The 144,179-nt window shown below is 44.4% G+C and overlaps 1 protein-coding gene across 1 annotated transcript; it reads left to right on the forward strand.

Moving 5' to 3' along the window:
• The first annotated feature begins 13,243 nt into the window (after positions 1–13,243).
• On the forward strand, positions 13,244–72,961 carry LOC138292337 (retinol dehydrogenase 7-like). Its single transcript, XM_069230888.1, has 5 exons — positions 13,244–13,565; positions 39,371–39,706; positions 43,863–44,121; positions 47,130–47,293; positions 69,596–72,961. Exons 2-5 carry the CDS (start codon positions 39,391–39,393, stop codon positions 69,808–69,810), a joined length of 954 nt encoding a protein of 317 aa, XP_069086989.1. The 5' UTR covers positions 13,244–13,565; positions 39,371–39,390; the 3' UTR covers positions 69,811–72,961.
• The last annotated feature ends 71,218 nt before the right edge of the window (positions 72,962–144,179 follow it).

Consider the following 144,179-nt stretch of genomic DNA (forward strand, 5'->3'; position numbering starts at 1 on the left):
AGGAACACCACCATGACGTAACCCCAGGAATGGTATTGACTGACTTTCTAGTCTCTGATGTCTTGATTGTGTTGGTAGGGTTTGTTTGACTATATGCAATGGATGTTGTGATGACACAACCACAGGCACAGTTATTAGACAAGCCTTCCATCCTATGTGTTGCATATGTACATGTTAGTATGTAGCCCTGGTGATTAACATATGTCCATGTTGTGGTGCATAGCACAACCAAGACGTGTGTACATGTGTTGCTTACGTTTGAATGGTACAACTCGATTCATGTGCAATGTGTCCCTCTGGGCTCCTTTCACATGCGTTGAGTGTGCCTTGTGTGCCTCCCCTTTCTTGCATCTGCCAATTGTGCATTAAGTTCCACCATGCAACTTACTCACTTGGTACAACTTAATATTTGTGGTGGTTCCTGGTAGTCTGCGCTGTCCAGTCCTGCGATTCCAGTGACCAGTTCCTCCGGGGTGACCGTTGCACCATCTTCTCCATCTGGTCCAGGTCCTCTTGTGGTGCTGGACTTCACCTCCAGTTTGCAGTGCTGCCTTCCTGCTCCTTGCCATTTTCTCCTTTGTCCTTCGCTTACAATCATGCCATTGTTTCTTGCTCTCGGTTACGGTTCTCCTCACCTCTGCCACACTGTTAATCTTGTCAACTATCTGCTGCCATATTGCCTCTCTCCTGCCAATTGGCAATTTAGAGGTGACAAATAGTTTTTGTTGGTGCTCCGTCACCTCTCTCACAAGGATTTTATGCTCCTCCACACTGAAACAACACTTGCACTTTTTCTTCTCCCTCCCCTTGGACTTGTGTGTGTCCTCCTGGTGGTTCCTGGTTGTATGGGGTCACCCTGAGGTCTCACCTGGCCTGCTGGTTCCATTTTGCCTCTCCTTTGCTAAATTTCCTGAAGTAGCGTCTAAAGTTGCTGCTAATGTGGGGTTAAAATGGTGCATATCCTTTTGCGACATATTTACGTGCCATAAAACAGGTTAGAGTCAGTTTTGCAGCATTAAAGTCAGTTTGCCTTACGACAGGGCGCAAGGGTTAACGTCAAACTTTTTGGCTCTAACCTGTTTTTAGCGCCATCCTGTGTTATAGTATAAATATGACACCCAGGTGGCGATAAAAAATGGCACTAGCCAGCGCTAAACTTTTTGACACAAAAGTGCGTTTGCACAATTTTGCATAAAAAAGTTTAAATATGGGCCTTTATTTCTGATAAAGGTTTCATGTATTCACGGAAACTCAGCTCATAATGCTTTGCAGGCACTCATTTTACAACACATTTGTGCCCACAACTCAGCCTGTTTTGGTCCTACGGCAATGGGACCACCACCTGTACATTCAAAAGGATGTGCTCTTTCGGTTCAGGTCATCTTGTGGGTCACACTAAGGGGCATATTTATACTCCGTTTGCGCCGGAATTGCGTCGTTTTTTTTTACGCAATTCCGACGCAAAACTAACTCCATATTTATACTTTGGCGTTAGACGCGTCTAGCGCCAAAGTCCATGGAGTTTGCGTCATTTTTTAGCGTGGACACCTACTTTGCGTTAATGATATGCAAGGTAGGCGTTCACGTCTAAAAAATTGACTCCGAGGCATGTGCGCCGTATTTACACTCCCAGGCAAAATTCACGCCCGGGAGTGGGTGGGTCAAAAAAAATGACGTACGGCCGCTTTTGCGCCGTTTTTTTGCGCCTGCAAAAGGCAGGCGTTAAGGGACCTGTGGGCTCTGAAGGAGCCCAGAGGTGCCCTCCCATGCCCCCAGGGACACCCCCTGTCACCCTTGCCCACCCCAGGAGGACACCCAAGGCTGGAGGGACCCATCCCAGGGACATTAAGGTAAGTTCAGGTAAGTCATTTTTTTTTTTTTTTTTTGTGGCATAGGGGGGCCTGATTTGTGCCCCCCTACATGCCACTATGCCCAATGACCATGCCCAGGGGACAGAAGTCCCCTGGGCATGGCCATTGGGCAAGGGGGCATGACTCCTGTCTTTGCTAAGACAGGAGTCATTTCTATGGGGGTTGGGAGTCGAAAAAAATGGCGCAAATCGGGTTCAGGCGAAAAATTTGCCTCAACCTGACTTGCCCCATTTTTTGACGCCCAAGCCCCATATCCCCCTACGCCGGCGCTGCCTGGTGTACGTCGTTTTTTTCCACGCATACCAGGCAGCGCCGCCGGCTAACGCCGGCTAACGTCATTGATTAAATACGGCGCCCGCATGGCGCTTCAGAATGGCGTTAGCCGGCGCTAATTTTTTTGACGCAAAACTGCATTACCGCAGTTTTGCGTCAAAAAGTATAAATATGCCCCTAAGTGAGTTGGGGCCCAAAAACATAGCTGAAACCTTTGTTTCTACAGCTGAGAGGGAGTATTGTAAGAGGCCTCATTTGTAAGAGTGTTCCGATAGCCCTGTTTGTTCTGAAAATGTGTAATGTGCTACACTCTGCTACTCTCCATCTTGGAATGAAAAGGCACTACTAACTTACTTGGCTTGACAGGGACATCTAGCCACCACCAGTGGTACTGCACCTTCTGCTAATGAATGAACTTGCTTCTGATAAAGGTTTAATGTATTCACAGAAACTCAGCCCATAATGCTTTGTAGGCATTCGTTTTCCAAAACATTTTTGTCCATAACTCCACCTGTGGTAGTTGTAGGGCAATGAGACCACCCCCAAAACATGTAGAAGGATGTGCTCTTTCTGTTTAGGCTATCTTGTGGGTCACTCAAGGTGAGAGAGGGTCCTAATATCATAACCTCTTCCACCATGCAGTACCCATTTAAGTTTTCTCATAGTTAAAATGTTTGCTTTTACAGTTGAGAATAGTTTGTGTTATAATAGTCCTGTTTGTAATAGCATATTGATAGTCTTGCTTGTTCTGAGCTTTGCTTTGTCTGGGCTGACGATGTGCGGCACTCCACCCTTGTGTCACTGACTCCACAGTTAAATGATATTTAAAAGGCCTGCTATCCCTGCAAATGTATAATACACTATGCTCTCAAGGGGCTGATTATATGATTACACTGCAATATGCTTGATTACTCTTTTTTATGTTATTATGCCCTCTAGGGGCTGAATATATGTTTATATGGCCATATTTCCTCCAAATTCTATTTTTACTGTGGCGCTCTGTAGGGGCTGTTCAGACCATTACAGTCTAATGACAATTGTATGAAGGAATGCACAAATACAGTTTATTTCTGATAAAGGTTTAATGTGCTGCATGGCAAAATATTTATAAGGTCCCAAATTCGAGGTTGTCATTATCATTTACAACGCCAACAGCTCTAACTCTCGCTAATGTGAGACCTATTGCATTGCAAATGCTTGTTTATTTTAGGCACCAGGAGATTACATGATTTGCAAGAATCTCAGGATGTTGAGCCAATGTCTAAACTTTAACCTAGTTCCCTGTTCCAAAGTCGGCAGCTCGGGTGGTGAAGCCATATCATCTCCCACACCAAGGTTAACTGATGCAAATAGAAAAAAACAAAAAATTAACCTTTCCAGCACTTCTGCACACAGCAAGGTACAGAGCAGACAGTCCAATGTGGGCCTGACAGCAGATTCACTGTACAGTGGGAATTGCACTACTGGCCTCTGTGGCATTCCTAAATTGCCTCATGGTGGGAATCTGGAGCAATCATACTGTCAATAAAACACAATGGGAAATATTTAAGAGCCCCCAGCGGCACCTTAGTGCTGCCATAGCATCCTTTTTTTTATGCTAAGGCGGTGCTAAAATGCCTTTTACCCTGCGCCATATTTACAAAGTGGCGCTGTACATGTATTGTGCCACATTATGCCTGCGCCAGGTATAATGTATGCAAGGGGGCGTTCCGGCGCTAGGAGAACCACAAAAATGGCACAGTGTAATTTTAAAAGATTTCATTGCTCCATTTTTGGAGTCATTTTTAACCCCTGCTCAGAGCATGCGTTAAAATGACGGTCCCGTAGAAACTTATGGGCCTCCTTGCACTTTGCTACACTAGCCTAAAAATTTTTGATGCTAGTGTAGCAAAGCGCCACAATGGAGCCAAAAATGTTGGTTCTATTGAGCTAACGACCGCCATGGACTGTTAGGTGCCGGCAGAGGGGCGCAGAAGAAGTGGCGCATCAGCTCTGATGCACCAGTTTTTCTTAGATATTGGCAAATGTGCACAGGCATTTATGTCACTGACATGGCTGTGGTTAAAGGAAACAGACATTGCAAGCACTGTAAAGGCAAACGTAAACAGGAACATTTAAGGGCATATTTATAGGCCCCTACCGCCACCTTGCGCCACATTAACGTCATTTGTTCTGACGATAATGTGTCCGGAGGCCAAAATCCCCGCGCCGTATTTACAGGGTGGCACAATGAATGCATTGCACCACCCTGTAACCCTTTGCGGTACATTATGCCTGCGCCAGGCATAATGTATGCAAAGGGGGCGTTCCCCCGGTAGGGGAGCTGGAAAAATTGCAGATGGAAATCTATGAGATTTCCTTACGCCATTTTTTATGGCACTTTTACTGCTTGCTCAAGAGAAGATGTTAAAAGGGGCCTTCCATTCTTTAGAATGGGGCCCTATGTATTCTGCAGGAATGGCGCCAATATTTTGGCGCCACTCCTACATCAATAGCGTCATTTAAGATGACGATATTGCCCCATACTCTGCACCATGGTGTGCCATATTTTAAATACGGCACACACATGGTGGCGGTAGGGGGGTGGTAAGGGGCGCATGGAAAGTGGCGCTGCACTCAGTGCAACGCTACTTTCCTTAAATCTGTCCTTACTTTTGTAGCATTCCTTTCTTGAAGGTGTGATATTATCACTACAATGTTTCCCCTCTGCACTGCTGCCACTGTCTATAACAGAGGGCAGGCCCCATCCACAGGAACTCTGTGTCCCCTGCCAAATCAGCTACATATTCTAAAATTAAAAATGAGAATTTTGAATCTCTGAAAAAAGAAGCCTGCAGAGACGATGGGCTAAGGCACTGGGGGGCATATTTCAGAGCCTCTAGCACAACGGTACTCAAAGTACGGCCCGCGGGCCGCCAGCGGCCCCACGGACCTAACATGGCGGCCCGCGAGACGCACACCAAACGCAATAAACAATGGCCGCCGTATGTAAACATAGAGGAGGGCCGCGGGAGCATGCTCCCGCGGCCCTCCTCTATGTTTACATACGGCGGCCATTGTTTATTGCATTGCCCTGACGATCGTGGAAGCCAAAGCCCCATAAAAGTCAGCGCTTGCAGCTAACTTTTACGGGGCTTTGGTCGTCTGCTTGCTGTCACCGGCTCCACGTCTGCTGCCCGCCTGCCTGCCTGCTGTTCCAGATTTGTGGCATCTTTACAGTGCTTTGAGTCAGGTAAGGCTCTTTGGTTATTTATTTATTTGTTTTTAATGTAGTGTGTGTTACTGGGGTAGGCGTGTGAGCAGATTGCGCTGTGTGTGTGCGCTGTGTGTGTGTTACTGGGGTGGGGTGAGAGCAGATGGCGCTGTATGTGTGCGCGCTGTGTGTGTTACTGGGGTAGGGGTGAGAGCAGATGGCGCTGTGTGTGTGCGCGCTGTGTGTGTTACTGGGGTAGGCGTGAGAGCAGATGGCGCTGTGTGTGTGCGCGCGCTGTGTGTGTTACTGGGGTAGGGGTGAGAGCAGATGGCGCTGTATGTGTGCGCGCTGTGTGTGTTACTGGGGTAGGGGTGAGAGCAGATGGCGCTGTGTGTGTGCGCGCTGTGTGTGTTACTGGGTAGGCGTGAGAGCAGATGGCGCTGTGTGTGTGCGCTGTGTGTGTGTTACTGGGGTAGGGGTGAGAGCAGATGGCGCTGTGTGCAGATGGCGCTGTGTGTGTTACTGGGGTAGGGGTGAGAGCAGATGGCGCTGTATGTGTGCGCGCTGTGTGTGTTACTGGGGTAGGGGTGAGAGCAGATGGCGCTTTGTGCAGATGGCGCTGTGTGTGTTACTGGGGTAGGCGTGAGAGCATATGGCGCTGTGTGTGTGCGCTGTGTTACTGGGGTAGGGGTGAGAGCAGATGGCGCTGTGTGCAGATGGCTCTGTGTGTGTTACTGGGGTAGGGGTGAGAGCAGATGGCGCTGTATGTGTGCGCGCTATGTGTGTTACTGGGGTAGGGGTGAGAGCAGATGGCGCTGTGTGCAGATGGCGCTGTGTGTGTTACTGGGGTAGGGGTGAGAGCAGATGGCGCTGTATGTGTGCGCGCTGTGTGTGTTACTGGGGTAGGGGTGAGAGCAGATGGCGCTGTGTGTGTGCGCGCTGTGTGTGTTACTGGGGTAGGCGTGAGAGCAGATGGCGCTGTGTGTGTGCGCTGTGTGTGTGTGTTACTGGGGTAGGGGTGATAATAAAAATGTTTTTCAAAATGTCCCCTTTGTAGGTTTGTAGTTATACCTGGATTCAAAATACAGCATTGTTTAGCATTGTTTTGAAAAAGGGGGTGGGGTGGTTGTTCCCCCTCTAAGCCCCGCCCCCTCTAAGCCCCGCCCCCGCTGTCACTTCAGTGCGGCCCTTGGCCGCAAACCATACTGCAATTTTGGCCCCCGAGAAAAAGTTTGTGAGTACCCATGCTCTAGCACCTCCTTGCGCCACATTAGCATAGTTTGTTCTTACACTAATGTGGCCCAATAAGGCCAAAATACCTATGCTATATTTACAAGGTGGTGCAATGCATGCATTGCACCACTTTAACCCTTTTGCGCTACATTATGCCTGCGCCAGGCATTTTCTCTGCTTCCCACCTGCTGCTTCTACCCCACCCTTTCTCAGCTCTTCACAGGGTGGGGTCAGTGATGCACACTGACCCCGCCCTATAACGAGCTGAGAAAGGATGGGATGGCTTGTTCTCTACTCCCTGATTGATGTGAAGCCCCAGTGCTACAGGGCTTTATCCTGAAGTGCCCGGGGCTAACTTTACCATCACGTCTGCAACGGGTGGAGATCAATCCTTGAGGCTATCTTTTGCAGAGCTGATGACCTCACAAGCCTAAGGACTGTGAGACCATCAGTCCGGCAAATAGCATAGGCACTCATTATGAAATTGGTGGTAAAACCCAATTACTACTACGCTGACTGCCGCCAACATACCGCCGCCGCCGCGGATATTCGTTCACCATCTTATGACATACACACACCAATCCGTCACTATTCAGCCACAGACACAATTCAGCCGCACTACAGGTCAGTGATAAACTGGCGGTATCCAAACCCACACTGTTACACCAAGAGAACTACGCCCACCACATTATGACCCACAAATCACCACAGTGGACATTCAACAGCGGTAAACCATTGGCGGTACATACCGCTGCACTCAAAATACACACACAGATACAAAACAACATTACATTGGTCAATTTGAATAACACACACCTGACACCCATACACACACCACCCCACAATAAAACACACTCCCACATTACCCACAACCCTTTACCATTACAAACCATTGGCATGAGACAGACACCACGACTACACAAAAAACCAGAGCCGCACACCACCTACACCTATACACCACCCACGCACCCCACATCACACACCCCAACACATCACCCTACACACCCTCACCTACACACCTCACACAACAACCATGGCACCACAAAGACACCCGCAATTCTCAGAGGAGGAGGTAAGGGTCATGGTGGAGGAAATCATCAGGGTAGAGCCACAGCTATTTGGAGCACAGGTGCAGCAGATATCCATTGCTAGGAAGATGGAGCTATGGCGGAGAATCATGGACAGGGTCAACGCCGTGGGACAGCATCCAAGAACAAGGGACGACATCAGAAAGAGGTGGCACGAGCTACGGGGAAGGTGCATTCTATTGCAGCAAGACACCAACTCGCTGTTCAGAGGACTGGCGGTGGACCCCCACCTCCTCCCCCATAGCTAACAACATGGGAGGAGCAAGTCTTGGCAACCATGCATCCTCAGGGCCTGGCCGGAGTAGCAGGAATACTGGATTTTGGTAAGTCACTCAATACTACTACTACCCCCCTACCTGCATGCCAAAACATACCCTCACCCTCACTCCCATCACTCCACCACCTCCCATACACCCCACCATCACATCCCACCCATCACAATGGCAAGCCCTGCGTGCACTACCAATGCATGGACATCACTCACAGCCCTGCATGGACACCTAACACCAAAGCATGCACACTAGAGAGAATCAGCTAGCCCACCATATGCCAACTCACACAGGTTAACGCTGCCAGGGCAAATACAACCAAATAGCAATAACAAAGCATTTACATCCCCACAGCTACCCCAGCCAATGTCACCGGAGAAGAGGTGTCAGCACTATCCAGTCCCCCAGCTGAAGAGGCCCATAGTGATGACAGCAACTCTGGTCGCCTGGATCTGGATGACCAACCTGGCCCATCAGGGAAACACCACCACAGCACCCACACAGCATACCCATACCTCTGTCCCCAGGACACGTCAATCAGTAGTGTGTCCACCACTACAGGGACCCCAGGGCACACCTCATATCCAAGACAATCAGGGACCTGGGGTCAGTGGCAGTGGGCACACCGTTCAGGGGACAGAGGCACATGCCAACAGGTACACTGGGTTGACTGCTCTCTCTCTCTCTCTCTCTATATATATATATATATATATATATATATATATATACATATATGTATATATAAATATATATGTATCTTCAGGATTTTGGTTGCTTGAGTTGTTACTGGACTCTGACCCCTGTCAATCTGTCAATGCCACCCAAAAACTTAATGAGTAAGACAGGACAGAAAATGGATTATTCAGAAAAATAGGTGATTGGAAATTATAAAAACAGCTAGGTGTTTGCCATCAGCTCAGGTGTGCGCAATACAATGATATACTGCCAAGCTAGGCACTACGTTTTGGATCCCCATAAGACTGTATGGAACCAATGCATTTGATATACAAATGGATATAAACACGTCTTCCCTGCCCTAACTTTCTGGTGATACATCTTGAAGCTATGTAGATGTGCAGTTAACAATAGTAAATTTGTACTCACCTACGTTAACTTCCTGATATTTTTCTAGTCAATATTCTGGTACAATATTTTTGTATTTCGATATTCTTGTACTCCATGTTCTCGGATACAACAAGATCATACCCATTTCTCGCTGGGAAGCTGTCTTAAACCAATAAGTTCAAAATAATTCTATTTACATTTGCATCGATGACTCTGAAAGGCAAATGCATATTTAAATGATGCCCCTAAATAAAAAAATTGTGAAGTCTTAGAATCTCCGCAACTCTTTCTTCTTTGTCATCTCACTTCATCTGTCCATTGGTGCACAGGGTACATAGACAAGGCGACAACCAGGATAGAATCTGTTTTTTTTTTCCCTTGGGCGCCGAATGCGAAATTCCTTCAGGTAGCTCCCATCATTCTCTTCTCTTGGTGTACCTACAGCTTTTAGTCATTCATAGTGTATAGCAGACAGGAGGAGCTGTAAAACTCACCACTCAAAAAACCATGCTCATTTTTGAGTTGAAGAAATCCATTGGTTCTATTGGTTCCATGAATAGAATGAGCACCTCTTCCTAGACATTTAGCAGTGTTTAATTTGGGTGGGCGATTGCAGGTGGTGGAGACTGGTGCTCAGTAATGGGGACTAGGACATATTTTTCATCATACCAATTCAAAACAGAGCAAGAGAGAAAAATGTAGAAAAGAGAAAAAGGAGGAGAAATTCTGCTAAAACTAACTAAGGGAGAAAGCACAAATAAAAACCAACTTCCATGAATAAGACAAAGGGCCTGATTTAGAATCTGGCGGACAGGTTACTATGTCACAACGGTGACGGATATCCTCTCTGCTGAAATCTGAATACAGTTGAACATAAAGGGATTTCCATTTTGGCGGAAAGGATATCCGTCACTGTTGATGGGATTTAGATTTCAGCGGATGGGATATCCATCACAATTGTAAAGGAGTAACCCATCCACCGAATTCTTAATCAGGCCCATAAAGTCAGGATGTTTAGGGTGGTGGAAGAAAGAGGAATGAAGTGGAGTCAAGAATAAGGAGGATTGGTATTTGTCGATCCTGGCATTCTGCAGTGCTGGTGGTGGGTTCCTACTGAAAACTATGGTTGCCTCCCCTTACATTATTATTATTATTATTATCATTATTATTATTATGATTAGTAGTAGTAGTAGCATTAGTAGTAGTAGTATTAACAACAACAATTGAAGCACTATCCTCAGGAACAATGTGATATGAACAGTATGGGGATACTGTGTGAAAACACATAATCCTGCGTGTAAACCCACTTAGACCTCCCCCATCAAAAAGAAATGCTACAACAGGAGTTAAAATAGTAGATCAAGTGGTTCTAAAAAACAGTTCCAAAATCTTTGGGAGGTGAGTTTGGTTGGATTTTTTAATTAAATACAGATCAGATTTTTTGCAGTGAGAAATCTACGCATGGTTGAGGTTTTGAGCATCTGTAATTTGGAGGTGTATATTTTTCTATGGAACCTAGGATGGTAGGATTCAAGAAGAGACAGAGACAGGTATAATTAAGACTGCCAGACATATGTCAGACAGATAGAACTGGTGCAGAGTCAGTCTGGTCAGGCAAGCCCGACTTGAGACTGAATATGTCTTTCCTGTAAGCTTGCTCTGGTTTTATAATAGGTCAGTAAGGGGGTGATTCTGAGACTGGCGGGCGGCGGAGGCCGTCCGCCAGTCTTCCCCCGACAAAATACCGCTCCGCGGTCGCAAGACCGCTGAGGGTATTTTGAGATTTGCCCTGGGCTGTCAGGCGGCCGCCAAAAGGCCGCTCGCCAGCCCAGGGCAAATCTACCTTCCCACGAGGACGCCGGCTCCGAATGGAGCCGGCGTAGTGGGAAGGTGCGACGGGTGCTGTTGCACCCGTCGCGTATTTCAGTGTCTGCTTTGCAGACACTGAAATACTTGGTGGGGCCCTCTTACGGGGGCCCCGCGGCACCCCCTACCGCCATCCTGTTCCTGGCGGGAGACCCGCCAGGAACAGGATGGCGGTAGGGGGTGTCAGAATCCCCATGGCGGCGGAGCGTGCTCCGCCGCCATGGAGGATTCTCCCGAGCAGCGGAAAGTCGGCGGGAGACCGCCGACTTTCCGTTTCTGACCGCGGCTGAACCGCCGCGGTCAGAATGCTCGACGGAGCACCGCCAGCCTGTTGGCGGTGCTCCCGTGGTCGGTGACCCTGGCGGTCACCGACCGCCAAGGTCAGAATGACCCCCTAAGTCATTGTACTAAAGCAGAGGCCATATGGACAAAGCCATGTTGCAATCGCACAGCCAGCGATTCACAAAATCACAGGGCTGGAAAGGCAAAATGGCTTTTGACATGTAATAAACGTATTTTGTCAGTCGGAAAAGCCTTTCTGGCTCACAAAATGGGTTAGGTCACCAATACCAAATCACAGATGGAAAGAGGCATAAAAGGGTCACCCACTCCTAATTGTGATTCACTATGGTATGTATAATTGGTTTGTGACCACAATTGTTGTAAACCGTTTATCGGTTGCAATATCTCATAGGAGATGTAACGGGTTTACAGTGGGGAAGATCTCCCTCTGGAAGCATCTTACCCTTTTTGAATGGTGTCATTTGACCTCAAAGAAAGTAGGTAGTGGACCAGAGGTTGACTATCTGCCCCACACCCCACAGTGTTTTCCCAAACAGAAAACTTTTTTTTTTTAATGATTCCTTTAAAAGACCTGGGCCTTATTACGACCTTGACTCAAGGCTTTCCTCCATCACAAATGTGATGGCTATCCTGTTCGCTGTACTATAATTCAATTATATTCAATGGGGATCGTAATACCGCAGACGGGATATCATTCACATTTGTGATGAAGGAAACCCCTCCGTCAAGGTCGTAATAAGGCCCATGGTCTACTTCTTTTTTTTTAAAGTGTCCCGTTTGAGCATGTAAAAAATGAAAGACTGGTCGCAACAAAAAAAAAACTGTGTGCAATTTGCGATCACTTTTTTTGACCAGCCTTTTAGTACAGCTGTCCCTAAATCTCTGAATATGCCTCATCAAAGGTAAAATAATAGCTCTCCCAGGAAATAGAAGACTGTATCTAGTCCCTTAGTCAATATTTGATTAGCCAGCTTCCTTTTGCATCTGTCTCGGAGCAGAGCATCAGAACACTAGTTAAACAAATATACTTACATTTTTCGAATTCCACCTATCTCACACATTTGAAGTGTAACGATTGTTCTGTGAAAGCAACCATGTCTTAAAACTTTAACTCAGACTCCAATTTTGTATAACAACAAGTAAACAATTAAAAGTTATATATATTTTTGCTGACCCACTCTTATGGAAAAGGGCGCTATGGGTTTCTTGTAAGACAGTGTACAGTCCTTAACATAGACTGGGATGTTGTCTAAAATCCTGGAGGGAGCACGATGATGGTGATATTTAAGATCCTTTAGGGTGGACTTGGTTCAGACAGGATGGTCCCCATTGGAGTGGTCGCCATGCTACAGAACTTGCCAGAAAAGAAAGACACCGAGGGATGTTGAGTCTGCTCCTTTCCTACATAGCCTCAATATTTAGCACAGATGTTTGCGACCCAGTGCTCAGAAAATGTCAATTCTTTGATTTATCACCTGCTATCCCCTGCATCATATTTCCATGACGGTTGATCCACGCACTGATCACACTATCAGAGAACAGTTTTTTTTTCTTTTCTGCATTTGGTGTATGTATTTATTTACAGATGCTTATATCCCTCCGTGAGCTTGTTCCTATTCCGCCTGGTAAGAAGTGAAAGTACAAATAAGTAAGTGTACGTGGATACAGGCTAGTAAGTTGGTAGTGGAAATAACAGAGGGAGGGTTCTTTGGCACGCCCAGATCGGCTGCTGTGGTGAGGTTCTTTGGCCGTGGGGAGGATATTATACGAGATTTAGGGCGGGGGAGGAAAACGTTCTTGTACATTGTCAGTGCTCCGAGTCTGGCGAAGTCAGGGTTTGTCAGTCACATCATCAGTCAACCAAAGTGAATGCAAGTGAACTGGTGTTACCTATTTATATTTATTAAAGTGGAAGGTATTGGTTAGTTGCAACAAGTGTATTCATCCCAGTGAATCTCGCGACGATTTTATTGTGTTTTACGGGGTTTTGATCTATAACTATACTAGGCGATTGAGAAAGTTAGAAAACGGCAGAGTTTAGAGGGCATTGGCCAGAAGACCAAGAGATGTGACCGAGAAGAAAGGTCAATGCACCTTTCAAGGGGAGTCATCTGTTGACGTCAGCTTGTCTTTTTCCGGCGACCAGAAGGAATGACCCAATGTTCCTGCCCTGGATGACACTGGACACCACATTCCAGACACTCGACTCACATCCTGCGGAAAGTGGGTTTCGTCTGCTCCTGTTTGTCTGTCCTTGGATGTTATAAGGAAGTCTGAAGTCCAAGTTTGCCTTCAGCACCTGGGCTTTTATGAAAGGGATCGCTCCCAGTCGCATCCATTCATCCTTTCCAGACTGCTGCAGACGATCGATCCTCGGCTTCAGGGAGATAAAGATCTAAAGCAGGCAAGTACATTTTCCTACATTGCTCTCCCACCACGACCACCACCACCACCGACCAAACTGCATTCGCGTCCTGCTGAACGGGTCTCCACCTTGATTTTCCTCCGCAAAAATACTTTCCAACTTGTCTTTTCAAATTGCAAGCTTTCCTTTCAGAGCATGCTTTCCCCGAGATTTTCTGCCTCTGCATTTCCCTCCATTCCTAAGACAGGAGACGCTTTAAAGTGGTGTCAGAACAAGGAAGTTACAGACTCTTACCTATGCAGGCGGGTTGGTAAGAAAGAGTGGCTTTGTTCACTTCAGGCAGCCTTTTTTGTACCTGCTGGCAGTCTTTTTTCCTTAAGGACAATATTATTATTATTATTATTATTATTATTATGCAGTTTACTTATGCGTTTAAAACTAGTGTACATGATCATGAAGCATTTCATACAGAAAACTCAATAGTGCCAAGTCGGGTTTGAATAATAGTAGTACCAGTAGTATTTTCTCTGTGTATCCTGGTACTTGTAGATTTGTTTTCTCTCTCTCTTTAAAATAAAAAAACGAGAACCGCCAACAGCATGGGAGCCAGAACTGGAGGGACAGCTCATGCCTGGTATAAAGGGCCCGAGATGTTGCTTGACATGCAGACAGAGCAGGACCTTCTGTGATGCCAGTGCATTGACTGTAAATAGTGCTTTCAGTGTTGGAAATACCTCTTTATTTTTGTATTTGAAACAGTGAGGGTTTTAGGTCCTTGATATGACGGATACCTTCACCTTCCTAAACGGAATAAACAGAATGCAAGGGCTACCATTTTTACTTTGAAAACCAGAGATCAAAGAATGACTCTGGAGGTGGTAGGCTCAGGAGTCCAGACTAAAATTAGAATATAATTTTGAAAGGCCCGTTTGGCTGTGACATTATCAGTCTGTCAGTCCCTGATTCTTACCTGTCATTATTAAGCTGCCCCTTCCTGAATCCACTTTGTTTATGAATCGATTCAGTAGCCCTCAAATGTCCCCATGTTAACAGAGTGACTTCTGTCAGACTGACTTTTTGTCCTGCGGCACTAAGTATGCTGGGATTAATAGACAAATATTTTATTGCGAGTCCCAACATATTTGATGCGACAGGTAAAAAGTCGCCCTTGTGCCATAGGGCAAGTGGACAAATCAGTTGATATTTCTGTGCAGCATCCTCTGGTGTGGTCAAAGTAACGGCGCACACTTAAATTAACATAGTTGTCAGTTTGCTTTGTGTCATAAGGGTAACGTCCAGCCACCCATGATTTTTCAGTCACAGGCACTTTTTCCCAGTCCCACTTTCACCATATATTTTGTTTTTTTATGATAAATGCACCAGGTTTTAGTACAGATTATTGTTCCTTTTGTCCCTTCTAAATAAATGTCAGCCATATATACTTGGAGGGAATCCAGATGTTGGGATCATCACATTACCCTTCAGCCACAGGCTGGTCTGTTGGGAAACTGGAAGATTCTCTGAGACAGTGTAGTTCAGGGAACCTGCTGAGCCAGCCTATAGTATGCAGTGCTGGGTTTTAAGTATAATTGGTCATGTAGAGTAGTGAGTTGGCATGTGCTTCCTTGTAGCAGATGCAACACATTGTGTAGATGACATTGAAGGCTTGATGGTGAAACTATTTCAGTTCTGCCAGTTTGAGGTGATGTGGTTGTACATTAAGACTTTGCTGATCTACACAACAGCCCATAGGATGATCTTCACTACATCAAGAAGGTGACAAGCAAGTCAGCAAGCTGACTCTCACAGTGGCTTGGAAGTATGCTTTGTCAGGCTACATTTTTCTCTAGTGACAGTGGGATACCAGTACCAAGTTGTCGGGTTTTTTGGCACTGTGCCTACTAAGCAGTGTTTGTAGTCTATGAGGAGCCCATGTGAGTTTGTGTTTGCTTGGAGCTATGGTGTGACTCCTTCCGGGCTCTTGACATAGAAGCATTATTGGATCTGAGCTTGATTGAGGCTATTGGAGATGAACATGGCCTCTGCCATAGTGGGCACATTATCACATAGCCATCCAACATAGAGCTCGGATCAGATCAAAGAAGTCTGAGTTGGTTGAATCCATTATCTGTAGATATTTTCATGTTGCATTTACTATTGTTGACGTACTGGTAAGTTATGTAATTGTGGTTGGCTAGGAATACGCAAAACAGCCCCATGTAAATACTGAGGACCAGTGGCCCCTTAAGATACTTCACAGTTGACCTTGTTGTCGGATTTCCAAGGAACTTGAGCCAGTGACCACATAAGAGAATGTTTATCAGTCGTACATAGTTTCTTGAACTGCCTGCATTCCTTGTCCCCCGTAATTGCTGGTTGAGGGAAATAGATTGATGAATCATTAATTTCCTTAAGGGCAGCGTAGAAATCCCAGTTTGATTCAGTTAAAGATTTCCCCTGGTTTAGCGTTTGCTGCTGTGAACTGTGTGAAATTTGCAAATAACAGCTTCTGAAGCCACCAGAACACACTCAGCTTTTGTTCCACCTGAGGTTCAGGGAAAAGGTACAATTGAGTTGTGTGATAACGACACCTGATATTTAAACTGCCATGAGAAAATTACTTGCATGTGCTATAAAAAATGATCAATTGGAACGTCTAGTTTACAATTATGCCACAGTACTGTAGATGTCTCGGCGTGTAATTGCATCTTTCCAAAAGCAAATCTTTATGGCGGACAGTAAAGATGAACAGATAGAATGGCTGAGATCAGAAATAATGATAATATGAGGTGGAGACAGTTAGGTTCCCTGCAATGCCACAGGATATGGGCTGAAAACGGGGAGGATGATTAGGATTTTATGCAGAATGAGCACATTACTATTTCTCTTTTACAAAGATAGTAGTAATGCCTCTGCACCTTAGACCACCCTACGATCAGGCATGTTTTGGCACAAGAATGAAACCTTCTTGCTCACCAGCGGCACAAAAAGCATAAGGGTTCGCTCCATAGATCTCCTTGACATTCCTCTTCCAAGTCCCAAGGACTTTGAGTTGAAGGAGAATAAGGAACTCAAACAATTGTAGCTCGCATGCAGTGCTGCACAGGCCTGTAGTTCGGTGTACAGGCTGGTGGGTGCCTCAGAATGGGCAGCAAGCTTGGTGAAGAGTCAGTCAGACCTTCTCTGTCATGTACAGAGTATGCCCTTGTCCAATCGCATTTTTTGAGGAAGTGGCCTGGCAGAAGAACGGATTTTCCAAATTTTCCAAGAGAATACAAATCACCGCAGTTCTTTCTTTGCATGTCCCAACCCAAGAAGATAAAAAAAAATCTCAAAGGGCCAAATGAGAAAACCTGTGATACCAGCTTTTACTGGATTTAATAGGATGAACAGGAGAGGAGCACCTCCCTCATGCAGCCGAAACCAGGTAGCACTCATGTTGTCCTCCTCACAGGTGCAAGGTGTGATCCTCTTCTTGTTGTAGAGTGGTGACATACGGGTTTTCCTTTGTCTCCCCAGAGTGAAGGAGTTTAAGGTCAATGTATGAGTACTTTCTTTTCTTGGAAGCCATGGCATTCCTCTCCAATTTCGTTGCCTGAAATCTTTCATTCGGACAGTGCCTTAGACCCCTCCAGGTGTCAACTCTTTCCAAACACCATCTCCCTCTGGTTCAGTGACCACTCCCCTCCCTGCATCAGTAAAGCTGAGGTCGTGTGTGCACTGCAGTGTTCAAGGGCAGGTTAATCGGCAGAAAAAAGTGACTGTTTAAATTTGTCTGGTACAATAAACCATTAAAAGGCTCATAAAGGATGGATCATTGCGGGCATCTTGGAAGCACAAACAATTTTACAGTTGTACAGATACTAAAATGGGTTCTCGTGCTTCGAGCTATAAAGAAATGTGAATCTGCTCACTCCTGTGATTACCCATTTACAAAAGAGGCCATGAGGATGTGTGGATCGTGTGTCACAAACTGGATGCGAATACTACTGTTAACAGAAAGACGGCGGAGAAAAGACTTTAGAGCCGACAAGATTGTATTTTTTCCGACTGCGAACAGAAAGGGGTGTCCTTGTTTCGTAGTGAAAATTACAGGATTACTCGAAACGAACTAGTGGGTTTTCGACGGAGACCGTTCTATTGTGCCCTCAACAAAACAAAATGAAACACAATTCAGGGACTACACATCCCCTCGTTTGCTTCACCTACATCTGTTATGTGACTCTCTTTATGAGAGATCAAACGTTTGACAGCAGAAATCAATCTGCATTCACCCCTCAGCCCATATTTTCTTTGAACAAGCGTGTCTCTTTTTTCTGGGCGTCTGCCTACCAAGACGTTTTACCTCACATCAGATTAACCAGAAGTCTTAAACCAGCAGCATTCAGGGGTAGCAAGATGTTTGAAGCTTTGTAACCACTGCTCAAAATCATGTTCTTCCGAAAAAGTGAAAAAGAGAGTTGGACTTGTCTTGATGAAATATGTTTCTTTCTCGCAAAACATTACAGTTAAAGGTTTTGTTGAAAAATATGTTTGTTCTCGAGAGTTATAAAAAGTACCCGTTGCTATAAAACAGAAATTCTGGTACAGCCCACCTAAAAGCCGGCATATTTATGGGTTTTTTATGAGGATTCCGGTTGTGCCCCCTTAAAAGGAAAATAGTGGCCATTCTATTTTGAACGTCTGAATGTAGCAGGAGAACATTCTAAAAGATTTGTCTGGTGCAAAATCCAGTGCAGGTAGTCACTGACAGCTGGTCAGTTACAGGTAGTTCCTTTAGGCGCCCTTGCACCTCAAGTTTAAGCCTCTCTCTGCTTTGTGTGAGTCAGAGTCATGGACCATCAAAAAACAGAAATCCGGGAAGCTCGAATTCTCCTGGGTACCTTGGATAGATAGCATACAGAGAGACTATACAGTGAGTGGGCGAAGAAGATCTGTCACGTGTGAGGAGGCCTGGCTTTGCAGCAAGGACGTGCCGGCCCGACAGTGGTGTGCTGAAGCTCCAATGACATGTAGGCCAAATATAATGCAAATTATTCGAAAAAAAATAAAAGTAGGTTACCAAATTCATTGAATAAAATCGAAGTTTTAATGAGGTTCAACCAACTGGTGAGGTTTTCCACAGAAAACTGGTGAGAGTTTTTTCTGTCAATTTCAAGCAAATAAACGGGCATAGAGATGACATATGAGGTCAAGTTGTCAAGGAATTAGTGGGCACTGCTCATTTGTTAAAAAAGGAGGGTTGACCCTCACCTTTCCCGTATTATTTGAGGTGGTAATTAATCGTTTGTACCTTCCTTCTTTGGATCAGAAATGTTTATTTTAGATCTTCCTTGATGCCGTAATCACCGAGTGAGAAGAAAGCTGAAATCGACGAAACCTAGGTTTTCTTCCAAAAAAGTGATGTAGAGAGCAGTGATACAGGGTTCCTTGCCAACATTATTTTTGTTAGCCCTTTTTGGCATCTAGTGTCACAGGTATTCTTTATATATTTTGTATACTTGTAAAGTGAGTGATTGATTAACAAAAAGGCACCCTGGCATCCTGTAATCAACACTATATGAGCCCAACAAACAAAGGCAGTCCAGAAATCCATATTTATGGTAGTTTTATGAAAGATAACTAGGTGGATAAACACCACAAGGTGAGAGTCCGTGAAGTCCGTGCCGTGGCTACCAGAAAATAGAAAGCTTTGCCACGTTATTGAAACTTCATTACTTTTGGTATCTTTAAGAGCGAGACTGATGAAGGCCAATAAAAGTAGATTAGTTTACAAATTAGCTGAAGTCCTTTGCCATATATGTCTTTAAACCAATTGTAGACAGATATAAAAAATACGTTCATGGACATCAATCCTCCAAAATGCTAGGGGTAGCAAAAGTGGTATCACATGCCCTTTGACCGAAGACGACATCCCAGGAAATGACATTATCAGGTTTTTAAAAAATCATTTTTTTTTTGTCACAAAACATTGCGCACAAAACAGCACATGAGGATACATTCATCCCACATTGAGATTCTCCACCCAGCACCCTAGCAGTCCCTCCTGGTTCCCTCTTAAACCTAATCCTTCTCTCAATTCCTCTCGGCCGAGTTCAGCATCAGGTGGGAGAAGTCATACCTGGTGAATTGCAGGCCTCCTCGGTCAATCCGTGGTACGTTCTCTTCTTTCCTCAAAGATTATCACATTTTTTGGGACATCCCCAACCTTCATACACCACTCTCTTTGCTTCCATGCACCTGGCCATTCCCTCCTGCCACATAGCCTTGGTCGGTGTTTGCATCTGCCTCCACATTTTAATCACATCTCTCCTCCCTGTGTGTGTGTATATACATATATATATATATATATATATATATATATATATATATATACACACACATTTTGGAGATAGGCCGACATTTCAGCCACTGTTATGCTGGTTGGTTTTGTGGGGCATAGCCACATTATTTAATGACCTGGAGCTGTGTGGCTCTATAATTTGCCGTCGTGTCTGGGAGCGCAAGGCCCCCATTGTAGATTGAACAGTACAGGGTTCATAGAGCTATTCTCCGGTGCTGCTGTCTCAAAGCTGTGTCCGCACTGCTTTATCCAGTCTGTCAAAATAGTGTCTGGCACAATGAAGGGGGTGTTTTTTAACATGTAAAGTGGCTTAGGTAAATTGACCATTTTAATAATAGGAGCCCTGCTCATGAGGGACAGTTCTTTCTGTGTCTTCACGGAATTCCCCCAGTACCCTGCCCAGGTTCAGTTCCAGGAACCCGCTTCTCTCCATTGTTATCTCAATTCCTAAGTATTTAAAACCTAATTGTGATACAATTGTCAAACCACCTAGGCCCTCCCAGTATCCCATCTGATTAACAAAAGATTTTTCCCACTTAATACAGCTTCTGGAATAAGAGTCATAGCTATGAAAAACCGACAGGACTCCTGGGATTGGCATATGTGGATTTGTGGGGTATGTTAGTACGTCATCAGCGTTAAGTGATATTTTTTCTGGGGCATTTGTCACTTCCAGGAAACCCACTATATCGGCCTGGTGCCGCACCCAGCATGCCACAGGCTCCAAGCACTATGCAAATAACAGGGGTGACAAAGGGCACCTCTGTTTCGCGCCTCTCCCCAGTGCAAATGTTTCAGAAATCATTCCATTGACCTTTACTGCTGGTGTGGGCACCTTGTACAAAAGGTCCACCCACGCACAAAACTTGGGCCCAAAGCCAAACCACTTCAGGGCCATGTAAAGGTGTCTCCAGTCAATGGAGTAGAAAGCTATTTCTGTGTCTAGTGACAACAACCCGCCGTATTTTTCTAATTTTTCTAAATATAATTGGGATTCATTCTATGGGCAATGAGCAATAGCCTTAGCTTTGAGGGCCTAGGCATGCGGTCACCATGTTGGCATCTTATCGTATCCGCGGGTCCCCACCGTGAACAGCAGGGATAATGGTCCAATATGCCTCGTTCTAGGTACTTCACGTCCCCCAGCCACGTGACATCACCCGCAGGGACAAACACATAGTACAGGCGTGAGAGGGATCCATGGACTCCAGAAAGAAATTAACACTGTCTATCCAATAGGTGAAGTAGCCTCCGGATGTCTGTGAGACCCAACGCATTTCAGAAACGCACCAGACCCGAGGGGGGTCCTGCCTGCAATGTTTGGGGTGAACATCTATTGAGTTCCTAACTTATAATGTTGTTAAAATCTCCACCCACGATGTGGAGGTCCATGTCTATGTCTATCAATACGCAGCCCTGTCTAGGAGCCCTGCCTGCAGACTTGGTGGTACATAGACATTGATAATGAGGATATCTCTCCTACTCCACCTCCCTTGTACTGCCACAGAGAGACCCTCCAGATCGACCTACTGGTGCTCTAGCTTGAAAGGGGGATTTTGTTTTGGCCCTTTGTAAATCCCATGTGGGCCAGTACAGTGTAGCGACCACTCTGGAGACATTCACAGTTATTGCCAAACAGGTGAGTTTCCCGCAGCAACCCCAGGTCGGGAGATGGTCTGTGAATATATTGCGTTAGCACTCTTTTTTTTTATCTTGCATCCTAGCCTGTTGACATTCCAGGAAAGAATCATCATTGGTTTAGTCATCTGATTTGTCCTAATTGGTGTAATTTGCATTGTGGTTGTCAACTCATCCCCTTTGTCGGTCCAATCCAAACCCTCTGTAATGTGTGCCATACCAAACCTGAACTACCCCAACTATGCCCCCTTACCTCACTTTCCCACACATGGGTTCTGAGCAACCCATTTCCCCAACATAGAAAAGGTCCACTCCGTCCCTCCCTCATTGTATCAACAGTTCAAACTACGAGCCTGCACCAGTGTCTTGGATGTTGCCGTCCAATTATATGTGTTCAAGGCAAACCCAGGAGTTTCAACTTCACCCAGGGGGCTCTTGCCAATGTCTGTAGCAGGCGACTTTGACTCCAATGTAGTTTTCTGGGACACGTGATCCCTCATCCGGCCTCCTGGTCTTGAGATCCTCTAGCAGCCCCTCAGGATTTGCCATATTGCTGCCCCCTGCCCGAGACCTCCCCTCGATCTCCAGCGAGAAAATCTTCCCATTGGGTGGGCTTCACCCCCATGTCTTTGCAGGGGGCCTTTCCTCCACCCATTTCCACACCTAATCGAAAATAGTGTCTTTCTGTGGAAGATCACTCCTAGCCTGGCCAAGTAAAAAAGCATGCACTGTATGCTGATGGAATGGAGTTTCTTCTTTACCACTAGGAGGAAGGTGCACAGTCAGGCCTCCAGAAACTGTTCCGGGTCAGAACCCTCAACACCATCCACAAATTGCAGGACCTAAAGGTTATTGCACCTAGATCGGTCCTTCGCATCTTCCACGCAGGCCACAAGATTCTCCGAAGAGGTATCTCATCTTCTGGGCCATTTGACTCAGTTCTTTAATGGTTCCTTCAAGAACCATGATTTGGTTTTCCACGTCCTCTCCCGGGTCTCTGGTTTTGCATAAGTCGTCCTTAAGCAGTGCCACATCCACACCCACCATCCTGGTCTTGTTCTCCAGGGCTTGGTAGGAGGAGTCTATCACCTGAAGAATAACGTCCGTGTTTGGGTGGGATATGCCGTTGGCCTCTCCACTCATGGGCCTGTCCCTGCAAATGGTGCGCCACCAGCTTAGCAAATTTATTCAGTTTCCCCTGTTCATGGGTGGGACTGTCTTTGGCCATCCTGGTGAGATTAGACAGGACACAACTCTGGGTCCAGTGGTTATGAGTGGCCTGCCGGACCCCTTTCCTCAGTCTCTGGGGTGGGTGGCACTGGCAACCAGAATATTGCCTTCACTCTGACTCACACAAGTATGTGGGCCAGTCTACCAGGGCAATCCTAGCCCCACGACTCTCCAGTCAGGGCCACTTCAGCCTCTGACATCGACCTGTGACAGCCCCAGTCCTCACAGCTCACTCCAGCTGGGACCATTGCAGCAGTTTCTCTTCCGTCATCCCGTGAGTGTCTTAAGAATTGGTCCACCATTTGTTGTTTCTTCCTTCTGTACTTTGTTCTCGGAGTGTAGAAGAAGGGAGGAGGGTGTCGAGGGGCCTCTTCTCTGTCTACATATGCACCTCTATTGACCAGAGGCCACGGGTCATCTCAGTGCCCAGTCTTATTTTATTTCTCCCCTGCAAGGGATCGCTAGAGTTGTCTGCCACAGAGGACCTTCCTGCTGGCTGCTCCTTCACTCCTGGGCCTGTGCCTCCTCTCCATGGTGCCAGGGGCCAAGAGGCTTCGCTCCTCTCAGTGTTTGGTAGTGTTTGGCTCCACTCACTGAAGTGGCCAGTGTTCTGCCTGTCATCTCCTGGCCTACAGAGGCTGGCCCACTCAGTCTCTGGTCAAGGGCCATCTTCCCTAGGCCATGGACCCCACACCACTGTGGAAAGAGTGGAGATGCACTCTCTAAGTGTTTCGACCTAACTGTTTGACCCCTGTCAGACAAATGCAGGTCGCGAGAGGCTTACCAACGCGCCTTTCATGGTGCCATTGCTTCTCCCTTGCTCCCCAGCTAGCCTCTGGTCTGCTGTCCCAGCTTCAACACCATCTTGGCCTTCTAGAACGCTCCCTTTTTAACCACCACAGCCACTTTAGCAGCCCTCTCTCATCACCACTGGTTGTTAACCTGGGGCCCTGGACTGTAGGCAAAGACTATGCCCTACAAGAAATCAGATAGCACCAGGATTGTGCAGGATTGTTGATGCTGTCGTGGGAGCACTAGGGGGGCTGACCACCATCTTGTATGTCCTGATCACGCCCCTCGACATCATATGACTTTTGACCGTGTCAACATCACATAAGCTGATATCCTGTGAATTTGGATTACAGTAAGTTACAGCACTGAAGGTAAAATCCTACAAAGCTCCTAATGTAGAAACAATTGCCCTTTAATTATGAACCATATGTTGACTAGCCTGTTGTAATGGATTGCCAGGGGCACAACCATCAAAAGCCAAGAGCACAGACATCATATTGCAAGGGAAAGGCCAGCCACTTTCATTCTACTCCTAAATATTGCTTCATATGCTCAGTCAGACCCTCATATGTCAAGGCACTGCCATCATTTGTTAAAAACAAAGATCATTGCCTAGGCAGAATCATAAATTGCCTAGACATATCCTCAAATACCTATTGTATACAGCAGCTAAGCCCAGACAACATCTCCTAATGCCATGGCAAAATCAATACAAGCCCAGGAGTAAACCCATATGGCAAAGACTGTGTCACAAGACCATATTCATTAAACTGAGGCAAACCATGAGTGCTATTCATGTGCCGGCTCTGCCTTGTCGGAGGCAAAATGCACACACTCCAAGGCCCAGGCTCAAATATTCCTACAAAAGTATGCAGACACCCATTTACACATAATTGCTAATCCTTTGTACATCATCCATCACAACTGCCTTTGTGCAATGGAAACCTAGGTGTCTATTCTAGGAAGATTATGTTTAGTGAATTAACTGATTTGTATGGCTTATACCAAATCTATGAATGCTATTTGTTATAGCTGTTTTATTTTCTGTCTATCCAACTTATCCAATTGAATAGGGGGTTCGTCTATGCCAGATTTTCAGGATAACCTGTGACTCTACGAATAAATTGTATGTAGAATAATAGCATGCACCTTTAATTCGGTGGATATCATAAAAGCCTTCTAAGGATCCACCCTGCCTAGACATATGTTGGACTGCCTCTTCTCTACTAATTATGTTAGCATTAGCCATATATATAATCCACACCAAATATTGAATTGCCTGTTGGAATTTTATCAATAGCAGTTTCCCGACAGAACACGTTTTTCAGACTTGTGTCACATAGCCACACCTCACTGGTAGAGACCATGTGCACACATAGCCAATGAGATAGGTGCATCTAGAGACCTCTTGTCTGTGCGCTCTTAGCTCTCTGGAACCTTCATTCATTAAGCTGTGCCTCATGATTGCATGCACTGCACCATGTCGTGTGTTTGCCCCCTCATACTCTTTCATGTGTGCTCCCTCTCGCTTGTGTGCACCTTACCCTTTAATTGTTTGCAAATGCTTATGTCATGTTTGTCCACATAGCACCTCTCACCTGTGTGCACCTGTACTTTCCTCACCATAAGCGCCTAGCCCTCACCTGTGTGCCGTGCTCACTCTCACCTGAGTGGATCTAATCCCAGTGAGCTGCCTACCCCGAGAAATCCTCAGCTACTTAGACTTAGAACAGTCAAGGTCGGATTAATCTGGGGCATGGAGCCCATCTCAAATAAACCCACCATTATGTGTGCACCCAACCCCACTCACACCTGGGTGTAGGATACTCTAATGCATCTCTATACACCTAACCTCCTGTGTGGAAGTTTAGCTCTTCTGACCTGTGTGCATATACTGCCTTCGAACCTAAAAGCACCGACCCCTCTGCTGCGGCTGGTTCCACTCAGCTGTGTGCACCTAGTGCCCCTTCATCTGTGGGCACAAGCCTCCTCTAACTTGTTTGCAGCAATCCTTCTCCCACGTGTGGGCACTGACTGCCCTCACACTTACATTGTTTTACCATCCACAAAGTCAGGCTGTCTGTCCTTCACTTCCTTTCTTTTTCATTATTAGTTCCTTTTCTTTATTTTCCTACTCCATTTATTTATTCTCGTTCCTTCCTACAGCTTGCATTTTCGTTTTCCGCTTGTTTGTCTTTCACACTCATTGTTACTTTTTCATTCTATCTCCTGCTTTTTCTTCTTTGAGCTCTTCCCATCCCTCTCATTTTCTGAGTGCTATTTTCCTTTCCTTCCATCTTTCATTTCTCGATGTTTGATCATTTTCTCTGCCATTTACCCTTTCGCTTCATTCTATTTTTAATCTGAATCTCAGTTCTTTTGCTTCACTCTACCTTATTATCTTTTTACCTATCTTTTGCGTTCACTAGGAATGTTTAGGTCCCTTCAGCCCTTAGTTTCTCTGCATTGTGAGGACAGTCTCTACAACATCCTATTCATGACAGTGACACGACTCACTTCAAAACTTGCAGCTCAGTGCAAAGGTAAATGTAGCATCACAGCAGGAACGGGTATAATACAGGCATCAATACTGCAGCCACACCTCCGCACAATAGTACTGTGTACATACCAGTATTGAAAGCATCCCACTCACTCAAACAATCTACACTATGGAGGGCTAGATTCCCTTACACACAGAATAGGTACAGACCTGACGGCATCAGGGGAACCTTCTGGCATACAGAAGAGGTTTTAGATGTGCACCTGCAGTGCACTTTTCCTTTGCACTGAATAAGTGTAGTGCTTCTGTTCTTATCTCGTTTTCAGCACTTACATAACATATCAAGAATGCACTTCTGAGTTCAAAGAAGACTTTTATTGTTGTTAATTCTTCCCCAACGCAAGATCGTAAGAGACGAATTATTAGATTTCAAGCACACGTTTAATGAAAACACAGTTGCAATGTACACAGCAGGTTATATTTATAAGATATTGAATGCAAAGCAAAACAAATACTTCACCGTGTGAGAAACTATTTACAGCTTCAACTTTCTAGGGTCTGCAAGTTGATGACTCCTGGTCAACTGCGAGAAAGAGATTTATCTACCCACACGGGAGACTGGCAACTGGCGCCAAGTTCCAGTCCGAAGTCAGGCAGATTCGAATCTAATTCTCTGAAGCCCGTGAGCCACCCTTAGAACAGCATTCCCCCTCCTCTCAGACCCGGGAAAACTACGCAAGCCTTTGGAGACTGGCCAGATCTCCTAGACTGCTCCTCTTCCCAAGCTCGAGCAGAGAGAAAAACACTCAATGTACCCTCTCTTATCAGGTCTAGTCTACTGTGAGAAGAAAACAGCTTGGTTCATCTTGTGCAAAAACACAGCTTGGAAAAAATACAGCTTGGATCCTCAACTGTAATGTCTAACTCCACGTTAAAGGTGATAGGCAGCTAACCTAAATATCAAATGCAATGTCTAATATCATGTCAAAGCCAATAGGCAGCTGAGCTGAATACAAAATGCAATGTCTAATATCATGTCAAAGCCAATAGGCAGCTGAGCTGAATACAAAATGTAATATATAATATCATGTCAAAGCCAATAGGCAGCTAAGCTGGATACAGCATGTCAAAGCCAATAGGAATGTAATGGCTAATGCAATGTCAAAGCCAGTAGGCGGCTAAACTAGATACACAAGGTAATGGCTAATGCAATGTCAAAGCCAATAGGCGGCTAAATTGAATACAGAAAGTAATGGCTAATGCCATGTCAAAGCCAATAGGCGGCTCAACTGAACAAAACATACAATGTGCTACTGGTGAGCATTGAGCAACTAATATGCGCAGTGGTGAAACACAAAGTCATTGGTCAAACTCCATTAATGGCATGACATTCCGCCCTTTGACCAATGAATTTTTGTTTCACATATCTCTTGTTTCAAACAAAAAACAAAAAAACAAAAAACATTAGCACAAAAAAACATTATCAGCAAGTCAGATTTGAATGATCAAAGCAATCCCTGTAAAGCAATGGAAGTGGATTAACATACAGATCTCATAACCTTTCACCTCAGATACATCTACACAGAAAAGACTAAAACATTTGTACTCTGAATGAGATTATAGTGTCTCTAATTCAACAGTGTTAGCAATTTGATGTGGCATGAGTTCTACTCATGTAAAGGTGCACGGTCCATCTGAAAGGTTTGCTGGAAGATAAGTGAAAGTCAGAGTTCCATACGAAAAAACACAGTTTAGTTCCAGTGGAAGAATGCAATCAAACAAGTTGAACTTGAACTGAAGGCACAGTTTGCGCAAAATGGATCCATGGTGCTGGCACTTTACTCAGCCAGGTTCAGGTTGGGGGTTCGGTCCCTTCCCCGACCCCACACGCACACACCGAAGGGGGACCACACAGCACACTCAGGGACAGTGGCGAAACGTGGTAGGATCTGCAAAAGAAACAAGTATGACTTTTCTTGCAAATAAAATTTTTCATTTGAAATGCACCCTTCCTCTTTCTTTCCCTGTTTTATAATCAGCAGAACGTTTTTGGGGCCCTTTATTATAATTTCTGCAGGTTCTGGAGGGTCATCTGGGGCTTTAACCCACACATCAGCACTGAGGTTTTTATCTGCTGCACCACAGCTTCCCTTTTCTTGCACTGCCAGAAGGGCTGGGGCAGACTCATTCTTTACCAAACCTCCATTCACTGCACTTTTGACAAGTTGGGCCATTCTGTCTCCAATTTGCATGAATGAATCAGATTATTTTCTAGTTATCAGCATAATTTTGATTTCTCCTTGGTAATCAGCAGCAATCACTTGCCCTAAAACCTGATCAATTTGCCATTTCTGTCCTGGTAACTTTCCTCTCCCCAACTGCTCTGTGACTGCTTGCATGACAGATTGCTTTTGTGCGTGCTGCACAGTTTTTTATCAAATCTAGGGGAATGTGCATCTCTCTCATCTCTGCCCACCTGTAAGTGGCTTTTTCTCCCAGCTGTTCACATTTCTGGTGTACCCACTTAGCCATCCCCACTAAGGCAGAATTCTGGGTGTACACTTCTCTCTCTGAATTTTTCTCTTTAACATCTGAAAGGGAATTGAACCAGTTATTTGCAAGCCATGTGGAAAACCAAACGGCTAAACCATTGGCAATGAACCAAGAATCAGTGTAAAAATGACACATCTCACGTAGCTCTTGCTTTAAAATCTGACACACATTGTACAACGCTGTTCCTTCCCCTGTGCCATAAAATAAAATTTCAGTCAATAAATCATTAGTAAAACAAACATGCTTTTCATCTTCAGTGGACACAAATTCAAATGGTGCACACAATTTCACTAGTGACTCTTTTACCTGTGGTACTCTAGCCCTGTCTTGCAAGTACCAGATCCAGTGTATGATCCTAGCTAGGGGCACTCTTTTCTTCCCTTGTTCTTGAGTTACATGTACATCAGTTTTTACCTCTTGCACTACGCAGAAACCTAAAGTCTGCATTATTTCATTTGCCAAATCACAAGCGCGCAGCTGCATATTATTTTTCCCAGTGACCATATACCAAAGTGTTAGGATTTCACTCAGATGAGGGCTATTCTGTTTCTAAAAATCAAACAAGCTAATGAAACTCGGTGTCTCTTGCTTAATGCAAACAGTAAGAAGCTTTAAAATCTTTCTTTTTACTTCATTTTGCAAGGGTAACTCGTGAATCACATTCTGAGCTCTCTCGTTCTCGTCCGTGTTATCAGTTAAGGAATGCACTTTGACTGCCAAAAGACCTGGCTCACACAGAGGCTCAGAGCAGCCCGAAGCTGTCTTAACCCCCTCATTACTGGAATGGGAAAAGAAAGATTCTTCTAAAACCGCATTTTTATAACTTTCAGCATCATCTTGAATTAATGTATTCTGGCTAATTTGCTCACGTAAATTCTCATTTTCATGTTCCAACTGCCTACATTTCTCCTGCATTTCTCTGTAAGCAGATAAAGGTATCCAAACCTTTCTGTCATCATTGCTTCCAAAAGGCACATTTTCTAAATATGCTTCATCACAACAAAAACTATTTCTCAAAGCACTATCAGGCAGTTTAGCTACACATGCATTTTCAAACATGGTCTGCCGTGCTTCTATAATTCTCCAAACAACAGAAATCAATTCACAGTTTTTCATAGCACCATCGGGCAGTTTAACAACACATGCATTTTTAAACATGGTCTGCCGTGCTTCTGTGATTCTCCAAACAACAAAAACAATTACACTTTTAAAGTGTGCACGTAGAAATCTACAAATTCGTCAACACCCCACTTCTGGTACCAAATGTAGTGCTTCTGTTCTTATCTCGCTTTCAGCACTTACATAACATATCAAGAATGCACTTCTGAGTTCATAGAAGACTTTTATTGTTGTTAATTCTTCCCCAACCGCAAGATCGTAAGAGACGAATTATTAGATTTCAAGCACACGTTCAATGAAAACACAGTTGCAATGTACACAGCAGGTTATATTTATAAGATATTGAATGCAAAGCAAAACAAATACTTCACCATGTGAGAAACTATTTACAGCTTCATTTTCCTAGGGTCTGCAAGTTGATGACTCCTGGTCAACTGCGAGAAAGAGATTTATCTACCCACACGGGAGACTGGCAACTGGCGCCAAGTTCCAGTCCGAAGTCAGGCAGATTCGAATCTAATTCTCTGAAGCCCGTGAGCCACCCTTAGAACAGCGTTCCCCCTCCTCTCAGACCCGGGAAAACTACGCAAGCCTTTGGAGACTGGCCAGATCTCCTAGACTGCTCCTCTTCCCAAGCTCGAACAGAGAGAAAAACACTCAATGTACCCTCTCTTATCAGGTCTAGTCTACTGTGAGAAGAAAACAGCTTGGTTCATCTTGTGCAAAAACACAGCTTGGAAAAATACAGCTTGGATCCTCAACTGTAATGTCTAACTCCACGTTAAAGGCGATAGGCAGCTAACCTAAATATCAAATGCAATGTCTAATGTCATGTCAAAGCCAATAGGCAGCTAAACTGAATACAAAATGCAATGTCTAATATCATGTCAAAGCCAATAGGCAGCTGAGCTGAATACAAAATGCAATGTCTAATATCATGTCAAAGCCAATAGGCAGCTGAGCTGAATACAAAATGTAATATATAATATCATGTCAAAGCCAATAGGCAGCTAAGCTGGATACAGCATGTCAAAGCCAATAGGAATGTAATGGCTAATGCAATGTCAAAGCCAGTAGGCGGCTAAACTAGATACACAAGGTAATGGCTAATGCAATGTTAAAGCCAATAGGCGGCTAAATTGAATACAGAAAGTAATGGCTAATGCCATGTCAAAGCCAATAGGCGGCTCAACTGAACAAAACATACAATGTGCTACTGGTGAACATTGAGCAACTAATATGCGCAGTGGTGAAACACAAAGTCATTGGTCAAACTCCATTAATGGCATGACAATAAGAAATGTCAAGCTTCGCTGACCCTAAAAACTTACAACAGGAGCAGCAGTGCTGACTTTCCGAACACAGAAAAGACACATCATTAAAACCACTCTGTCTTAAAAAAGTACTGCATGGTAAGGAGCAAAGCAAGTCTCCACAACAAAATGAGTATAACATCAATAAGAGATGTGCAAGCTCGGGCCACACAAAAATGAACATTTAGGGCAGCACAGTAGAAGGCATTCTCATAAAACAGGTAAAACACAGGGAGCAGGGGGCAGAGTAATCCTCCAGCACTAAACAGATATAGCATCAAAACCAGGGATTACAGCAGCCACAAAGTATTTCTATAAGAAATAAAATAAATAGAACATTGCCAGCAGGGAAGGAATAGGTGCTGCACAGTTTACAGGTTGCACGATGCCATGTGTAATACCTTCAGACAGTTGTTTATTGTTTTTAGACAAAGGCACTTTGTAGAATGGGATGTTTAACTGCGTTCTAGTTTAGAAAGGTAACAACAAAAATTAACCCAGTGCTAGTTTAGGATGAGAAAATCAAATCTACTGAGTCCCAAAAAGCACTGTTAGCCTGAAGATAGCTCTCTCTCTCTCTCTCTCTCTCTCTCTATATATATATATATATATATATATATATATATATATATATATATATATATATATATATATATATGTATGTATAAATTACTTTTACTTCGTGGCAGTTGCCATTAGGTAGTTATAGTTAGGAACTAGTTTCTATAAAAAATGTGTGTTTTGTTTTGCGAATAACTTTGGCGCAGTTTGATGAATCTTCACAAAATGTTCCAAAAAAATATGACGCTCACTTTAGCTGCTGTCTGGAAAGTTTCAGGATGATCCCTCAAGCAGGGGCTGAGAAACAAAAGGGGGAGGGGGTCTCAAAACACTTTTTTCCCCATGCATGTTTTTTTAATAGGGATTTTGAACAGGAATAGCGCCCGAACCAATGGACAAAATTGCACCAAATTTGGCAGAAACGTAGCTCTTGGTACAGAAAGCTCCCTTTTTGTTATTTGGTCTAAATCCATTCAGTAGTTTTTGAGAAATTAAAGAAAAACTAATTTGTATAAATAGGGATGTAAAAGCTCGGTGAACCCTCCCAATCTTGTGCTGAGATATGATTGGATGCCGACACTTCAACAAGGCAGCCATCTTGAGACTCGGCTACAGCTGAGTCCCGGGGAAAAAAGACCCCGGGGTCCACCACTTCCCCGGGGCCAAATATATTGTGAATGTGGGGGGCCTCGTGGCCCCTCGAGCCCGGAAACCACCAGCTCCCTGGGGCCAAACATAGAATGAAATGTGGTGGGCTTGCCGGCCCCCCGCAGTCCCTGGGCCCACTACCTCCTGGGGCTGAATTTAATGAAGATAAGGAGTCCGTGGCGGCCCCCTGACCCAGGGACCACCACCTCCCTGGGGAAAATTCTAATGTTGGAGAGAGCCCACACGGCTCTCTTTGCGGATCCAATAATGGCCCTGGGGACTGCCACCCCCTACCGAGGGCTGGCTCCTGCTATGTCCTGGGGAGCCCACCCCCCCGACACAGCTGTTAGTTCTGACGTGTCAGGAGCTTTGGCAGCTCCCACCACATCAGAGCAAACATTCCACTTGCAGCAAGTGAGAGCTGTCAAACAACTTTAACTTGCTGGAAGCAAAGGTTTCCTCTGTTTCCCTGCCTGCAGACATGGAACTATAACTTGTGCCCTAAGGTAACTATAACTCCCACCCTTGCCATGCACTGCTAATTACCCCACAAATTACTGCACTCCTGACATCGTTGATAACAATATTGATAATATCAATGTAATATTTGCAGTAAACTTTTTGACCAAAAAACTCTGCATGGCGGGAGCGCGAGTTGTAGTTACCTTAGGGCATGAGTTATAGTTACTTCAGATAACTCTAATTGTAACAGGTGAATTTCTAATACATATTCACTGAAAAAAAAGAAAATCAAAGATAAGTATAACCAGTGCTTAATTTTTAAATAAAAAGGTGCCGGTGCCAAAAGACCTCCCCTTAAACACGCGGCAGCTACGTTTAAATGTGCGAGCACGGAATACTGACACAGCGTAATCTTGAAGCCATCTCAGGCCTCTTCAATCCATTTAGGGCCACTTCCCACCCCTTCAGCTCACTCTTGCAGCTTTCTGCTTTCAACCTTTGTGACGCTTTTTCGTTTTTCTATTCCTCTGTCTTTCCCATATGTGTCTTTTGCTCACATCAATTGCTTGAGGTAGAAGAATAAGCCCCGGCCCTCAAAAATAAGTGCCGGTGCTCAGCTCCGGAAACAATAAGCACAAATTAAGCACTGCGTATAACTTTTCGTACAGCTATAACTGCTGAACTCCTATGGTTTTGTATGGATAAAACATCAAACTAACTTTAAAGAATGCCCAGTCCCATGAGCTGTGGCTCGGATGCCGCCACACTTATTCCCCACACATTTTCACCACACGTATTGGCAAAGGACGAGCTGCTCCTGACCAGCGATATTAAGCTGCTTAATTTACTTCAGAGAACAAAACAAATGGATGACAAGTTTTGACTAATGCAGGTCTTGATCACATGACCTATGGTCCAACTAATTACTTTTTACTGGCGTTTTCACTTCCAAAGAACAATGAAAAACAAAAACTACATCGGGTGTCGTACCCAGTAAATAAAATAGAATATTCAATTTTGAGAACATTAAATCAACATAAATGTACAATTCATTCATATCATGAACATTATGCAGATTTATCCTATCTATAGATTTTGTCAATGCTTCATTTTCTTTGCCTGTTCAGTAACAAAATTATATGTAATTCATGCTAAGTCTCTTTTATCAGCTCCAAGTAGCCTAGATTACCCCACGGATAGTTGTTGCTTACTGATTAACAACTATGTAACATTGGCTGTGATTGTATTTTCCACCATGTTTCAATAGTACTATGTGCCACAAAGGGAAAAGGGGTTTAAGCTCAAGTAGCCAACTTCCCAAAGTGTAATCCCCTCTGGGCCTAACTAAGCGATAAATTAACACAACAAAATGCAAATAACATATAAGACAGAAAGACAATTTGGCTATAGTAGCCTAAGTTTACCAGGGCCCCTGTGTTTTAAGTATAGAAGCTGAATTCCAACAACTATCTTCAGCTGCCCTTCAATCGTTGCTAGTCATATCTTTGTTCCTTGTCTGCATTTCTTTCCTATTGAGAAGGATTTAAATATAAAATATAATCTCTTAAGTAACTCACATTCCTATGACACAGAAAAACATCAATCAATACTCCACTCGATAGCCCAGTGGATTAAAACATAATACCAATTGACAGACACATTGATACAAAGATATTACAAAAAGATATGATACAATCGTCTAATCATGCGGAAAGTCTCATTCTTCTATAATTTACCAATGTGCAAATAACTCAGGTATCCTATTAGGCAAAAATGTTCTTTTTGGCTGATCCGTAAATCCACCTCGGTTCTCTGAGGGGCCTCTGTGCAAACTTGTGAAGGATCCGCAGATTCAAAAAGACAATAAAAAAAACACCCAGTCACACACCAAAACCTGCTGCGCTGCCCGAAGGCCATGCATAGCAGTGGTTGTATTAACATGCAGTAATTATATATTAGTTTAAGATAAAAAACATACAGGTTTATTCTGTAGTTTTGTATGGGTAAAAAGTCAACCTAATTATAATGTCTCTGTAACCTTTGGTTTTTTCAGTGACTCTACATATTATATATTACTTTAAGTTAAAAAATATTCAAGTGTATTCTGGAGTGCGTACATCAATGATTTGGTGGGTGCGTCAGTCTGTGTGTGGGTCTGTGAGTGGCTGCATGAGGGTGTCAGTGGTTCTGTGAGTGGGTGCGTGAGTGAATGGGTCTTTGAGTGGGTGCGTAAGTGTCTGAGTGGGTGTGTGAGTGGGGGAAATTGATTGAAAGACAGACAGACAGAAAGAGATAATTTCTTAGGCTTTAATATCTCATATAATTAGAATGAGATATTTTTGTTGGCTTTAACAAAAAGTATAGTTAAAAAAAAAAATAAAAAAAGGAAATGAGTCCAGCTGGACTCAAAACCCTATAGCTCAGTTTGAAGGTCTACAACTTTCACACTGAGCTATGGGGAATTTCTTTTTTTCTGCCCTTTGTGGGCTATGTGGGACCAGAAGGGAGCCCTCAAGGGCTCCCCTGCGGTCCCTACTTCATTTATTTTTAATTTTTATTTTTATTAGAAAGCCATTTATAGGCTATGTGGGACCGCGAGGGACCCCTCAAGGGCTCCCTCCGTGGTCCCTAATTTATTTGTACTTTTATTTTTGAATACAAAGCCTTACGGGCTACCTGCCACTGCGGGGGAAGCCTTCAGGCATATCTAACGTTGTGTTTTAAGTGTACTATTGGACTAACCTCTGAGCTTCATGCTATTCTGACACAATAATGGGGTCCAAACCAGTCTGTGGAAAGAAGGCAGCAATGTACGTTGTACCTCTCTGGTGTGTTTAAGTAATCACGTAACAGCAGTGTAAGATTGACAGTGTGTGAAAAATAATAAATCTGTTACTGCTACCCCATGCTAAGCGTGTTACCCAAGCTTGCAAACCCCTTTTCAGGATACAAAATCCAAAATGATTGATATTGCAAAAGCATGTTTGTGTAAAGTCAGAAAGCTTCATTTAGGGCTTATGTATTGTATTATATTGTATTGTAATAGTATTTATATAGCGCTTACTACCCCTGACGAGGCTTCAAAGCGCTTTTCGGTGAGTAGCACTCTACTCTGGAACCCAACAAGAATTAGTGATGGATTAGTATCGGGAAATAATGAGTACAGTTTTAGTATTATTATGAGTTCATTTCAGCCGCGGATATGAGAGTTTGTTAGTTAGATTGACTGGAGTAATGGAGGGGTGGAGGAGGAAAGAAATCCAGAAGTGTTAATTGGGAGTATATCCTTCATTTACTCAACCCAAAGGCTTGGGATGAGTAAAGGGGGATGGAGGAGGGAAGAGTATGTGGAAGGGTTAGGGAGAGCATAGTAGCAGGGTGAGATGAATGAGGGAGAATTTAGTAGGGTTGTGTGGGAGGTCACAGTAGTAGAGTGAGGTTTGGTGAGTTAGATGTGGAAGTGCTAAGGCAGAGTTATTTAGGAGATTAAAGTAGTAGAAAGGATTTGGGATGAGTCAGAGTTGGAATGGAGGATAATTTGATAGAGACATGGCATATGATGATGGTTAGATAAGTGTGATAAGATGAGAGCAGGGATTCATAGATATCTAGTACAACAACCCACCCAGGAGCCATGCAATGACCCATGAACATGCCAAGCACAGAAACAACATATACACATACATACATACATATAAATATATATATATATATACATACACACATACACACACACATACAAACACACATGAATACACACACATATGCACATACAATACATAATTAGAACCATGGGTAAATATACTTAGTCAAACTGGTTTAAAGAGTGTGTGTGTATTTTATTGTTATGACATAGTAGCGATATATATTTTCTAAAGAACTATACATAACTAGAAATATACACATAGAAAAAAATATTTATCAACATAGGCAAATGCAGTCCATAGTTGTTTGAATATGGTGGTTATGAAGGAAAGAGCCAACTCTTGAGTAGTTTTCTGAAGACAAGAAAGTTATCTGTGGCTCTTATAGTTGGGGGTAATGAATTCCATAGTTTGGCTGCTTGAACGGGGAAGGATGTACCACCTATAGTCTTTTTCTTGTATGCTGGTGTTCTAAGGCGGGGTGCCAATCTTGAGCAGAGGTTTCTTTGTTGGATGTATTTGGTTATTTTGTTTCTGATAAAAAGCGGTCCTGTTCCATGTATAGCTTTGTGGGTGATACAAAGCAGCTTGAAAGTGCATCTTCTGGCAACAGGTAACCAGTGTAGTGCTCTCAAGGCAGGGGAGATGTGGGCTTGCGGCTTTACATGTAATAGTAGCCTGGCTGTGGAATTCTGGATACGTTGTAGTTTTTTCATAATAGATAGAGATGATCCATGGGCGAGGCCATTGGCATAATCCAGTTTGGATAGTGCAAGCGAGATAGTAGCTTGCACCTTGTGTGGAAATCCGAGGTGGGGGAAGATGCGTCGTAAAGTCTTCAAGGTGATGAAGCTTGTTTGTGCTAATTTGTCCACTTGGGCATTCATAGTTAACTTGGAATCCATGGTGATTCCTAGGTTTTTAACTTCCTTGGATAATTGAGGAGGTGGGCCGAGATCGTCAGGCCAGACGCACAGAGGGTCATAATTATTCCAGTCACCACATATCAGTATTTCTGTTTTGGAGGTATTTAGTTTGAGATGGCTCCAGGTCATCCACTGATCAATGGCTCTGAGGCAACTGAAGATTTGTGAGTTTTCAATGTTTTTGGGGCATTCTAATTTAAGTAGTATTTTTGTGTCATCTGCATAGTTGTAGCATGTGAGATGGAAATCATTGATCAGTTCTGGTAAAGATATCATGTAGATGTTGAAAAGCAAAGGTGAGATGATTGACCCTTGGGGAACACCTGCTTTTGTGAGGTAAGGTTCGGACGAGAAGGGGGGCGAGTGGATGATATTAGATCTTTTTTAAAAATAGGAAGTAATCCAGTCGAGAGCAATCCCTTGTATGCCGGCTTCGAGGAGTCTTTGAATTAGGGTGTCATGGTCAACCATATTAAAGGCAGCTGAGAGGTCCAAGAGAAGTAGTGCAGCAACTCCATTGCGGTCGACCGTGTTTTTAAGATCATCCCAGATTGCTATGAGTGCCGATTCAGTGCTTCTTCCTTGGTGGAATCCAGTTTGGAAGTCTGAAAGTATAGAATTGTCTTCAAAGAATTGTGAAATCTGGACAAATGCTGCTCTTTCTATCAATTTGCCCAGGAAAGGTCCATTTGTGATTGGTCTGTAGTTGTCGGGGTCTTGCAGGTCTAGGTTTGTTTTCTTTAATAACGGTCGTATGTATGCCTTTTTCAGGTCTACAGGAAAAGTTCCTGAAGTTAAGGAGTTGTTGATGATTCTTCTTACAGATGTGGCAGCAGAAGTAGATAGAAGAATGTTCTTGAAGATTTGTGGTGGGCAAGGGTCAGAAGGGCAACCGGAAGGTCTGCTTGCTTTGACCAAATCCATAAATTCACCTTGGGATATTTGTTTGAAGGACTGTAGAGGTTGGGTTGGTTTATTCTTAGAAAGTATTTTAGGAAAGGGGTTGGTGCTGATGTTTTTCTTCTGTTTTAAATAGGAGTCCAATGTGTCTGCCTTGGTTGTGTAGTGAATTGCCAATTTGTTTGTGAAATCTTGAGTAGTGGGATGACTTCCTTCCATACATGTAGGTTTTCAAAATTCATTGAGAATTTTATAAAATTCCTTGGTTGTAGATTGAGTATTTTGAATTCTGTCTGAGTAGTACCTTTTTTTAGCTTTTTTGATTGATGATTTGTATATTCTGTTAAGTTTGTGTAGCTGCAGTTTGTCTTTGCTGTTGTTTGTTTTGAGCCAGGTCCGCTGCAACTTTCTGATTTGTTGCTTTGTCTTTTTAAGTTCTGTGTTTCTCCAAGTTGTTGGTTTTCTTTTGTCGTGTTTAGTTTTTCTGAGTGGTATTAGGATATCAAAAGCTTCCTGTAGCCACTCATAAAGTTTTGGCAAATAATTAATTGTATCTAGAACTGTGTTGGCTGTTAGTTGTGTTTCTAAGTCATCCTAATTGAGTTTGCTCCATGGTCGATAGGTGTATGTATATAAGTAGTTGTGGGGTGTGTTGATTTGTGGAGTTGTATGTCGGAAAGTTATCAAATGGTGGTCTGACCAAGTGATTGGCGTGATGCTATGAATAGTAACTAGTTCAGGCATAGCAAGAATTACATCTAGGATGTGTCCAGCGATGTGTGTGGGATTGTGTACAATCTGATGTAGGTTCAATGCGACTAGGCCAGTGGTGATAGCTTTTGGATGGGGCATATTGGGTTTGTCATACCAAGAATATATAGGTTGGAGTACAGTGTAATAAGGTTTGAGACTGTGTCTAGAAAAGCATCTGGGAATGTGGAGTTGTTAGGTGGAGGTCTGTAAAGGAGGAGAAAGTTACAGGAGAAAGTTGGAGTAGGGTGGCATCTGGTAAGGAGGGCTTCACATATTTGCCTTAATAAGTATTTTCAATAAATGTTTACCCTGTATGTCAGGCAAAGTTCTGATGTCAGCACCTTTCCGTTTTATAGACAACGTGTCCTAGTTAACTATATTCACAGGGAGTATGAGCAGGATTGCGCATAACTTTCATACCTCCCCCCCCCCCCAGCTGACTCTTCTCTTCTCATTCTACAGAGACTGGTGACTGAATCTCGATGATGTGGCTGTATGTGGCAGCACTACTGGGCCTTTACTTTCTTTTCCGCTGGTACCAGGATAGGCAGTTGGTACCGAGCCTCTCCGATAAGTATGTCCTCATCACCGGGTGTGACTCCGGGTTTGGTAACCTGTTGGCACGGCAGCTGGACATGCGTGGCATGCGCGTTCTGGCGGCATGCCTGACACAGACTGGCTCACAGGAGCTGAAAGACGCCACCAGCCAGCGACTGAGGACGGTCATCATGGATGTCGCCAACAGCGAGAGTGTGGACGCAGCGGCCCAGTGGGTGAAGCAGCAAGTGGGCGAAAAGGGTACTAGTACAAATGACGCGAGTTCCTGTTTGTTTTCACCACATTTTTAACTTCTATTTAATATTGAAGGTTCATAATGCATTCTCTTCACCATCATTTTAAGTCGAGCTCCTAGTCAACTAAACCTACTGGGAAATAGAAAATATTTTAGGAACGTTTTGGCAATTAACCTTTGGATTTTACTGTTCAAGACCAATTGTTGGAGACGCCTCCTCTTTATTTAGAATCTACACGTAACACGAAGTTTTTTTTAAAAAGTATATAGTCGAGCAGCATTACTCCCTCGGGTGGGGCTAAGGGGAGTTTCCCACAAGCCACCCCAAGTTTGACATGTCCTTTAGGATCCATTGCTTAAGAAAAGACTGTTTAATTTCCAACAGTATTATCAGGCACCCCGAAGGTTTCACTGGGCACAGAGGTCTGCTGATTCTTTTACTATTGTAATGGTGAAAGTAATGTCAATATTTTCGTGCAGAAAATGATTTTTGCTTATCTTGCTGCAAATCATGCTTGTGCTTATTAGTGCAAATTATTGCAGTGAGTACTGCGGTCTTATGCAGTGAGTACTGCGGTCTATTGCAGTAAAGGAGCAGAAATGTATGGAGGAAGAACCTTATTTAGCTCTGGCTCGTAAAAGGTCATGGCTAGTGTTCAATATCTGTGAGTAAAATTCATCCAGGGTGCAAGTTGACCGTTGTAGAGAAGTAAGGCTTATTAATCGTAGTGTGTTGTAGCATTTTATGAGACACAAAGAAGCATGAAGTTGGACAAATAAAAATCGACTTCATATATCGTAGGTGGCTAAAAGATTGTGTTTTTTTTTACAGTGCCTATGTCAGAGGTATTTGGTGTCATGCTTGAGAAATGCAGAAGAGTAGGTCTAAGAGAGATGTTGCTCCATTTCCACATAATCCCCATCTTTGAGTATGCAGTTTTGCTATTAGTTACGAGTTGTTGGTGGCAAGTGGGTTTACTGGGCGGACTGAATTTTGGCTTAGTATTTGTTATGAGTTTGAAATAGCACGGTAATGTTTGTGTGAGTAAATGAAGGAACAAGCGAGCGAATAGATCAATTTATGATTTACAAATTAAGGGCAAGGTGTTCATGGGCCAGTTAAACAGTAACAGAATGTATTTTAGGTTGAATTGAGTTTGTTAAACTGACTACCATAAAGCAGAGGACTGAGATCAGAGTGCAGTTCCTGGGTGTGGTTGAGAAAGGATGTTGAAATATTGAAGAGCTATGGTAGTGAAAGAGGTGGGAGGTAAGGTAACGCTGTTCGGTTGCTAGCCAGTGTAATCTCAGCTATGTAGCAAGAGTGTGAACACACACAGACAGGGCATTGGCGAACGAGGTTGTCAGTTTCTGACTCTGAATTAATCTGAGGAGGAAAGGCTGCTGAAGAGGTGCTGACATTGTCTTCTTAGAAGGATCGCAGAAGTACTCAGTCATCACAACTTGGAACAACTTCATACATTTTGAGCTTTTGGCAATTTGATAAATGTTTGGTATTTTAAATGTAACTTTTTCAGGCAATAGGTTTTGTGTTTAGAGGATGGGCCTGGACGTAATTACCAGGCAAATTCAAAGCGGGCAAAGTTTGCCTGTTCATCACCTGTGGAGCAGAATCCTTGTTCTGCACATTGAGGAGAACACCTAACGAAACATCTTGGAGCCCTTCAGCTATATCAAAGGCCAGAAAATGTAACTTTCAAAAGAGAAAATGTATTTAATTGATTAAACTGCCCAGCCACTGAGAGTGCACAGAAGTTCCCTGGCTTCGGAGCCTATGTGTGGTGGCCACCCGCTAGAGTGACACGAGGTCCCTACAGGGAAGTGCTTACCTGTTGGTGAGCTGCTTTCAACAGCTCTGTCACGGATCCTGGCAATGATCTTCATTGTAATTAGATTGCCTGGCCCCTCACAGTCCTCCTAAAGACAACTGGGTTCGACTTTGGGCTTTTTTTCACCTGCGGAGTAACGCTAATTCTGCTCCACACTTGAAAAACAGGCAAATATCGCCCGTTTTGAATTTGCCTGGTACTTATGTCCAGATTCTCTTTGCACTAAGTTTGGAGAATATCTATTGCATCACAAGACCGGAGGCTACCATTATGCATGTTGGTAACTCTCCAAAACCACATTAGACATGCTCAATAGGCCTCCAATAATGGTTAGGAAAAGTGATTTGACCAATCAGCGGCTTTCATGATGACTTCCAATCTTCCTCCTTTCCAAAAGGCTTGACTAGCCATGTCACCTTTTATTGAACGAGCACAAAAATTTAACAGATAGATTCCAGCCTCCTGTATAGTCCATTTCACCCACCTCGCGACGGTAGCAGAAGTAACCCCTTTAAAGGGTTTGACAGACGAAATCAGCAATTGGTTAACACCATGTGGACGAAATGTACTCAAATGGGAATCATGGGCCAGATGTACGAAAGTTGGGAATTGCGACTTGCAATTTGCGAGTCGGAGCGACTCGCAAATTGCAAGTCGCAATTCCCAATGCAGTACGGTGTCTCAGACACCGACTGCAACTCGCTATGGGGTCGCAATGACCCACCTCATGAATATTAATGAGGTGGGTCGCAAATTGCGGCCCCATAGCGAGTATGGGCACTCGCTAACATGGAGGCCTGCTGACGTCAGCAGACCTCCATGTTCGCGACCTGCTTTTAAATAAAGGAGTTTTTTTTTTTTTGAAGTGTAGCCCGTTTTCCTGACAGGAAAACGAGCTGCACTGCAAAAAAACCAAAACCTTTTGTTTCGGTATTTTTTCAGGGCAGGGAGTGGTCCCTTGGACCACTCCCTGCCCTGAAAAAATATTTTGGGGTCCAGTCACAAACTGGAAGAGGTCCAATGGGGACCCCTTCCAATTTGCGAGTGGGTTACCATCCACTTGAAGTGGATGGTAACTGCGATGCCATTTGCGACCGCGTACGCGGTCGCAAATGGTATTGCATCCCACAGCGACTCGCAAATAGGAAGGGAACACCCCTTCCTATTTGCGAGTCGGAAATGCATATTGCGAGTCGGTAACGACTCGCAATATGCATTTCTGCATGCCAAACCCACGTTTGCGACTCGCAAACGGCGATTTTCGCCGTTTGCGACTCGCAAACGGGTTGCTACATCTGGCCCCATATTCCTTCATGCAATCCACTCCACTCAATTTCTTATACTAATCATACCTTGGTGAAAAGATTGTTTCCAAGATAGTCTTAATTTTTTAGTAATTTAAAAAATAAAATAGTAAATGTATTAAATTAACTAAACTGCCCAGCCACTGACAGTGCACTAAGGCACGTTCCCCAGCTGGAGAGCCTATATGTGGTGGCCGCCTGCTGGAGCGACACAAGATCCCTACCGGGAAGTACTGTTCACATAGTCACCTGTGTGCTGAGCTGCTTTCAACAGCACTGTCACCGATCCTAGCAATTATCATTATTATTGTAAATAGATTGCTTGGCCTATCATAGTGCTCCTAAAAACAACAGTTTGACTTTGGGCTTTTTTTCACCTTGAGCAACGCTAATTCCTTGCGTCATTGGGCATTTCCTCATGCAATCGCTTTGCTTTTTAATCCAGGACATGCAGGTGTGAAACGCGTGGAATTTCCCTAAGTTTTGTATGCACTTTCTGCGTATTCAAATAAATAAAGTTCAGAAAATTGAACTAAATGGAAGGGAGTCGAGCGGTATGGTTAATTTTGGGTCCAGTTCCTCTCCTAATCAATTATTCACCACTGCATTTTCTCCTGGAGCCAAATTTCTTGCTTGGCTACCATCGTGATAAATGAACTAACGTAATAATACTAAATGCATGAATGACACATTTATTAATTCTCGTACTTGCCTTGCAAAAATTGTCACTTTAAATTAAATGATTTAATTATAGTTTAGATCCAAAGTTTTTATGAATTGCGAAATCATACTTTGATTTGAGATTTCCTGACAGGTTGGTGTTCCACAAAGGCCAGGCAGACTACTGTAGAGTAAGACCTGTAATTGGCATGAACCATGTTGACTTGCTGAGATGCAATCTTGTTGGGAAATATCTATTGACCTTTAAGAGACACCTTAGGAAAACATCAGGTCACCTGTAGGCCTGCATATTCTTGATAGTAAGAGCTTGTGTTTTTTCTTTGCAGGTCTCTGGGGCTTAGTAAATAATGCCGGCATTGCCTGGCCTTCTGCACCTCATGGGTGGCTGAAGAAGGAGGACTATGTACAGATTCTGAACGTCAACCTGCTGGGGACCATCGACGTGACTCTGAAGCTGCTGCCTCTGCTGAGGAAGGCCCGGGGCCGCATTGTCAATGTTGCTAGCATTATGGGGCGAATCTCCTGCACTGGCGGAGGTTACAGCATTTCCAAGTTTGGAGTGGAGGCTTTCTCCGACAGCCTTAGGTGAAGGGTGGTTCCGACTTACTCCATCAACCAAATACTTGTGACTGTGGCTCTCCCTTTTTCTTTTGAGATGGCCTAGTCTGATGCAGTAAGCACCTGAGCCTGGAAAGTTTTGTAGTGTTGACAATTTTCGATACCCGTTGTGTGAAAGTGTGGTCTAGTGACTAGGTTGTTTATTGTGGAACTAAGACAGCTTTAATTTCACCTGTTTCACTTGCCTAAATTGTGTGATCATTCTTAAGTCACTCTCCCCCTGTTACCAAAACAGACCGATCCAAGTATTATTTACTGTGTATCCTGACTAGACAATTACAAACTGGAGAAAAGATCTGAGCAATCATTTGGGCAAAAGCTGTGAATTCCTCGCGGGGAAAACAAAACTATTAACCAGTAGTTGCCCAAGTATAGCCGATGTTTTGGGTGCCTTAGCCAATTAGGTATAATTGAATACAATACATTTATAATGATGTTGAGAGGCCGAGGAGTTATTTGACTGACCCCAGTTCAGACTGACCAAGTTCAGCGTATAGTAGCTCTGGCAAGAGCTTCAGAAAGGGAGGAAATGAGAGTGGAAGCAATAGTGTGAAACTCAGATATTCTAGCTTTAGTACAAAGGTAAGCGAAAGCATCAATTATGTCTCGGGGGGTAAAAGGTCCCCTCCCCAGCACACATAGTTTAGCTGGCCTGTAATGAAGTCTTTAGAATACCCAGTAGTCTGGCACGATGGACATCCTATGTGAGCAGCAAATCTGGGACCATCCACTGACAGGGTACCTCTCTCAGGTCCAACAAAGTAGAGCTAATATGGGTTTCCAGTGATTCAGCTCGCAAACACACCACAGACAACACAGAGGCTTTTTAATCATCCTTGCAATGTAGTGCAATAAAACTGGGCCTGAAAGTATTAGAAAAACCCATAAGGCTGATGCGAGTAATTTTGTGAGCAGGGTGGGGAAGAGAGATTGTTTTTTTTTTTTTAAGGGTGGTGTAGAGCTGATCAGGTTGATATTCAAGCATTTCTGGAAAGGTTCGTCGTGTGAGTCATTAAACTTGTCGACAGTCTTATCTAACTCGGGTAAAAAGACAGGCATCATCAGTGGTCATTCTCGTTAGGTTTCCCCGCATCCCTCTGCCTTTGTCTGCTGCATAGACTGGAACTCTTACAAATCCGGTTGGCTGAAAGGGATTCAGTTTTGCACTTAGGAGTGAAAAAAGTCAAAAGGAAGCCACCCTGTGTATCACTTATCTATATATGTATTTTTTGGTCATAGAAGTAATATACTTCCAAACTATGAAAGTAAGCTGACGTGAAATTGTTTTCTACCTGGTTAGGATGGAATTTTACAATTTCCTCACCAACAATATTATCTAAAAATCAGGGGGGGGGGATGGGTCAGTAGGAGTCTCTTAACCAAAATGGTTGTGAGACTGAAAGACAACAGGAGGAAGTAGTGACAATTCTATGGAAAATCACAATTAGAAATGCAATGCTGAATGAGCTGGCTGCCTGCCAGAACTGGTCTGATATGTAATCAGGAGAGATTACGTTCCTCACTCAATGAGCTCTACTTCAAACAGGATGCTAAACTTTGATTATTGATATTAGCAAAGTAAAAAGATAAGATTCTGCACACTCTCTTAATAGCAATCTACTGAAATACAGTAGTAGCTGATCTGTGCTACAGTCGCGTCGCCTCTGTTTTTTAGAGTAATTGAAGATCAATTTATCAGGTGTAAGTCTTCAACATTGTCACGCATGGAGACGGGATATGTTTTGTTTCTGATTACACACCAGTCTTGTCTAGATGGATTCTATTTTGCAGTAAACAGGAATATGTCACAGGCCTCTTAGCAGTATAGGCATGGTCTCGGAGGCAGAAATCAATGGATAAGAAGGTTGACTAACCATAAGCCCTGGCAGCAATCGAGCTCATCACTGCATACATTTCTTTATATGGATGAGGTTGCATATCAGCGAAGAGCGCTATGCGTGGGTTCGGTAGAGCCCGTGTGCCACATATAGAAATTGTATGTGAAGGGCACACAATCAAATACTGAGGCGTCCGACAACCAGGTAGTGAAGCAATCCAATCTGGCATAGAAGGAGCAGCACCCAAGTCTATGGCTAACAACTGTGGTTTAGAATATGGAGATTCTTTGTTGAAGCTACATAAAAAACAAACGGGGCGCATTAAAAACATAGTATAATTAGGAAAGCAAATTTAGAAACCTATGACTCAGATAGGTCCTTTGAGGGTTTGATGTTCTAATTGTGTAATGATTTCCTTCTCTTGTGGAATGAGTGGTAGGTCTTCAGCATCAGCAGTGTCTGGGGTAGGTTGTGGTTGTATGGTTTGAATCTTTCCTTTGCTTGCCCTCACGTAGTCTATTGGGCAGAACATAGAAAGCTTCATTAATGTTATAATGAGCTTCACAATCTCATGTAGATTGTCTATATTTGTTTGGAACTATGAACAGTGGTCACCCAGTATAGACATAGTATTCGTTTAGTGATTGAGAGATTTTCTTATGTTTTGTAACAATATATTATGAACTGTACTCATTGTAAATATATTAGGAATCAGATGAGGTTCAAGCAGACATTTGAATTAAGAACATAGTTCTTCTGCCAGTGGTGGGCATGACAATAGGCAAGACATTAGGAGAAAATGATCCATTGAATGAACAGTCGGTGCTCTTCCACAATACAAATAAGGCAGTTCTGTAGTACCAAAAGAAAACTTTATGAAAACTTGCTAAAACTCTAGAGTACCTGCTGGAATCTGGGAAGAAGGACTGCAAACCTTTGTCTCATGTATACTCCATCACACTATGGACGCAGGCGTCAAATAGCAAATGTAGACGAGTTCTGATACCAGTATTCTTTGGGCTGTTGCTTGCACATATGACCATTACACATTGAAATTCATAATTACATACTATTACTCACAAGATCACTGATGCTGAGTGTAAGAGTTAATCACTGAACTCTTGTTCTGTTTTGCAGGAGGGAACTTAGTACATTTGGTGTCAAAGTCTCCATCATCGAGCCTGGTCGTTTCAGAACCAAAATCATGAACACAGAGTCTGTCATTGAGAACCTCCAGCGGGTCTGGAGCCGTGTGCCTGAGGAGACTAAGCAGGCTTATGGAGAGCACTCCCTCAAAGCCTGTAAGTGTCCAGTGGGCTTATTTCTGAAGTGTGATTTCTTGGGCTGCATGTGAAAATGAATGGGACTTCTTTGGATGCACTATGTGTTTTTTATGAGCTCAGCAGTTGCACATGATGGTGAAGTTCAACTCAGAGGATGCATGAGGGGGAGGCTATAAGCTCTCTGAGTTTATGAGAAGGTGGCTATGTACAAGGTGTACCCATGGTGCATGGGATTGTGAGCAGTCTTGGTGCATTAGAAGGTGATTTAAGCCTTTTTGCGTGCATCATAATATGAATGTAAGTTCCCAGGGTGCACCAGATGGCAAATTACAGTTCCTTAGGTGCATAAAAATGTGGCATGAACGTCTCTTCAGGTGCAGAGCCAGGTGGTGAAATCTTGCAATGCATAAAAGGGTAAATGTAGGAATTACTGGTGCCTAAGAATGTGAGCCCAAAGTAGCAAAATAAATTGTGAATTTCACTTGCATGACAGCAAATTGTGGGCTTAAGGTTCAGGACACAGCAACGTTGTCATCTTGGTGTGCACAAATGAGTGAATTGTAAGACATTTAGGCCCGTATTTATACTCCGTTTGCGCCGAATTTGCGTCGTTTTTTTCGACGCAAATTCGGCGCAAAACGAACGCCATATTTATACTTTGGCGTTAGACGCATCTAGCGCCAAAGTATGGGCAAATAGCGTCATTTTTTTGCATGAACGCCTTCCTTGCGTTAATGAGATGCAAGGAAGGCGTTCCCGTCTAAAAAAATGACGGCGACGCAAATGCGTCGTATTTATACTCCCGGGCAAAAATCACGCCCGGGAGGTGGCGGGTCAAAAAACCCCGCATTTGCGCCACTATTTAACGCCTGGGTCAGGGTAGGCGTTAAGGGGCCTGTGGGCTCAAAATGAGCCCACAGGTGCCCTCCCCTGCCCCCAGGGACCCCCCCTGCCACCCCTGCCCACCCCAGGAGGACACCCAAGGATGGAGGGACCCACCCCAGGGACATTCAGGTAAGTTCAGGTAAGTATAATTTTTTATATTTTTTAATTTTCTTTGGGTGGCATAGGGGGGCCTTATTTGTGCCCCCCTACATGCCACTATGCCCAATGACCATGCCCAGGGGACACAAGTCCCCTGGGCATGGCCATTGGGCAAGGGGGCATGACTCCTGTCTTTACTAAGACAGGAGTCATGAAATGGCGTCTGGGCGTCGTAAAAAAATGGCGCAAATCGGGTTGAGGCGATTCTTTTGCCTCAACCTGACTTGCCCCATTTTAAGACGCCCTAACGTCATTTTTTCCCAACGCCGGCGCTGCCTGGTCTACGTGTTTTTTTTCCACGCACACCAGGCAGCGCCGGTCTGCTTGCGCCGGCTAACGCCATTCCATAAATACGGCGCCCGCATGGCGCTTCATAATGGCGTTAGACGGCGCTAAATTTTTTGACGCTAAACTGCGTTAGCGCAGTTTAGCGTCAAAAAGTATAAATATGGGCCTTAGGCCCGTATTTATACTCCGTTTGCGCTGAATTTGCGTCGTTTTTTTTTACGCAAATTCGGCGCAAAACGAACGCCACATTTATACTTTGGCGTTAGACGCGTCTAGCGCCAAAGTATGGGCAAATAGCGTCATTTTTTTGCATGAACGCCTTCCTTGCGTTAATGAGATGCAAGGAAGGCGTTCCCGTCTAAAAAAATGACGGCGACGCAAATGCGTCGTATTTATACTCCCGGGCAAAAATCACGCCCGGGAGGTGGCGGGTCAAAAAACCCCGCATTTGCACCACTATTTAACGCCTGGGTCAGGGTAGGCGTTAAGGGGCCTGTGGGCTCAAAATGAGCCCCCAGGTGCCCTCCCCTGCCCCCAGGGACCCCCCTGCCACCCCTGCCCACACCAGGAGGACACCCAAGGGTGGAGGGACCCACCCCAGGGACATTCAGGTAAGTTCAGGTAAGTATAATTTTTTATATTTTTTAATTTTCTTTGGGTGGCATAGGGGGGCCTTATTTGTGCCCCCCTACATGCCACTATGCCCAATGACCATGCCCAGGGGACACAAGTCCCCTGGGCATGGCCATTGGGCAAGGGGGCATGACTCCTGTCTTTACTAAGACAGGAGTCATGAAATGGCGTCGTAAAAAAATGGCGCAAATCGGGTTGAGGCGATTCTTTTGCCTCAACCTGACTTGCCCCATTTTAAGACGCCCTAACGTCATTTTTTCCCAACGCCGGCGCTGCCTGGTCTACGTGGTTTTTTTCCACGCACACCAGGCAGCGCCGGTCTGCTTGCGCCGGCTAACGCCATTCCATAAATACGGCGCCCGCATGGCGCTTCAGAATGGCGTTAGACGGCGCTAAATTTTTTTACGCTAAACTGCGTTAGCGCAGTTTAGCGTCAAAAAGTATAAATATGGGCCTTAGGTCCTTAATAAGTTGACTGTGATTTTTCTGGGCTCATGTGATTGTGGTTGGTAATACCATAGATGCAGTAATTGGTGAATATGAGCTCTTTGGTACAATGGTATGGTTACCACCATCAAGCAAGCTTTATTCAGTTAATAACCATAAAAGCATAAGTACATAAAACATTTCCATACAATGTATCTCATTTAAAGTCAGCATGCAATATCCAATGTTAAGATTTGAGAAATAACAATAAAATGAAACATTTTAAGTACATTTGCAAATTTCAATCATGATTTCAGTCATCCAACACCCCTCAGAAATCAAAAGCATGGATAGTTTGTACAGGTATGGGCAGTGTAATAAACAATTAACAGACTTAAAATACCACAATTAAAAAACTATCAATAAAGTTACTTCCCCATCAATTTCCTCAATCTAACAGCACCAGAAATAAAGTTGTAGGCCATCATGCAAATGTACTCTGATTCCAAACACTGAAGATAGAACAAGGCAGGTCTACATCTTCTCATATTCAAAGACCTCACAATGGAAGTAAGAATTTTAGATTGGGTGTAACATATACTTTACAAAAGAAGAAAAAGTGAAGTGTGAACTGAGCAGAACGCAAATCACAAAAGATAGGGTGTAAGTTCAGTTTCGTGATATGCTTTGCTGAGATGGGAAACGCGGAAATGGACTATATTAAATCTAAAATTTACCAAATAGAATCTCTGGCGATGTCAGAGAGGAAAGTTTAAGTAAATGAGGTCACAAATGGAACTTAGGCAGGCATTCTTTTCTTCCCCACCTCTCTTCTTTCTCTTCGCTGCCTGCAAGCAGAAAATAAATCTGTCTTTAGTTGAATTTTGGAAATGGAAGTCCAACTTTGTGGGCTATAAAATAAATCAGGTCTCCCTAGCAATGCAATTATTTTCTTTGGCATATCTTAGCCAAAAAGTACTGTGAGCATTGTCTAATTGTAAACAATCATTAATGATTTCCTGATTTAAAACACTAATGTCTGGCCCAGACTGAATGTCACAGCTATAGAGGATCTACCTTAATACGATCTTCCAAATTCAATAAGCCTAGTTTTGTGTGGCAGATAAATATAGCTAGATAATTAGGAACAGACAGGAGCCTTCTTACAAACATATTTTCATTTGCCTGTAAGAGCGCAGTATCACAGTATCCCCGTGCCCCAGCAACATATATTATAGAAGAGCAGCAACAAGCAATGTACATCTTAATCATGACATCCAGTGGCTTGCAATCTAACTTAAATGAGATCAAGCACCTTTATGAGCAAAATGAATGCCCAAATAGGTGAAAGTTGAAACATGTACAAGTTTTTCCTTAATAATAAAATGTGATCTTACATTGATATGGGTAGGCCCTAAGGCCTTAGTATGTGACTTAGTGGTATTTGCCAGTAAACCCAATTCATTCCGAAAAGAAACAAATCTATTTAAAAAGATCTGAAGGCCCACCCCAGTTCTTGACATCAGGACACAGTCATCTGCATATAACAGAGCAGGGCGTTTTCTTGCTCCCGGCCTAAGGTTATCTGCCTCCCCAGTAGTCAGAGAGTGTGCAAATCATTGATATATAGGCAAAAGGGAAACTGGGCCAGCACACACCCCTCTCTTACACCAAGATTCATATTGATGGGATCTGTGCATTCCCAATTAATTCCATACTTTATGCAACCTGTCACTGCCTCATGCATTTGGGTCAGGAAATGAACCAGAGCTGCCTTCACACCCATGTCTAGCATTTCATGTTAGAGTTTACCTCTGTCCACCCAGTCCAAGGCTCGGGTGAGATCCATAAAGGCTAAGTACAAACAGACTTTCTTTGCCTGTGAGTATTTACATATAATTAGTTGTAGATTTAGACATTGTTCAGTGGTACCAATGCCCTGCCTGAACTAATGCTGAACTAGGGAAAATCTGCATTTGTCAGCTACCCAAGCCTACAGGTGATCCAGCAGAATCCTTCCTAAAACTTTACTTGTTGAATCGAGTAGAGACATTGAGAGCTAGCAACAGTGGCCTGCTCTGTCATCTTTTTTTAAAATAGGAACAATAATGGAGTTTTACCATTATTTGGATACACCAGCAGTGACTGCGCTCAGTAGAACATTTGTGATAAGTAAAGCCATAGATCGATATTATTATTAAAAAAAAGGTCCATTGGCACCTCATCAGGGTTGGAGGCCTTATTTATCACACTCCCCTTCATAGCTTGTCTGACCTCTTCTATGATGAAGTACCCCAACAGGCACTTAGAAGATTAGTGAATCAGAGTCCACGCGAAGTCACAAAGGAGGGTCCCACGATGCCGGAGGCCAACTCAGAGGGTTGTGCACTGCAGGACCGAGTGCTGGGGACCCAGGCTAAGCTGTGAATGAAGGAAATCCTGGAAGAGTGCACAGAAGCCGGGGCTGCTGCAAATCACGCAGTACACAGCTTTGCAGTCTAGCATGGGGAGGCAAGGACTTACCTCCAACAAACTTGTACTGAAGAGTCACTGGACTGTGGGAGTCACTTGGACAGAGTTGCTGTGTTCCAGGGACCACGCTCATCAGGATGAGAGAGGACCCAGAGGACCAGTGATGCAGTCTTTTGGTGCCTGCATTAGCAGGGGGAAGATTCCGTCGACCCACGGGAGATTTAGTCGGAGCTTCTGGTGCAGGGTGAAGGCAGGCTACCCCCATAGCATGCACCACCTGGAAACAGTCGAGAAAGCCTGCAGGATTAGGCGCTACAATGTTGCTGGTAGTCGTCTTGCTACGTTGTTGCGGTTTTGCAGGTGCCTGGAGCAGTCAGCGTTCGATCCTTGGTAGAAGTCGAAGAGGGAGATGCAGAGGAACTCTGGTGAGCTCTTGCATTCGTTATCTTAAGAATTTCCCAAAGCAGAGACCCTAAATAGCCAGAAAAGGAGGTTTGGCTACCAAGATAGGAGGATTGGCTACCAAGAGAGGTAAGAGCCTATCAGAAGGAGCCTCTGACCTCACCTGCTGGCACTGGCCACTCAGAGCAGTCAAGTGTGCCCCCAACACCTCTGTTTCCAAGATGGCAGGGGTCTGGGACACACTGGAGGAGCTCTGGGCACCTCCCCTGGGAGGTACTGGTCAGGCGAGTGGTCACTCCCCTTTCCTTTGTCCAGTTTCGCGCCAGAGCAGGGCTGGGGGATCCCTGAACCAGTGTAGACTGGCTTATGCAGAGATGGGCACCGTCTGTGCCCATCAAAGCATTTGCAGAGGCTGGGGGAGGCTACTCCTCCCCAGCCCTTCACACCTATTTCCAAAGGGAGAGGGTGTAACAACCTCTCTCAGAGGAAATCCTTTGTTCTGCCTTCCTGGGCCAGGGCTGCCTGGACCCCAGGAGGGCACAAACCTGTCTGAGGGGTTGGCAGCAGCTGCAGTGGAAACCCCGGAAAGGCAGTTTGACAGTACCCGGGTTCTGTGCTATAGACCTGGGGGATCATGGAATTGTCCCCCAGTACCAGAATGGTATTGGGGTGACAATTCCATGATCTTAGACATCTTACATGGCCATATTCGTAGTTACCATTGTGACGCTAGACATAGGTAGTGACCTACATATAGTGCACGCATGTAATGGTGTCCCCACACTCACAGAGTCCGGGGAATTTGCCCTGAACGATGTGGGGGCACCTTGGCACTAAGTAACTTTGCACCCAACCTTCAATAGGTGAAGGTTAGACGTATAGGTGACTTTTAAGTTACTTATGTGCAGTGGTAATTGGCTGGGAAATAACGTGGATGGTATTTCACGCAGGCTGCAGTGGCAGGCCTGTGTAAGAATTGTCAGAGCTCCCTATGGGTGGCAAAAGAAATGCTGCAGCCCATAGGGATCTCCTGGAACCCCAATACCCTGGGTACCTCAGTACCATATACAAGGGAATTATATGGGTGTACCGGTATACCAATGTTAATTGGTAAATTTAGTCACTAGCCTGTAGTGACAAATTTGGAAAGCAGAGAGAGCATAAACACTGATGTTCTGGTTAGCAGAGCCTCAGTGATACAGTTAGGCACCGCACAGGGAACACATACAGGGCACATACTATGAGCACTGGGGCCCTGCCTGGCAGGGTTCCAGTGACACAAGGACTAAAACAACATACATACAGTGAAATATGGGGGTAACATGCCAGGCAAGATGGTTCTTTCCTACTCAACCCCCCCCAAATTGAAGGACAATAAGACTAGCCATGACCTGATGAGTCTTCATTGTCTAAGTGGAAATATCTGGAGAGTCCATCTGCATTGGAGTGCGTACTCCCAGGTCTATGTTCCACTGTATAGTCCATTTCCTGTAGAGATATGGACCACCTCAACAATTTAGGGTTTTCACCTTTCATTTGTTTTTGCCAAAGTAGAGGCTTGTGGTCTGTCTGAACAATAAAGTGAGTGCCAAACAGGTATGGCCTCAACTTTTTCAGTGCCCAGACCACAGCAAAGGCCTCCCTCTCTATGGCAGACCAACGCTTTTCTCTAGTGTTCAACTTTCTGCTGATAAAAGCAACTAGTTGATCCTGGCCCTTAGAATTCAGTTGTGATAAGACTGCCCCTACCCTAATTCAGATGCATCAGTTTGAACAATGAATTTCTAGGAGTAACATGGGCTTTTTAGGACAGGTGCAGAGCACATGGCCTGTTTGAGCTCCTCAAAAGCTTTCTGACAGCTAGCTGTCCATAATACCTTTTTAGGCATTTTCTTACTTGTGAGATCATTAAAAGGGGCTGCTATGGAGCCATAATTTTTAGTGAATCTCCTATAATACCCTGTGAGGCCTAAAAAGGCTCTCACCTGGGTCTGAGTTGTAGGGGGAATCCAATCCATGATTGTCTGGATTTCCCCCTGTACAGTAGTGGTGCAATCTGTTCTCCACCTACCAGGTGGCCCAAATAAACCACTTTCCCCTGCCCTATCTGACACTTTGAGGCCTTCATAGTGAGGCCTGCCTTTTGCAGGGCCTCCAAAACTTTCCAAAGGTGGACCAGGTGCTCATCCCAGGTTGAGCTAAAGACAGCAATATCATCAAGATATGCTGCAGTGAAAGCCTCCAACCCTTGCAGGACTGTGTTCACCAACCTCTGAAAAGTGGCAGGTGCATTTTTCAAACCAAAGGGCATAAATTGGTAGTGCCTTCCTATAGTTGAAAATACAGTCTTTGGTTTAGCATATTCTGCCAATTTGATCTGCCAATCCCCTGCAGTCAAATCAAAAGTGCTAAGATACTTGGCAGATGCCAGTGTATCAATGAGCTCATCTGCCCTGGGTATAGGGTGAGCATCAGTTTTTGTCACCTGATTGAGACCTCTGTAGTCTACACAAAACCTCATCTCCCTGTTTCCATCTTTGGTGTGAGGCTTTGGTACAAGCACCACTGGGCTAGCCCATGGGCTTTCAGAAGGCTCAATCACTCCCAGATCCAACATTTTCTGCACCTCTTGTTTAATGCAGTCTCTGACATGGTCAGGCTGCCTATAAATCTTACTTTTGACAGGCAGGCTGTCTCCAGTATCAATTGTGTGTTCACACCAGGATGTTGTACCTGGCACAATTGAAAAGAGGTCAGAATATTGTCCTAGGAGATTGATGCAGTTGTCTTTCTGTTCTGCAGTCAGACAATCTGCTAGAATTACTCCCTCCACTAAGGCATCTGCTTCAGTGGTGGAAAAGAGATCAGGGAGAGGGTCACTCTCTTCTTCCTGTCCCTCATCTATTGCCATGAGCAGGGTGAGATCAGCCCTGTCATAGTAGGGTTTTAGGCGGTTGACATGAATCACCCTAAGGGGACTCCTGGCAGTGCCCAGGTCTACCAAATAGGTAACCTCACCCTTTTTCTCAACAATTAGATGGGGTCCACTCCATTTGTCCTGGAGTGCTCTTGGGGTCACAGGCTCCAATACCCACATCTTCTGTCCTGGTTGGTACTGGGTCAGAATAGCCTTCTGGTCATGCCATTGGTTTTGCAGCTCCTGGCTGGCCTGAAGGTTTTTACTGGCCTTTTTCATGTACTCAGCCATTCTGGATCTTGGGCCAATTACATAATCCACTATGTCCTGTTTAGGAGCTTTTAAAGGTTGTTCCCAACCCTCCTTCACAAGAGTGAGTGAACCTTTTACAGGGTGTCCAAAGAGGAGTTCAAAGGGGCTAAAGCCCACTCCTTTCTGGGCTACCTCCCTGTAAGCAAAAAGGAGGCAAGTTAACAGGACATCCCATCTCCTCCTGAGTTTTTCAGGGAGTCCCATTATCATACCTTTGAGAGTTGTATTAAACCTCTCTACCAGTCCATTAGTCTGTGGATGGTAAGGAGTGGTGAACTTGTAGGTAACACCACCTTCTTCCACATTGCTTTCAAGTATGCAGAAATGAAGTTGCTACCCCTGTCTGATACTACCTCTTTAGGAAAACCCACCCTGGAAAAGATTCCCAGGAGGGCCTTTGCCACTGCAGGAGCTGTAGTGGTCCTTAGAGGAATTGCTTCAGGATATCTTGTGGCATGGTCCACAACCACCAAGATAAACCTATTGCCTGAAGCAGTAGGAGGGTCAAGGAGGCCAACTATGTCAACCCCTACCCTTTCAAAGGGCACCCCAACCACTGGAAGTGGAATTAGAGGGGCCTTTGGAGTGCCACCAGTCTTGCCACTGGCTTGGGAGGTCACACAAGACTTGCAAAAATCTTTGGTGTCCTCTGACATCATAGGCCAGTGAAACAAGGGGACAAGTCTTTCCCAAGTTTTGATCTGGCCCAAATGCCCAGCCAAAGGAATGTCATGTGCAAGAGTTAGGAGGAATTCTCTGTACTGCAGGGGAATGACCAATCTCCTGGCTGCTCCAGGTTTTGGGTCCCTTGCCTCTGTGTACAAGAGGTTATCCTCCCAGTAAACTCTATGGCTGTCACTGACAGCCCCATTTTGCTGCTTGACAGCTTGCTGTCTGAAACCCTTTAATGTGGGACAGGTTTGCTGTGCCACACTCAGCTCTTCCCTGGCAGGCCCCCCTCAACCGAAAAGCTCAGCAGTGTCTGCTGCCAGCTCATCTGGTGAAGGTTCTGCACAGGGAGGAAATTCCTCTTCCTCAGAAGGGGAATCATCTGTAGAGGGAGGGGTAGGGATTTACCCTTGTTACCCCTAGCTTTAGGGAGCGCTTGTCCCATTCTTCCAGGATCCAAGTTACCCTGTCCTTTTTGCTTTTTGGCCTGAGCCCTGGTTAAAGCACAAATATGCCCATGAATGCCCAGCATTGCTGCATGAGCCTCCAACTCCACTTCCGCCAAGCTGATGTCTCTAAATCATTCCCTAGTAGACAGTCTACAGGTAAATCTGAGGCAACCACAACTTTCTTTGGACCAGTAAGCCCGCGCCCAGTTGAGATTCACAACAGCCATAGGGTGGCTAAGAGTGTTGTTATGAGCGTCTGTCACCTGGTACTGCTGACCAAGTAGGTGTTGTTCAGGGTGGACCAGTTTCTCTATCACCATAGTTACACTGGCTCATGTGTTTCTGTAGGCCTGGGCCTCAACACCATTTATTAGGGGAAGTTGCTTGTACTTATCCATATTAAGGGGACAAGCAACCAAGGTGGCTAAATCAATGGCATCTTCAGAGACTAAAACAGTCTCTGTGGTCTCCCTAACAAGACCAACCTCAACTACATTGCCAATAGTGAGCCCAGCTACACCCTTGGATTGGCTATTAGTAGGCTTCCCACCACCACTGCTATTACTAGAGGCACTAGAATTTGCAGCAGGGGTTGTGGTGGTGGGAGGTTTGGTGTTTTTCTTTGGAAAACTGGAATCAGTTGCCCAATGGCCTTTGACTTTACACAAATAACACCAAGGCTTTTTAGGTTGATTATTGAAAGAGGATTTGGACCCACCACCCCCAGAGGATTTTTGTGGGCCTGATGAAGACTCAGTATGTTTACCTTTGTCCCCACCCTTGTCAGAAAACTTACCATCCTTCTTCTTGCCATCCTTGTCACCCCCTGTGTGAACGTTTCTGTTCACCCTTGTTGTGACCCACTTGTCTGCCTTCTTTCCCAATTCTTGGGGAGAGGTCAGGTCCGAGTCCAATAGGTATTGGTGCAACAAGTCAGACACACAGTTGTTCAGAATATGCTCTCTCAGAATAAGATTATACAGGCTTTCATAGTCAGATACCTTACTGCCATGTATCCACCCTTCACTGAACAGTCCACAAAATCTGTCCAGTCTTTTCTGGTGTCTCTGAACTTAATCCTGTATTGTTCAGTGGTTAAGCCAAACCCATCCAAGAGTGCATCCTTCAATACTGTGCAGTTGTTAGCTTCACTTTCTCTAACAGTAAGGAGCCTATCCCTACCCTTTCCAGTGAAAGATAGCCACAAAATAGCAGTCCACTGCCTTTGAGGGACCAACTGTACCATAGAGGCCCTCTCAAGTGCAGCAAACCACTTGTTGATGTCATCCCCCTCCTTGTAAGGGGGGACTATCTTGTGCAGATTCCTGGAATCATGCTCTCTAACAGGATTACTATCAGGAATACTGCTGCTGCCACCATGGGGTCCTAACCCCATCCTCTGTCTTTCCCATCAATGTCTAGGGATTCCCTATCTAAGGCCAGCTGTTGCTGTTTAAGCTTTAGTCTGGTCTCTTGGAGTAGAATTAAGATCAATGGTGAAGACTAGAAAATACTTTACAGAGTGGAATGAAACACATCCCCACATTGATTATGCTCAAAATGTGAATATTCATCAGTATAATGACTTGATACCCCAAAAACAAGGTTAATAGGATTTGTACACAACCTACAATTAACCTCCCATCTCCTCAAGTCACAATATAATCCTTATCTAACTCATTCAAGACTTTTCTAAGGGATTGGTCATGGCAGAGTGCTATCTCTGTGTTGCTTATGGCAAAAGTATTATGATAAGAGTGAATTAAAATAAGCACTTACTTGGTCCTGTACCAAAAGTTGATAATTTGAAGGTGTGGGGAGTCAAGAAGCGTGTGAATCGTCCAGCCTAGAGTGGTGGAATTTAATGGCAGCAGACCTCCTCTATGATGACCCCACCAAAATAGAGAGCTGATGTATGTATAGACATAAAACCATTTATGTAAACCGCATCACAAGTCCAAGTCTCCTGTAAACAAATTATAATTAACTAGTTTACTAAATCAGTCTATTCAGCAATATCCAGTTTGGACTGCAGGCCAGCCACATTCCAAAATGGACATTTCAGATTAATAATAATAATAATAATAATAATAATAATAATAATAATAATAACTTTATTCAATCTTTGAGGCCATCAAGGCATAAAATCATAAATAGCTAAATGTAAAAAAACATACAATCAAAAGATGCAAACGAGCTTGGTGACTTGATATATATATATACATAGATTAAAACATAGCTAAAAATATACATCCCTTTCCTTCAAACCTTCTAACTTCTACAGTCTAAAATAGATAATAAGATAAAATAAAGGATTTATTTCAGTGAGCGATGTCGTATACGCCAAGCTGTCGTAAGGAACTTGCAAACGGAATGGATAACATTTTTAGAAGTATCACTCTTTAAAATCCTAATAGCTATAAAACACTGCCTCAAGCCCAGATCTCGGCAGGTTGCACAGATCCATTTTGACCTAGGGGAAATGTAAGCAGGACAAAAGAACATACATTTTCAATGGTTTCAGTGCAACCAAGGCAAGCCGGGCAAAGATCAGTAGATAAGGGCGCGCCCCAATTTCTAGTTAAGGATAACAGCGGGAGGCTTCCAAAGCGGAAGCTTGCATAGAGACCCTTCCCCAGTAGGTCAGGGATCAAATCAAGATAATGTTCAAATTGGGGATACCACTTAAGGTCAGTAAATTGATTTGTCAATCTGCCATAAGATGTACAACAAACCAAATTACTTGTTATGTGGGACCAGTATACTGTCTTCAAGAGGGTCTTGTCAGATGTCTTCAAGTTGTGTGGCTCTTCCCAAAACCTTCGTAGACCCAGAGTACGGAACCAGTTGGATGCATGCATAACCCAGGGTATGGAGGCCACTCCCGGCCTCCTTAGAATGTCAAGTACTGAATCTCTGTATACAATAAGTTCCGGAGCAGTCCAGATCCTTACCCAGTATAACAGGGGTCTTAAGGCTACCAAGTCAGCTATGCGGTTAAAGCCTAGGTCCAGAAACATGGGGATCAAAGGAGTACTCTGGGGGCACGCAAGTAGGGCCCTGGCAAAATTGTTTTCTCCCACTGCTAGTCTTTTATTCTCGGAGAAACCCCATAATTCAGCACCATAGGCGTCTGCACCCTGCGCCTTTACCAAATAGATTTTGATAGCTGGGGATACAGCTTTAGAAAAATAATTCTTATAAATGCGCAAGATAGCAGCCGCTCTGTGCTAAAGGAGCCCCACACTTTTGCCAATTTGTTCCTCCCAGTGCAAGTTATTTGAAAGCCTCACGCCCAAGTAGTCTATGGTCTTGACTCTACTTAATAGGCCCCCATCCAAATTGATGGTGCATCTTCGACTGGAGCCGGAGGTAAGCACCATCAATTTTGTTTTGTTAACATTCAGTTCCAAACCATGACCATCGCAAAAGGACTTGAATCTATCCACAAGGATTTGGAGGCCCATAGGGGTCTTGGAGATAAGAAAAGAATCATCAGCAAAGAGCAGTGTTGGGATCTTCTGCTCATTTAAAGTAGGAGCATCATTGGAGCATAAGGACAGCATTTGTACCACTCTATTGATAAATAGCGTAAATAGAGTAGGAGCCAAAACACAGCCCTGGCGTACTCCCCTCCGTATAGGGATCTTATCAGCCAATTCTCCTTGGTCGCCCCACCTCACTTGTGCATATGTATTATCATGTAACCGTTGTATTAAAAAAAATAGATTGGTGGGGACGCCCATCTGGATAGTGCTTCCCAAAGCTTTTCTCTGGAAACCAAATCAAAGGCAGATCTGAGGTCCACGAAGACAACATAAAGGGGTTGTTTAGCGAGGACCACATACTTCCAATACAGGAGAGTCAATCTAAAAACCTGGTCTATCATGCTGGTTTTAGAACGAAAACCCGCTTGCAACGTAGAAAGGGCCTGATGTTCTTTGACCCAACTAGTTAACCTCTCTAGCAGTTGTTTAGCAAAAAATATCTGCATATTATCAATCAGACTAATGAGTCTATAACTGGCAGGGGCGTTTGCATTACCCTTTTTAAAAATGGGGATTATCTTAGCACCCTTCCAGGTGCATGGGATTGCACCACCAGCAGCGATTCTGTGTGAAATCAGATTGATATACCAGGATCAGATAGTTATTTGTGATTTATATAGGTCACCTGGTATCTTATCAGGCCCAGGCGCTTTTCCTGGTTTTAGGGAACTAATTGCGATTCTAGTTTCCTCTAAGGAGAAGACAAGTGGTTCAGGCTGGTCACCCCGGCTGCCCAACCAAGGGGTAGTTGAATCTTGTGCTGGGGGTATCCAACTGAAGGGTTATGAGGGGCAGCATAGAGTTGAGTAAAATGATCTACCCAAGTCTCAGGTTGAATATGGTTCCTTATGCGCCTCCTGCCCCCTCCTTGCCCTCTAGACAATAACTCCCAGAACATCACATTATTGTTGTTTTCTGTGGCGAGAATCAAGCCCTGCCATATTGAGTCTTCCCATAGCTTTTTTGCTAATATTTGAGCCTTCCTATATGATCGTCTAGCTGATTGAATCTCTACTGAGGAGCCTATCTTAATACCAGCTTTTAATTCAGATTTGGCCCTACTGAAGTCCTCATTGAACCATCCTCTATCACCCTTGGAAGAAACATCACCCACTTTGGCTCTAATCTTTTTTTATAGAAGAACCTCTGCAATCCCTTCAACATTCCTTGATGAATGTCTAGGATAGGAATGTTATCAATTTCATATCCCTCATAGATTGCCAGCTCATCTGTAAACAATTTGTGAGTCCCAGCCATCGAATAAGGACTAGACAGAACCTTTGGCCACGAGACCCTGGTAAAGTTATTATTCAATACTGGAGAGGGGACCACTGTACGTTGTGTATTCAGGGTTCTCCTAAAAGCATTCCCGTCCATAGATAATATCAGGGGGTTATGATCACTTTCACATCGGGATTCTACCTTTATGTCCTTTAATTGAGGCCATAACTTGATGTCAAGTAAAAAATAATTTATTACACTTGAGGACATCCCTCGTTTGAAAGTGGGTGCCAAGTTTAAATCTGAGGGTGAACGTCCATTACAAGCCCTGAGACCATACTTTAAACAAAACATAGCTAGCTGGTGGGCTACACGAGAACGGGTGCACGGATAGTTGTTCATTAACTGTGGTATTCCCCACGTCTCATCTTCCTCATCTGTTAATCCAGTGAGTATATGCGAGGGTTCAAAAGTACAGTTTAATTCCCCTGCTATTATGAAATAAAAAGGGGGATTTAAGGAGTCAAGAAATTCTGACAACTGTAACAAAGTTTGAGACTCGAGGCCCCTAGAAGCAGATCTCGCATATACGTTAATAACAATAATTTTAAATTCCTGTTGTAGTGTAAATTGGACTCCCCTTAAATCCACAGAATCTATTTGTAACAAGAAGTGTTCACATTGCAGGTCCTTATTAATGAGCATTAGTAATCCCCCTTTAAAATGGCCTTGGCCCTTCTCTGGTTGCTGGGCAGGAATATTATATGAAAAAAAAACATCGATAAAAATTTGCTCATCAGCCCAGGTCTCTTGAAACAAACAAATGTGAAAATTATCAACAAAAGTATCCCACTCCGTGTCCTCCAGCTTCTTACGGAGACCAGCTGCATTCCATGTTAAAATTAAGAGCTCAGGGTTGGCTAGATCATTTCCGTTGATGGGCCTGAGTCCCTCTTCCATACAATTGTCCCCAGTAGTTACACCTGAACACACATCCCGATTGCTATTTAGTCAATCAATAGCGTCCAGGGAATGAGAAGAATTGTGATCCACAGGAGGTTTGCATTCCAGGGCCGGGGCTAGCTCACTAATATTCCTTTGTATGCAAATACAGAGTGGTTTTAAAGAATGGTTAATGCCAACCCTTTTCTTGACCCACAGGTCACGTGTTCGGATTATGAAATCCATGAGATGGTCCACCGTAGCCTTTTTAATAAAGCAAACAGAGATATAATCATGATTTAGCCCTGGTTGTCTATGCCTTTCTACCTCACGGATATCCGAACGAATAACCGAAAGACAATCCCATCTAAAGCACAACCAGTTAATAACCTTATTGGTCAAGGATTCATGATCTTCGAAAGAACCAGGTGGCAGTTTGGGAACGTTAATCAAAAAAACAGTACTGGCTCGAATTATTTGGCCTGAGTGTTGTACCTGTCGAACCTGCAGTGGAATACCAGTCAAGGAGATACCTGAACCAATTGGGATCCCATGGAGGCCAGCTGCTCCATCTGGCCCACAAGGTGTAACAGCCCCCTCAAATGCGTCTTTCGCAGGGCTGGGCTGTGTTGCAGTATAAACACCTCCCCAGGCACCTCTAATATTAGAAACTCCAGTACACTTGTGGCGTAAACTTGCGGCTTCAGACTGATTGCTCTCAGCATGGGGCGGGAGTGAATCTGTAGGGAGAGGATTCATAGCTACCCTAAGGGAGGAGTGACTGATATTAATCCTAGCTTGGGTACAGTTATCCCCCCACCCATTTCCATTCCCACCTTCTTTCTTGTTTTCTGGCAGCTACAACCACAATTTGGCACCAAATTCTCTCTCATCAACCCTTTAAGGATACAACCGAGGTCTTCACTTCGTCCACCTTTCGTAAAACACAGGCTAGATAAACATTCTCATGCAAAGTTTGTGCACCGCCAGAAACGAGCGCATTTTTTTGCTGGCTAGCATTCTCAATGGCATCTTCATGCAGAACGTGTGTTACACAGGCAGGCAAAACTCCCTCTTCCTCCGTTGGCCCAGAACGGTTAGTACATGGAAAATTGGGAATCACTACAATATCTGGGCTTAGTGAGGGGGGGATAGCCATAGTTCCCATGGAACGGAGAAACGGAATGGCCAAATGGAACATCTGCAGTACTGCATGGAGTTGCTACTGTTTTATGCATAATTTCGCCCCTAGGGGCAAGAGAAACCTCACTTGGTGAGGTCAAAACTGGGAAATATGTTGTTCGTATCTTCTTCTTTCTAGTGAAGATTTCAGTTTTTTTCCCCGTCCCCAGAGTTTCACTCTTTGTTGTAGATGGATGAGAATTGTTTTTCAAAAGTTCATCAACCTCCTTAAATAACAAATCATTTTAATCCAGGAGATTAAATCCTTTGCTCTTTGCAGGACTCCCTGCGTTTTTGGTGTGCTTTTTCAACTTTATTGTGCCGTTTACCCATTGCTGGGTACTAACAAAATACAAGTCACAAATCCAGAAAAATGAAAGATTACCCAGTGCATTTTTCTTGTATAAAATGAGTAGTAATGTTTGTCAAGCCTCTGGCACTTAAGGGAAGCCTAACACCGCCACAAACGGCTTAAAAATGTTAAATAGGGTAGCCAGCACTCACGTGGCGCTTCTAACAAACACAAGACAAACACAAGACAAAGGGGCCCAGAAACGTACCTTAGGGCCTAGAGGGGTGGCCCTGCCCAGCCTCAGACGGCCTCTGACGGGTGCAGGCGGGCCCGTCCTTGGCCCGGGCCTGGCCCGGGTGCCACCCGTGAGCACGTGAAAGTGCTTTAAAGGGCTCTCGGGCCCCGCCCCCTCACCGGTGCTCCTCTACGTCCAACAGACACACGTCCCACAAGCGGGAGCGCGTGAAAGTGCTTTAAAGGGCTCTCGGGCCCCGCCCCCTCACCGGTGCTCCTCTGTGTCCAAAAAAACGTGCGTCCTGCGAGCGGGAGCGCGTGAAAGTGCTTTAGAGGGCTCTCGGGCAAACACGCGTCCCCAGATTATATTTATAGGCGTCCGACTGTGCCTCAGTTTCAATAGATGAACCAGGACAAACACCTATATTTGTTATTTCAGTTGTTTTATATTATTGACAGTCAGCTCCTCGACTACCAGAAGCGTTAGCTCCTGGTCTTTACCAATTTGAAAAGTCTGACAATTTGGGACTATCCAGTCAGTCGTTATCTGATAGACCAGAGAGAGGAGCACAACGGTTTTCATGGGTTTGAGGAGTAGAAATAGTTTTGGCTAACATAGGTTCTTTCCTGGGCTTTACGCTATTTGAGACTGCTGAAGATAATGGATAGTAAAAGAAACTCAGTGGAAAGACATGTATCTTGTCCTCATTAGAACTTCTGAAGTTCACAACCACACAGTCCCCTGTTAAGATTTCCGAGGCGTGACTAAGCCATCCTACCCTCCGAACCATGAGAATTTCCTCTACCAAGTCAGTACTCCAGCCTGATGTGCAACTTTGTATTTTTGACACCTCAAACTTCATGCGGGTCCTTGTCCAGAGGGACAACAGTAAGGATTATCACATAGAGTGTACACTCAGGAAGTAATTGAAAGCGGCCAATTGGCCGCTACCTATAGATTAATGTCTAATATTGTCTGCAAATTGGTGGCGGTCAAATGTGTTGAGCACCTGTCAACTGTCAATATGCCGCTCTGTGATTGTGTATCTTGAGACAATGGGCGTGGGCAGGATGGGCTCATAAGTGACAGGTGGAGGACTCTTTCGGGTGAAGTAGGTTCCCGTAAAGGACTGTGAAATATTACTTTGATTATCTGACAAGATTTGCACTTTATCCCCAAGATCTTTTAATTTCAAGGTTACATCCTGACAAAAATCTTTCAGTAGGGATTCCAAGTTGTCAAAGAAAGGTTTGCAAATATTAAGTTGTTCAGACCTGAGGGCGAGTAAACCCTTGACAGCTGGTTTGTTAGCTGGGCTGTTAGGTAGAACATCAGGTTTTTGCTTTGGCTTATGAGTCTTAGTTGCACCCCTCTGATTTTTCCCATTGCTCTGCTTACGCTTTGGGGGGGAGATTAATGCACACTTGAATGGGGGCTTCTTGGACCAGTGAAAAAAATATCATCAGATGGATCACGAACAACACAAAGATTTGTAAGTTGAACAGGGACTAAAGATTGCTGACCAGGTAAAGGGGCCTTTGGATGGATAGCATTTACTCCTGTTAATAGTGTACTATAAGAGTCCTCCTGCTGGTTGCCTGAGTGGGTTATTGGATCTTTAATCAGCTTTTGGACAGTGCCTATCCAGTTTTCCACTTGCTCTAATTCCATATCAGTTGCCCCCATAGCAGGAGATAAATATGATGTTATTAGAGGGTTAGAGATGTTTCCTTTGTCTCCGGAGTTAGACTGATGAATCGGCTTTTTCATTCCCATTTTTGTAAGTGCAGCTGGACAGGCAAACAAGAGGCACCAGAGGTAGAAAAAGAGTCCTACCTTAAGTTGAAGACTCTGTCCAAAAGCCAAGAGGGGTGGCCCAGCCCAAACTTATCTGCCCGCAGATGGGTGCGGACGAGCCTGCTCTTGGCCCGGTCTTCGCCCTGGGGCGTGTCTGGGTGAGTCCTGTGCTGTGGGAGGTGGACAGTGCTTTATAGTGTGAGGTGAAAAGAGCCCTCCTCCTTCCCACCGCAGGTTCAGTGGTGACAAAATCTCCTGGGGCATATAATCCTGGTCCTAGCAGCAGCAAAAGGGTCCGGCACAGGGGGAGACAGACACCGCTTTATGGAGCAATTTGAGATGAGCCCTCCTCCTTCCCCCAGCAGGCTCAGTGGTGGCAAAGCCTCTTGAGACAATGGTCATAACGAGTTCTTCTGAAATGCAATATCTAATGTCGGAGCCTCATAGGTGTTTGAGATGATAATGTTATCTCTTTTGATGCATAAGAGGGTGAACATAGGCTCTTGCGGTACATAAGAGGATAGACTGTAGTTCTTTTGGTACGTAAAAGATGTAAGCTCTGTGTGTATAGAATGGTGAATACAAGCTCTTATAATGCACAAGAGAAGGCAAAGTGTACTGTTGAGACTATGAGCCCTAAAAGGGCAGGAGCGAATACAGTATGTCTGATCTGCCGGTGCAGAAGATTGATTGTGGCCACTTAAGGTGCACAAGTGTGTGAATGTGGGCTCTTTGTTGTACAAAAGGTGAGTGTCAGTACTTTGGGCACCCCAGACACTGAATTCAAGTTCTTCAGATAATTATATTTACTTTAGGTGCATAAGAGGATTATTGTTCATCCTTCAGGCTAACAAACGGATTAATGTAAGCCCTTAGTGTGCACAAGTGGATGAATGTATCACTAAATGGAGAATGCTAGCTCGTTGTATTAAGGTGCATGCAGTTGTGAATATGAGTCTGATAGGGTGCATGAAATAGTGAATGTGGGCACTAACCTTTGAAAACAATGTCATTCTCTTGTAAGCGAGCATGCTCACAGTTGTAATCTTTGTTAATGCTGCCTGCTCTTACAATATAGTTTTCCAGGGGCAAGCTATTTGCTTTGCTCTAATTATACATAAGTGGAGCCACAAACGTACCATACCTGCTCTCATTATGCCTATTGGGTTTCATAATCTACAGTCCATGCACGCCCTGTGATAGTGTGACCCAGGCATCAGCGATTTCTTGCTTTCATAGGTGATAAAGGCAGACACAGGCATGAAACTGGATTCTTCAAGGTCACTTGGTATACGATATCTCAGACATCAAACTAAGCCTGAAGTAATGATTCTGGCAAGAAACCTTGTGTACTCTAGTCACACAGGGTGAACACTGTCATTAGACTACTTGAACTCCTAAAATATACAGGGTGAGAAAGACATGAAACTGTGTGTGCGCTTGTGATTTAAGATATCAAAATAATCCAACAGTGATCTAGCTCTATTCAGTTTGATGGAGGCTTGAAATTGTGGATGCCACTATGATATGTAATGGTAAACGTATCCCACTGGGCATTTTCGTGAGATACAGAGTGATAGATGTCACAGAAACACTGTCTGGATGCATGGGAAGACCATTCTTTTGGAAGAGGAAGACTCACACTCAGTTTGTGTTATGTTTCAGCATTGGCAACCTCTTCCCACCCTGAGAGGATAATGCCACCAAGGCAGACTCAGTGTCCTGGTGAACTTGAACGAAGAAGGGAGTTCTTAGATTAAGATCTACTGGACAAATGATGGGATCCAGATAAACTAAAAATACCTGGTGGTTCCCAGGTATAACACCTTTAACAGTGGGGACCACAGGTATATCTAAAAACAAGAATGAGATGATATTTGAGGACAGTGGCTTACACTGTCTCCCTAAGCCAACATGTTTCTGCCCTAATGTTTAGCCGATAGAGGTCTGGGGCATTCTTCTGGGATAAGGATCCCTAATTAGATAGCCTAATCGACAAATACACAGGACATTAAAACCAGAATACCTAGGTGAATCGTACCTGAGCATAGATATATTACACCTGTGAAAGTAATATTATATTAACAAAAGTTAGAATACATTGGAATTCTCCACTCCAGCATAGTCTTGGTAAGGGCACACAAGAGGCGCTGCACAGCACGCCATTGGAAAGTGCATGTGATAGGTGATAAGGCCCACCCACAAACAGAACACATGCATAACAAATATTTAAACTAACACTTCTAAAGCATGACTAGCCATACCCTAATTAAGGGATACAAACTTTCTGATCTGGGGGAACTAGGCCCTCTATAGTCACATATAGTATAAGGTAAAAAGGAGGTCTTTAGATGTTGGGGACAAGAGGTCCAGTCTGCATAAGTAGAGCCTTTAATGTCACTTGCCACATATTTAAAAAACTAAGGAAAGCCTAATGAATTTGTGCAAGGTGTGATGCCCATGCCTGATCAGTGTATTTCGATCGATCTCTTTCACAGAGCTAATGAAAACAGAATCAGTACTAATCGTGGTAGCTGTGGGTTCTAGACATAAGATCAAAGTGTGCCCTACAATCGTTGGTGGCGGTGGGAAGCCTAGTAGTCATTATAGAAGTGGGTGGCACCACCTTTATGTCCCATTGGTACCCCGGCTAGTAATACTGCAGTATATACCCAGGGTAGGTGAGACATGCTTATCGTGCAAGGTGTTGCAGAAGATCGTAGGTCGCAAAGGTTATTTAGACATAAAATCTGTAGGGAGGCCCCATCACAGGTAATAAGTATGCAAAAAGACTTGCACACCTATTAGAGCTACCAGTCGTGAGGGTTGAGGGAAATGCCAGCATTGTAACCAGTCTTATCCCATTGAGTAGTCTTCGCTGTGCATATGGAACAAGTTGCAAAACCCCCCAATCAAGGCACCCTCAGCACTTACTTCAACAAGAGGATCATCATGTTAATGCACCTACATGAACTGCAACATCTCCAAGCCACTGGTACGGCTAGAGGGAGTGGCCGCTCTCTACTTAACCTTTGGCGCATCGAGCAGAAGTGTTGTGCTGGAGCCCGGGGCGGTGCTATGTGCATTAGGTGCGGGGTGATGGGAATTGTAGTCCCCCATGTGCTGCAGGGATCACTGTTAATCTGAGTGAGATTGAGGAGCTCAGCCCCGGTGTTGGAGAGAGAGAGACTGTATATATCCCTACACGGAGCTCTGTGCATAAGGGCCTGATGGCCCAGATATATCAAACAAAACTCCACCATAAAGAATATCATTATATATATATATATATATATATATATATATATATATATATATATACAGTTATCAAGGTTTTACTGCTTACCAGCTAAACTACCTATGGATATGAGTCCTCTGCACCTACGGAAAAAACAGGAACAATGGTCATTATAAATATAACACACACTGAAGGGCAAACTAATGCTTGGTACTGTGAACATGTGTGAAACTGATTTTCCTTTCATCCACAGATTGTGAATATGCCAGGACATCCATCTCCTGTGGCAGCGAAAACCTGACTCTAGTTACCAACTGCATGGAGCATGGGCTGACGGCGCAGCACCCCCGCACTCGCTATTCTGTTGGCCGGGATGCAAAATTCTTCTACATACCCCTGTCTTATTTACCAACTGCCTTTGCTGACTTCCTCCTGATTCCTCCTGTAAAATCTATTAAGAGAATCTGAACTTGTGTCCCCAGCCAAAGTCACTCTCAAACAACTAAGACCCGTCAGAGAGGTTCAAGTTTGAAGAAAATTCAGGATTAGGGTGTTGCTTGTAGAAAAACAGCCTGTTTAAGGTAGAGGCAGTCTAGCTACAGCGTGCCATGTGACTGACCCTGCCTCATCTTTAGCAACCTTTGGAAAAGTGTTGTCCATCAATAGAAAAGCATGCACACACATCTTTTAACAGATGTATTATCACCCCACCTCTATTGTATTTAACTTTGATACTGACATTTGAAATGTACTATTTTAAGTAAGGAAACGTGCAACCTTTTTTGCCCATGAGCTGCCAACTTGAAGCTCTTTATAGAGCCGTTCAGGAGCTATATGTAACGTTTGCATTGTTTACTTTAAAATATGGACAAATCGTATCACAGTAAGTTGCGGGGACAAATTGGCTGGACTTCCATGTTTATTGGGGATGGGATGTTATATTTGAGATAGACAACATCTATGATAAAGCTTATCATCCTTGAAACCAGAAGTCATTCATTTCAATTCTAGTATTTGGACACATACTTTGAAGCTGGTTAAATCATTAGATACCCGCCCCTCTGCTTGAATTTGGGAGCAACTTGACATGGGTTAAGTAGTGGTATTTTTAGCCACGTAAAAAGGTGAATTTGCTAATGATGTCTTGGGGAAAACACCCTTCTGTGTCAATTTAAATAAGACATAAAGAGGCAACATTTTGCTTTAATTTAACTTTTACAAAATAGTGTTCTCATTATCATTCATCAATACAGTTCTGCATCAATACTACTATTGTATGATTCAAAGGCTATTGGGTTTCCAAAGAAAAATAGACTGAAACTGATCTCTAAAAGTTATAATGATCATCATCTTCCATTTTGATCAATGTGAGCTAAGCAGTGTCTTGATGAACACCATTTCTAATGTATTCATGGTTCCTTTGCTGGATGTGGTGCCCATTATAGGAACTGTTGGTTGTAGGTCAAGACAAAGTTTTAAGTTAGTTTCAAAATTAAACACTGGCAAGTTAAAGGTGATGACATACATATGACCACCCCAAGTTAACATTGATATCAAAAAACTAAAATGACAAGTTTTGAGCAATGAAAATAGATGACACCTTCAATAAAACCAGCAAGCAATAATTCAGCATTGGCCATCAGTCATTCAGTTACAATTCTGACATAGTGCCAGTTTGATAGTAATTACTGACTGGAAAGGGCAGGTGCAGCACATCAAACAACATTAAAAAAATGATCATTAGCCTACAGTAGGCCTGGCTGACTGTCAGGCAATGTAAAGTTTCAGGTTACTTTACTTAAATAGTCATGTCAAAATTAATTTGACAAAAGGTAAGAATTAGGACACATCCTAATAAACACTGATTTATAATAAAAAGAAAAATGACAAATTAAGAACAACAAATACGAATGATAAAAGCAGTTAAATATTTTAACAAAAACACCAGTGGCAGACTTGTGTTGGCTTAACTGCTTTTGTCATCCTTTAGTTAGCATATTCGAAGGGCTCTGAAGGTGTAGTTTTGGGGAATTAATTTGATTAGTAAGTAACTGGTTGTTGGTGTCAAATCAAGTAAATTCCTTTTAGGAATTGTAAATGTTTTGCAAATTTTACCATTGCAGCTATCACACCCTTAGCTGACATTAAAAGAAACATTTTAAAATTTACTCTAACACCTAATTTCAGTTTTTAGAATAGTTCAAAAGTTCAAACTGTTCATAACACTAATATTTAGAAAGTAACAGTTTTTTACAGATGCATTGCTTTGATTATTCACTGTATTTGTGAATGATATGCATTCATGAAAGAGACATGTTTAATGAAAATTAAGGCATATCTTTCTTCTAAATTATTTATCATATTTACTGTGTTAGCTTTACCTTTTCTATCAGCTACCTGGTGCATCATAAGCATGGGTGTACCAGATAGTCCTTAAAAGTAGGACCTAATGCCTCAAGAGGCTTACTGAGGCAACATTCTACTTTACCAAGTGGGGCAAAAATCTTTTTATCTACCCATGGGTAGGAGCGTTGCTAACTTACAGAGTTACTATTTCTTAAAGATTGGCCTGTTCTTTCATGGATATAACATTGCTCTCCATACAGGCTGTCCATGAAAAACCATAGCAATGCTAGATTTTTTTAGCAGGGGGGCAGTTTTTTTATTTTTAAGAAGAGCTTAAGTCTGCCGGAATAGCATCAGTAAGGGTTGGTGATAATAATAATAAGTGACCACTTCTTTAGAATCTTTGCTCAAAATACAGTAGTTATCTAAGAAATCTGTCCAAAGAACAAAAAAGTCTGGAAAAGATCAAGCCTCTGACCCCTGCATATCCATATAAACTGACATCTGGTTCCACATGCCTACCAACAATGCAGCCCAAACTACACAATGTTAAACTTCACCACAGTCACTGTGCATTGCGTTGCATTCTCTAGTGAATTGCCACAAGATTTCTATCTGTAAATCATGCATCTCTCCTTCATCACATGCAACTGTGGTAAAAAAACGACAGTGGGTTCTCTTCTGTAAACTACTGTTTTCAGCCATTTGTAAAACACTCCGTTGATTTCTAGGCCTGACTCATAACATTAACTAAATTAAGCGGAATCCTAAAGAATATAGATTATTGCCCGTATATGGTAAAACGGGTCCCAGAATGCTTGGGAAGTACAGTACTATTCCTTCCTGAGTACAAGGTATCCTAAGCATATATTAATAATTTGGTCTGTTGTTAATATAGAGATATGTGTGTTTATTTACTAGTGCTTTTCAGTGTCAGTTTTCAAAGGAAGATCATGGTTAGATAAAAAGCCATCAAAATTGGACGTATTGGTTACTGAACGTATGAAAAGCTATACTATAGATTATGTTATTATGTTTAGGATTGGTTATAGTCATAAAATCGAACATAGGTGGAAGGCACTTAAACAAATAACATCTATGAAAGCAATTATATTGTATATAGAACTGAATTAATATACAACTGACATAATGTCAATTCAAGTCATTATATTATATTGCTATACAGTATGAGTGCAGTAAGTAATGCTCAAAGACTAGCTTGCTTTTGTATTTGTATCTTTGAGATTAATTAAAAAAGAATTTTCCCTTTTAACTATTCAGTATTATGTGTGGTTTATTTGCCTTACCCTACCTAAACACAGCTTAATTCTCTTTTAGATAGAAGGCCGCTTGAACGCATAGTTCAAGTTAGTAAGGGACAGTAGGTAACTGCTCATCGTATTAAATTTCAAGTAACATCAGATAGCACAATCAATTTTTAAAGAGTATCAATTTGAATGCTCTTACTCATATATACCATACTCTAAGGTAAGTAAATAATGCATTTAACATAGCTAAACTTCTCCATCATTTTAAAGTTTTAGGGTTGCCTATTCGGTTAATTCAAAATAAATTGTTTAATGTAATATTATGACATGTTTAATGATGTTTGGTGTTTCCCTGGTATATTTTATTTTAGCTTTAGGATAATTAAATATTTCAGAATAATTTGGGTTATGAATGCCAGTTTAATATCAATTTAGTGCAGTTAAAATGATTGAGTGTTTTCCAATGTATTAGTGGTTCACTATTTTTTTCATTCTCTAAAATTGAATTTATTAGTATAATACATTTTTTAAATTTTATAGTTTTCTTCAATTTAATCTAAGTATTTCATAATTCAAGTAATTAATATTTGTTAAGGTTCACATTTGAAACCTTATATAAGGTAAAATATACAAATATTTAATATTTTAAGGGCTGAAGTTCCCTAATTTCAATGCAATTTAATTTCAGTTAATTTGTAACATTTGTGGGGATGTGGATAAGGGTTAGTAGAGAAGTGATGGGACAAAATAATTTTAGTTTTAAAGCTATGGCTAGTAAACTGACAGTAAAAAATCTTTCGCATCATATTTGACATATCGCTACACAATATCCCACAAGGCCAAACGGCCATGTCAAATAATAGATGTTCACAATCAAAACTTTAACAATATAAAATGCATCCTGTTTGGCCTTGTATGATATTGTGTAGCAATTGTCATTGTTTTGACTTTTCTCGGGTGATTCTACGAACAAAGTGATACTAGACAAATTGTATTTCAGTACACGATATGTCAAATATGATAAGAAAGAATTTTTACTGTCAGTGTACTGATTCGAATAGGAATATATGCATTTTGGTTTGAAAAGATCTTAAATGATACAATCATGTGATGTAATACAAATAATATAAATAGTAAACAAAGATGGCGCCCGACAGGCCGATGAAGGCAGTACTGCCGAAATGCGTTCCTGTTGTGTTTGCACAATAAACCATTGAGAATACTTGTTCTGGAGTGCTGACCCTCTGATTTATAGTAAGAGGAAAGTGTTCATTTTAGAACGCAGTGGCACGCGTTCAAATTCAGCACCACCGGCGATCTGGCACGCCAATTTCGTGTTTATATATATATTTATATATGTATATATATATATATATATATCATCAATGGTACTTCTTGAATAGAAGGCACTGTTGCAGCCACTTACTTGCTACAATCCAAGTGTCTTTAATCAGGCAGAAAAACAAAAAATGGCAAAAATGTATTCTCCAACGCATTTCAGGAGACTCTGCTCCCTTGATCACAGAGATATTCAGAACCCCTTTTCCCTTTCCATTTTAACTAACAAACTAAACATAAAAAATGTACTACATTTACTATATAGAACAATGGCAGCCATCTTAGAGTGTATTCCAACTTCAAAAGTGTAACTTAAATTATATATCATATTTTAACGCACATTTCCTACATGCTATTTTATACACCTATGCTTCTTATTATTATCACCGATTTTCCTCCTATGTCTCCATATCTGAATGCTCCAAAATTAATTAAAGGTACATTAACTAATTTATTTCTTATTCAAATTGTCATACCTCTTGTAGAATCACCAATGTTGCTCCTGTTAGTACATTTATGAGTAGTCCAAATGTATCCTGGAGATATAATAGCACTTTTGCTTCTTATTTATTTCATCCTACATCCTGCCATTAATAGAAAAAGAAAAAGGGGAAACAATTTAACAACATAACTTAAACCCATACTATAATAGTTTCAAATAAATTTCAAAACAAATTTAAAAACGTATAGATGTTTCACGACCAGTCAATATAAATGCACAAGAAGTACCATTGATGATTTATAAGGGTTACCTTCTGGTGGTCACTAGTAGGTAGTTATAATTATGACCTAGTTTCCACAGGAAAAGCTTTTTTTTGTTTTGCCAATAACTTTAGCGTCATTAGACACATCTTCACGAAATTTCCCAAACTAATATGACCGTCAGTCCAGCTGTTGTCTTGAATGTTTTGTGGTGATTCGTGAAGCAGGGGTCGAGGAAAGAGGGAGGATCCCGAAACGCATTTTCCCAGAGGGTCTTTAGGCACGTCTACAGCCCAAACTGATGAACAGAATTCCACCAAATTTGACAGGAGGCTAGATCTTGGTGCGCAGATTGTGCTTTCTGTGATTTGGTGTAAATCTGATATTTAGGTACAAAGAGGTAAAGCGCATTGCAGTGATCCAAGCGTGTGCCGGCAATAGCATGAATTATCATGACACGAGCACTAAATGCTAATAAACGTTTTAGTTGATTAAGGGAAACAGAGGTAAATTGTCCAGGTTTAGAGGAACAATTGAGACAATCATCAAAGATTAATCCTAAATTGAGAGGGGAGGGAAAAGGAGTGAAAATATTACTCAAGGAGGCAGAACCGTTGAATTAAAAACCTGTCTTCTCGGAGTCAAATATAAATTTTAAAAAGTTTCTAATCATCTATGATCATGGCAGCGAGACAGCCACTGACTCTCCATTTTTAGGACCACTAATGGCCAGGATGGATATAGTAACAGTGGCTAGAAGATGAGCCACCCAACTGAGTGATAAGCTATTAAAATTAGCAGCATGGCCAGGGTTAAAAAAGGTAAGTGCAGTGTATTGGACAGCATTACCTGTAGGAAATTAGACCAACTGTGTCAACCCTAAGATCTTACAAGACTCAATTAAAGCAGTAATTGAAGATATAAAATCATCAGTTTCAATATTAAAATCACCTGCAATAAGTAATTTTGAAGAGGAAGAGTAGTCGGCCCATGAAACTGGCCTGGTCATTGCAACACTAGTTGCAAGATAGGAGGATGGGCGGGGGTGGCGATCGACAACCACTCCAGTAATCAATATTGTGAAAATTGGGGCAAAGATAAGCACTTTTATTTGTAAAATACAAAAAACCTTGACTATGTTCTATGAGCATTTGAGATGCTTGTGAAAAATGACTGCCACACCAGCAGCTAGTTTCATTCCAAGGTATACATGTAAAATGTGGATGAATCAGATACCGCCTTGGGCATTTCGGAAACAGCTGTTTCACGGAGCCTTGCCTCCGTTATAAACAATAAGTTATAATTAGATTCAAGGATGAGATCATGAATTTCTTCTCTCTGTTTTGCCACGTATCTCTCATTGAGAAGGGCGGCACCGACCATCATTGGTGAGGCACCAGTCAACCTGGTAGCAGGTTCAGTGTTATCAGATTTAAATGACCAAGCTTTTTTTTAATCTCCAAAGTGAAAGTAAAACAGGGCCTATTTCCATTGCATCTTACTTCACCTACTCAGTGGTAGGAGGTATCTAATACTGTTCTCCAGGGGGTTTGGCTGCAGCTGTGAAATGGCCACAGATTGACTTTTCTTTAGCATGGCGCTAGATGTCCATTGTGTGGAACTGTCGGCACACCAACTGCATGGTGCAGTGTATTACCGGATCCCTAGTACAGCTCTCTATGGATTGGCACATAACTGTTAAAGCGTAAATGAGAAACAAGCATTGCCAAAGCCAATAAAGTCTCTCCTTTTTGACTTATTGGCTTTGCCAATGATTGTTTGTCAGGGTCCACATTATCCCTTATGGCTATGGTAAAGCAACAACAAAAAAAACACCTTTTACGTTGCAGACCATGTTATTTGGTAGATACAAGTACCAAGCAGGTGTGCGCCTACAACATGAGGTGGATGCTTTTTTTTGTTTGTTTTTAGTTACTGGTCCGAGTCGGATCAATAACTAGAAATAAAACAAAACGTGCAAAAGTATTTTTATAAGATTTTTTTCAAACAGCATAACGGGAGCCGAAATAATGAGGCGGAAAGAAAACAGGGCTGGTCTGAGGTCACACAATGGAAGGTGGTTGTAATGGAAGAAAGATGGGGAGGGCGAGGGGGCATGAAAGCAACACTTGGAGGGCAGGGGTCATGGAAGCAACACCTATGGAAGTAAAGAGGGGAGGGCAGGAAACACAGACGCAACACTGGTGAGGGCAGGGGGACACAGAAGGAAAACAGGGGAAAATGGGGGCAAAAGCAATATGGATAAGCACTTTTGCAAGAACAACAGTAAGGGGAGCGAGGAGATGCACACAGGGACATATAGCAGCACGAGGGAGAAAGAAGTACATGAGGGAGACAGCTCAAAGACACATGCACGGTCTGTGAGTGCTTACATAAAAATAAAAAAGTAGTTACCCCACATTGAGCATGATGAAGCAAGAACAGAAGAGACTAACAAACATTCATATATCATGTAACAAAATTGTATAAGACAATGTGATTTTGTCAAAGAAAAATAATGTATGTAGGAAATGTGCCCACGAAGTAGTTCGCCATTTAGTATAAACAAGCTTAATTAATCATGAAAATCGACAAATGCACGAATATGTCATAATTGCAGCTATATTTTATGATTTTCTAGTTGAAACTGTTATATGCTTAGCTTAAATTTAGCAGAGGCATTGGCCTAGTTGCCTGGTCTCAATTTTAACTGCGTAGTTTTCACTTGTATTAACAAAGACGTGTTTTAAACTTTAAAAGCTGGATTTTTACAGTAGAATTACTAATATCCTTATCTCAAGGTTGCGTGCTAGGCAACTTTCATCCCCTTTGAAGCAAGGTCAGTTTCTGCAGGTGCAGACAATAAAGACACTGATGCAGAATTAATTGGCAACTTTGTTGGTACTTGTGTTCCAAAACTCCAAGGACAACTTACACGTAGATGAGTATTAAGAGAAAAGATATTATTCATTGGTCAAAGAGAAATCACCCCATGGACCCTCCAATGGAAGAACTTGAAGAATTTGGAACCTTTCTTACTTAAACCCACCGGACAAAGAGAAGACAGCCATTTTATTCACGCCACTTTTTGAGACGCCATTTTGATGCCATTTGCCACTTTTACCTTAATGACACTTTGATGCTTTTTTTTCTATCCCAGAGAGAGACTTTAAAGAATTCTCACCCTAGAGACTTTAAGTTTAACTTTACCCCGTCTTGCCCATATGATAACTTTTGCCCCATTTTCCTTGCTGCTGCAAGGAAAACTTGACTTAAACTTTGCCCCTTTGAAATCTGTCCCATGCTGATCGAACCGGTACCTGAAGGACGAAGACTTACCTTGAATGCTGATTGTATTTGGTAATTATGAAAGGATAAATGTATTATTCGTTGTATTTTCCTTCTTAGGTACCAACTGCTTATTTTGACAGAGCCTAAGCTAGAAGTTTACTAAATTTATGTTGATTAAATTATTTTGCATGAAGCCCCACATGCCAATGCTAATCAGAGGTTAGTTGAGGTATTCATTTGATGCACCATGCTGAATTGAAATCTTGTTATGCTGACCAATGTATGCAATTAGTCAGATTCAGTTACTTTTGTTAGTGATTTGCATTGTTATAGCCGAATGCATTATAATCCAAGTTTTGCGTAGATTGCGTTTCTTCCGTCGTTACGGACAGCTAGTAATGTTCATATATGTGTATCATTTGATTTTGAGACTTACTTATATTGTGTTAGCTTTGTTAATATAGGGAAATATACTCATTAACTTTTAATAAACAGGTGTGGTTATTCATGACTGAAAGGTCATGGTGTGTCTAATTACTGATTTTCAGTTTAACTAATTTGTTGATTGATTACTAATCGAGTATTGGTTATTGATTATAAATGATTATTGTTTATTGATTTGAGGGATCCGAAAATTCTTTGGATGAGGAGAGCTCAACCCGGTCAAAAGGTTCACCGACCTCCGGCGTGTCCAAGCATTAGTAATTTATAAGGACTGGATGCGCTATCACTAGATGGTAGCAGAGATTGATGGTTTGGCCCTTTGGGACCCCATCCGAACAATAGAAGGATTCAAGTTAGAATTTTCTTTAATAAAACAAGTTGGAGAGATGATGATGCCCTAAATCCCCAATGACTTTCCCGGAATCTCGGAGCTTGCGAACCGAGGAAATGGAAGTGTGAGAATATTTTCGGTGTTTCTAGTGACGGTATGAGTGAAGTTAGGGGTTTTGCGCTTGCATAGCTTATGCCGCAGATGAATTGTGAAGTTTGTGAGGATTTTAGGGGGTTACGAACTCCAAATAAAATTTTAGAGGAGTGGTACTCCAAAGTGTGAAAGTAGGGAAGTCGTCGAACTTCATATGTGTGTAGTGCTTTGTGCAGGAAAAATTGTCAACGTGGTTGTTGATGTTGAGACGGGCCCTGCGAGGTCAAGAGACTGTGGAGTATGTTGAAAAGTGTATGAGACACTTGATTGATGTTGTAATTTGTTCGGTTTAATAGGTTGATCGGGCGTGGTCAACAAGTCAGTACGAATGTTGAGGAATAAAAGAAAATTTTCGACTTTGAGATTTGACGAATTCTAAGGTGCACTAGAATAGTTCATTGATCAGTTGAGAGTAAAGTTTGCAGGTCAAATTTTGCTTGCGAAAGTGGGAAACCGAGAAAGATGGAATAACTGCCAAGGCTAGTGAAAAATCCCTAAGGTTTCTGAACCGATTGTATTACCTTTCCTGTAGTAAACCGACAGATTTGTTTTCTTCTTTTTGGTTAGTGCTCGCGATATATTGCAGAAATTCGTTTTGAGTGAAGTTGAATGAAGGAGGACAAGCCGCAAGACTTTGTCAGCCGCAGTGTGTGAGTGTGACGTCACTAGGAGCCGCGCTGGGATAGGTTGGTTAGTAAGAAGGGTCGCTCACGGATTGGACGGAGTCCGTGAAGCGCAATTGGTGGGGAAAGGCAAGCGAAGAGTATTCTGGGAATTAAAGTCACTTATTGATTACATTTTGAGAAAATACAGGACGGAAAGATTACATTTTTCAAAGCATTAAAGAGTGCCTTGAGGGTAGATGTATATATTAAAGCAAATGTAGGAGAAGAAACACCGCCTGAGGGTACACCAGCTTACATCGTAATTGAAGAAAAGGGTGTTGCACCATGTCTTTGGTTAAAGCAATGGTGTAAATTAACAGAAAAGCATAGAAGTGTAGCGTTTCCTATCCATGGGACGTTTAATCTGAGAGTTTTAGAGAATTTAAGATTTGCGCTATATGACATGAAAATACCTGCAAGACCAGCACAGTTTGAAGCATTAGCAACTTGGGAACAAATGGCTAGAAGGCAACTACAAAAGAAATTTGAAACAAGAGTGAGAAAAGTAGAAAAGACACTAGCAGATGCTAGATGGGATAGTGCTCAAAAGGTTTGGAGATCAGACATATTGCAGGGAGTTAAATTGTATCCAGCAATTACTGACGAAGCAGAGATGGGAGGGAAAAAAGCGACCCATAAAACAAACAAGAGAACCTTGAAAAGGTCAGACGAATCAGACAATGATGAATTCATTCTGCAATTGTTAAATGACCGTCCACCACCATATGTGGAAAACGAAAATGGCCCAAGCACTAGTACTGCCCCTCCAGAACCAATACAGGGTACTGTAACACCGAATTTGAGAAAATTGCAGAGGCAAAGTAGTCCTAATATGCCTTTTACACCAGAAATACCACAAGTTCAGAGAATATATCCTGACATGACTAAACTGGAACCTGTTAATGATTATCAGCCACAGGTCCAAAGACGCTATTATGATGAGCATAATTTGGAAATGACTTCTAATTTAATGGTGCAGAGAGGACAGAATTACCGAAGACCGACATTGATTCAAACCGATCCAACACAAATTTTGATGCCTCAAAAGCAGATGCAAGAAATGCCAAAGTACATTAAAACAGCAGAAACACAGTTAGACATGTCAGCAATGATGAACCATAATGTGGGAATTAACATGCCACAGAATTTGGGTAACAGACAGAATCCGGACGCAATATCTTTGCCTATCACTGTCGGTCCGCCAGTACCATTATAGATACAGGCAAAGCCAAGTGTATGCGATCAAGGTGTAATTACACAGAATGAGACAGGAAGGAGATACATAGAAAATGCTCCAGAAATGACTCCTGTAGGAACACTGTCAAATAGATCTGGGTCTTTGTTGGAATTTAGTCCGATTCCAGTTTGTGTTCCAGCAACTGTGGTAAGGTCAAATCCACCACTAATAATACTGCAAACCTCAAAAACAGAAACATTACAGAAACCATCAGTAGCAGTAGACGTAAATGCTACATTAATAGGACTAAACACACAACAGTTAACACAATGGTTGAACAGTCTGAATACCCCACAGAGTACACCCAAGGGGAAAGGAGAAGAATAATTGAATCAAATAAGATTGGGCATGGAAGCAGGTGAACTCGTAGATGGAACGATGGGTCTGAACAGGTTAGAATCATACACAGAAGAAAAGCTGAGATACATTTGCCCTAGAGTTACAAGAGAAGTAAGCAGCATACATAAGAGGTTACAAGAAATTGCAGACAGACACAAAATAGACATAAACAAAACCAAGCACTTGAGCAGAAGTTACAGGTTAGACTTTGAGGCAAAGGATTTTGAACACATGAGGTCTGCAGGAATGAAAGCACACCTTAAAGAAATATTGCAAAGCGCGCAGGTTTGGAGATGTTTAGACAAGTGGGAGAGTAGGTGGGTTAAGAAAAAGGATAAGAAGAAAGAAAGTACCCCAGATCAAAATGTTAAAACACAACAGAATGATTATCTTATAACCATGTTACCGATGAGAGAAACAGCACGAGGGAAACTTATCCATGTACCATGGCACAGGTGTGACATTCAATCTTTTACGGATGATTACCCCAAGTTAAGAGAGAAACCGATCGAATGGTATCAACAAACAGATAGATTTGTGAAACTCGCAAAATGTCTTTGGGAAGACCTGAATACTTTGTTCGAAATTGTAGTCCCAGCAGATTTGTGGGAAGATTTTAAAAGGGCGGTAGAGAATCCAACAACTGAACCGGAAAGAGATAAGGACACAGGTGCACCATCGCCTAAGGTAATGAGCGTATACCATAAAGTGATTGAGTATTTGAAAACAAACATTGCGTCGAAAAATGTAGATTGGCAGAAAATTGACAGAACAGCACAGGAAGCTAAGGAGTCGATACATGCATACTATGAGAGATTGTTGAAAGCATTTAAAAATTACAGTGGCACGGAAACGATTGAGGCAAAGGACATGCTCCATTTTGTATTCAGATTTGTGGAAGGATTGAGACCCGAAATTAGCCAGATGATTAAAATGCATTTGATTTGTTGGCAGTCAAAATCGATCGATGAAGTGTTGAACTATGCAAAATACTGCAGTGATGAGATTGAGACAAAGCAGAAAAGGTTGAAAGAAAAAGTGATGGTAATGCAGATTAGAGCAGCTCAGACAGGTTTGCAAGGTTTCCAACAACAGTTGCCGCAGCAGCAACAGCAGGGAAATGCTATGTTTCAGCCACAGATCAGAGGCCGAGGAGGTTTTGTGGATAATGGTCCTGATTTGAATACTGTTGTGATTCCTAATGGTATACAGGCAATGAAGAAAGTGATGCCATGTCACACGTGCGGAATCGTCGGACATTGGAAACGGGAGTGCCCAATGTTGGTGCAGGAAGGTGTAGGTCAGCAAAACAATGATGTCAATACATTTCAGAATATGAGAGGACCAAAATTGAGAGGTCCAAATCCAAATTTCCAAAATAATGTAAATCAGATGCAGGGTTTACAACCCATGCAACAACAGCAGGTGCAAATGCCCCGTGCACAGATGGCACAGTTACAACCGATGCAACAGCAGTTTCCTATGGTACCTAATCAGCAAATGCAAGCACCCTTAGCACCAATGAATCAGAAACAAGTAATGCTTCCTCAACAGGTAACAGGTAAAGGAATGAATCAAAGTAGCACAGTACACCAATTCCCGTTACACAGTGAGAATGGAATAAACAATGAATGGGAGAGTGAAAGTTCAGATGAGGAGGGAAATTGTATGCTTGCAGCATCTTTGGAAGTTGATCAAAAGGGACCATATGTGGAAGGAAAAGTTATGGGTCACAGCGTTTCATTTTTGGTTGACACAGGAGCCACACGCTCTACAGTTAGAAGTATCGAAGTACCAAATTTGCCACTTTCAGGGAGAACAGTTCAAGTAGTGGGAGTAGCAAATAGGTATCTGACAAACCCAATTACAGATCCAGTGCAAGTCAAAATTGGTAACTTTCAAGGGTTACATAAATTTGTGGTGTCTGACTCAAGTCCAATATCCCTATTAGGAAGAGATTTATTGTGCAAACTAGGATGCTCGATTATGTGCTCACATAATGGAATTAAAATTCAGACAAACAGTGATGAGGAAGAAGAGGACAGTTTAGAAGAAGAAGAAATGGAAACTGTTGATGAAGAGTATCCCCTGATTACTCTTTATCCTATGCTCACTGAAGCCGATATTCCAGCTGATTTACAAGAAACTGTTGAAAAGGAAGTGTAGGATATGACAGGGAAAGAAGTTGGATTGATCACAGGAGCAGAACCAGTGAAAGTGACTGTAAAACCTAATGTACATTTTCCTCAGACTCCACAATACCACATGCCACAAGATACTCTCATGAAAGTCGCCCAACTCATTGACGAATTTGTGAAACAGGGAGTACTGAAAGAAGTACTAAGTAGTCCATGTAATTCACCAATCATGGGACTTATAAAGCCAAGTGGAAAGGTCCGAATTGTTCAAGATTTGATAAAAATAAATGACATAATAGTCAAATGTTGCCCCGTAGTACCAAATCCAGCTGTAATAATGTTTCAAATTCCCTGTGATGCAGAGTGGTTCACAGTCATCGATTTGTCACAAGCATTCTTTTCTGTGCCTCTTCATGAGGACAGCCAATTTCTCTTTTGTTTCAAATTCATGGACAGAGTATACAGTTGGTGTCGAATTCCTCAAGGGTTTTCGGAGTCACCATCAATTTTCAATCAGATTCTAAAGAAAAATCTGGAATCATTGGAATTACCTTTTGAATCAACCTTAGTACAGTATATTGGCAATTTACTGATTGCATCCAAAACAGAAAATGACTGTACAGTTGACACTATTGCCTTACTGAACCATTTGGGAAGGAATGGACACAAAGGGGGAGATTCTAAGTCTGGCGGGCGGCGGAGGCCGCACGCCAGACTTCCCCCTCCAAAATACCGCTCCGCGGTCGAAAGACCGCTGAGGGTATTTAGGGTTTTGCACTGGGCTGGCGGGCGACCGCCAAAAGGCCGCCCGCCAGCCCAGTGCAAAACACCCTTCCCACGAGGACGCCGGCTCAGAATTGAGCCGGCGGAGTGGGAAGGTGCGACGGGTGCAGTTGCACCCGTCGCGAATTTCAGTGTCTGCAAAGCAGACACTGAAATTCTTTTTGGGGCCCTCTTACGGGGGCCCCGCGACACCCCATACCGCCATCCTGTTCCTGGCGGGAGAACCGCCAGGAACAGGATGGCGGTATGGGGTGTCAGAATCCTCCATGGCGGCGCAGCTTGCTGCGCCGCCATGGAGGATTCATTTGGGCAGCGGAAAACCGGCGGGAGACTGCCGGTTTTCCACTTCTGACCGCGGCCGAACCGCCGCGGTCAGAATGCCCAGCGGGGCACCGCCAGCCTGTTGGCGGTGCCCCCGTCATTTTAGCCCTGGCGGTCTTGGACCGCCAGGGTTAGAATGACCCCCAAAGTGTCTCCTTCAAAATTGCAATACTGCCAAAAGAAAGTGAAATATTTCGGTCGCCAAATAGAAAAAGGGTCGAGAAAAATCATGAAAGATAGAATAACGAGTGTACTTCAAATGAGTCCACCCAAAACAAGAAAAGAGGTGAGAACGTTTTTGGGAATGGTGGGCTACTGTCGCCAATGGATTCCCAGTTTCTCAACTCTAGCCAAACCTTTACTGAAACTGACCCAGATAGATGCGCAGGACGAAATAGTGTTGAAAAGAGATGAAATGGATGCCTTTATTTAATTAAAGGAATGCATGTGCAGAGCTCCAGCTTTAGGTATGCCTGATTACACAAAGCCTTTCATATTGTTTTGTCATGAACGTGATGCATGTTCCTTGTCTGTCTTGACTCAAGCCCATGGAGGTGTAAACAGACCAGTAGCCTATTTTTCAGCTACTTTAAATCCAGTCGCAGCAGCCTTACCAGGATGCTTGCGTGCTGTAGCAGCAGTTGGTATGAGTCTGAATCAAAGTGGAGGAATAGTGATGGGACATCCTTTAACAGTTATGGTCCCTCACTCAGTCAAAATACTTTTGACACGTTTCCGAACACAGCGCATGACTGGTGCTAGGATTACAAGGTACGAGACAATAATTTTGGGATCACCAACTGTACAGTTAAAAAGATGCACTACATTAAATCCAGCAACTTTGTTTCCCAGTGGAAATGTTGAAATTGAAAACGCAGATTATATCAAGCATGACTGTCTTCAAGTGACTGAATTTTGTATCAAACCAAGACCTGATATCAAAGATACTCGAATGGAAGAAAATGATCAAATAATTTTTGTTGATGGTTCATGTTTAAGAGATGCATTAGGAATATTGAAAGCAGGATATGCTGTGTGTACAATAACTGGTGTTCTAGAAGCATCTTGGTTACAAGGAATTTACTCTGCGCAAGTAGCAGAACTAGTAGCCCTTACTAGAGCTTGCCAACTTTCGGCATTAATGAAAGTCACCATTTACTCTAACAGTCAATACGGATTTGGAATAGTGCATGATTTTGGACAATTGTGGTCACAAAGAGGCTTTATTACCTCTTCAGGATCACCAGTGAAAAATGGTGATAGAATAAGAGAATTGTTACATGATATCCAGTTACCAGGAGAAGTAGCAGTGGTAAAATGCAGTGCTCACTCGAAACCACAAGACTTCGTTTCTTTGGGAAATGGATATGCAGATCAAGTCGCAAGGTTTTGCGCATTGAACTGTATACTGCTCAGAGACTAATGGAATTTGATAAATGAACCAGAACTTGAACCAAGTGAAGCCTTTGCTCTAAAAGTTGTAGACACAATAGAAGAATTAAAGGGGCATATTTATACTCTGTTTGCACCGGAATTGCGTCGTTTTTTTTGACGCAATTCCGACGCAAAACTAACTCCATATTTATACTTTGGCGTTAGACGCGTCTAGCGCCAAAGTCCATGGAGTTTGCATAATTTTTTAGTGTGGACACCTACTTTGCGTTAATGATATGCAAGGTAGGCGTTCCCGTCTAAAAAACTGACTCCGAGGCATGTGTGCCGTATTTACACTCCCGGGCAAAATTTACGCCCGGGAGTGGGCGGGTCAAAAAAAATGACGTACGGCCGCTTTTGCGCCGTTTTTTAGCGCCTGGAAAAGGCAGGCGTTAAGGGACCTGTGGGCTCTGAAGGAGCCCAGAGGTGCCCTCCCATGCCCCCAGGGACACCCCCTGTCACCCTTGCCCACCCCAGGAGGACACCCAAGGCTGGAGGGACCCATCCCAGGGACATTAAGGTAAGTTCAGGTAAGTGTTTTTTTTTTTTTTTTGTGGCATAGGGGGGCCTGATTTGTGCCCCCCTACATGCCACTATGCCCAATGACCATGCCCAGGGGACAGAAGTCCCCTGGGCATGGCCATTGGGCAAGGGGGCATGACTCCTGTCTTTGCTAAGACAGGAGTGATTTCTATGGGGGTTGGGAGTCGAAAAAAATGGCGAAATCGGGTTGAGGCGAAAAATTTGCCTCAGCCTGACTTGCCCCATTTTTTGGCGCCCAAGCTCCATATCCCCCTACGCCGGCGCTGCCTGGTGTACGTCGTTTTTTTTCACGGAACACCAGGCAGCGCCGGCGGCTAACGCCGGCTAACGTCATTGAATAAATACGGCACCCGCATGGCGCCTCAGAATGGCGTTAGCCGGTGCTAATTTTTTTGACGCAAAACTGCGTTAGCGCAGTTTTGCGTCAAAAAGTATAAATATGGCCCAAAATTCCTACAAAATAATGTTAGTAAGGATGAAAAACTCTCATGGAGTAAATTACAATGCGTAAAAAAAACAGATGATTTGTGGGTTTCAAGTGAAGGGAAATTGGTCTTGCCAGACAGTCTTTTGATGCAAATAGCTAGGTTATATCATGGACAAGCACACATTGGAAAAGATGTCATGATTAGATTATTCAAAATTGATTGGTTTAATCCCAAATTTCACCAAGTTGCTGAAGCAGTTTGCCATCGTTGCGTCATTTGCCATCAAATGAACGCAGGGAAGGCAACCATAATAAATTTAAGCCACATTGGAAGAGCAGGTGGGCCGTTCAGCAGGATGCAAATGGATTTCATTGAGATGCCTATGCATGCAGGCTTGAAATATGTGTTGGTGATTGTGTGTATTTTTAGTCACTGGATTGAAGCATACCCTACACGCAGAAATGACAGTCTTACAGTTGCAAAACTACTCTTGAGAGAACTAATACCACGTTTCGGATTTCCGAACTCTTTAGAATCAGATAGGGGAAGTCACTTCAATAATGAAGTAATCAAATTACTATGTGCAGCATTGAACATTGAACAAAAATTGCATTGTAGCTACCGCCCTGAAACATCAGGACTAGTGGAGCAAATGAATGGCACGCTGAAGTCGAGAATGGCGAAAATATGCGCATCCACAAACTTGAAATGGCCTGACGCGTTGCCTTTGGTGTTAATGTCAATGAGAAACACACCTGATAGAAAAACTGAACTATCACCACACGAAATTCTCATGGGAAGGGCCATGAGACTTCAAGCAGTTCCTATAAATGCTCTTGTAAATATTACAGATGATATGGTATTGGACTACTGCAAAGGTCTGATTGATGTGGTCTGCTCTTTTTCTCACCAGGTGGAGGCAACCACTTTGCCACCGATCCAAGGTCCAGGACACGCCCTGAAAGCAGGTGACTGGGTGGTGATAAAGAAGCACGTGAGGAAGTCGTGCTTGGAACCCTGTTGGAAAGGACCTTTTCAAGTGATTCTGACAACTACCACCGCTGTGAAGTGTGCGGGAGTTCCCAACTGGATCTACGCCAGTCACACGAAAAGGGTGACGTGTCCCACAGAAGAGGAAATTGAAGCACTGAAATCATCAACAGCTGACAGGAAAGTACCAGGCATTGAGACAGAACGAAGAGAGCCTGAAAGCTAACAAGAAGAAATTGAGACAGAAGAAATATTCTCTGAGGAAGACACAGTCGATCCTTTTGAGGACAACAGAGAAGAAGCCTCAGGAGGTGACAAAGATCCTATCTCAGGTGAAGAAGCAGGAGAGCCTAATAAGAGGAGGGCTTTCCCAGAAGCAGATGATACAGGAAAAGAAGGAGAAAACTTGACTGGCCTCCCAGGTGAAGGAGACAAGACAGAGCAAAGTGAAATTTTTCCAATTCTTCCAGAACCGGTTGCAGGTCCGTCAGGTGAAAACAACGCGAAACGGAGATAAAGCATATCAAAGACTAAAGAAACATTAAACGAAAACAAATGCCCAAAATTGAAAGAGAAAAGAAAGGAAGTGTCTATCATAACCACATCGAATGAAGAAAAGGACACAGCCAAAGAATAAGACATAAGCGAAAGGGAATCGAAAGGAGATGCAAAATTGATAAGAAAAAGAATAGCGAGCAGAAGATATTCTGGTCCAGAATGGGCATACACAGACACTAATGATTGGTCAGACGAATTTCTATCTCTTAGTCTTGAAAACGAAGAAGCAGAATGACACTTTGGTACTTGAAAAGTGAAATTTCATGAACATTACCGAATAATAACCTGATTGACTTTGAAACCGATTTTGAGACAAAGCTGCTAAACCAATAAGAGACTAAGCTGTTAAAGAAAACTGTGTGAACTTTGACCTCATTGATCCTTTATATATATATCTGCAAATTTGATTTGATAAAGTATCTTCAACTTTCTGATTCTCTATAGATCATGACAGACAATTCTACACAAGGACATAAAATGAAATATTGTAAATACATGTGTTTAGGTCTAATAATTGCATGTGTACTAATAATTATGGCAATAATTTTTGGAATGCATGGAGGGAATGAAAGAGGTGCGAATGATGCTTCTACTTTTAAAACCACTACTGAATTAACTCCTTCGGAGAAACTCGAACAAGACGAAAAACATTTACATGACGATACTAACACGAAGAATCAACTCTCATCAAATGTCTTCTATCGCTTGCTGAGTGAGTATGTTGAGACAATGGACGCGAAAGACTGTTATATATGTACACAAATCCCTACCTCAGTAATAGAAGGGGTAACATATCATAGCATGCCCCTTACGTATGGAATAACATGTAGTTTGTTACTAACCAGATTTTATGGCCAGGAATATATTCAATACTTCTATTCCAATCATGATGTCGTATTTTCATATGTCCCCATAATTGAGTACTTGAGTAAAGTAGCAAGAGATTATTATATAAAATTAGTTTGAGGTTTCTTTTAACCATTATCACCTTTTTCCAAAGTTCACACTCATAAAGAAAACCTTACATGCTTGCTTTCACCCGCAGAGAAAAGCTTTTTAGATCACACTGAAGATAGAAGGAAAATGGTAAAGGAAAATTTAGATGCAATAAAAAATATATAGGGAAACTTTGTATATATAGACCTAAATCATACTATGACACAATCTTTGTAGGAATGAGTGAATGTAAACAAGTGTTTTTATTTCAGAGTAAATGGACGTTCATGTTAAATGGCCTGGATCCAGCTACTCCAGGGGTATACTATATTTGTGGACTTAATGCCTATTATCGTATTCCAAAAGGATGGTCTGGGAGATGTTATTTGGGAATAGTATTTCCAAAGATTTATCAACTAGAAGACTTAAAGACATTTCCAAAGCTGTCTGAATTACATTGTATTCAGAAAAGGGAGACAGCTTCTGGTGTGGTAGGAGACATATTTGGAGCAGTAATTCCTTCAGTACGAGTTATATTGAATTCAATCAAAATACGAAAGTTGTCTACTATTGTGGATAACATGCTGATGAATTTCTCAGGAGCAATGATCCTGATGGATACTGAACTTGCTGCAGAAAGAGCTATGACTCTTCAAAATTGGCTTAATTTAGATATTCTTTAAGCAAAGAATGGCGGCGTTTGCAAAATGCTTAGTGCACGTCACTGTTGTTCATATATACCAGACAACAGTAAACAAATTGGAAATATGCTTACGAATTCAACTAACGATAGTACAGATTTGAAAGAATTGAAAGAACCAGGAGTATGGAAAAAGGTTGGAAAAGGATTTGCTTCCATGGGATATTGGCTCAGCAACATTTGGAACGGAATATTATTGAAAATAGTCAAAGGGATATTAATAATACTAATTTGTTTGGTAGGTATTTGGGGAATATGGAAAGCCATTAAAATACTGAAATTAAGAAACAAGAGAAGAATTGAAAAGAAAGAACAAAAGGAAATGGTAAAATTATACAGGGAAAAATCAAAGGGAGTAAAAAGGAAAAGGGACATGATTGAAATGCAAAATTATTAAAAACAGAATTTTAGTGAAATAAAATTTGGGGAAGATTTAATGTGATATCATAATTAGTCATCAGAGGAGGGATTGATAAAGCAAGAAAAGAAGAGACTAACAAACATTCATATGTCATGTAACAAAATTGTATAAGACAATGTGATTTTGGCAAAGAAAAATAATGTATGTAGAAAATGTGCCCACGAAGTAGTTCGCCATTTAGTATAAACAAGCTTAATTAATCATCAAAATCGACAAATGCATGAATATGTCATAATTGCAGCTATATTTTATGATTTTCTCGTTGAAACTGTTATATGCTTAGCTTAAATTTAGCAGAGGCTTTGGCCTAGTTGCCTAGTCTCAATTTTAACTGCGTAGTTTTCACTTGTATTAACAAAGACATGTTTTAAACTTTAAAAGCTGTATTTTTCCAGTAGAATGACTAATACCCTTATCTCAAGGTTGCGTGCTAGGCAACTTTCATCCCCTTTGAAGCAAGGTCAGTTTCTGAAGGTGCAGACAATAAAGACACTGATGCAGAATTAATTGGCAACTTTGTTGCTACTTGTGTTCCAAAACTCCAAGGACACCTTACATGTAGATGAGTATTAAGAGAAAAGACACTATTCATTGGTCAAAGAGAAATCACCCCATGGACCCTCCAATGGAAGAACCTGAAGAATTTGGAACCTTTTCTACTTAAACCCACAGGACAAAGAGAAGACAGCCATTTTATTCACTCCACTTTTTGAGACGCCATTTTGATGCCATTTGCCACTTTTACCTTAATGACACTTTGATGCTTTTTTCTCTATTCCAGAGAGAGACTTTAAAGAATTCTCACCCTAGAGACTTTAAGTTTAACTTTACCCCGTCTTGCCCATACGATAACTTTTGCCCCATTTTCCTTGCTGCTGCAAGGAAAACTTGACTTAAACTTTGCCCCTTTGAAATCTGCCCCATGTTGAACGAACCGGTACCTGAAGGACGAAGACTTACCTTGAATGCTGATTGTATTTGGTAATTATGAAAGGATAAATGTATTATTTGTTGTATTTTCCTTCTTAGGTACCAACTGCTTATTTTGACAGAGCCTAAGCTAGAAGTTTTCTAAATTTATGTTGATTAAATTCTTTTGCATGAAGCCCCACATGCCAATGCTAATCAGAGGTTAGTTGAGGTATTCATTTGATGCACCATGCTGAATTGAAATCTTGCTATGCTGACCAATGTATGCAATTAGTCAAATTCAGTTACTTTTGTTAGTGATTTGCATTGCTATAGCCGAATGCATTATAATCCAAGTTTTGCGTAGATTGCGTTTCTTCCGTCGTTACGGACAGCTAGTAATGTTCATATATGTATATCATTTGATTTTGAGACTTACTTATATTGTGTTAGCCTTTTTAATATAGGGAAATAAACTCATTAACGTTTAATAAACAGGTGTGGTTATTCATGACTGAAAGCTCATGGTGTGTCTAATTACTGATTTTCAATTTAATTTGTTGATTGATTACTAATCGAGTTTTGTTTATTGATTATAAATGATTATTAATTATTGATTTGAGGGATCCGAAAATTCTTTGGATGAGGAGAGCTCAACCAGGTCAAAAGGTTCACCGATCTCCGGCGTGTCCAAGCATAAGTAATTTATAAGGACTGGACGCGCTATCAAGCACAGACACCAAGCAAAAATACACATAAAGAGGTGATGCTCCATGGGAGGGACAAACATAAGATTGAAAAGCTGTGACACAAATAATAAGCAAGCAAATGAGAGTGAAAAGAAAAGCTCACCAATGGTAAGCAGTGGGATGGCTCCAAGCCCCTTTAGGTTTATGACAAGCCACAATATGCCTTATAACTGACAGCCAATGCGCTGTCTAGTAGGCTCAACCTAAAAAAACTTGACCATGGACTGGTTGTTTTAAATTGTCAGTTGTCAGTGATATAATAAAGATTAATTGGTGAAGAGCTACTTCTTACACTCACCAAGTCGTCAGCACAGAGCCACTGCAGTCCACACTGAAAATAAACCAACATACACACTCAATTATATTAGTACAAAATGAAAGTTCAGGAATGCCTTTGAGTGAGCATGTGAATCAAGATTACGTAAACGATTACCAATTATGCTGATGTGCTTTGGGGGTCTTGACATAGCTCTATGTGGCCCAACAGAGCACCGGGGAATCAGGAAAGGAACTAGGGTGACAATTTAGAGTTCGGTGGACAGTGTTAGTAGAGATGTTCGCTGGCCAAGCAGACACCTCAAGCATTTACAGTAACCACCAGCATGGTGATTCCTGTAAATGTGTTGGAAGTGTGACATGTGGCTTCGCCAACATGATGCTGCCGCACAGCACACTTTTTATTTCGATTTTTTTTATCTTCCCAAAGTGGGATTTTGTGTTTGAAGATTTAAAAAAAAGCAAAGACCCCAGCCATAGAAGTTTTGTCCCATAACGTGGAGGTCATTAAAAACCCTTTACTTTTACTTTCTGCCACATTTTAGGTGGTGGTTGGTAAAAGTAAAAACTGGCCATGTTTTCACCCACTCTAAATCGGGCAGGCAGGCACATGACTAAATCTCTGACAGCCCGTACCCTGTCGGGGGCCATGAGAGGGCTATGTAGGCAGCGGAGACAGGGTACTCTCTGCCTTCTACATACTGATGGTCTGCTCATCTGTAAATCAGGCGGACAGATCTACAGATTTGACAGAGTGACTATTCTTTCACAGTTGTTATGTAGTACCCTCTCAGTCAAACTGTAAATCAACCCTAAGACCTCCTTATCTGCTAATGACTGTTCATAAGAGCTGAAATGTTATTTATCCTTTTATTTAAACAACAGTTGTAATTTTGCCTTTACTTTCAAAATGATGTATGTGTCTTTCTGAGGGCATTGTGGCGTCAGAGTGCAACTGTACTACATGCGACTCGTGATATCACAATTTGCCCGCAGAAAGAAAATGAGAGACAAGTGACATTGAATAGAAATGGTACTATGCAGAATTGCTTTTTTGAGTGTGAATGTATTAGTGTCTTGTTGGAGTGCCTAACACTGAGAACAAAACTGGATGTTGTGTATTATAGAAATTATTTGTGTGGTATTAATACTTTTTATATTTTTATATAATTTATGTTAGTGCTACAAAAAAGATTTTCATATCAGATTTGGTGTCACTCCATAGATAATCAGTGGTGAAGACATTCTGAAGACTGTTGTTTGTGTAGTGTAGTATTTCATGTGTAAAAACATGTTGAAGTCTTTAAGAGTGTATGACGGAAATAGGAGTTAAATGTTTTAACATACCCTTTGGATGCCAGTATTAGATCGCAATGTGTGCATTGTGTTCCATTGTTTTATGTGGTTGCCCTTATAATTAAAATTCCAAAGTTGTGTAATTATTATGTTTGTAATCATGATATAGTATGATGTATGGTGTGTTATTTTGTGCATGAATCTTTGTGTGATGTTGCTAGCTCATTTTCGTGGTGGAAGTTAAATTTACTCTAGAATTATACGAATTTAAGATTATGTTAATCTTGTGCATTTCTGCTCTTTTTAGGTATTGTGCTGTCACCACTTTTCACCCTGCCAACTTTGACTTCTATTTAACTTTAGTTTTTCTGGGATAAACGTTAGCTATTGCAAGCACGGTTGTGGCTGCTTTTTCAGCCACATTTGTTTAGGATGAGGTTTACCTGGAACACATGACATATGGCCAGTGGTTTGTTCATAATTGCAAGCAGATTACCAGGCCAACTGTTCCTGTTTCTTCTTGGGCTAAAATATAATGCCTTCCAAGGGGGATGATGAGAGCTTAAACCATTTATGGTGTCCTATTGGCTATATAGAACAGTGTGTCACCAGTCTACATGTTCATGATTTTTTAGGAAAAAGAAGGTATGGGAAAGTAGATAGCTGGCCTATTGTTCTATTTGCAATTGCAAACATGGCCCCTAAGCAGCAGTCATATCCCTTGGGCCCTGTTGGTGGCCAAGAAGAACCATGCCAGCTGATTCCGGACTCTGTACCTTGCAAAGGCTGCTGGGTCGGCTGCCCTTGGGCACACAGGCCTTTTACCTTTAGTTAGTTGGGGCTAATACCAAATTGTGCTCCAGTAGCCTTCACAGAGTTCCATCAGGATGGTGGCAGTCATATTTATTGGGCCCTGGATGAGATGTGTACGGCACAGATGATGACCTTAAAATGGGTGAGTGTGGAATTTGAGAGGCCACAAACCAGAAATTCTGTCTGGGCTTGAGCTTTAGGTATTTGCTAGACATCTGTGTCTGGATGAGGTGTAAGCATTGTTTGAAGTGATATCTGTCTATATCATCAGTTTATTGGTGAATATTGATGCTGTTCTCTGTCAGTAGATCCCAAAAGGGTTTCGTGAAGAGGCTGAAAATGGCAAGAGACAGCATGAAATTCTGGGAAACTCTGCATGTGATCAGGATCTTTTGAAACCTGCACTGCTCATGTGTAGAAACTGGTGTCGAAAAGTAGGAGTAAAAACAGTGAAGGACATTCAAGTGAATCCCATTCAAGACTCAGAGATATAGATAAAGATGGGATGGTTGTGTGGACGCCGGTGAGTGGTCCAGCAATATCATAAAGGTAGCATTTATCTTCATATGTGGTCAGGACGCCTTTATCTATGATGTTAGGTACTGGTGTCCATGCTGCATCAGGATCTAAGGTCAGATTAGTAGCTGTTAAAGAGGCGGTTAACATTGATGTGTCTTGATGTGATCTTGGAGTGAAACATACACTGTTTTTTTTATGATGATCCTACCGATGAAGAATAGAAGAGTGATAGGCAGGTAGGTGACAAGGTCATCGTGGTGCAGTGTAGATTTCTTTATGTGTGGGAGTATATTTCTTGTCTTGAGAGCTTCTAGTAAGATGCTCGCAAGAGGGAGGAGTTGACACTGGTCAGTAAGATTGGGAAAGCTTCCTCAGAGAAAACTTTCATGAAGAACAAATGTAAGGCATTATCTTTATAGAAAGTGGCTTTAAGGGAGTGGAATATGTTGGTGTGATTTGTGAGAGATTGGGCTTTGAAGGATGACCATTGCAAGAGTCTATGAGAAGTGATGTAAGAGTGGAAGCTGGCTTGGTATTGTCAATGTGCTGTTGGATCATCTGTATGTTTTCAATGTAAAAGAGGTTAATGGCATTGCATGTGTTTGTGGAGTTTGGGATAAGAAGATCAGATGGGGTTTGATGCAGTGCTTGATTGTCTTGAAGAGTATTCTGCATCTGAAGCTCATTAAGAGATATACAAAGAATGTCCTACACTACCTCTAGGTGAAGATGCCACCTGTGATCGGCCAAAGAAAACTGTTGAGTTCCTCCACCTGATGTTGAGAGATTCTGCCAGGTGACTAACCTTTAGGGAAATTGTAAGGTGCCAGACATCACCAAAGCCTTAGTTTCTGGACAGAGGATACAAGATGCCTCTCTGCGGTGCTTGTTGCAGTGCAACATGTTGTCTGCCAGAATGTGGTTTGACCTACCCTTGACAGAAGTCAGAAAGACTCTGAGTGCCAACTAGACAGCTTGCTGCATCTGAAGTTTTAAAAACAGCTCCATCTGAGACCAGAAGAACTTTGATCTCTACCTCATCCAGGCGACCTCCCCATCCTAGATGGTACATTCAACTAGAGATGTTTATCAAGAGCTTATTGGTGAACTTTGATGCTACTGTTGGTTGGACAGCCCAAAGAACGGAACCTTCGGGAACTCTGCAGATGATAGGGATTTTCTGGGACCTAAAAGTCCTAACATGAAAGAACCCGGTCTCAGCTGCATAGGTAGAAAGAGAATCAATGAAGGACATTTATAGTCAGTTCCACTTGTGGTTTCAGAGTGTGGAAAGCGATGGGGGAAAGTCAATAATGCCACAGGTGGCTGTGAGATCCAGTAATTTCAAAAGATGAGTCATTTTCATCTGTGGTTAAGATGGCATAACTTACGATGTGTAAGGCAGCTGTGCCACAGAACGATCTGAAGCAAGATTGGGAGTTATTCAGGAGATGGTTTGCACTGTTGTGATTTTGGAGCTAAGTACAGACTTCAGATGTTAAGGGTGTGGTAGGTTATAAAGAGACAGAAAGAATATGGAGGGCAAATGGACTTTGTGAGTTTAAAGACATAGGCCCTGATTACAACCTCTGCGGTCTTCTGAGAAGACCGCCAAGGCTGCGGGCACCAGAATACCGCCAGTGCTGGCGGTAGTTCTGGCTCCCTATTTTGACTTTTTCGCTGGGCCAGTGGACGGTAACAGTGTTACCGTCCGCTGGCCCAGCAGAAAAGTCACATCAACATTCCTGCCGGCTCGTAATAGAGCCGGCGGCAATGCTGATGTGCAGCTGGTGCAGTAGCACCTGTTGTACATTTCACTGCCAGAAATTTGGGCAATGAAATGCGCAATGGGGCTGTGCCTGGGGCCCCCTGCACTGCCCATGCCAAGTGTATGGGCAGTGCAGGGGCCCCCAGGAGCACCCCGAGTCCCCTTACTGCTAGCCTTTTGGACAGGCTGGCGGTAAGGGGAGTCGAAATCCCCAGGGCAGCGCTGCCCTGGTGGATTACGACCGCCGGGACCGCAATGGCGGTATTCCGCCGGTCCCAGCAGTATTACTATGATGGAAGCGCCACAGTCAAAATGAGGCAGGCAGTACCGCCAGCCTGATGGGCAAAATTGTTTTATTTTACCACCCACATTAAGTTTGGGGTGTTTGTGTGTGTGCGTGTGTGTGTGTGTGTAGAGGGTGTCAGGTGATGTGGTGTTTGACTGTGAATCTGGGTGTTTGACTGTATACGTTTGCTAGCAACCTCAGCTTCCCCATTCACTGGTGGCCACATCCAAAGAATGCTCACTAGTAGGCCATACTCAAAAGTTCCCCTTTGATTTTTAATAATTGCTCTAAAGTGTTTTTGTTGCCACTGCACTTTCAGCAGTGAGTCCCTCAGGGACCAACAGGACCAAATAAAGTCTTAACTGTTCTTGCAGCACTGAAGTGTTCCAGCGTATCAATCAATCAAGGTTCTTGTATAGCACGGCTAATCACCCGTGTGGGTCGCAAGGTGTTTTGAGGGGAGGGGTTCTGCACCTCAGTTGAAGCATTGGTTGGCCAGTTCAGTCGAAGAGCCAGGTCTTGAGGTCCTTCCTGAAGTGAGGCAGAGAGGGAACTTGCCAGAGATGAAGAGGAAGCAAGTTCCAGGTCTTTGTGGTGAGGTAGGAGAAGGATCTTTCTCCGGCTGTGGTCTTGCGGATCCATGGAGTGGCGGCCAGGGTCAGGTGACTGGAACAGAGTTGTTTATTGGGTGTGTGGAAGGCAAGGGGGTGGTTGAAGTATGCAGGTCTGATGATGTGGAGGGCTTTGTAGTCTTGCATGAGGAGCTTGAAGGTGATTTTTTTGTTGCTCGGGAGCCAGTGTAAGTCTCTCAGGTGCCCAGCGATATGACTGTGATGATGGATGTCCACAATAAGTCTAGCAGCGGTGTTCTGGATTCTTTGAATCTTCTTTTGGATCTTCTGGGTGGGACCTGCATAACGTGCGTTGCTGTAGTCAAGCTTGCAGCTGACGAGCGCCTGGACGACTGTCACTCTACTCTGAAACAACCTATTCTTTGCCACTGCACTCTATGCCACTGTACTCCACTCTGTGCCCTTCCAGTCTGTGCCACTCCACTCTATAGCACTGCACTCTACTGTGCACCTCTCCACTCTATGCCACTGCACTCTACCCTGCACCACTCCACTGTACCCTGCACCACTCCACTCCGCTTCACTCTACTCTGAAACAATATACTCTATGCCATTGCAACCTATGCCACTGAACTGTATGATGCACCAATCTACTCTGCACCACTCTACTCTATGCCACACTACTCTAAAGTATTGTACTCTACACCAAAGCACTCATCGCCAGTTTAATCAAAATTAATGCACTCTATGCCATTACACTCTACTCTGCAACACTGTTTGCCACTGCACTCTACATCACTGCGCACAATGCCACTTTACACCACTGTGCTGTACATTACTGCATTCTATGCCACTCTATTCTACTCTGCACCACCGTACTCTAATCTACTGCTCTCTGCACCACTGTACTCTGTACTGTGCCACTGCACTCTACAACACTATACTCTGCAAGACTGCACTCTCTGCCACTGAACTCAACGGCACTCTATTCTATTCTACACCATGGTGCTCTACACCAGGGATCTCTGCACAACTCTACTCTGCACCACTCTACTCCACACCAATGCACTCTTTGCCACTGCACTATACGCTACTGCATTATATTCTGCACCACTCAACTCTACACTGTTCTACTACTTTCTACACCAATGCACCAATGCATTCTATGCCACTACACTCTGCATCACTCCATGCCACTCTAATCTGTTCTGCACCACTACCCTTCATGCCACTGCACTCTACACCACTCCACTCTTTGCCACTGCACTCTATGCCACTCTACTCTACAGCTCTGCACTCTCCACTCTACCCTGCACCACTCCATTCCACCACTACACTCTACTCCGAAACACACTGAAACAATCTACTCCACGACACTTCACCCTACACCACTACACTGTACTCTGTACCACTCCACTGTACGCCACTGCACTCTGTCACTGTACTCTATGCCAATGCACTCTACACCACTGTACTCAGAACCAATGCACTCTACACCACTGCACTCTATGCCAATCTCCTCTGCGCCATTGTACTTTAAACCACTTCACTCTAGGCCACTCTACAACACTACAGTGTACAATGCTCCACTCTGCAATGCTCTACTCCATTAAACTCCAATCCACTCTGACACTCGTTTCCACTCTATGCCACTCCACTTTACAACATTCTACTTTACTCTGTGCCACTCTACACCACTACTCTACTGTACAACGCTCTACGCAACTCCCTCTATACCACCACATGCCTTGTTACTCCACTCTGTTCTATGATTTAGTACTCAATTCGACACCACTCCATTCTATAACACTTCACTCTATGCCACTACACTATACAACACTCTACCACACTATATGCATTCCACTCTCCTACACTACTCCACTCTGACACCTCACTGTATGATAATCCACTCTGCATCACGCCACTCTACTCTACAACACTCTACTTCACTCTACACAACATACTGTAAGCCACTTCACTCTGCCCTGCACTACTCCATGACACTGTGAAACCCCACTGATACTCAACGCCACTTAAATCTGCTCCACTCTACACCCTTCCATAACACTCCACAACACTCACCATTCCATTGCACTCCATAACACTCTACTCTATTCCACTTTATGGCACTCCACTCCAAACCACCCTCCTTTACCCCACTAACTTTTCGCCATGCTGAACAGCAGGCATGCTGAGATACAATATGGCTAAAATGTATGGCAAAGTACCAACCACACTGCATCCCCACCCTGCAATACTTTTTACCCCTTAGTCAAAACATCAGCAAAACAAAACAATTTTTGGCTCAGGGGTTAAAAAGCCCCCGGCCGTATTTATTTACCCAATGCACCTTCAATCAGTTATGCATGGTAACCCAACAGTTTTACATGCTTTGTTCACAGAGCTCAAATCCTAGCCTTAATAGATACTAATTCACAGATGTTTCCTATCCATATCTAAATTGTTCAGGTGCATTCTTCAAAATGAATAACTTTTTGAGTGAGATCATGACCGGTAGCAGAGTTCCCTCCTTCTAGAACCTTTTTTTCCAGTAAATTCAGACCTGGGTGGGGACCCTCCTTAGGGGTTGTGACCCCCACCGATCTACCCAACTGGGGTGTCCCTGTGCAGGAGGCCCGTCTGCATTCTCAGATACCTGCCTCGGGCATCCATACACCTAACTTCCTCACCCCAGTGGCCTATGCTAGCTAACACCCACTGCACCTGCCCAGGTGATTCAAAGGTAAAGACTGTGTGTTAGTGACCTCCCTCAATCCCCCATGCCCCTGGAACCACTTGATTTATTGCCATCACCACCTGGAGGATCTTGTGACTTGCAGCCACTTTTGTCAAAAAAGGATGCCTTAAATGGCAAGAACTGTCCCTCCAACTATGACCTCACCTGCCACAGGTCAGCATAATTCACCTACTATCTAGCCTCCCACCCCTCCAATGGTGCGGGCGATGCACCAAACAGCAGCACACAAAGAGATGATGGACGGAGTGCTGAAACCTTTCAAACACTCACGCCCAGTCACAGATCTGGGTTAAATCTATTGCTATTTTGCTCACCATGCCACCCCAGTTTGGACCCAGCCATATGGCAATCAGTCTTGACTGTGGTCCACAATTGACCAGTCCAGCCCGAACTGCCATGCCAAGCCCTGCCTGGACTGGAAACCAGCATCCTGGGACTGGTTTCGGGGTATCACCTCTCATCAGCCAGGCTAGCTTGAATCCAGTGGCACAGTGAGCAAGGGACCCACCATAGATAAGTGGACACTATCCTGCAAGAAAAAGCAGTTGCCCTTGGTGCAACCATGCGCTATTGATGACAACTACTTTAACTTGGACAACTTAACAGTTTTATTGTTCATGCCCTAGACTGAGTCATTGAGGGACTTGACCGACTTAAGACCTCACCAGACCAGCCTGGGATCCATGTATAACCATGCTAAAATAGTGTCCGGGAACGTTTTTGAAAGCTAGCCCATCTCCGAGATAACTATGTCAAACAAGTCTTTATGTGTAATCTCAATAAGATTGTTGCCACCGAGATGCACAATAATAATCTCCAGGCTTGTAAACCCCTGGGGTAAGAGTTGTTTAATGCTGTCCTCAGGCTGACCAGGCGCAAACACCCCTGACCACAGAAAGGCAACCTGTAACCTGCTGCCTTAGGCCTAGTTTTATAGCCACCGACATCATAGAAGTCCTTTGCCTGCCTCACATAGGAGTGGCCCAAGATCAGCACATCTGTAACCCCATCCGCTCCTGAACAGACAGGAGGTGCCAAGGTATCTAGAAGGTCACCATTCTCCACACCCCAGCCTCCTGCATCAACAGGGTAATAGGGAAAATGTGGGGGTAGGAGAACAGTATTAGAACAAAGGAACTACAAGTGCAATCTTACATAACACTTATAACAGTTTGACTGTCGCCTGCTGATCCTCTACACTGCGGGTGCAGCCATCCCCATTCCTCCAGCTGTAGTGGCGACCACAATTCTAAAGGCGTGGGAGCCATACTCACTAGGATCCAAGCCCACAGCCTCTAAGATCCTTTCCAACACCCTACAGAACTGAAAACTGGTGAGTGGTGTACTGTTTGCATGTACCAGCAGGGGGAGCCTTGGGCCCCTAAGTACAGTAGGTCAAGAAGACCTCTAGGTTCACAATGAAGCAAGTCATTACCTGGTGCCCTATGAAGCAAAATGTGCTCCACCCACTTCCCATCTGGTCAGTCTTTGAATGGGTGGTATTTTTTATGCCAAGGAGCTGTTTGGCCACTGAATGTCGCAAACTGCAGCCCCCCAGTTATATCCCTCTTATATTTGGCCACCAACAAACCTACCCCCAAGGATCCATAGAAAGCCAGGGCAAACTCTGCTCTGAAAAGCGAGACCTCATCTTATGACCTACACATAGGGCCTGATTACAACTTTGGAGGAGGTGTTAATCCGTCCCAAATGTGACGGATATACCACCAGCCGTATTACGAGTTCTATAGGATATAATGGACTCGTAATACGGCTGGTGGTATATCCGTCACTTTACTGTCACTTTTGGGACGGATTAACACCTCCTCCAAAGTTGTAATCAGGCCCATAGTGTCTATGGGGCACCTAGTGTCCGGTCTAGCCCCCTCCAAGTGTTTCCAACACTTTAAAGCCCTTTGGACCAGGAAAGCCTGTGTCCCATCGTGGCACCCGAGCATTTTTGCAAAGAAGGACGTTGCAGCGATGCGCCGCCTAACATAAGAAGCTGCTCATCACTTGCCACTCAGGGCCCCCAGAAATGAAAGGACCACTTCCAGTGTGAACCAAACCCCCCACTGCCCACTCCCAAAAAACTTGTGGTATGTGCTGAATGCCTCTCATAGGCATGCCTCATCTTGGATGCTAAACTGGCTGCCATGAGGTCTTGTAAGGAGGGGCAACAAGCTGCCACAGTCGCCCCGGGAATGGTGTGGGGAACTGCGCTGTTCCTGGGTGATGAAACCTGAAAGCCTGCATCTTGAAACAAGACAAACCATCTGCTGCATTGTTCAGTGCGCCCAGGGCATGTTTCGCTTTAAAGATGACATTACATCAAGCACAATAACATAGGGGGTGATTCTCACCCTGGCGGGCGGCGGAGGCCGCCCGCCAGAGTTCCCCCCTCCAAAATACTGCTCCGCGGTCGAAAGACCGCTGAGGGTATTTTGGGATTTGCACTGGGCTGGCGGGCGACCGCCAAAAGGCCGCCCGCCAGCCCAGTGCAAATCATCCTTCCCACGTGGACGCCGGCTCAGAATTGAGCCGGCGGAGTGGGAAGGTGCGACGGGTGCAGTGGCACCCGTCGCGTATTTCAGTGTCTGCAAGGCAGACACTGAAATACAAAGTGGGGCCCTCTTACGGGGGCCCCACGACACCCCATACCGCCATCCTGTTCCTGGCGGGCGAACCGCCAGGAACAGGATGGCGGTATGGGGTGTCAGAATCCCCCATGGCAGCGGAAAACAGGCGGGAGACCGCCGGTTTTCCCTTTCTGGCCGCGGCTGAACCGCCGCGGTCAGAATACCCTGTGGAGCACCGCCAGCCTGTTGGCGGTGCTCCCTCCAACCCTGGCCCCGGCGGTCCATGACCGCCGGGGTCAGAATGACCCCCATAATCTCTTAGTAAGCGAAGAATCATTTTACAGCTGGCTGCCTGGTGGTTGATGCATTCCACTATGGTTAGGTTATCAGACCAAAACACCATAGACTGTTTATGAAATTATTCCAGCCAGATCGTGAGGGCCAACAGAATGGGGAAAAGGTTCTAGAAAGCTGATATTGGACACCAACCCGGACTCCACCCACTCTCACGGCCACCGCTTCAGAACACCACTCTGGGCCAGTGATGGCATTGAAACCTTCACTGGCTGGCTCACAGGTCTTACTCTGCGCCAGGGGCATCACCTTCAAACATTCCCCCAAGCTGGGAGCGCCCCAAAACAGGAAGTCATTCAAGTAATGCAACACCCACTGGTTCCCAGACCTCTGCCTAAAGACCCATTCCAAGAAAGAGCCAAACTTTTCAAAATAAGCACACGACATAGAGCAGTCCATGGGCATGCTCTTGTCAAAGTAAAAGGAGTCCTCAAACTGAAACTCCAGTAGGTGAAAATCTTCCATGTGCACAGGAAGCAACCAAAAGTCAGACTTAATATCCAATTTTGCCAGCAATGCTCCCAGCTCCAGCAGCATTGCGATTGCCTGATCAAGAGAATCATATTTGACAGAGCATAGAGCTCTATCAATTGCTTCCTTCACCCAAGCCCCTTGGGTGCAAAAAGGTTACGTATCAGCCTGTACTCTCCTGGCTCTTTCCTAGGAACTACTCCCAAGGGGGAACATACAAAATCATCAAACAAGACAGCCATGAATGGGTGAGCAGTACCTTGAGGTTCAATTATTTAACAATCTTACCCCGGCAACGTTGGGATTAGACCTGAGAGACTACGGATTCTTGCAGTATGCAACACCTCTGCTGGGATCCTAAAGCCCTTCTTGAAACCCTCATACAGCTCCTGGCTGCTACAGAGTTGGTATAAACATTCAGCCAAGACACCATAGCCTCCCTGGAGCTTTAATCAAAAGGGCGTCATCATTCCTGTTTCTTGGAGCCCCTGTCTCTAGATTTTTTTAAGTATTTTGTCTGTGGTGGTATGGCAACCAGCAGAAGGAAGGGCAGTGCATAAACTTGCATGAACCAAGGGGCCTAGTGCAGGTTTTCCTATTAAAATCCCAAAAAGAGCACTCTCCCCCGCACAACGACTTGCCTGAGCTGGCCCCAAAGGGCAGAGTAGGGTAGGCTTCATTCATGTGCACACATTATCCTGTTCTGGTAGCCGGCCAATTGTGCATCCATTTTTGGGAAATATTCCATTATGATAGCTTGAAAAATCGTAAAAACTTTAACCCAGTTCATGAGTGTTTCCTCAACCTTCAGGTAGTAGGGTCAATGCCCGCAATCCCTAGATTAAAGGCACTCCTTGCACCACTTGCTTTCTTCCCTTTCAGGCCTATGAGCAATCAACTCACACATGTCACCATAACTCCCTTTCCATATTTTCCCTTTATCTGTACTAAGACGTGCTTGCCCAACTGGTCATGCCCAGAACGCAAATCCACCAACCCAGTTCTTGGCTTTAAAGTTTCTGTACCTGCAGCTGCAGTCTCTTGAGTCGAGGGTGCTGTTCCCCCTGGTGTTGAAACCAGGGAGGGCACAGCGCCGGCCCCCTGGGTACTGACATTCGATGTCCCCTGTGCTGCCTGCCCAGCGAGTGATGAACCACTGGCTCCTAACCTAAGGGCAACTCTACACTGAGCTTGGGGGCCTAGCCCTCCTGAACCATCAAGGTGTGCCACCAGCCTCCTCACCCTCTCCAGGTTATCACCATCCAGCACACCGGCCAAAGCACCGCCCATCAAGAGAAGAGGACAAAATCCCCACCTTGGATAACCAGGGCAAGTCAATTGGCAAGTTCGCTACCAGATCAGGTTGGGCAGTGGCCCCTCCGGGTGTCACACCAATCGCCAAGTAACTATTCCCTGTCTGGACAATGCTATTACTCGAAGTTGGCACCATAAGGGCCGAGACTTTACCCTGCACCCTCCCAGTGTCAGCGATGGCTGCTGGCAGAGGCTCCGAGAGGCTCCCAGAAACCGCACTCTTCAGACCGCCCCCTCCCAGCGGTTCCCTTACCAACACATTCCCCATTAGCAGCCCCCTGACTTCCACTGTGCTTCTTAGTGGAGGGAACTGCCATCCTAGATACTACCCCTGTATGCCTGACCTTCCCCTCTGCATCCACCGGTTCGCTGGCCTCAGCCCCAGGAGCCTGAGGGCATAAAAGAGCAAGAACTTCATCCAAGGCATTCATTCTGCACGTCATTTTGTAGGCGTGCATCTTCAAAATGCGTACAAAATGATGCAATCAACTGCATTAAAGTGTTTTAGGTCTCTCCTAGGCAGCACGTGTGCTGTCTCTTCAAGACATGTTGTATTCAGTCTATGGGCTTTACGTTGGTTGTTTGGCCTGCCTTTCTAAATTCCTTTGCTCTGGTTGGTGAATATCGGTCCCGCCTTTGAGTGCTTTGTTCCCTCCCAGCGGACTTCACTGACTGATCCTTTTTGTTGGCCATCTCTGGCCATCTGTTGTCTCCTCGTTCGCACCCCTCCCTCCTGTCATTGCTGCCGTCCTTCCTGCGCTGCTGCTTGTTTTGCAAGGGAGTTTCCTTGCACTGCTTTTTTTTGGCCATCTATTGCCTCCTCACTTGCAGCCCCCCCTTCCTGACCTGCTGCTTGTTTTGATGGGGAGGTTCTTTGCACTGCCCCCGGTGGATGGTATTTTCTTTTCTGCCATTCTCAGACACAAGAACTTAATAAACAGGTGCCTTTGATGAAGCTTTAATCCATAGCCTCGATCCACAAAGAGTCTTAATCCTCACGTTGCCTCCGACTTTCACTGCCACCTTCACATTTAGCTCTCGTGCCAAAGAGTTTTAATACATCGTATTAACACCTCACTTGCTGAAAACAGTGACTTCTACAAACGGCTCTTACCCTCTTTCCTCTCCTTTCCTTTGTTTCCCTGTGAAATGGATCATAAAAAGAAAGAAACATCTTTGCTACGAATGTCATCTTTTTCTGACATTTTTCTATTCCAATGTGCAGCCTCAGGATGGAGAGGAGAAATAAAGGTTCAGAATACGAACAATAAATAAAAAACAAAATAAAGCAAGACAGAGTGGTTGCAAAGTGTCCAGATTGATTTTATTCACACCCACACACACACTAGCTCCACTTTACAGAGTTTGCCAGTATAAACATTGTTTTTCCCGAGGGGGAAGTGCACCATTCCTGGAGGTACTGCAATACCTAGTTGATGTGTACAGTGGAAAAAGTGTAATGTCATGCTTATCAGCAGTGTTCCTCTGGCAAGAGTTTAAACGCATGTTACAGCATCCTGCTTTCTTAATGTTACCTGCTTTTCTGCACATGCTTGAATCCTTAAACACCATCATGCTGCATACAGGAAGTGATCACCTAACTTTAAAGCACAAAGATGAGTTTAAGGCACTGCTTCAACAATGCTGAAAAACAAAATAAATAAAGTAAGACATAATGGTCGCAAAATCGCCACATTGATATTAGTCACACCCACACACATTAGCACCACTTTACAGAGTTTGTCAGTGAAGCGCTACTTTCTTTTTCATGTTCTTCTTTCAAAAACATTCTTTTCCCCAGTTGGGGGAAGTGCACCATTCCTGGAGGTACTGCAATACTTGGCTGCTGCCTAGAGTGGAAAACGTTTAATGTCATCCTTATAGCTGTTTTCCTTATTTTAGTTTATAAAATGTGTACCACAGCTCTGGTGCCACAAGCTCATAGGAATGGCAATAGAACTACGCAAATTTGATCTCTCCACTGCAAATAAAAACACAAAAGTAAAAAAAATTGCCATTTTCAATGCCAAAAGCTCTAACTCTCACAAATACGAGACTGGTTGTATTGCAAATGCTTGTTTTTCTCATTTTAACTTTAGCCATGCTGCACAGCATCGGAGATGTGCAGCGTCCGGTGCCGGACTGGGATCCTAAAGCATAGGGTGACCAGGCATCCTGGATTTGCTGACACAGTCCCAGTTTTTCACTAGCTGTCCCGGCAGATTGCAGAAAATTTAGCTCATGTCCCAGTTTTTAGAGAGTCGCCCAAAATCAGTGAGAAGTGATTTTTTTTGTTTTCCAAAGCAGAAATACTTAGCAGGTGTTATCAGAAAGCAATTTGATTGACAGGAATTTCACTGGTTTTAAAAAGTGCATTTTATTTATGTTCTGAGTGCCTCTTCTGTAATTCCGTGCTGATGAGCGTTGTCATTCTGTCCTCTCGGTTGAGGTCAAATTGTAGTCCTATTTTTGTGAAATGTCCCGGTTTTTGGCATTAAAATTCTGGTCACCCTGCTAAAGCTGCCCTGGCAAATTTTGTCAGACCAGCCTCCATAGGGTGCAGAGCGAGGGAACCTGACCACTATAGTGGGGCTTGTGCCCCTCTCCAAAAAGAAAATGTGGGAAGAATTAGCAAAAACGGTACATTCTACAGCACATTTTTCATTATATTTTCAATTGTATTCGTTTCTAAAGCATAGTATATGATGACCTTACAGTGCACAAGGACACATCAATCTTTATTGGGGACTCTTCAATGATTCCATTACCGTCACCCTCTAACAGTGCCTCATAGCTCCTCTCTCACACGTATTTCAGATGTTTTATGGCGCCTCTTTTACCTGCGTAAGGTGCTGGAGCAATTTACATCACACACAAAAACAGATACGATGAATCATATGTGTGAATCAGTGTTTCGAAAATGTTATATAAGAAAGGGGACTGCAAGGTGTAGGATTCACATGTCATCCATACTGTTAGGGGTTTTTAAAAGTGATTGGTCTCTGGAAGCATAAACTAAAGAGGCAGAACATAACACAGTGGTTAGACTGGCTTTAGTAATTATTTTTAAACAAACAAACCCTTTTTAGCAAAATGAGGATAATCACAAGTTGGGAAAAACATACCTTTCTAACCTGTACCATGCAGTTTGTATGCAGCTCTTTGACCGCAGATCATAGCTTACTGTGCTAGATTATGATTGTAACTTATGAACTGCACAGTAACAAAAGGATCTCTGTGACAAAAGTGTTGTCCCACGGAGCATTGCACATAAAATACTGTTTTGTGATCTGCATAGTACACATTCTTTGCAGCAGAAATACTATCCCTATGTGCCATGTTAGATGACTCAAAAATGTCGCTAGACAAAACTTCGATCTCTCTCCAACAGGTACATTAATCACTAGAGCTATCTTGGCTCTTTTGTTGTTGCATGAAAAATGTTGGAAAATTGGAAAAACAAAGAACTCAGCAGTGATTTTAAAACTGCTACGAAACCAGTCACGCCCTGTAACAGAAGCAGTCCTCTACCTTTCCAGGGAAATGCCTGGTACCCGTTACGGCCAGTCCGGCCTTTGCAGCATCGCTAAAAACATTGGCAAAGCCAATAGGTCATAAAGGTGTGAGCAATGGGCTTTGCCAATGCTTGTTATTTATATATCCCCCTGCGTTTGTCAAGGGCAGAGAAGTTATATTTCTCCGCTCTATACTGACTGTCTGTTGGTGGATGGTTTGGTATATTGCTCCCTCCTGCTTATGCAGAGTGCAGCAGGTACATGTTTTCACACCCCTGCCTTGTCCGAGAGCTTGTAGTCACCTGCTTTGTGTAAGAGCTGGGGAGTCATACTGAACATTACAATGGACCAGTGTGGGGGTGGTATATTTACTACCTGTCGCTAGTAGTGGATGATAGCGTTTTCTATACCATGCCTTTGCCCCATAAGTAGGGGTTGTGTGTATGCCATGCATTGGCCGTTGGTGGGTGGAGTATATTTCCCCCCTGCACGTCTGAAGGGTATCGGGCTGATTTTTGATGTCCCCACTTTGCACATCAATGAGGTGGTGTTTGGTCCTGTTTGCCTCGGCAAAGTGTGAAAAAAACATATTTTTCCCACTGACACCCCAAGAGCGTTTGGAAGTATATTTCTCATCCTTCCACATTGCTCAAGAGGGGTGGGTGGTCATTACCTGTCATTGCCCAAATGGGAGGGAGATCAACATCTCCTCCACCATCCTTGACTGTGCCCTATGGCAGGTGGAGGTGTATTTACAAACCCCACCTTCCATAACGCCAGGGGTGCTTAATAACTCCCATCCCCACTTTGTCCAAGTGCACAAGCACTTCTTCCCACACACTGCACTGCCAAAACTATTTTTATTAATAAGGCCCCTGTTCTCACAGGGGCATTAAAAGCCCTTAGCCCCTTGACTTTGCGGGGTAGAGGGAGTAATATAAAAGTGCAGCCTTCTCACCTAGCTCATAGGCAGTTTTTTTTAAAATTTTTTATAATGGCCCCCTCTTCCTTCCTTCAGTAGGATAGTAATTCAATTTTAGGAAACATTTGGCATGAAAACATTACGGGCATATTTAAGAGCGGTAGCACCATTCCAACATCATTTGTTTAATGCTAATGTGGCGTTAGAAGGCCAAAAAACGCCGCACCATATTTACAAAGTGGCTCAATGCATGTATTGCGCTACTTTGTAACCCTTGGCGCTACATTATGCCTGCACCAGACATAGGTGGTCATTACGACCATGGCGGTATAAGGCGCTTACCACCGTGCAGAAGACCGCCAATACACCGCCGCGGCCGCAGTAGACAGCCACAGCTATTATGACACACATCTCGGAATCCGCCGAAATTCAGACACCCACACAAGTCCGCCACACCAAAGGTCAGTGGAAAAGTGGCGGAAACAAATCCTCCACCTCCACGCCAACAGAAACACGCCCATGCTATTACGACCCACAAATCCACGCGGCGGTCTTTCAACCGCGGTATTCCATTGGCGGTACACACCGCCGCGCTAAAAAAACACACACACTTACAAAACACAGCCACATTGGACATTTCAAAATACACACACCTGATACACATACACACACCACTCCCACACACCCAATACAATATAAAACACACACCCACATCACACACAAACCCCTACGACCAGAATTTCTGAGAGAAGGCCAGAGAGAGACAGCACAGAATAGACAACCCCATCACACAGAGGCACACTACACCATCACCCACACAACACCCATGCACAAAATACCACATACCACTAAACACACCACACTCATCAACACATACACCACCCCACACATCACACACACCACCCCATGGCACGCCAAAGACACCCCCGCTTCTCCGAGGAGGAGCTCAGGGTCATGGTCGAGGAAATCGTCCGGGTAGAGCCACAGCTATTTGGCTCACAGGTACAGCACACATCAATAGCCAGGAAGATGGAGCTATGGCAAAGAATAGTAGACAGGGTCAATGCTGTGGGACAGCACCCAAGAAATAGGGAGGACATCAGGAAGAGGTGGAACGACCTACGGGAGAAGGTGCGTTCCACGGTATCCAGGCACCACATTGCGGTACAGCGGACTGGCGGCGGACCCCCACCTCCTCCCCCACAACTAACAACATGGGAGGAGCAAGTCTTGTCCATCTTGCATCCTGAGGGCCTCGCAGGAGTCGTTGGAGGAACGGACACTGGTAAGTCAAATTTCAACTATCATATCCCCCACCCTACCTACATGCTATCACACACCCCCACCCTCACACCCTCCCCTATCACTCCAAATCCTCACCTATCTACTCATGACACCAACCACCCATCCCAACCCCAAAACCTGCATGACCTAACTAAGCATGGATACCCATCACTAAAGCATGCCCACTGCACAGACCCACAAAACCCCCCAACTATCACCACACAAGCCCCCACACAGGAATGCCTGCACTGGGGTACACGCACACCCAAACATTGCACATCATAAAACACACACATGCAATAATCATGTACTCATACCCCGCAGGAACCCGAAGGAACGTCACCACACCAGAGGGTCCAGACAACACCACTCCACCCCCAGAAGAGGCCCACAGTGACGACAGCAGCTCTGCCCCACTGGATCTTGATGACCAGCCCGGACCATCGTGGGCCTCAGGACAGTCGGTTCCCCTTGCCCAGCCACAGCCCAACACCGAACTGCCACCCTCTGGGAACACCAGCACAGCACCCACCCAGCAGGCCCAAACCTCCCTACCCAGGACAGGTCAATCAGCGGTGTGTCCACCACTACAGGGCACCCTGTTGAACCCACCACCCCAACAACAACAGGGACCTGGGAGCAGTGGTAGTGGGCACACGGTCCAGGGGACGGAGGCACAGGAACACAGGGGAACTAGGAGGGCTGCTGTGCGACAGAGGGAGGACAGGCCAAGGGAACCTACTCTCAACGAGGCCCTCTCCTCCATCATGGGAGCATACCACCACTCCCAGGAGACGATGGCAACGGTACTGGCCAAGTTGCAGGAGACCCTGCGTCTGCAGGAGGAACAGTATTTTGGGTTCAGGGAGGAGCTCTGGACCATCGGCTCCGCCCTGGGTACCATTGTAGGGGTGCTGACGGACATTCAAAAGACCTTGAGGGACACCGTGGCACTCCAAGGGGCCCCTGACACTAGCCACGACGATGAAATGCCCAGCATCTCCGCCGGCGCTAGTGGACAGGAGGCACCGCCACAGGACCAACACACCAGCACCCCATCCCCTGCAGACGGACCACCACCACGCAAGCGGGCCCTGAGATCCAGGAACAGGACAGAGCAAGATGGCAAGACCCCCACCAGGAAATAAGACCACCCTGATCGTCCTCCCACTGTCCCACTTTGTTACCCTGTCCAAATCGGAACTGCCCCAGCTCCACTTCCAATGGCCAGATGTGCAATGTACCTGTGAGACTAATAGACTGGACTCTGCCATGGACATTCCTCCACCATCACCCATCCCCATTTCACAACCCCCCTTCATTGTTATGCACTTAAATAAACACCCTTGAAACACTAATAAAACTGGAGTCAGTCAAAGATTGTGAACTTTGTATTGTCAATTACAGTGTTAAAAAAGGTTACCCATTGGAAGGCCAACATACCAATGTCACACATCACAAGCCTTTCAAGGGTGCAAGCTGTTGACACGTAGGTTACCACAATAGTGAAACTGAAATGGAAGGGGTCAACTCAGTTAACAAATAGGTAGTGAAATGTAGGTACAGGATAGAGGAAGACGTGTGAAAGTTAATAATATGTGAAACATGAAAATGTACTCACCTGTGTCTCACTCAAAATATTGCTGTATGACTGACTCCCTGTTGTCGTTTTCATCTTCATCAGCTTCCTCCTCATCACTGTCCACAGGCTCCCCAGGCTCCCCCGCTGCAACAACACCGTCATCTGGATCATCCTCCTGCAGAAAAGGCACCTGGCGTAGCAATGCCAAGTTATGGAGCATGGAGCAGGCGATGATGATGTCGCACACCTTCTTCGGTGAGTAGAATAGGGATCCACCAGTCATATGGAGGCACCTGAACCTGGCCTTCAGGAGGCCGAAGGTCCGCTCGATCACCCTCCTAGTCCGCCCATTGGCCTCATTGTACCGTTCCTCTGCCCTGGTCCTGGGATTCCTCCCTGGGGTCAATAGCCAGGACAGGTTGGGGTAACCAGAGTCCCCCAATAGCCATACACGGTGCCTCTGGAGTTGACCCATCATATCAGGGATGCTGCTATTCCGCAGGATGTAGGCGTCATGCACAGAGCCAGGGAACATAGCATTTACCTGCGAAATGTACTGGTCTGCCAAACAGACCATCTGGACATTCATGGAATGATAACTCTTCCTGTTCCTGTACACCTGTTCATTCCTGCGGGGGGGACCAGAGCTACATGGGTCCCATCAATGGCACCTATGACGTTTGGGATATGTCCAAGGGCATAGAAATCACCTTTCACTGTAGGCAAATCCTCCACCTCAGGAAAAATGATGTATCTCCTTACGTGTTTCAGCAGGGCAGACAACACTCTGGACAAGACGTTGGAAAACATAGGCTGGGACATCCTGATGCCATGGCCACTGTTGTCTGAAAAGACCCACTTGCAAGGAAATGCAGCACTGACAGCACCTGCACGTCAGGTGGGATTCCAGTCGGATGGCGGATTGGTGACATCAGGTCTGGCTCCAACTGGGTACATAGTTCCTGGATTGTGGCACGGTCAAACCGGTAGGTCACGATGACATGTCGCTCTTCCATTGTCAACAGGTCCACCATCGGTCGGTACACCGGCGGATTCTGCCATCTTCTAATATGTCCCAACTGACGGTGCCTAAGAAGGACAACAGTGAAGAAACTGTCAGCATTCCTCCAGGTATGTACCCACAGTCACACACAAGACTACAACAGACAATTAACCCATCCGGGAAAGGTTTTGAGTGTAGGCCTCGGTATGTGTGACGCAGTAGTAATTGAAGCCATGTGGGCCCCTGAAATGGCGGCTGCCTGACCTCTAAACTGGGACAATGGGATTGTGGGGTAACTGTGCTGGCGTTGGACACCGTCGCGGTAGGCGGTCGTAGAGCGCGGCGCAATGCTGCATTGGTTAACATTGGACTCTATGGGTCCCAGGAGCCAATGAACAGGTGCGCCGCCGGTGATGATGCGCCCCGCCACGGACGTCACCGCCGCGGACGTCACCACCATTTTCTATCTCTTCAATCACTAGATACCTGACCTTCGACAGGAGAGGACCTACACTGCTAGTGCTGCTGTGAGCTCGGTCTGGAAGCGACGATGGCTGCTGCGTCGGGGAAAGGGCCCCTGCCTTCACTGCACAGGAGTTGGAGAAACTTGTGGATGGGGTCCTCCCCCAGTACACGCTACTCTACGGTCCTCCAGACCGACAGGTTAGTACACAGGGAGCACGTTGGATGGGCTAGGCTTGGGTGGAGAGGGCTGGGTGGATGAGGGAAGGGGGCAGAGTACATAGAACAGTTATGCATGGGGATGAATGGGCCACAGGGATAGAGTTAGGAGGGGGCCAATCACAACGACGGTGCAGTAGGTAATGACTGTCCTCTTTCCTTGTGCATGTCATGTAGGTCAGCGCCCACCAGAAGAGGGACATTTGGCGTGCCATCGCCAAGGAAGTCCGGACCCTGGGGGCCCACCAGAGACGGGGCACCCACTGCCGTATGAGATGGGAGGACATTCGCCGCTGCAGCAAGAAGACGGCGGAGGCTCAGCTGGGGATGGCCTCCCAACGTGGGAGGGGTGCCCGTCGCACCATGACCCCCCTGATGTTCCGGATCCTGGCGGTGGCGTACCCGGAGTTGGATGGGCGCTTAAGGACATCACAGCAGACACAAGGGGGTGAGTACTGCCTCATCATATGGACTTTGCATGCAGTGGAGGTGTCTGGGTGGGGGTGGTGGGTTGTGGGTGTCCCTAGGCCAGGGCGAGTTAGGTAGGCAAGGCCCCTCCGTTATGTAGGCCATGTGGCACTCTACCCTAGCTTAAAACAGAGAGAAGTTGATGTATAGTTGCCCCTTTGCCATCCATGTGGGCAGATTACTACCATTGCCATGTAGGCCATTTCCCAGAAATAGCATGTGCAGAGGTCAGGAGCACGGCGTAATGCATGGGGCTGCTGCGTCTGTCTTGTCCGCCAACGGTAGCGGTATGCCATGCACTAAAACTCTCTTTCTTCTGTCTCCCCCCTTTTCCTGCTCTCCCTGTCCTTTTGTACATCAGCATCAACAGGCGGAGGTACAGTGGCACCAGAGCACGAGGGAGCTGCATCCCACATGGCCATGGAGGGCCACACCACAGACTCTGAATTCACCAGTGGGACGGAGGGCGAGGGGAGCTTCACGTCGGCCACCAGATCACCAACCAGCGACTCGGACTCGTCCGCCGATGGGAGCTCCCCTGTGGTGGCGGCACCATCTGTGCGCCCCACTTCTACAGGTACAGCCGCCACCTCCCCTACCAGCACCACCCTCCCAGCAGCCCCTCAGCGTGTGTCCCATGCCCGCTCACCCAGGAGGGTGGGCATCACCTTCGCCCCAGGCACCTCAGGCCCTGCCCCAGTCACCCCTGCTGCCCTCAGTGAGGAGGCCATTGACCTCCTCAGGTCACTCACTGTTGGGCAGTCTACCATTGTGAATGCCATCCAGGGTGTAGGACGAGAGTTGAAACACGGTAATGCATTCCTGGAAGGCATTCATTCTGGTCAGGCTGTCCTTCAGCGAACCCTGCAATCTCTGGCTTCAGCACTGATGGCAGCCATTGTCCCTGTGTCCAGCCTCCCCCCTCCAACCTCCTCCACCCAGACCCAATCCCCTGTACCCCAGCCCATCCCAAGCACACACACAGACCAGCAGGCACACAAGTCAACACACACAAGTAGCTCAAGCAAAAATAGGCACCACACACACCACAGGCACTCACACAAGCATCACACCCATACAGACACAGCAACATCCACTGTCTCCACTGTGTCCCCCTCCTCCTCTTCTCCCTCCTCCCTCCCAGTCTCGTCTACACACACACCTGCATGCACCACATCTACATGCACTAAGACTCGCACCAGAACACCCAGCACCACAAGCCGCTCACCTGCACTCACCACCTCCACTGCCATTTACACGTCCCCTGTGTCCTCTCCCAGTGTGTCTGTGACGCCCCCTCCCAAAGTACACAAACGCCAGCAATCACTCACCCAACATCCATCCACCTCACGACAGCCTCCAGTACCTGCACCTGCACCCAAAACACCTAAAGTGGCACCTTCTACAACCACCTCCTCTACCTCCACTCCCAGACCCCCTCCAACTACCCATCCCAGCGTCCGTCAGAAACTGTCCCTCTGTCAAATTGACCTGTTTGCCCCCACCCCCCCTCCAGTTCATCAGTCCCATCGTAGCGCCTCAGCCAAAAAGCCTCCAGTACCAGTGGTGCGTGTTCCAGGTTTTTGGAGTGCACCGTCCACCAGGGCAGGCAGTAGGACCCGGAGCCAAGGCACTGTCAGCCCACCCCCTGTAAAGGCACCAAAATTGGAGAGTGGACGACGGGACCGTGTCAAGACTCCTGGTGGGACAACAAGTGAAATGGGATCGAAGGCGATTGGTGAGTCAGCTGTAACTCCAAAGAAGGTGGGGAAGGTTCAGAGGAAGTCTGCCTAGCCTGTTGTGAGTGTCACGGCGGAGAAGTGCGCCATCATTTCCGGTGGTCCAGACACAACCGCCAGCACTGTCGTTACTGGTCAGGAGACCACCGCCGGAGTCATTGCCAAGAAGGGCCCGAGTATCGTCACTGGTCAGGAGACCACCGCCGGAGTCATTGCCCAGGAGGGCCCGAGTATCGTCACTGGTCAGGAGCCCACCGCCGGAGTCATTGCCCAGGAGGGCCCGAGTATCGTCACTGGTCAGGAGCCCACCGCCGGACTCAGTGCCCAGGAGGGCCCGAGTATCGTCACTGGTCAGGAGCCCACCGCCGGAGTCAGTGCCCAGGAGGGCCCGAGTATCGTCACTGGTCAGGAGCCCACCGCCAGAGTCAGTGCCCAGGAGGGCCCGAGTATCGTCACTGGTCAGGAGACCACCGCCAGAGTCAGTGCCCAGGAGGGCCCGAGTATCGTTACTGGTCAGGAGACCACCGCCGGAGTCAGTGCCCAGGAGGGACTAGGATCCCACAGCCCCGCTGGGCGATGATGAAACGTCATGCCACACCCCAATGTCCATTGTGGAGTTCGTCATGCCACACCCCAATGTCCAGTGTGGAGTTTGTCATGCCACACCCCAATGTCCAGTGTGGAGTTCGTCATGCCACACACCAATGTCAGTATCTGAACCGCCATCTCAGCCTACCGCTGAACAGTCCATAGCCAGCCATGGCAAAGCACCGCTGAACAAGGGCAAGACCGCCATGGTGAAGACCGCTGATCAGGGCAAACACCGTGGGTATGAATAGGCCGCCACATCAGGCATCCTTCTCCCATGTGCAGCTGGGACAGTGACAGGACAGGAACTTTCACGGGGAGACTCATCCAGTCTGGCCACCAGTCCCACCCAGTACCAGTTGAGAACTGCATCTACTTGCGTCAATGTGGCTTTGCACTCCCCAGGATGGCACAGTGGGAAAGCCACCCACTGTAGAGACTTGAGGGACTGTGGCTTTGCACTCCCCAGGATGGTCTAGTGGGCAACCCACCCACTGTAGAGACTTGAGAGACTGTGGCTTTGCACTCCCCAGGATGGCACAGTGGGCAAGCCACCCACTGTAGAGACTTGAGAGACTGTGGCTTTGCACTCCCCAGGATTGCACTGTGGGCAACCCACCCACTGTAGAGACTTGAGAGACTGTGGCTTTGCACTCCCCAGGATGGTCCAGTGGGAAACCCACCCACTGTAGAGACTTGAGAGACTGTGGCTTTGCACTCCCCAGGATACATCAATGGGCATGGAGCCCCGTCGTGGATCTGGCTTTGCAGTCATGTGGCTGAGGTGCCCCCCCTTCCCTTCATTTTTGGACTGTTGGTGCACGGACATTGTTGTGTACATATCTGCACTACTTCTTGTATTGTATATATAAATATGACAGATTTCGAGATATGATTCAGTATATTTTTATATGACATGCATATTGGCACAACGGATCTCGCTTTGTCTTTGCATTCTTCCGGGGGGATTGTGGGTTGTTAATGTGATAGTTTTGACTGCATTGGTGTGTATGTTGTGATATGCGAGGGTGGGGGTGTTTGGTGGGTGTCCCCCTAACTTTTGCCTCCTCCATCCCCCGTGTCGTAGATGCAGTACTCACCGGTATGTTGCCTACGTCGCTGTTGTTAGTACAGGAGCAGAAAGACAAGGGCAGGTAGTATTTGGAGTTCTGGCTCCATGGAGTCGTCGTTCCTCGCGGAGTGTGTTGAGGTGAGCGTTTTCCCATAGCAAAGGCTGTTTCCGCCGTGTTTTTATCCACGGTGAATCCGCCCCGGAAAAGGTGGCGGATTGGTGTGTTGTAATAGTGTGGGCGGTACTTTGTCTCCAGCCTGTCTGTTGGCGGTGACCGCCACGCTGTTTGTCTGTACCGCCGTGGCGGGCGAAGTGTTAAAGTGGCTGTCTTTGTTGGCGGTTACCGCCAGGGTCGTAATTCCCTTTTTTTTTCCGCCGGCCTGTTTGCGGTTTTACCCCACCTTTTACACCGTCCGCCAGGGTTGTAATGACCCCCATAATGTATGGAAAGGGGGTGTTTCCCCAGTAGAGGGCCAACAAAATGGTGCAAGGAAATCTAAGAGATTTCCTTGCACACTTTTTTTCAGCACTTTTAACACTTGCTCAGAGCAGGCGTTAAAAGGAGGCTTGCATTGGTTACAATTGGCCTCTGGGTGCTGTGCAGGATTAGCATCAGAATTTCTGATGCTAATCCTGCAAAGCGCTGCACTAGTGTCAAAAATTCTAAAGCTAGTCCCCTCACTCCCACCATGGTGCACCGTATTTTAATTACGGCACTCACATGGTGGAGTTATGGGGGTGCTAAGGGGCGCAAGAAAAGTGGTGCTGCATTAGGTGCCCCTAAATAAATATTAAATATTAAATATGCCCATATGTTTTTTCAAAATTGCAATTTCTGTCTACAAATAAATGCCCTCTTGCAAAAGCACAGTGTGTATAATTAAGTTATATACCACCTCAGGCTCGCCCAAGAGTAGGGTGTGTTGATGTATTGTATTGCTTCATCTCCTATGTATACCCACTCCACCTGTTCAGGAACAGGCGGAGTGATGAAAAAAGTGGCATGGGAGAGTTATACACACCCACCTCGCAAAATGTAGGGAAGCATTAGGGGCCTTGAGGAACCTGCTGCTGCTGGAGTGCAGAAGTATAATCACATTTCTTCTGCATTGTCCAGTGGGGTGGAGATGGATTTCTTCTCTGCCTCCCCATATGGGTGGGAATAATGAATTAACCCCACAGTTGGTCAATGTAGATTGAGGCTTACTGGAGTAGCGCAATCTGGACTCCATCCTCTACATGTCATCATTGTGCAAAATATGCATTTACATTTGACATTATGGGCCATATTTATAGTTTTTGATGCAAAACTGCACAAACGCAGTTTTGCGTCAAAAACTTTAACGCCATTTTTTTGCGCCACCCCGGGCATCAAATTTATACGTTGATGCACAGTGGTGCAAAGCACGGGTTAGAGTCATTTTTTTTTTACTCTAACCATTGCGCCACGTCGTAAAGCAAAACGACATTAACATGGAGAAAATGGCGTCGCAAACCGGATAAGCGCCATTTTCCACCGCATTAGCGTCAAAAAGCGGCGCAAACGCAGCAAACAGTGCTAAGGAGCCCCAAAATGGATCCCAGAAGCCAAGAGAGACCCCAGTCAACCAGGAACCAGCCAGGGAGACACAGACAAGACCCAGGAGAGGGAGAAGAAGAAAAGGAAGTGTTGTTTCAGTGCAGAGGAGCATGAAATACTGGTGAGAGAGGTGACGGAACACCAGCATCAACTTTTTGTCACCTCAAAATTGCCAATTGGGAGGAGAGAGGCACGTTGGCAACAAATTGACGACAAGATCAACAGTGTGGCAGAGGTCCGTAGAACAGTCACGGTGTGCAAGAAACACTGGCATAACTGTAAGCGCAGGACCAAGGAAAAAATGGCAAGGAACAGGAAGGCAGCACTGCAGACTGGAGGTGGGAGTCCAGCACCGCAGGAGGCCGTGGACCAGATAGAGGAGATGGTGGCGGCTGTCATCCCAGAGGAGATCATCACAGGAATTCAAGGACAGGACAGCGCAGACTACCAGGAAACAACACATATGCAGGGTAAGTTGCATGGGGGACAAAAATACCTAAATGTTAACTGCAAGCAGGGGGAGGTACATACCTACTACACAATGCATGTCATCCATGGAAATCAGGCAGTGGAAAGGGCAAAGGGGCACGGGACGGGTGCATGGGCTGTGCAGGGGAAACCAGGGGCACAGCACAACACTACACCAACAACCTTTGCATGGGGGTACTCTGCCATGCCAAGGCTGTTGAAAAGGAAAAGCCAGTCCAGGAGGGTAGGCTAGAATGTAAAACTGGGCTGCTGTCACAGGACAGCTTGTATTTTCACAACATGAACTAGGGGCCAATTTCCAGTCTCAGGCCATTTCCACAAGTGGCATTTACCATTGACAACAGTTGCCACTACCACCTGTGCTGTGTGTGCTGGTCAAGTAGCAAATGGCAGTTAGATGCCCATGGACCAAACACCCAAAATACAGGGTTCAGGATGACCACATTATCAATCCCCTATAATTCCTAACAAAGTGTAAATCCTGTCAAATACTCATGTCTATAGGCGCAATAAACATCATGTATTGTTACTTACATAATGAAGTACACAGCAGTAATGTCATACCCATGCTGTCCATTCCAGGGTCCACCACGTGCCTGTGTTATAATAGCTGCAATGCCACCTTGCAACATCTCAACTGTCATACTGCTAAGACAACAACATTCAGGGGGAGGACATATGTGTCTAGCTAGTGAAACACACCCACACAGTCATAAGAGGAAATGGAACACTGCCAGGACCATCAGTTCAATGCAATGTAGCACACATTGGCAAATATCAACATGACACAGTACCAATGCTGACACCTGTATCGTGCCATGCCAATGCTATACATAGTATGTGCTAGGTCTCAGCAACGTATAGGTGTATGTGAAATATCAGAGACTGGGTCAGTCTATATTGTTAAGTGTGGTGCAAGTGGCATCAGAACACCCACAGCCATTGCAAGGCCTCACCATGCTTATGGAAGTAGAGGGAGGGTTGAGTAGGACAAGAAGGTGGCAACACACAGTTTGGACAGAACCTACACCTAGAGAATGTGACGCAGACAATTCCCCAAACTGCCCACGCTACATGTGACGTGCAGGTGGGGCATAGGCCTGTGAGAACGCTAATATTAATGACAGGAACAATGAACAGGAACCAATATTACAATGTCCCACTACACAGACACAGTAATTGTACAATACGTCATTGCAGAGGACGATGGCTCTCCTGTGGATATGCCTGTCCTGGACTTCCCTGATGACATGGATGACGAGCTGACAACCATTAGCCAGCAAACGCTCCAAGATGACCTTGGAACCCTCCAGACACCACCTTCAGCCGCAAGGAAGAGCACAGATGTAGCAGCCATCACAGAGGACCCACCCACCACCCCAATAGTACGACCTGCCAGCTCAAACCCAGCTGAGGACTCTGATGACACTGGTACCATCTTTGAGAGGACAGTAGTGGGAGTACAGTGGGAGCTGGCCAAGGAGGTGCGGGTGGGGATGCAAAACATGGCAGCCAGCCTTGAGGGGATGCACATGTGCATGATGTCATCCACAGAACAGTCAGCAGCCATGCAAGTCCAACAATCCCTACTGCAAGGACTACAACAGTGTGTGAGGGATTTCACCACAGCAGTTAGGGAGCTGCCACAACACCTGCCATCCCAAACATTTCAGTGTGTGCACGACTGCAATCATGACCCCCTCAGGGTCGACCTGGCTGCCTGCCACAGCGATGTAGCTGCTATACTCAAGAACCAGCAGCTCCTCCTTGCTGCAGTTACGCCCTTAATAGCCCCACAGTCAGCAGCTACCAGGAATTCTGAGTCCACTTCTTCAAAAACTGAAGTGTGTGTTGCTCCTTCAAACCCACCAAGGGCAGAGGATACGACACACACATCAAAAGATGAAGACGTGGAACAGATCACCTTCAGCCGTAGAAGTACCCGGTAGCACCAGTCCATGCCACATGGGCAGTGATTTCCTATGTCCTGTGCTTGTTAACATGTCAGTTTTGCTACAGTTGGTAACATGCACTGTTGTCCAGCACACTGTTTACCTTACCACTATGCACTGCAATTGTCTGTCACTACCTAATTGGCAATTCTTGTTCTTCTGCACTGAACGATACTCCATCACAGCATGTCCAATGACATGTCCCTCACCATTGCACTTGTTTTGCGTCACAATAGAAGGCATCACACTAATGGACTTACAATCCTGGACTATGTAAATATTGCACTACAGCACTTTAAAATAAATAGCTCTTACACAATCACTTTGTCTCTGTGTAATGTGACACATCAACTGTGTAGGAGATTTGTGATGCATGTAACATGTCAATGGCCACAGAATGTCAATACAATAATGTAAAAAGGGCTGATAACTATGCACAAGTGTCTGGATTTTATCATCATCTGTGCTTCCTTAGGATTATTTCTGAAAGGTAAAGGATCACAAACAGTATAATGCTGTGTAGAACTGAATATGTCAGGTCCAAAGTATGTACAAGATGAAACTCAATGTGGCCCACATTCCCTTCAAGACAATCATTATGTATGTGGCATCTGACTCCAAACTTTAAACACACACCCACACCAGGAATGGATGTGTATGAGTGTATGGACAATAATGTCACCTGGGAGTACAATCTAAGAAATCATAGGTGTGATTTATGTATACTGAACTTCATAGGAATATGACACCACTCAGTTTCTCAGACTTCACATGAACATCAGGATACAGGCAGACGTCCCACAGTGCCCAAAATTCCAATACAGGACTCAAACGATGACAGTTTGAAAATCACACCAACCTTTACAACACATTGGGAACCATAGTTACCTTGAGTGGTGGGTGAATGGATGACAGATGCATGGAGAAGTAGCTTTGTTGTAGCTGCCAATGTGACAGCTCATTTGGAAGTGGGAATAACCATGTCAAGAATGGGATTTGGATGCAGGATGGAACACAAATGCAAAAACAAAATTGACACTGTACACTCATGCAAAGGCCCTGATCCCCAAGCATATGACACATACTGTAAAGGAGTACATCAAACTTTATTATAGCTGTATGAAAGGAAACTTAAACTATGGGAAACACCTAAACTAACCTAACCTATTCTAACTATATATTACCCACAACTGGTCCTAACTACCCTAAGCTAAACTTACTCACCACATGTAACTAAACACTCTAAACATCAACCCCCACCCCCCTTATATGACGGGACACGTGTAGGACAACATGTACTAATCTAAACACATACTAACTTATCCTAAACAAATATATGTTTTTTTGTATTTTTTATTTTATATTTTCTTTTTCTTTTTTTTTTATATACATAAACCCCAACATCATCCCCCACCCACCCACAAACAAACATGTAATAATTTAACTCCCTCCACCACAACCCACTTATCCTAACTAAACTAACAGCCACTCTAACCTAACACTAAGCCCCCTAAACCCACTAAAGAAAAGAACGAGGAAAGAGGAGGGAGGGGACGGAATTATGGGTGAGGATCAACAAGTCACATATTGGCCCTCTTCAGGATTTCCTTAATCCCTCGCAGTCTCCTGCTATTGCGGGCCACCTCCTGCTGCAGAGTGCCCATCTGGCGCAACATAAATTGCATGTCACGTTGTAGTGTCCTGAACTCGGTCATGTCCATTACTGCAGCTGGGGTCGTCTGGGTAGCACTTGTTGTAGCTGGTGCTGGTGCCGTGGTTGGAGGTGGAGGTGCAGAAGGTGCTGCTTATGGGCCTTGGTCTGACGAGGTCGAGGGACCAGCTGGAGTGGCTGTCATCCCTGTGTCCACTGTGGTCTGAGCTGTTGTGGTGGTGCCTGTTGTGGGCAATGCTGCCCCCCCTTGGCTAAATCCCCTCCATGCCCCTGTGGCTCTCTCATGACAATATTGCCTAGCCATATTACGGAACCCAGACTCCACATCGAAGATGTGGTGGTACCGCACTGCCCGCCTCTGAAATTCAAGTATCTCCTGGGCATTCATGTTGGCAGCTGCAAAAATAGAGACAGGCAAACATTAGTGACATCATTGTGTGATACATGTACAGATGATATTCTAACACTTCATCAAAAATAGCACATGCAGTCCAAATCACAGTACAGATGATAGAATGTCCCTGAGAATGACATGTCAAACCAGCAAACCCATCAACTATCTAACAGCACAGCAATGCAGAACAAGGTGTGTACTTAATTAAATGATCTGTGCATATTTGTAGTGCTATTTGTCACATAATAAATGCTGCAAGTACTCAACATGTACTAATCCCTATCTTCTGGATCAAATTCAAAGCACACAAGACCTGTGATTTGTATATGGAACTGCAAGGACGGTATGCAGTTGGTAATCATAAGGGGGCATTGTAGTTTGGCACACATGAATGCTTGAATTACATGTCTGTCATCTACACTGTGACCTTCACACCTAGCTACACATATTTTCTACCCCTAACCCTGTGCCTCAGGGGGGAATGGACATGCAACACATACTTTAAACATCAAGGACAACCACAAAGCTTTGTACAGCTGTACATGGGTTTAGTCAGTCCACCACAGGTAAGGAGGCCTGCCAACTAGGATTGAGTCAACCATTGGACAATCACATCTACATTCATGTTTCTATTTGCGGACAATCGTCAACATCAAATCTCACTGACACACTTCCAAAATCAACCACATTGATGCAAGCACCCATCTGGCCTTGACCTGCATGCACGCCTATGACATTTCACTCAAGTGCATGTAAATGGAGTACAACATGTGGAGCTAGATGCTGCGGGACAGTCACCCATACAGTCCTACATGTTCATTACTTAACAGGGATGCACAAGTCTGTGTGTAAAACTGATGCATCACTGTTCTGTGTGAATTAGGGTATGACTTGTTGACTAAATTATGACACTGGCCACCTCCAAATCAATTTTTGGCATACATGTAGCAACAAACCACCTTGTTCACCTGCCCATGTCTATTGCGCAGCACTCGACTCCCAATATATGGCTCTCCGTCACTGAATGTCTAACTCTTCCATGGAACACTATGTCAACCTCCAGTTAAGTCACATATCAGATCACATGCCAGCTCATCATATCTTGCAATGAGTCCCACACACAGGAGTCAATCACACAACAGCTGCAAACACAACACAGGACAAACATATTAACACTTACTGGGTACGTCTGGGTCTGCAAATCGAGCCACTTCACCTATTGTGTAGGGGGCTGGTCCACCTGTAAAACATGGAAGGGTGAAATGTGCTCAGAGGTGCCGGGGACCAGTGACCAGGGCAGGAGCCCTTTAAATCTAAAACCGCGCTCCCGCCGTCGCGGGAAGCGCAACAGAGGTGCCGGGGACCAGTGACCAGGGCAGGAGCCCTTTAAATCTAAAACCGTGCTCCCGCCTTGTGGGACACGCGCGGGCGGCGCCCAGGCGAAGCCTGGGCCAAGGGCGGGCCGTCCTTGCCCGTCATTGCCAGGAAGAGGCAGGGCAGGGCCACCCCCCTGACATCCATTTAAAGACGTCTGGATTAGGCAGCTTATATGTACATGGCTGCCTGAAGGTACTGTGCCGGCGATTATTCCTAAAAAAAGGTCTTTATAGAGGATTCTAGCCTTACTGACGGGGCGGAAGTCCCCCTTTACTGGTGTAGCGTGCTCAACATTGTCCGCTAGATTCCGGAGAAGGTTGGGCTGGGCCCCCCCCTCCTCATTTTCAGCAAGAGGTCTGCTTGTATTTATGAGAGTAAAGCTTAAATCTTAACATCTGTCATATTGATTTGAGAAGCTAATAGTCGTTACTCAGTCTTATCCCCACTAGACCTTCTTCTAAACTCTTTTATCACAAATACTTATTGTGGAATTGGTTCCATCAGAGCCGAAGCATTATATAGGTGGCTCAAGATATGGGAAAACGCAAGGCATCAGAACCCCCAAGGGGGAAGGAGAAATCTACAAAAAAACTTAGGAATGCAGGCGAGAACTGTACTATAGCTGAAATTGATGATCTCATTGAGGAGGTAGAGTCACTACTATGCAATAGGGCTACGCCCCGGGAAGGTCCTGATAAAAAGATTACCTCTTATTACACAAAGAAAGTGGAAATAGAGGAAGACAAACTGATAGAGAGTGTTAGTCAGCAAGAGGGGGAGGTCCACCCGAAATTAGGATAGGTAGCCCTAAAGATGCTACAACTCGAACCATACACCCACGCACCATAGATAGTATTAGGAAGAAGGGCCACACGCAGAAGAGTGAAGTTGTGTGCTCCAATAAGTACGCAGTCTTGGCAGAACTTGTTACTAATAAAGCACAGAATGCACAAGAGGGGGAATCCATGGATGAGTTAGACCTAACCATCCCAATAGTACAGTCAGCTAGAGTGAGGACATCTCTACCCAATCAAGAACCAGTGAATTATTTAAAACATAAAACAAGAACTCTAGCAGATCTTTAGGATCTACTCTTTGGATTAATCCAGGAAGTTAGGGAATTAAAACTTGAAGTAAGAACCTTATCAGATATTGTGGAAAAGGAGGGGGGTAGGGGAACCCATAAAGCTCAGAGCGAAAAGGAGACCCCCTTGCACCACTTCATCCACAAGGTAGACCTACACGTCCTCAAAGTTTGAATACCGACCCCAACCCTATCCCAGTTATAGCCAAGATTTTACACCAATCACAGGGATGTATGAGAGGGGTAAATGAGGAAAATATCGGATTACGTAACTATCCTAGAAGCAACTCTGGTGTTCTACGCCAAGAAACAGGGAACTTTCGAAGAGAACCCCGCCTGGAAACAGGGCTACAAAAAGAAAAGGTGGTACCTACTCTGAACCCCTATTCCCAAGCACACAATGATCGTATCCTTCGCACCACATGGAGCCGTCATTTTGAGGGGGAAAAGTGTCCTACTAGGATCAATGTTGTTTATCTGTTAAATGCTCCGAAACTGGCCCAAAATAGCATAGAAGACGAGGATTCCTTAAAGAATAAGCTTATACACTGGATTAGGACTAAAAGACACTGCCTTTCTATAATTCGTTCAGATATTATGGGGGCAGAAAGAATACCAGGAGAGATGGGGAAACAGGACGTTATTGCACTGATACTCAAGGATGGAAGATTAATTGAAGGCCTGATTGATTTGGAACAGAGAACCACCGCCCCCAAAATTAATGCCATGAGATTTAGCCCGGACCCATTCATTACCAAACCTTTAGTCCAGAGGGCCAAGTATAATAATGGGGGATTGCAAAAGAGAAATGGAGACTCCAGTCTTGAAATAGTAGACTGACTAACCCAGTTAGATCAGGCACAAGTGGGACCAAATGGGGACTCAACAGTAGCTGAGCCCCATGAAGGGAATGATCTTCATGTTAGAGGGGTAGGGAGTATAGTGGAGTATTCGCCCCGTAGGAAAGAATTGACTGCATACCTCAGTCCCACTTCTAATGTCACGACTTTATATGGAAGGGGAACAGTCACTATGATCTCCTGGAATGTAGCAGGCCTAAAAAGTAAGCTTATAGATCCTGAATGGCAGGACTATATCGATCATTATCATGTTTGTCTCTTCCAAGAGACTTGGCTTAAGGACCCACCGTATAAATTGGGATATAAAACCTTTTTCATTAGCGCAACTTCAGCAGCCAGATGGAGGCCGTCCGGGGGGTTGGTTGCAAGGGTGAAAATTTCATTAAATGCCGATAAACGTACGCAAGTCACAGAGTCAGAGGATATTTTGTGGTTGGTATTGGGGAAAAAAAATAAGGTGACATCCCACTTGTTCAATGTGTATATAAGGCCTAGAAGGACAAATCTGGAGTCGCCTGAATGCTTAAAAAGATCCCAGTAGGAGAGAAAATTATGATAGGGGGCGACTTTAATTGTAACTATGAACCTATAATCGGACTAGAACATCTAGCAGAAGATGAAGATAGAACGAGAGCAATCCCTCATCTAACAATAGAAAAAACTGTCCCTGGTACAGTGGCTGCCCTGCAACTTATGGGCCTCACTTTAAAGCACGGACTGAGGCGTGCAATGGCAGAGTGGGTGAAGGAGGCCTTAATATGGATACCTTCCAGAGAGGCAACTCAACCTCGAAAATAGACTACATTATGCATAGCATAAGTACAAGGGGAAGATTAGTGACTTTTAAAATAGACAAAAGGAGGGAAAGCGATCACTTCCCGTTAATAATTGAACTTAGGGGCCACCTCCTGGATCTGGAACATATAGAACATGTTAAGGTGGAGTTACAACCCACCCTCAGCAATAATAGAAGGGTTGTAAAATGGCCAGCAATATTAGGCAACTTGGGCATTATGACAAATATCTATAATACATTTGCTGATCTTTTGGAGCCCCATGCTCATAAAAAATGTATTGATATCCTATTACGGCCATCCATCAGTCAATGAGCACAGCACTAAGACCCTTCCTGACCAAACAGCTACAGCATAAGCATAAAAAGGAGAAGGTGCAAACCACCCCAACCAGTCCATGGTATACCATCAAATGCAGGGAGGGGAAAACAATATTGATAGAGGCTTTAAAGCAAAAAAATCAACTAGCTGTACAACAGGCAAGGGCCAGCTACAAAAAAATATTGGCAACAGCCCAAAGTAATTGGGAGGATCAAAAATGGCAAGATCTGCTGGAAGCAGCCAAAAGTAATGACGCTAGGACCTTCTGGAAAATAGTTACTCACGGCAGTAAAGTGGGGATATTTAATACAGAACATCATATAGACCCCAAAGCATGGGTTAACCATTTTACATACCTTTACTCCGATCCCCCCAACCTTGACTTCTATCCCTCCAAGCATAAAATCCTAGCTACTTGGGGCATTCTACCTGAGATACAATTCAGCCTGGAGGAGACGGTGAATGCCATTAAAGCGATCAAGCCAGGAAAAGCCCCCGGTTTGGATAAGATCCCGGGGGATATGTTCAAACATAGTATAGAAATTTGGGCACCCTATATAAATCTTCTAAGCAACGCTATAGCAAGGGGAGGTCCAGTGCCTGAGACAGAGTTCCCCCCTCCGAAATACCGCACCGCAGTCAGTAGACCGCGGAGGGTATTCTAAGTTTTTCCCTGGGCTGGCGGGCGGTCGCCAAAAGACCGCCCGCCAGCCCAGGGAAAAACTCCCTTCCCACGAGGATGCCGGCTCGTAATCGAGCCGGCGGAGTGGGAAGGTGCGACGGGTGCTGTTGCACCCGTCGCGTATTTCACTGTCTGCCAAGCAGACAGTGAAATACTTGTAGGGGCCCTCTTACGGGGGCCCCTGCAGTGCCCATGCCAGTGGCATGGGCACTGCAGGGGCCCCCAGGGGCCCCGCGACCCCCCCTACCGCCATCCGGTTCCCGGCGGGCGGACCGCCGGGAACTGGATGGCGGTAGGGGGGGTCGGAATCCCCTCGGCGGCGCAGCTAGCTGCGCCGCCTTGGAGGATTCCAAAGGGCGGCGGTGCACTGGCGGGAGACCGCCAGTGTTGCCGGTCCGACCGCGGCTTTACCGCCGCGGTCGGAATGCCCTTGGGAGCACCGCCAGCCTGTCGGCGGTGCTCCCGCCGACCCTGGCCCCGGCGGTCTTAGACCGCCGGGGTCAGAATGACCCCCCAAATATCTGACTTTTAACCCCCATAAAGCACTCAAGAGAAACATTCGGATTAGAGGGCAGGAATTGGAACGAGTAAAAAACTTTAACTATCTAGGGATATTGCTTGATGCCAAGTTGTCATGGGCGCCGCACGTCAATAAAGCTGCAACCTCCTTAGTCCACAGCTCCATGGCGATTAGCAAAAATGACAAATGTTCAAGATCTAGGATAGTTTCACCAGTATTTGAGATCTATAGGTACAAAGCACAGGCTGCTGCCTTATATGGTGCCGAGCTCTGGGGAATTACAAATTTAACCCCACTGGTAACCCAGGAAAACAATTTCATGAGGGGGGTATTGGGACTCCCTCTATCTACTCCATTGATTCCTTAAACCTATGATATTAATATGAAACAAATAGGTAAACTGGCAGCCCTGAGGCCTTTGCTTTACTGGTGTAGACTTTGGACAACTCCTGAACTGATCCAATATAGGCAAGCAATAATCGAGATCATGGACCTGGACAAGACCATCTCCCTTCCGTGGCTCCATTACATAAGGCATTGCTTCTACAATTTAGGGCTGAAATCCTATTGGGAAGAACCGCATACACTTACAACACAATCTAAGATTCGACTAAAGCAAGTATATTGGGACTTCTCTCTAATCAGCCCCCTCCACAGCAAGGACCTAGGTAGACTGACCTCAAGTTTCCTGGATATCAAACCAATACCGAGAGCTGAGGAATGGATAAATACTATCCAACCCAGGCAAGCAAAAGTACTTTTTATGAAGTTTTGATATGGGACTCTCCAGGTCAGGGCTTTTACTTCTAAATGGGGCCCCCAGAGTGGGAGAAGACACGAGGCGACATGTGGGTTGTGTAATATGGAGACCTCTGAAACAACGGATCATGTTCTTTTAACCTGCAAAGCCTATGATAAACCAAGGAGGAAATGGATTCGACCTATTTGCAGGAACGTAGGAATCAGAAACTATAACGAAGCAGCTAGATTCTTGAGATCTAGTACTATTTCATTTGTTGTTTTTGGTATAAGCCGGTTTCTATTAGCAATTTCATTTATCAGAGACAAGGTGGGCCTGAGGCTCTAGGTGTTTTAACTCAGAAATGTGCTCAATGTCTGCTCACTGTACAAAAGTTGGAACAACGAATCACTGTGTGTGGCATTTTATATGATAGAGCTGCACATCAGGCATGTAGACATCCCAACAGACATACCACTGCAAACATGCATTGACACCGTCACTCCAGTGACTGATAGACACACGTATGCACACATGCCTTGGCCCTAACAATCATGTGGTGCCAAACATGATTACTCAATTTTGTACTTAATTCATTCCACTGGGTACTCCATTTCATCTTTTGTAATTGGGAGAACCATGCAATGCCACATTCCTGCTGCACTGCAATACCAGTGACTCAGGTATCGTGGCTTGTGCATCAAGGGACAATGAGTAACCGTGTGATGCTCATGTGGGTTGATTTGCATTCAGGAATTTCTGTGCTGTCAGTGGTTCATAATAGGTGTGCCAGTGTTGCATGTAGGTTACATATGCCACATTGGCAGTGTACCCTGAGCCCTATATGACCCCTATGACAACATGATGGCAGGGATCCTGTGTGTTACTTGATGACAATGTTACGCTAAACATGGATTGGCCACTTTTCTGATTCAAAATAGCAAAAAGATGTATGCTGACAGTGTCTTAGTTGATCATCCTTGACAGAATGCATGGGCACAGGTGTAGTCTTGCACCTGAAATGTGTTGCTCTGGGCCCTGTGTACCTATATCAGGTATTGTAAATCACACATTGCCAGAATCAGCAACTTAGAATTGCCAAGTTGAGTGATCAGTGGTAGTACAACCAAACTGACACTGTCCGCTAATAAAACATGGTGCAGCAAATGTCCTACTTCTGCAATCATGATGAGGTAGTTCTCTATTTGAAAGCACCTTGGGAATGGCGGCACTCACAGGAACGCTGGTCTGCTGATCTTAGCAGACCACCATGTCTGTGACTGCCTTCATACTGAGAATTTAACATTTGTAGAAACCCTGCAATATATCAGCAGGGGTGTACCAAAAGTAAAATAACAACCTATTTCTTCATTAAAATAGTATCATGGAAGCAGTCAGTGGTCCCTTGCACAACATCATGCTCAAAAATAGTTTGTGACCATGAATTCACAAAGAGCAGGGATCTCATGATGACTCTTTCACTTTAGAAAATGGGTTGGCACAAAAGTAGCACAGATGGTAACTGCACTAGCTCAGTCGCAGCAATTGTGCCCAAGCCGAAAATGTTGTTGGGTCCTGCTACTCAATGATAGGATTTCAACACCTACGCCGAAAAGCCACGCAATGAACCTGTTTTGTGCTACTGCAATCTGGTAGCATCATGGCCCATTTGGATTTTGCCATGTGAAAGATTATCTGTCTAGACGTAAACACGCAGAAACAGTGAATTTAGGGCCAGATATGTCATTTTTTTTGTGTTGCATTTGCTTAATTTGTTTACGCTACAGCTATGGAAATTAGCAAAATATATTTGAATGCAGCAAGTGTGCAATACTTTTGCGTCCAGAAATAACGCAAATGCAGCACAAAGTAGAAATATGGGCCTAAGATAATAACGGAGGTTATGAAGAGCTTGGTACGTATGGCCATGAATACTGTTAGGACATGGTTCCACAAAATTCAGGACTACATTGTTTCCATGGATTACCATGTGAAATACATCCCATTCCTGGTACACTCATAGGCCCTGATTTATACTTTTGTTTGTGCCGCATTACCGTCATCTATTGACGTAAAAGCAGCACTAAATTATAAAATACGATTGTATTTTGTAAGTTTGCGCAGCTTTAGCAGCAACAAATGATGGTAATATATTGCAAATATTGTATAAATCAGGGCCACAGTTTGTTCAACTTGCATTCAACATGTCCACAAACATTGCATGTAGCATGTCACAACACCTGCTACTGTCACTCCAGAGCATTGTACTGTACACATGAGTCAATTCTGTACTCACCAACAGGGCCACCAATCACCACAACCAGGTGGTCCAGCAGGTCCTGCTCTCGGGCCACCAGGTCAGCCCAGCGATGCTTCAGGTGGTGGTTGTTGCGCTGGCTGTTGAATATGCGCCGCAGGTGGAACAGCACCTTTGCCCACCTCAGCCTTCTTGCCCCTGTGTGATACCCCTGTATCACACGGCCCCCAGCCTCCAACATCAGGGGGAGGAAGTGGCCACACAAATGCCCCTGCTCCTCCTCACCCATTCGCCCCAGCCGTGGCCTTCCCAACATCTCAACAAAATTAGAAATTAAAAAGGAAAAGAGGGAAAAACAGGGAAAAGAGGTAGGAAAAGGAAACTTATCTAACCCATAGACAGCCCAACAAAACCCCAACTAACACTAGCTACAAACAGACTCCCAACAGTATAAAGGCTAATCTAAATACAATAAATGACAAAAAGACACTTCCACAGGATACCAAAGACACTTACAAAACACCAAAAGACAATATAAAGAGCACACATTAAACAAATTCACAATATTCACAGAGAGACAAGTCAAAACACAGCCACACAGTCTAGAATAATCACAGACTGCAAAGTGAAAGTGAAAGTACACCCACTGTACCATTTCAGCAAACAGGATATCCTATGACATCACTTCCTGTCTCAATTGCGGATAATTTTTTGTATTGCGTATAAATTTATGACGCTTACAGGGTTTGCGTCAATATTTTTTGACGCATTTGCATGAAAATTCCCACGCATTCAAGGATCAATACATTTTCAATGGATAACCGCATTCCTGGGGTACGTTGGTGGAATTAACGCTAGGTACCAATTGATGTATAATGTGCGTATGCGTCATTTTTTAACACATATGCGTCTTTTTTAACTCATAAGTGTCATTTTGTAACGCATAAGTGTCATTTTTGAAGGCACATGCGTAATATTTTGACGCATATGCATCTTTTTTGACGTGTTTGCGTCAAAAAATTTGTGTTTGAGTGATTTTTCAATTTTTAGCATTCATTCAGCCTATAACTATACAAAGATAGGATGGTATGACCTGCAGTTTGTGTTCTAGTGTTTGGGCACATGTGGCAGACCATACTACTGCGGCCCATAATACTCATGTTGTTGTGCAGGATTAGCTCTCTTAACTGACGCAACAGCAACACAAACTTTTGAAATAAAATAGGATTTTTCTAGTTTGAGCAGGTGTTGCATCAATAGAGGATAGCAAGGCTACGCTACTAAACAAATAGACTCATGTCCTGTGTGTTATTGTGTGTGAATTGTCTGTTCAAATTATTGTTGTGCCTCTGTGGGAACGGCATGCAAAACATTTGGCGTAATGTGCATGTTTGAATGTGTTACAACTGGGTATAACAATCAGAAGCCATTCAATGAGGTACATCAGTCATGATATGTATTTTTAATATTGTTTGCTTCTTATGCTGTGGGTACTTGCTTGACATTGGGGACAAAACATTTCCTAACTAACTATACACAGGAAAGATCGAGGATGGCTGATAATGGCTATGTCAGATATGTTACCCCTCACATGTCATGAAATGTTCGATACCACTTCATGGTCGCTTGAGTCAGGCATTTGAACATGCTAGGTAGGTACAGTGTTTGTGACACAGAGTCTCGAATCCAATCCTAAAATTGTTATGTACACCACAGTTTGACTCATGGAAATGACCTATGTTTTCCCTGTGCTTGTGGAGGACCAGCAGACCATGCTGCATGTGTTCACATATTTCCATTGGTTTATTGCACAAAGGTGTCCAGTTCAAGTGTGTGCCCATGTGTACCCTGTGTCAGTATTGGCCTCCATGTTGTCACAGTTACGTGCAGGTCTAGTCATGAGTCTGTGGAGCCAATCCTTGAATTAACAGAGTATCCTTCAAAGCAGATTCGACCAAAAGCCAAAGATCAATTAACAGCATATATGGGGATAGTCCAGCTATGGCACAGCAGACATTTCGGAAGGCTGACGACAGAGCAACCTTGGTGTGCTCAAATACATTATGGATCAGTGATAGGAAACAAGCAGGTTTCATCACAACATTTGTATACAGGGTGGGCTCTAAAATTCCCACGGCAACAGGATACATCAGTGCCTCAGTGCTGACTAATCTCACAGCTAGTCACCACGCAAGCCCCGTCAAAAGGTGGCGGCAGAAGTGAATGTGTGTCTGGACCGTAAGGGCACAAACATGTTTTGTCCTTACATACACATTAGCAGCCCTTGTTTGTTGTGCTGGAGGCACAGTACCAAATCCATGCATACAGCCATAGCACACTGTCACTGTTTGGCACTAATGAATACATGCAAAACCAGACAAGGGATGGGGGCTGGATTAGCCCATTTGAATACATGTCCCAGAACAAAATACGATAAGTAAACTAATTAAAATATACTATACATTTGAGGATTCATCATAGACCTACCAGATGCAACACCCCAAGAGGAAACAGAGGGCATGGAAACCAGCTATGAGACAAATGTAGCCACAGGGAACGTCTCTGGTTAACGCAAAGACTAAAAGCAGTTTGGCTAACAGGATGCAGGTTCTGTCAGGAAAAAACTTGAACAAGGCAAATACACAGTGAGCAGACTCTGGCTGGGACAAGCAGGAACAACACTGTGGGAACAAAGATCAGTTTCTGCTGTACTCTGCACTGTTACACAATCCCCCAAGGGCTCTGGTACACAAGTGATTTGTATGCCAATGCACAACAAGGAGATTCAGAAAATGGCAGCTTCTAAGCAGTTCCAGACAGCAGCAAGGGCAGGGCATAGTCAAATGGCTGGGCTACATGAGAGTGCTCACAGGTGTACCTCACAAGTCCTGGAGTCGATAATCAAGTTTAAAGGGCCAACCAGAGCTTTCACATGGGAAGCAATGGACAGCTTCCAGGTATTACCGACTACTAGGCAGTGCATTATCGGACCTGCAGTCCATGCAGACTGATGAACTAGAACTATGGCATGCCATATTGAAGAGGGAAGCACACAGGAGTCAGAATATGTGTCTGGGTGAGTGTAGATGATGCTTCTCAGGGTACAGATAGTCCATTTACAGCACCCCCTAGAGAAGGGTGGGCAGAGACTTAAAACATGGCAGTGGCAGGACTTATTACCTGGGATGGTCTGCGCAGGGCATGTCTTGTGAGCAATGTTTGTCATACCTGGGGCACTTGTGCTATCCATTTTCATGTTTGATGCACTTCTAGTCACACATGCTCTTTGCAGAGATAGCTGACGTCACACATACTGCTGTCAAGAGTCTGGTCATACATTCCTGTTACCAATGCAATAGCACATCCACTGCCTCATGTAAGATGCACTTTTTTAACTAATGATTGGCGGTGTCTTAGTTGTCTGTCATATGCTGCAATGGACCATGTTGGCAACATGGATGTGTCTCATAGCTGTGGTCCTATGATGTTGCCCTTCAAATGTGAAATAGACAGGATATATGTGTGTGATGTTTGCTGTACATTCATACCCATCAAATGTGATGTGGCTTTTGCAGGATGCAAATTTTTATTTCTGCAATGCTCCATGAGGCAAAACTCCGATAATGATTCCTAGAGATCATGTGATGCATAAATAATTACCAGAGCATGATTGAGTGATGAAGTGAGGTGTTTAATTCCATATGATAACAAGGTGGTGATAGTGACTATAGTTAGAAGAAGTTTTGTACGATCTGTTGTCTGCGATGCATTCCTGCAGCTGTGGTAGGATGTTCCCCTCATTTTTCCGGACAGTATCCTCCTCCTCCTCCTCTTCAGGCATTTGTAGTTCCGGGTTCATAGAGGTGAATGTTCCTCCTCACACAAATGTTGTGCAGGATGGCACAGGTCAAAATGATCTTGCAGATCATTTCAGGGGAATATAGGAGGCTGCCTCCGGTGATGTCCAGGCACCTGAATCTGGACTTCAGGATGCCAACAGTCTGTTCAACTACGGTGCATGTCCTACAATGTGCCTCATTATAGGCACGCTCTGCTGCTGTGCTTGGGTTGGCAAAAGGGGTCATGATCCATGGCTGGATCCCGAAACCCTGATCAGCTGAAAGAGAAAATGTGGGTAAGTATTTTGTTGTTGGTCAGTGGCGGCCCGTCCTTTAGGGCGGAGGGGCCACTCCCCCCCACCCCATGAAGAGTGTCTGTCAGGCTGAACAAAGGTCAGCCTGACAGACACTCTTCATGTTCAGGTCAGGCAGCCAGGAGCAGACATGCGCGATTTGCGCAGACTCCTGGCTGCCTGAGCTGAACTTTGCTGGGCTGAGGAGATCACGACCCTTATGGGCGTGACCTCCTCGGCCCAGCAAAGGTGCCTCGATGCCCTCCCCTGGGTGACGAGGAAAGCGTCACCCATTGACACTCTCCCTGGGCGCTTCAGGTTTAAGCCCTGAAGTGCCCAGGGCGAGTGTCAATCAGTGACACTTCGTCACAGAGTGGGGTGGGGTCAGCAGTCTCACTGACCCCATCCCACTCTGTGACGAGGCTGGGACTGCTGCCTTCCCTCATTGGCTGACCTCAGGTCAGCCAGTGAGGGAAGGCAGCAGTCCCAACCCTCCTGGGACCCGGAGGCTAAAGGTAAGTGTGTGTGTGTGTGTGTGTGTGTATGTATGTGTGTTATGTTTTACATTGAATGTTTGGTGCGCGCATGCATGTTTGAATGTTATGAGTGTTATTAATGGATGTGAGTGCGTGCGTGTGTGAGTGAAAGAATGAATGTGTGTGATCTTGTAAAAAGAATGTTTGGTGCATGCGTGTATGTTTGAATGGAATGAGTGTTGTTAATGGATGAGCGTGCGTGCATGCGTGTCTGTGTGTGAAAGAATGAGCCTGTGTGTGTGTGTGTGTGTGTTTGTGTGTGTTTGTGTGTGTGTTTGTGTGTGTGCCCCGCCTGCCCCCCTCCCAAAGCTGCCGGCCGCCACTGATGTTGATTGCACTGTGATTGTCACTTAGCATGGCAGTTGTTATCCTGTGTTGTCTGTGACTCATGTGTGTTTGTGGTATTGTGTGGCATCCTAGGCTTCTGTGATGTTCTTTCTGCATTGGGTTGTTTGACTAGCAAAACTGGTGTTCAGCTGATTGACCTGATATCTGTGGTGTATTTAGAAACTTGCAGTTCAGTGTGTATCTCCCATGTGTTATGTAGTGAGAAAGATGTGTCCATGTGCATTCACTGGAGGTGACATGATACTTCCACACACACAATAGATTCCACTGTGGTGGTAACATGGTTGCACTATATGGCCTGAACATCCCATCCAATTAGACATAGGTAATTGCAGGTGAAATGCAACAGTGAGGCCCTTTGATTTGGCTAGGTGACAATGCACAACACATCTCCATACGTTAGCAGCACTGAAGTCTTCACTATTGACAATGCACAACTATCCCATGTGTGACAAGTTCTATGCAAACCTATTTTTGTTCCCTCACCCAGTTGGCTCATGTGCAACCGTGCACCTACACTACTGAACTTGCTCCAGGTGAGCTGGCTAACTTGGTTGTGGGGGTGAAGGTTTTAGTGTAGGAAGGTACATCTCCCTGTACATCTGTTATGTATATGGGGAATTGTCTCAATCAGTATGTGTGCAGTGTGCACTTTGCATTAGTGTCACATCTACATGTTTTCATAGCAGAGTCCTCTTCCTTATTGCTAGCTGGCAATGTCACCCCAGGAGTGATGTGAGATGTTGGTACTGCCTCAATAATTCCATGTCACCTTTATTTGAGTCAGCGTCATCATGCTATATGTATCATGGTGTTTGACCTGCAGCAACACACATTACACACCCCTTACACAGGACGTATTGCTTGGAAGTGTGTGGGAGTGACTGTAGCCTTATGTGATATTGAAAGGTTCATCTTCCAAGTTGTACTGCCAGTTAAGGCCATGTCATTGTCACTGTGTGGTTTTAAATTGGTCCAGTGTGGCTCTAGAGTGGCATCTATTGTTATTTGCATCTGTCAGTTGTCCATAGATGTGTATCCCATTGGGTCAGGATATCAAACATGACTACCAGTGTCACACTTCAATGTCATCCTGGCCACGTGTCAATGTAGTGGTGTATGTGTTGGGTGTCCTACAGGGTTGCTGTGCTGTGTGTAAATTACTGGGTTTCGGTACTTACCAACAAGGAGGCCATTGCCATATCATCCATCCTGGAAGTGCTGATTGATGGTGCTGTGGCGGACGATGAATGAATCATGTACACTCCCAGGATACTTTGCCATGGTGTTGGTGAACAATCCCCGGTGATCCACAATGGCCTGCACATTGATGGAGTGTGTGTGCATCATGTTGCGGTATAGGTGCTCGGTTGCAGCAGGTGGCACAATCCGGACCTGTGTGCAGTCAATGGCACGTGCAGGAAGCCATTAATTTGATAAAACCCCTGTTTGGTCTCCTGCTGCTTCTGCTGCGTGTTGGGGAAGCTGATGTGGCTGGGTGTGAGGGAGATGATGGCATCAAGTACCTTGGGAAGGAAGGCGGAGAATGAGGGCTGTGAGATCCTGGCAAGCAGGGCACCAGTGGTTTGAAATGAGCCACTTGCCAACATGTGCAGGACAGCTAGCAGCTTGGTCTCCGGTGGAATGATGTGGGGTGTCTGCAAGCTGGATGCCAACAGTGGCTCAATGTGGCACACCAGCTGCTGTATGGCTTGCCAGTTTACTCTGTACCTCTGGATGATATGTTCCCTGAGGCCCTGAAGGGTTGTCCTGGTCCTGAATATCCTCTTCTGCCTTCTGCGTTGCCTTTGAGGTCCATGGTGGTGTGGTGGTAGCGGGTGCTGTTGGTTCTGTGCTCTGCGTCTTTTAGCATGCTGCATGAGTAGCACCTCCATGTCTTCCTTCTTGAGCAATGATGTTGCTTGTGTGAGTTTCCTTAAGTAGTGGTGTGTTTGCCCCATTTTAACGCCTGCATGACCCAGGTGTTAAGATTTGATGAAAATCGGGATTTGCGTCACTTTCCGGCTCCGCCTCCCAGCCGTGCGCCATTTTTGCCCGGTTGGATAAATATGGCGCACGGGTGTTTAGGTCATTTTTTGGACGGGAACGCCTACCTTGCATCTCATTGACGCAAGGCGGTTTCACGCATCCAGAAAATGACGCACACTCTGATATTTTGACGCTAGACGGGTCTAGTGCCAAAATATGAATATAGTGTTAAATTTGCGCCAGATTAGCGTAAAAAAATAAATGACGCTAATCCGGCGCAAAGGGAGTATAAATATGGGCCTATATTTACTGTGTGCTCTAAAATTATTGATGTAGATGAATGTTAAACGCATTAATGTAAAGTAGTTACTGAAAGACTGAAGTGTTGTAACCTTGCATATTAATGTTCGTATAAAGTGCTTCCATGTATTCATTATACAGGTTATAAATTTATTCTTTCAAATGCATTTATTGAAGTAACGTATTTTTTTTCTTCACGTTTACTTAAAAGTTAACTTGTGCATGTAGAACCATGCGTTCAAAATGCACATTAAGGGGCTCATTTACAAGCCCCTTGCACCACCGGAGCGTAACTTTTTTGCGACGCTCTGCTTCATATTTACAAGGTGGCGTTAAGCACTTTTCGTGGCTTAATGCGCCTTGTAAATATGGGACACTACGACACAGTTTTATGTGGCAAAGGGTCATGAAATGGGTGTTACTGTGGCCATACCCAGCGAAAACCCTGTGTTTTTTTACACTGCCCCAGATCTACAAGGAAATGTAAACCTGAGGGAGTGCCTAAAACTAACCCCTCGCCAGAGGTGGCATTAGAGTGGCGCAACGAGGAGAAATGCTTTTATTTTTCCTCGTTTTTTGCTCTATGTGTGCTGCATTCTGCAGCACACATAGAAGGAGCAAATTGCCATTAATGATGGTTTTTGTGCAGGAAGGTATCCCTTCCTACACAGAAACAATCACCTCTGCAATGCAGGCATCCTTGCACCATGGCGCAAGGGTGGCTGCATTGGTGCTAGGCAGGTGATTTAGTGCCGGCAAAGGGGAAATCACAGGGATTTTGGAAATGGCGTACCTCGAAGCAGCAAAATTGCTTGAAGCACCACGCTGCGTCATTTCCTCGTAAATGAGGCCCTAAATGTTTAGGTAAAGTTAGGCTAACTTAACTGACTGAAGGCCTTCATTCTAAATTGTGTTTTGCCTGGATAGTGTGTTCTTTTCTTTCGCAGGGGCATTTTAAGGCTTTGTTAGGTAATGAAATGGGGTTTTGTCTTATGTATTAGTTTTGCTGATTGTAAGGTCTGAGAGAATAAATCTTGGCAAGAGACATGAAGATTTAATGAGCAGCTGAAGCATCCTATTCATCGTGTACCAGGAACGTAAGAATTCCAAGATCGTAGTAACTGTACAGGATCTGTTGAATGAAAAATTGATGTGGTGTTGTGAATGCAGACGAAGGATCCGAAGCGGATTGGTCCTTGGAGGGGAGGAAACAGATAATTTTCATGTTGAAGATTCTGTTTGTTTTAAGTAACGCTTACGCTGTTGAAAGTTAAGAAAGACTTCCCTCATTGAGGGGTACAGACCGCTCTGTTTCCATCCTTCTTGCAAGTCTAAGCTTAATACTTATATTTACAAGAAAGTGGCCCATAAGCTCTGATGCGCTACTTTTCTTGCATCACCCTGCACCCCGCTAATGTCACCATGGTAGCGCTGTATTTACTATAAAGCGCACCATGGCACACGTTAGCACAATAGGGTCATAATTTATGACGCTTTCGTGGCCCTTTGCTGGATTAGTTCCATAAATTATAGCACTAGTCCAGCAAAGCACAGGGAAGACCATAGGTTATTATGGAAGTGTCACTTTAACACCTGCCCTGAGCAGGTGTTAAAAGTGACGGAACAAATGGCGCAGTGAAATCTTGAGAATTCCACTGTGCATTTTTTTGGGCCTCCCTGAGTGGGAACACCCCCCTTGCATACATTATACCTGGCTCAATGCACACATTGGGGGCCTTATTAGCATAAAAAAATGATGCTAGTGTGGCGCAAGGAGGCGCAAGGTTCTTGTAAATATTCCCCTTATTCCCTTTTTCTGGAGGACTTCTACTGAAGACTTCGCTATTCTGACACCCTCTTGCATGTCCGAATTTCCATAAACTCCATTCCAACCATCCGTATTACTGACCTAGAATTCTGACTAGATGATTTTAGAATTTTCAAAGTTCAGAATAGAGCAGGGGTTTATTTATGGAACACCAATTTCTAAATCTCGGTTTCTGTTATTGCTTTGTATCTTCATTTGATGAGACTGAACCAAGTGCAATATTTCAGGTTGCCAACTGTATTTCTGTACCTTTTCAATATTTTATGACCTGCATATGCTTTGGATTGATTATTGATTGAAAATAAATAATTTAACTGAAATTTCTGTTTCTTGGTCCTTATTGTGTGGCCAAATGGGATTCAAAGAAATATAAACCGTTCAATTTTGTTGATTTCCTCATTGTCTTTGTCAATGTAAAAAGATCTATCCAACAGGAGATTGTAAACACACTTCATGCAAGCTTGCACCTCTAGCTTTTGAGCAAAAGTACGAGGAGCTAGTGAATTCAACCTTTTCTGGTTTTTAAGCAAAGAGGGAAAGGAAGAAACCACAGCCTTCCACATTTGGGATAAGAAGGGTGTTTTCTCCACATTCCACCATATCCGCTGTGAGCTACTGTGGAGCCAGACAGTTGCCGGCTAACTCTGCCCCTTTTGGAATTTTCTGCAGCTGTAAGTTGTGTATTCCCCCATGGCCTGCATAATACAACTGACCATAGAGTAAAGAGAGAGCTGGCAGCTGCCTGTGTCAACTGATCTCTTTAGCAGCAGATTTTCAATGGTCTGCATAATGTAATAACCACAGAGGAGAGAGATAGCTGTCTTATATTTTATTTTTGTCTGTAAAAGTCTCTCTCCTCCTTCAGCAAAGAGCCGGGGCAGAAGGCTAATATCACCCACCCTTTCCACCCTTGGGGAATGGTAGTAATGAATTCACTGCCCCCACAAAGCAAACACACACTCACTTAGTTGGATAAGGCACTAAACTTGTGGGGGTTGTCAGAGAAATATTCACTGTTTGGTATTGGGCAAGGTAGGAGTCCATGGAAATTCCACCTCAGTTAAAAAATGCAGGGGTTAACGAAGAGAGTATATGTTACCACTCCCCCTTCCTTTGGGCTAGGGAGGGACATAATAGTTTCTTCCTCCCTCACCTAGAAATTGGGCATGACCATAACAGCTGCCAACACGCCTTGCTTTCTGTTTGTACACTCTTACCCTTGAACAAGGTGTGTATAAACCCACCTACTGCAGTTGACCAATGCGCATGGATGATGGTCAATAAACACTCCTGCAACATTGGCTGGATGGTGAACTGAACCTCCTTTTAGGCCCTTGGGAAAGACATGGAGGGGAAGAAATCAAGCCACCTCCACTTTGGGTAGGAGGGTGTGCTATTCGCATTCCTCCTACCCCACTGTAAAAGGATGGAAAGTATTTCACAACCCCTCACTGTGCAAGACAAATATGCTGAGCGTAAAGGTTTTTTATATTTACATCTGTGGCCAGCCTATATGACTGTGTAGGATGCTTTAAGTTATGCATAAACGCTATTTTTGGGCATATTTTGTATTTCAATGCTTACAATGGAATCTTGTTTGTGTAAGTGCTGAGGTCTATGCCACTTACATTAGTCACTCTCTTCTCCTGGACTTTCAGTCTCTGTTAGTTGCCTTGGACCAAGGGAAGATTGTGATCTTATTCATAATGTGATTGAAAAACAGATACAGCTATCTTCTGATATTGAATCTGACGGTCTAAATATATTGACCTCTGCATACTCTGCAGCCTGTAGACAATAGTGGATGAAATCCTGGAAGGGGGAAGTTTCTCAGTAGTCATTATTGTCCTTTTTCTTGACAGAAGCTTGTTAGTCAGCAGATGGGGGAAACAGTTAATGGGAATTTGATTATTAAATGCTTTGCACTTACATTTACATTAATCTGCAACACACAACATATCTATATCTATTGTGTGATATTTATGTCAAAGCTGACCACAGTTAATGTAGGCCTCAAATTAAAAAAATAAAATAGATCATGTTTAATTGCCATATTTTCTGCTTGTTCTGCATCTTATCTCTTTGTAGTTACAGGAGCCA

The sequence above is a fragment of the Pleurodeles waltl genome, chromosome 4_2 (assembly GCF_031143425.1).
Source record: "Pleurodeles waltl isolate 20211129_DDA chromosome 4_2, aPleWal1.hap1.20221129, whole genome shotgun sequence".
Taxonomy (NCBI): Eukaryota; Metazoa; Chordata; class Amphibia; order Caudata; family Salamandridae; genus Pleurodeles; species Pleurodeles waltl.

Coding starts and splice junctions, on each gene's coding strand:
- LOC138292337 (XM_069230888.1), top strand. CDS start 39,391: ATGATGTGGCTGTATGTGGCAGCACTACTGGGCCTTTACTTTCTTTTC. Junction 39,707..43,862: donor GCAGCAAGTGGGCGAAAAGG/GTACTAGTACAA, acceptor TTTTCTTTGCAG/GTCTCTGGGGCTTAGTAAAT. Junction 44,122..47,129: donor GCTTTCTCCGACAGCCTTAG/GTGAAGGGTGGT, acceptor TCTGTTTTGCAG/GAGGGAACTTAGTACATTTG.